The 144,179-nt window shown below is 35.3% G+C and overlaps 1 pseudogene; it reads right to left on the reverse strand.

The window, feature by feature from the left end:
• Nucleotides 1–95,018: 95,018 nt before the first annotated feature.
• Nucleotides 95,019–95,766, reverse strand: LOC122495979 (annotated as a pseudogene).
• Nucleotides 95,767–144,179: the final 48,413 nt, after the last annotated feature.

Consider the following 144,179-nt stretch of genomic DNA (forward strand, 5'->3'; position numbering starts at 1 on the left):
AACCAGCCCTGCATCCCAGGAATGAATCCCACTTGATCATGGTGAATAATTCTTTTTATATGCTGTTGAATTCGATTTGCTAGTATCTTATTGAGAATTTTTGCATCCATATTCATCAGGGATATTGGCCTGTAGTTCTCTTTTTTTACTGGGTCTCTGTCTGGTTTAGGAATCAAAGTAATACTGGCTTCATAGAATGAGTCTGGAAGTTTTCCTTCCCTTTCTATTTCTTGGAATAGCTTGAGAAGGATAGGTATTATCTCTGCTTTAAACGTCTGGTAGAACTCCCCTGGGAAGCCATCTGGTCCTGGACTCTTATTTGTTGACAGATTTTTGATAACTGATTCAATTTCTTTGCTGGTTATGGGTCTGTTCAAGCTTTCTATTTCCTCCTGATTGAGTTTTGGAAGAGTGTGGGTGGTCAGGAATTTGTCCATTTCTTCCAGGTTGTCCAATTTGTTGGCATATAGGTTTTCATAGTATTCCCTGATAATTGTTTGTATCTCTGAGGGATTGGTTGTAATAATTCCATTTTCATTCATGATTTTATCTATTTGGGTCATCTCCCTTTTCTTTTTGAGAAGCCTGGCTAGAGGTTTGTCAATTTTGTTTATTTTTTCAAAAAACCAACTCTTGGTTTCATTGATCTGCTCTACAGTTTTTTTAGATTCTATATTGTTTATTTCTTCTCTGATCTTTATTATTTCTCTTCTTCTGCTGGGTTTAGGCTGCCTTTGCTGTTCTGCTTCTATTTCCTTTAGGTGTGCTATTAGATTTTGTATTTTGGATTTTTCTTGTTTCTTGAGATAGGCCTGGATTGCAATGTATTTTCCTCTCAGGACTGCTTTGCTGCGTCCCAAAGCATTTGGATTGTTTTATTTTCATTTTCATTTGTTTCCATATATTTTTTAATTTCTTCTCTAATTGCCTGGTTGACCCACTCATTGGTTAGTAGGGTGTTCTTCAACCTCCATGCTTTTGGAGGTTTTCCAGGCTTTTTTCTGTGGTTGATTTCAAGCTTCATAGCATTGTGGTCTGAAAGTATGCATGGTATAATTTCAATTCTTGTAAACTTATGAAGGGCTGTTTTGTGACCCAGTATATGATCTATCTTGGAGAATGTTCCATGTGCACTCAAGAAGAAAGTATATTCTGTTGCTTTGGGATACAGAGTTCTAAATATATCTGTCAAGTCCATCTGATCCAATGTGTCATTCACGGCCCTTGTTTCTTTATTGACCGTGTGTCTAGATGATCTATCCATTTCTGTAAGTGGGGTGTTAAAGTCCCCTGCAATTACCACATTCTTATCAATAAGGTTGCTTATGTTTATGAGTAATTGTTTTATATATTTGGGGGCTCCGGTGTTTGGCGCATAGACACATATAATTGTTAGCTCTTCCTGATGGATAGACCCTGTAACTATTATATAATGTCCTTCTTCATCTCTTGTTACAGCCTTTAATTTAAAGTCTAGTTTGTCTGATATAAGTGTGGCTACTCCAGCTTTCTTTTGGCTTCCCGTAGCATGATAAATAGTTCTCCATCCCCTCACTCTCAATCTAAAGGTGTCCTCAGGTCTAAAATGAGTCTCTTGTAGACAGCAAATAGATGGGTCTTGTTTTTTTATCCATTCTGATACCCTATGTCTTTTGGTTGGCGCATTTAATCCATTTACATTCAGTGTTATTATAGAAAGATACGGGTTTAGAGTCATTGTGATGTCTGTATGTTTTATGCTTGTAGTGATGTCTCTGGTACTTTGTCTCACAGGGTCCCCCTTAGGATCTCTTGTAGGGCTGGTTTAGTGGTGACAAATTCCTTCAGTTTTTGTTTGTTTGGGAAGACCTTTATCTCTCCTTCTATTCTAAATGACAGACTTGCTGGATAAAGGATTCTCGGCTGCATATTTTTTCTGTCTAGCACACTGAAAATCTCGTGCCAATTCTTTCTGGCCTGCCAAGTTTCAAAAGAGAGATCAGTCACGAGTCTTATAGGTCTCCCTTTATATGTGAGGGCACGTTTACCCCTTGCTGCTTTCAGAATTTTCTCTTTATCCTTGTATTTTGCCAGTTTCACTATGATATGTCGTGCAGAAGATCGATTCAAGTTACGTCTGAAGGGAGTTCTCTGTGCCTCTTGGATTTCAATGCCTTTTTCCTTCCCCAGTTCAGGGAAGTTCTCAGCTATTATTTCTTCAAGTACCCCTTCAGCACCTTTCCCTCTCTGTTCCTCCTCTGGGATACCAATTATGCATATATTATTTCTTTTTAGTGTATCACTTAGTTCTCTAATTTTCCCCTCATACTCCTGGATTTTTTTATCTCTCTTTTTCTCAGCTTCCTCTTTTTCCATAACTTTATCTTGTAGTTCACCTATTCTCTACTCTGCCTCTTCCATCCGAGTCGTGGTGGTTTCCATTTTGTTTTGCATTTCATTTAAAGCGTTTTTCAGCTCCTAGTGACTGCTCCTTAGTCCCTTGATCTCTGTAGCAAGAGATTCTCTGCTGTCCTCTATACTGTTTTCAAGCCCAGCAATTAATTTTATGACTATTATTCTAAATTCACTTTCTGTTATATTATTTAAATCCTTTTTGATCAGCTCATTAGCTGTTGTTATTTCCTGGAGATTCTTCTGAGGGGAATTCTTCTGCTTGGTCATTTTGGTTAGTCCCTGGTGTGGTGAGGACCTGCAGGGCACTTCCCCTGTGCTTTGGTTTATAACTGGAGTTGGTGGGCGGGGCCGCAGTCCGACCTGATGTCTGCCCCCAGCCCACCGCTGGGGCCACAGTCAGACTGGTTTGTGCCTTCTCTTCCCCTCTCCTAGGGGCGGGATTCACTGTGGGGTGGCGTGGCCCGTCTGGGCTACTTGCACACTGTTAGGCTTGTGATGCTGGGGATCTGGTGTATTAGCTGGGGTGGGTAGGCAAGGTGCACGGCGGCCGGGAGGGCAGGCTTAGCTCGCTTCTCCTTAGGTGATCGTCTTCAGGAGGGGCCCCTCTTCCGTGGGCCTCTCGTCTGCGTTTGGGTCTGGAGACTCCGTTCTGCTAATCCTCAGGTGGTTTTCTGGGTTATTTAGGCAGGTGTATGTGGAATCTAAGTGATCAGCAGGACGCGCGGTGAGCCCAGCGTCCTCCTACGCCACCATCTTCCCTCGAGCCGGTTTAATGGTTTCAATTACTAGTGTAATTTCTGTGTGTCACTATGAACATCCAAAAGTTCAAAGGAAAACATTTGATTCCTTTCTTCCAGTACAATGGTGATCCAGTATGGGGAATAAGCTTAGGAATTCCATCAGCCTGAACCTATGGGTTAACAAGGCATAAAGAATTAGAAAGCCATAGGATGCTCATACTCAAGTTTGGATAAACAAGATTAGGTAAGTAAGTATAGAGAGTTGGGGCAAAGGCCCCAGTATAGAACAAAGGTATATGAGGCAAACAAGATTAGGTGTTCAGGGCAGAAATGCCCCCAACTTAGTATGATAGCTGAAAGCTGCTTACACAGGAAGGAAGGACCAAATTAGGTAAACAGGTAAATAGGGCTATAGACCAGTGCAGGGCGAACTTGCCCACATCAGAGCTAATTAGCAAAAGAAAGGGCCTTGATGACTCTTAAGTAGTATGCTCTTTCTTGTCCCCTAGACCAGTTTAGGTAAATAGAGGTGGTGCCTCTCACATCTGCTGTAACAACCTTCCACCCCTGCCAGGATTTTGTTTTGTATTGACCCGAACCCCTAACCCCTCGTATATTCAAAAGGCCCTTTCCCTCATGCCCATGAGTTAATGTTCACACTTTCATTGTCTCTTTGTGCGAGTCCATCACAATGTTTGTAAGCCTTCTGATCCTAATAAAACCGGAGCAAGGACCCTTGGGCTCTTGTCTTCTCCTGGATATTAGCCATCTCTCACATTTTTAATCCTGCGTCCCACTTTCTTGGTGGACAGGAAAGAACTCCAGACCCAGAATCTATGACAATCTAATCTCAACAAGTTGCTGTTGCTTGCAATAACAATTCCTCACTTCCTTAACTGCTACTACCTAACCCTAGCCACCATAATATTTAGCCTAGATAGCATGATACCTGCATGGTCTTATTGATCCCTCTCTTACCTCTCTCCACCATCATATGTAGAATACATTCAAGTTATTAGCTGTAAGAACTTTTATAGTCTAGTGTTCCTCTAAGTCTTTTTCTACCCCTTCTACCACCTACTTTTTTTTCTATATTCCCATACTTTTGGCACTGCCCACCCTGACCTCCCTGGTGCTTCTCAAATACTCTGAGTTTTCTAGACTCAGACTTTGCATGTGGCATTCACTCTACCCAAAAGTACATTGCCCATACCTCACATGACTTGCAGCTTCATATTATTTCATATCTCTGTTCAAATGTTACATTCTTAGAATAATTTTCTGTGAGCACTCCATCACTATTCCTCTAGAATTCCTCTGCCTAGTGTTATTTTTTCATAGCCTTATCATTTATTATATCATATGCATATTTGTTTATTTCTAGTCTACTGTCATGTGAAATAAGTTCTGTGAAATCAGGAACCTTTTCTGTTTTGTTTGGTATTTTATCAGCAGTGGCTAGAACAGTGTATGGAACATAGTAATGAAGATAATTAGATAGTAAGTGAATGAATAAATTTAACCATTATTTCAACGAGATTGTTGTCATATTTTCATGGTGGAATGAAGCAGCAGAAAAAACACTGTCCATGCAAAGTTCTGATGTCTATTAAAAAAATTAAGAGTAAAAAAAAACATAGAAACATTCAAACTCTCATGAATAAACATTTGTAAGTAAACAAGTAAATGCATACTAAAAATTACCTCTACTTAAGAACCTTAAATATCATTGAGACACGAATTAGTGAAAAAGTAATAAGCTAGCCAAATTTTATTTATTTTTGGAAAATAAATGGATTGCACTGACTTTTTTCTATTTCAATAACTGTTTAAATTTTTTTTTAAATTTTTATTCATTTGTTTGAGAGAAAGACAGAGAGTGAGCAGGGGAGGGACAGAGAGAGAGGGAGACAGAGTCCCAAGTAGGCTCTGCTGCTCTCAGTGCAGAGCCCCCATGCAGGGCTCAAACTCACGAACCATAAGATCATGACCTGAGCCAAAACTAAGAGTTGGATACTTCACCTACTGACTGAGCCACTCAGGCGCCCTTGTTTAAAATCTTTTAAGATGAATGCAGAATGAACTCAATCATATGTTATTTTTAATTAGTAGATATATTCCTATCATATTCAAAATATTTTTATTATGTATTGCAGATTTTTTATAAGCCATTGCAAATTGTATTTTATTAATACTTAATGTTGAATAAGATGTATGTCTTCTGAGCTTACCTTACATTTTGAAATATGAGATTTTAGACTAATAAATAAGCATTTCTCTTCCAAGTTAACCTGTTAGGTAATAAAGAGATGGAAGGTTGTAGTAAAAAAACCTCTTCAACCAGAACTGTATCATTTACTTTGTTTGCTGATGAGATATGTCAACATTTACACTGTGAAGTGTGCCTAAATGTGTATTTCTATTTAAATCAAATTCATCTTCTTCAGAGTTTATGTGTGTATTCAAGGAATGAAATTGGATTCTCTTCGAGAACTAAAATCAGTTACCATTTATTTCAGGCAAAGAGGTAATCAACATGCTTGACTGGAGAAACTGTTCAAGACTTGCGATTTCCTAAACTGTTTTTGCACAAACATTCTGAAACATAAAATATTAGGACATCTACTAAACTAATTTTGGAGGAATAGTATATTACACACAATTTATGACTCTGGGTCTTACATGCCCTACATAAACCTATTTTAAAAAAGAACCCTAGAGCATCATAAAGAATGGGAACTAGATAAAACTCAGGAAAAAAGCGAGTTTATGAACTCATAAATTTAATCTGTTTAATTTTCCAACATTCTCACCTTATAAAATAGAGAAGGACTGCATTACTCCAGAGAGTAGTCAAAATCACATTGCTGCCTGCCGTTTTAGATGGCCATCCCCTCCACAAGCAGGCATTTTTCCTGATCCATTAGCATATATTATGTCAGTAATCCCTCTAAAAGAATACTTTCTTTCAGGAAAGAAAAAGTGGTACAAACAAAATTAGACTTCTATTACTTTCCCTTCTAATTCCTATTAGAAAGTAGATTGGATTGATTATTTCTGTTACTTGATCATTTCTCAGAAATCCTAATGAAACTATCCCAAGTGCCTTCAGGACCTTATAAATGAGTCATTGGCTCAGTGCAAACTTACTCTAAAATGTAGATGAACATGTTTGCCAAAGTTCTTGAGTCCCAATTTGATCACCGTATGAATAATAAATTATATGCAAAATTAATTTCATGATTTGATTTGGAATATCTGGGTTAATTCTTAAGAAAGCTTTTTAAGTACCCAGACTTTCTCTTTGCTTCTTTTCCAGTTCACAGCTACTTTTGCCATCTCTTGATTCCAACACGTGGCATCATCTCCCAAGTACCCAATATCTTTTTGTCTGTCTCTGAGTCTTCACTGAACCCTACACTTTTAAATCTGTCCTTGCTTCTTCAGGTTCCAGGTAAACGTATGCATTTACCTACCATTTATTGAACATCAGCTATTTCTAGGAACTGCTAGGCCTTTATATATTCATTGATCTTCACAATTCTCATGGATATTCCATCTCCCTTTTGCGGATGAAGCTAAAACTCAATGAAATTTGTACAAACAAAAACCAAGTTTTTCTGTGTTAAAAAATATTTTTCTGATTATAAACACACTATTGTTTAATGCAGTACCTTAAATGTATTTTGGGAGTGCAGACTGTGTAATATAAATAAATAGAATAAAAAACCATAATTCTACCACCAAATGATGTACTGATACTCATGTCAGTTCTTGTTGCCTCTGGCTTGATAGTGTAGGGATTCTGCAGAAAAGTCCTTCCTTAGGACTGGTCCAGAAAGTTAGAAAAGCTTATGGAGGTAGGGTGGAAGTTTTAAGTCTGGCCACTGTCTTACTTCCACAAACAAGGAAGCAAAGTTTTGTGAGTTACAGATGGCTGCTCCTTGATATTCTTCCTCTGAATCTCACACGGGAATTTCTAATATAGCCAATACTATTTGGAAACATATAAGAAAAGGAATTCTGGGAAAATACAGGTTAGTTGAATCAAGTTGACAAATATAAAGTGACCACAGTTTGGTCTAAAGGTTAATTGAAAGGTAATCAAGAGAGGCCTATAAAAAGAATATTCCAGGCAAAGGAAAAAAAAAAACATGTAGAAAAATAGGATTTTAAAAATAATAAATCCTTTAAGATCTGGTTAGGTGAAGCAAAGGCTTGGTGAGTGATGAGAATGGAAGTAGCGAAAGTGCAAAAAAATCTGGTTTTTAAGTCATATTGAAGATTTTTTTTCCGTTATTTTTTGAAGGTGTAGAAGAATTCCATCACAGATAAAATTTGCTGTGCCTCTTTGAGATCAGTCGTTTCCCCAAATGCAGGCAACCACTAATGTGCTTTCTGTATCTGTAGTTTTACCTTTTCAGAAGTGTCATTTAAATGGAATCGTACAAAAATAAATAAATGAATAAATAAATACATACATACATACATAAATAAATAAATAAATGGAATTGTACGATATGTAGTCTTTTGAGTTTGGCTTCTTTAAGTTCGTGTAATGCATTTGAAATTCATCTATGTTATTGATTATATTGGTACCTGTTCTTTATATTTATGAGTAGAATTACACGTATGTTTGTTCCAAAATCAGTTTGATTATTCAACAGATTAAACATATTTGATTATTTGCACTTTTTGCTGATTATAAATATCTTGCTGGCTATAAATATTTGTATGCAGGTTATTGGGTGAACCTAATTTTTTATATTTAATTCGGTAAAAACATAAGAGATGGTTGTGTCATATCATATCTACATGTCTAACTTCATAAGAAACTTCCAAACTGTCCAAAGTTATATGTCAAAAGACCTGCAAGTGATGTATGAAATTCCAAGTTAATTTGCATATATATACCAATGTTGACAATATCAGGCTTTTATTGTGGCTAATCTAACTGGCATGTAGTTACAGTTTAAATTTGCATTGGCCTAATGATTAATGATGTAGAACATCATTTCATTGTTAAATTGCCACTTATATATATTCCTTGCTGAAATGTCTCTTCAGTGTTCAAATCTTTTGCCCATTCTTTAATTTGTTGTTGTATTATTACTGAATTTTAAGAATTCATTTATATATTACAGATACAGGTTTTTTAATAAATACATGATTTGCAAATACTCCTCATCTACACACACAGGTAACTTGCTTTTTCACCTTATAGTGTACTTATCCAGTAACAGATTAATTAATTGATGTTCAGTGTATCCATTTTCTTCTTTGCATATAATCTTTTCGTTGTTATATCTAACAAATCTTTACGTAACTCAGTATAACAAAGATTCTTCTATGTTTTCTTCCAGAAATTTTCTAATTTCAGATTTTGTGTTTAGGTCCAAGTTGATTTTTAGTGGTGGAGGTAAATATTGAGTTTCTGTGTGTGTGTGTGTGTGTGTGTGTGTGTGTGTGTGTTTTACGTATGGATACTCAGTTTTTCTAGCACCATCAGGTGCTAAGCCTATCTTACCAAATTTCCTTAGCACCTTTGTTGAAAAATATATATGTGAGTTTATCTGTATTCTCTATTTCTTCATCTCTATGTATAAACTTTTACCAACACAATACTATTTTGATTATTGTGACTTTATAGTAATTCTTGAAATAAGGTAGAGTCTTCCAACTGTCTTATTTTTCAATAGTGTTTTGACTCCTGCCTTTCCACACACTTTTTAGAATGAGTTTGTAATTTCTACAAAAGAATAAAGACTGCCAGAACGATGATTGGATTTCTAATGAATTTATGGATCAGCACTGGATAAAATGCCATTTTAATAATACAGAGTATTTGAATCCATAAGCATAATGTATTTATTCATTTATTTTAGTATGCTTTGATTTCTTTAATCATTATTGAAAGTGATAGGGTGTATAGTGATATGGTCCCACACATAGAACTTGGGGTAAGATAGTTGGGAGTGTCTTAAGAAGGATTAGTTGTCTCACACACAAGCATGCCTATCATATACATATTTTTATAAGATCATCCAGAATAATTCTTAATCACTTGGCAAGTTTAACTTGACACAGTTTCAAATAGTCATACGAGGAATGTCATTTTAAATCTATGAAATTAGTATGCTTCTAATTCTCAAATATCCAAAATATGGTACACACTGTACTTTTTTCAACTAGTATTAACTGGTGTCTAAAATGAACCACTCTATACGATGTATAAGACACTTCTGTGTCAGATTATCCCAGCTTGGGTGTAAGTAAAATAAATAAACTATAATCCTATTACTAAATGCTTAGCCTAGGTATCTTAACAGTATTTTTTTGGAAGAATGAAAAGCAGCATACACTATGACTAGTTAGGATAGACAGGTATTTGATTAAAGTTTAATTATATAATGAGTTAAAGATCTTAAGATCTGGGCATCAAGATTATGTCAGGAAACATATCACATTCCTAGAAAGTATACCCATAAGAAGACTAAAAATGTGTGTCAATAACAATTATCACCTTACTTCTCTGATTGGTCTTATAGGGAAATAAAGATCCCTCTTACCCTTATTCCCTACTTAACAACTTTAGGGCAGAGAGACAGCTGAAGACCTTGCAGAATCGAGACCATGAGTATTATAAATCGTGTTAACGGTCCATAGACCAAAATTGCTGTAGTTACATCAACCTGTTTGATAATACTATGATATCAAACAACATCTGATATACTTTTAGCTTTGCTTAGAATGCATAAAACTGAAAAGAGCAGTAATCACACCCAAATAAAAAATGGATAATCTATAAATTATATGTGTTCTTTGAACCGATTGGTGAGCTGAGATTTTGGAGCCAACAACCCACATGAAATCTAAGGAAAGACAACTGTGTACCAGGAGTGATGAGAAGTGAGTACAGACTCAATGGCAGCAGAGCATGGGAGGAGAGGATTAATGGCTGATTTCAGTTAAAATTTTTAACAGTTGACTAATGGCCAAGTGTGAGACTGCATGAAACTATAAAGTCCATAGAAACCATAGATACATGGAAAGATTACACCTATGGCATTCTTTTTCCAGATATTTCTATTGGGCATTTATAAGAAAGATTGGAGGCAGATTAGGAGACTGGAGAAAGCTTCCTTGTTGGTACAGGAGAGAATGAGGGTAGTGCTGCTGTTATCATAATGAGGGGAACATCTGCCTCAGACTGCTTGTCTGCAAAAATTGGGCCTTAAACTGCTGAGAAAGTGCAGCAAACACTGTTGCCCCCAAATGTAGTTGAAAACTCATTATGGCTAGATCTTGGTTTAAATACAAAATGAAAAACCTTTTCTTTTGAAAAAGGGCAGGGAAATTGTTCTGAGCCCAGATTATTTAAGAGGTCTCTTACCACTGGGGAAAGGGCAGGATTAGTGAAAAAGTCTCAGTCCTGAGATGTACAGACATAGGACACACCTAAGATTGAGAATGGACCTGAGGAGCCTGGGTGGCTCAGTTGGTTAAGTGTCAGATGTTTGGTTTCAGCTCAGGTCATGATCTCATGGTTCAAGGGTTCAAGCCCCACATCTGTCAGCATGGACCCTGCTTGGGATTCTCTCTCTCCCCCTTTCTCTCTCTGCCTCTGCCCTGCTCATGCATGCGTTCTCTCTCTCTCTCTCTCTCTCTCTCTCTCTCTCTCACACACACACACACACACACACACACACACACAAAATGAATGAATAAACATTAAAAAAAGAGAATGGAGCAGAACAATAGTGAATATACTTTACCCTCTATCACCAGCGTAGCAAACTAAATTAATTGAGTTTCTCCAAAGAAGTAAAACAAATAAGATATTGATTGGTTAGAATTGGCCCACACAGTTATGGGGGTTAAGTCCCCAAGATCTGCAGACCAAAAGGCCTGAGAATCAGGAGAGTTGATGTTGTAAAGTCCCACTTAGGTTATGAAGGCAGGAGGAGACTGATGTCCTAATTTAAGAATGTAGGCAGAGAGAGCAAATTGTCTTTTTTCAGCTCTTGGTACTATTCAGGCCTTCTAAGAACTGGATGAAGCTCACTCACCTCAGAGAAAGAAATCTGCTTTCCTCAGTCTATTAATTCAAATGTTAATCTCTCTCAGGAACACCTTCATGGACACTCAGAATAATGTTTAACTAAATATCTGGGCATCCTGTGACCCAGTCACATTGATGTATAAACTAACCATCATACAAAACCTGAGTAATAACCAACAATAATTGATCACTGGATAGGAAGCAAGATATGGAGAGAGATCACATGCAGAGAAAGCTTAAAGTTGAGAGTAGATCAGGAACTCTGGGAAAACCCTCCTCCACATTAAGTGCATGATGAAGCTAGAGAATTTTGACACTAAATATATTTTAAAATGATAATTGACATTATACATAAGTTTATAAAAGCAACAACTTAGATGAAATGGATAATTTTCTAGTAATACAATAATTTCTAAAGTTTAACCAAGAGGAAATAGATAATCTGAATAGTCCTATCTTGGTGGATGTCTTAACTGCTATTTCTACCAAATACTTAAAAAAGAAATAATACATTTTATAAAAACTCTTTCAGGATATGGAAGATGAAGGAGCACATTTTCACTTATTTTATGTATACATTTTTACTGATACTTTGTCATAAGACAAATACAGAAAGGAATGAGTAAAAATTTCCATATCCTAGAATTATTTATATGCTTTATATTGAAGATCAAACACATTAGGAGAAAAGAGTAAACAACAGAGCCATATCTATCAGAGTACAGGTTCGAACTCCCATCTTGACTAATTTAATTTGCTAATATTTTGTTGAAAATGTTTGCATTATTCATTTTGGACAAAGTTACAAAACAATTCAGTGGGTAAAGTGTGGTGTTTTCCGCAAATGATAGTGGTATAATTGGTAATCTATATGAGTAAAAAATAAAATTAATACCTTGTACGATATGCAAAATATTATACAATAATGACAAATTTAAATTCATAGAAATTAACATTTTCTGCTTTTTGTAAAGATGTGTTGTACATAAGGAGAAAATATTTGTCTGATAGAGGTCCTTATCCAGAATATAAAATGAACTTCCAAAACTCCATGATAAGAAAAACAACACAAGAAAAAAAAAATGAGTAAAGTATTTGCCTAGATACTTCATCAAAGAATGTATACATACACCTATATAACATTACAGAAAATGAAACCTATAGAGTTAGAAACCATGTGCATTGTTGCCAGGCACTGGGAATGTTGAAAGATTGGACTATAAAAGTATATGAGGGAACTTGTGAGGGAGATGGAATTGTTTCATGTGTTATGTGTGGTGGTGATGGCTACATGACTATAACTTCATAGAACTCTTTGCTAAAATGAGTGTATTGTTACTTTTAAATTCTACCTTAAAAACAGGGCAAAAGAACATTTGACTGGCTATACTTTCGAACCTAACAAGGAGATAAGATGGTGAAAAGCCCAGAAGTACCATTTCCAGAGTATCCAGTGTCAGCTAAAAGTGCCCTGAAACAATACTCAATTTATAAATGGATAATTGTGGTGACAAACATGGGAGAATGGGGCAATAGACATATGTTGTTAGTTCTGTTTTGATGTTTGCATTTAATTTTAAAGTACCTTAGATAAAGAGTATTATATTTATTAAACACATTTTGATGCATTAAAGAAAGATAAGTTAGACTAAAAGTTGCCTTTTTTATAGCTGAATACTGGATTATGTACTCAGTTTTGGAAAATGATGAAGGTTGGTTTCTTGCCCTGAAAGACCATCTCAGTCCATTGGAGTCCAGAAATTTAATTGAATAGTAACAACATTTTATATGTGCTGTAGGCCTTGTATGTGCAAAGAATTTGAGAATATCTACTGACAGTGGCCTTCCCAATAACAGGACTATACAAGAGACAAAGGATTGTTAGATCCATATCATTTCTTTAAATGAAATAATTGATGGGATCAAAGTTGGAAGGTAGTAATTCTCAGGGAGAAACAAACATGTATTTCCCCATTTGATTTCCACCCTCACAGCCATACAAGCCCATGATCTCCCATACACATCCATGCTTGCTTTCCTCTACCTCCTTCTACCTTTATTTCAGTAGATAGTGAAATATACACACGTATTAATTTATTTTTATTATATTGAGCCATTCCTTTCTTCCAGTTCTGTTCATTTATAGAAATATATTTCTTAATACCTGCATTAAATTTTATTAGCTTCACACCTATTTTCATGTAATTCTGAACAGTGGAGCTAGGAATGAATACTTTTAATAAATGGGGTCCTAGGTTTTTGAAAGTCTAGATACTCTAATATAAAGCAGAGTGACATAAAAGATAGAAATTCACTCTTGTCTTCATAGAAATGATTTTAAATTGACTCTGATAATTCTTAAGATTTTCCAAACACTGAATTACATTTTTTTTTTGCCAATGTAGTTTCCCTGTCCTTCAACCAAGTGTTCCCAACAGATAATAATACTAGATTTTGAGTAACTCTTCACTTGCTGACATACAGTAGATAATTTTGACAGCTCTTTCTGATTTATTTGTAGTAGTCCCTTAGAAAATCTGGTATTTTCTTTTAGTCTAACAATGTTCAGTACAGGGTGGTCACAGTCGTGGCTGTGAAATGCCCAAAGTTTAAACAAAGGCATAACTAACAGGAGACTTTATTTCCAACCAAAGGAAAACAAGTTGTTTCATACAGGAGGATTTCTGCATTTTCTTTCATGGTATTTTGGAACCACATTTACAAACAATGAATTTAGCAGACGCAGAGTTGGGTGCACATCTTTATTATAATGTGCTATGGTTTTAACCTACTTCACCTGTCACCAACATAATGAAATTTGACTTTGATGAACATGCTTAACAAGAAAACAAAAATCCACTGAACAGAATCTAGCAAGCAACAATATGTTTAATCCTATAGCAACACAATTTATCCACTACCTTTTTGACATTTGATTGGAGCTATTCACGGGAAGCACTCTTCATTCCTTTATCAAGACCTCCAGGTTTGGATTTATTCTCTGAGAGGATAATCCTGCTGGTATGTTCAGTAATTCTGCAGTTGAAGCATTTAGTCACTGATCTGTTGCAATAATATGATAGAAATAAAATGGGTACTCCTTGAAGGAATGGATTTTGCATCATAAATATGCAGTCATAGGACAAATACAGAAAGGAATGAGTAAAAATTTCCATATTCTAGAATTATGTATATACTTTATATTGAAGATTTGGAATGTATTTAACATTTCCTTTAGGCAAAGTGTTTACAGAATAGAAGGATGCCAATATAATACATATTTCTGAGCAAACCCAGAAAAAGAACCAAATTTAAGACTGTGAAAATAGGCAGTTGGATCCCTCTAATTATGGAGAAATGATTTCATAAGATTATCATAGCCTTATAAAATGCAGGTTTTCTATTTTGATATTTCGCTGCTGTCTTATTGTCAATTACTTCTTATTACTGCTCTGCTCACTCAAGATTTTTAAAAAAATTTCACAGCAGTGTCGATAGTCTATGAGCAAATATGAGGACATTCTTGGTATTATCTAAACAATATAATCTGAAGATAGTATAGTTTGTTTCATCCTTAATTATATTCAGGTATTTGAAGTAATGAAACAATTTTACTCTCAATTACCTAACATGAACATATTTACAATTGTGCTGAAATTCCTATCAGTAGTCTTTTTAAATGATTTTTAAACATGTAATATTCACATTTCTTTTTGTGTTTACTTTGTCCCTTATTTGTGCATTTGTATATTACCAATTCCACTAATTAAAAGAAGATTCTACTTCTCTTTACTGAAAATTTCTTTATTCTGATTCACTTCTCAAGTCATTCATAGACCTGTTTAATTCATTCATTTTAGGTTACTCTAATAGCCACATAAGCAATTTCCCTTCTTATCCTTATCTCTCTGTGACATCTGACAATCTCCAGGACCCTCTGTTTGAAATTGTTTCCTAACCCTTGACTTCTACATTTCCAACCTTCCTAGATCTGCCCCCTTCACCTCAGGACTTTTTCTTCTCAGGCTCTTTCGTGTGTGTGTGTGTGTGTGTGTGTGTGTGTGCGCGCGCGCGCGTACGCGTTGTGACATTTCTTATCCCTGGATGAAGTCTGGTATTCTCTGGATTTCACTATCTAACTTTCTCTTTTCACTTTCCTGGGTAGGCCTCTCCCCTGTTTGAGAGAATATATGTATCACCACACTGTCATTATCAGTCCTCTTTTTTAGCACAATCACACAACTGTGGCACTCTCTAGTACATTTCCCCCATTACCAAAATTCCCATATCCTGAACTGAATGGTGTAATAGACTGAATTGTTCCCCCCCCCCACCCCCGAATACATGTGCTGAATCCTTAAACCCTAATGTAATTGTATGCAGAGACAGGGCCTTTAAAGGGATAATGAAGTGAAGTTTAAGGTTTGGACTCTAACCCAATAGGAGTGGTGAACTTACAAGAAGAGGAAGAAATAACAGAGATGTATGCACAAAGAGAAGACCATGTAAGGAACAAGAAGAGGGAGGTCATCTGCAAACCAAGGAGAAAGGCCTCAGGAAAAACCAAACCTGCCGGCCCCTTAATCTGAGAGTTCCATCCTCCAGAACTGTGGGAAAATAAACTTATTTAAGTCATTCAATTGGTATTTGTTAACCCTAGCAAACTAATACAATAGCATCTATTATTTTATGTGTCTGACATATGGCATGGGGCTTACTACATTAATTCTTCAATGACAGCTTTGATGTCTCTGCACTTCTCAGCTATATTGTAAGGTCATACCATGGTCTAAATGTTTTTATCCCCCCCCCCCATAATCATAAAGTGATGGTATTAGGAGGTGGGGACTTCAGGAGGTGATTAGTCATGAGGGCATAGCCCTCAGGAGTGGAATTAATGACTTTATAAAAAAGAGTCCAGAGAGTTCCCTCACCACTTCCACTATGTGAGGATACAGTGAAGTCTGCAGCCCGAAGGAGGGCCCTCACTTGGCTGTGCTGGGACCCGGATCTTAGACTTGAGCCTCTAGAACTGTAAGGAATACATTTCTCAGTCTGTAGCATTTTGTTATAGCAGCCCAACCAGACAGAGACAGGACAAGACTCAGTACTACAGAGTTCCAGATCCCCAAGAACTTTGCCTAGAAGGGCCTGAACTGAGGACTGAGCTGGGGAGTTCACAGTAGTAGCAGTTGCTTTTGCTGCTGTCCCTCTTATTGCTGGCTGCTCTTACTCTCTCTCCCTGTTCCCTGGTTGTCTTTTCATTTGTTTTGTGCTCTGGAATTTTGTACCTGGCTCTACCCTTTACTAGCCAGGACTTCAAAAAGCCAGGCCTTTAGTGCTTACATCTCTTGATGGAATTTTGAATATTTTCACCTCACAAGATGCCATGCAGTTTGTATAGTTGTTCTTTCCCTTCTTTGGATCTGCCCAAATTAACATTAAAAGTGATCATATTATGATAGACAAGCATTGAGAAGGAAGAATAACTTGTACAAACACCAAGACAATATTGCAAACAAATATTGGAAACAAACATATCTTTGTTTCCAGATATGTGGGTTAAATTGCCCACAGTTCATTTGTTTGAACAAAAACTAATGCATGCACAGTAGACATTATATGCCACAAAGGTAGTATGGTAGGAAATAGAGAACTGCTAACCTATATAGAGCATTTATATCATGCCGGGGAATATGCTAACCCCTTCACAGACCTTAAGACATTTGATCTGCACTAGAACTTAATGAGATATGCAGTTACTATACCCATTTTATAGATGAGGAAACTAAGATAATGAGAGGAAGCAGCAGAGAAGGAGCTGGTCTAGAGTGAGGATGGTGTTTTCAGGTTTGAACTTCTGGAGCTCAGTACGGTTGCCATCATCTGATAGGCAATTAGCTATGTGATTTTAGTCAGATTTCCTTAGTCTCTGAATTCCATTGCCTCACTCCAAATGGGCATCATACTAAGATCTGTTTTATAGGGTTGCTGTTGTTTATGTGAAGCACAATGTCTGAAATACCTTTCTCTGTGAACTGTCTGTAACTCCTCAAATAAAACATTTCCTTTTCAGCCTAAATCCTCTTTCAAAAATCTTACGGTTCCAATTTTTAGTCTGTTTGTTCATATTCTAAGTGTTTAAATATTTTCATCAATTCATATGTATCAATCTTGTTTCATTATTACACAGCAATTACAGGTAGGTTTTTGATGAATTAATATACACGATTTTCCAACTATTGTAACTCATCAGTTTTTTTTTTTTTCTGAAATTTATTGACAAATTGGTTTCCATACAACACCCAGTGCTCATCCCAAAAGGTGCCCTCCTCAATACCCATCACCCACCCTCTCCTCCCTCCCACCCCCCATCAACCCTCAGTTTGTTCTCAGTTTTTAACAGTCTCTTATGCTTTGGCTCTCTCCCATTCTAACCTCTTTTTTTTTTTTTTTTCCTTCCCCTCCCCCATGGGTTCCTGTTAAGTTTCTCAGGATCCACATAAGAGTGAGACCATATGGTATCTGTCTTTCTCTGTATGGCTTATTTCACTTAGCATCACACTCTCCAGTTCCATCCACGTTGCTACAAAAGGCCATATTTCATTTTTTCTCATTGCCATGTAATATTCCATTGTGTATATAAACCACAATTTCTTTATCCATTCATCAGTTGATGGACATTTAGGCTCTTTCCATAATTTGGCTATTGTTGAGAGTGCTGCTATGAACATTGGGGTACAAGTGGCCCTATGCATCAGTGCTCCTGTATCCCTTGGGTAAATTCCTAGCAGTGCTATTGCTGGGTCATGGGGTAGGTCTATTTTTAATTTTCTGAGGAACCTCCACACTGCTTTCCAGAGCGGCTGCACCAATTTGCATTCCCACCAACAGTGCAAGAGGGTTCCCGTTTCTCCACATCCTCTCCAGTATCTATAGTCTCCTGATTTGTTCATTTTGGCCACTCTGACTGGCGTGAGGTGATACCTGAGTGTGGTTTTGATTTGTATTTCCCTGATAAGGAGCGACGCTGAACATCTTTTCATGTGCCTGTTGGCCATCCGGATGTCTTCTTGAGAGAAGTGTCTATTCATGTTTTCTGCCCATTTCTTCACTGGGTTATTTGTTTTTCGGGTGTGGAGTTTGGTGAGCTCTTTATAGATTTTGGATACTAGCCCTTTGTCCGATATGTCATTTGCGAATATCTTTTCCCATTCCGTTGGTTGCCTTTTAGTTTTGTTGGTTGTTTCCTTTGCTGTGCAGAAGCTTTTTATCTTCAAAAGGTCCCAGTAATTCACTTTTGCTTTTAATTCCCTTGCCTTTGGGGATGTGTCAAGTAAGAGATTGCTACGGCTGAGGTCAGAGAGGTCTTTTCCTGCTTTCTCCTCTAAGGTTTTGATGGTTTCCTGTCTCACATTTAGGTCCTTTATCCATTTTGAGTTTATTTTTGTGAATGGCGTGAGAAAGTGGTCTAGTTTCAACCTTCTGCATGTTGCTGTCCAGTTCTCCCAGCACCATTTGTTAAAGAGGCTGTCTTTTTTCCATTGGATGTTCTTTCCTGCTTTGTCAAAGATGAGTTGGCCATACGTTTGTGGGTCTAGTTCTAGGGTTTCTATTCTATTCCATTGGTCTATGTGTCTGTTTTGGTGCCAATACCATGCTGTCTTGATGATGACAGCTTTGTAGTAGAGGCTAAAGTCTGGGATTGTGATGCCTCCTGCTTTGGTCTTCTTCTTCAAAATTCCTTTGGCTATTCGGGGCCTTTTGTGGTTCCATATGAATTTTAGGATTGCTTGTTCTAGTTTCGAGAAGAATGCTGGTGCAATTTTGATTGGGATTGCATTGAATGTGTAGATAGCTTTGGGTAGTATTGACATTTTGACAATATTTATTTTTCCAATCCATGAGCAGGGAATGTCTTTCCATTTCTTTAAATCTTCTTCAATTTCCTTCAGAAGCTTTCTATAGTTTTCAGCATACAGATCCTTTACATCTTTGGTTAGATTTATTCCTAGGTATTTTATGCTTCTTGGTGCAATTGTGAATGGGATCAGTTTCTTTATTTGTCTTTCTGTTGCTTCATTGTTAGTGTATAAGAATGCAACTGATTTCTGTACGTTGATTTTGTATCCTGCAACTTTGCTGAATTCCTGTATCAGTTCTAGCAGACTTTTGGTGGAGTCTATCGGATTTTCCATGTATAATATCATGTCATCTGCAAAAAGCGAAAGCTTGACTTCATCTTTGCCAATTTTGATGCCTTTGATTTCCTTTTGTTGTCTGATTGCTGATGCTAGAACTTCCAGCACTATGTTAAACAGCAGCGGTGAGAGTGGGCATCCTTGTCGTGTTCCTGATCTCAGGGAAAAAGCTTTCAGTTTTTCCCCGTTGAGGATGATGTTAGCTGTGGGCTTTTCATAAATGGCTTTTATGATCTTTAAGTATGTTCCTTCTATCCCGACTTTCTCAAGGGTTTTTATTAAGAAAGGGTGCTGGATTTTGTCGAAGGCCTTTTCTGCATCGATTGACAGGATCATATGGTTCTTCTCTCTTTTTTTGTTAATGTGATGTATCACGTTGATTGATTTGCGAATGTTGAACCAGCCCTGCATCCCAGGAATGAATCCCACTTGATCATGGTGAATAATTCTTTTGATATGCCGTTGAATTCCATTTGCTAGTATCTTATTGAGAATTTTTGCATCCATATTCATCAGGGATATTGGCCTGTAGTTCTCTTTTTTGACTGGGTCTCTGTCTGGTTTAGGAATCAAAGTAATACTGGCTTCATAGAATGAGTCTGGCAGTTTTCCTTCCCTTTCTATTTCTTGGAATAGCTTGAGAAGGATAGGTATTATCTCTGCTTTAAACGTCTGGTAGAACTCCCCTGGGAAGCCATCTGGTCCTGGACTCTTATTTGTTGGGAGATTTTTGATAACCGATTCAATTTCTTCGCTGGTTATGGGTCTGTTCAAGCTTTCTATTTCCTCCTGATTGAGTTTTGGAAGCGTGTGGGTGTTCAGGAATTCGTCCATTTCTTCCAGGTTGTCCAATTTGTTGGCATATAAGTTTTCATAGTATTCCCTGATAATTGTTTGTATCTCTGAGGGATTGGTTGTAATAATTCCATTTTCATTCATGATTTTATCTATTTGGGTCATCTCCCTTTTCTTTTTGAGAAGCCTGGCTAGAGGTTTGTCAATTTTGTTTATTTTTTCAAAAAACCAACTCTTGGTTTCGTTGATCTGCTCTACAGTTTTTTTAGTTTCTATATTGTTTATTTCTGCTCTGATCTTTATTATTTCTCTTCTTCTGCTGGGCTTGGGCTGCCTTTGCTGTTCTGCTTCTAGTTCCTTTAGGTGTGCTGTTAGATTTTGTATTTGGGATTTTTCTTGTTTCTTGAGATAGGCCTGGATTGCAATGTATTTTCCTCTCAGGACTGCCTTTGCTGCGTCCCAAAGCGTTTGGATTGTTGTATTTTCATTTTCGTTTGTTTCCATATATTTTTTAATTTCTTCTCTAATTGCCTGGTTGACCCACTCATTCGTTAGTAGGGTGTTCTTTAACCTCCATGCTTTTGGAGGTTTTCCAGACTTTTTCCTGTGGTTGATTTCAAGCTTCATGGCATTGTGGTCTGAAAGTAAGCATGGTATAATTTCAATTCTTGTAAACTTATGAAGGGCTGTTTTGTGACCCAGTATATGATCTATCTTGGAGAATGTTCCATGTGCACTCGAGAAGAAAGTATATTCTGTTGCTTTGGGATGCAGAGTTCTAAATATATCTGTCAAGTCCATCTCATCCAATGTCTCATTCAGGGCCCTTGTTTCTTTATTGACCGTGTGTCTAGATGATCTATCCATTTCTGTAAGTGGTGTATTAAAGTCCCCTGCAATGACCACATTCTTATCAATAAGGTTGCTTATGTTTATGAGTAATTGTTTTATATATTTGGGGGCTCCGGTATTCGGCGCATAGACATTGATAATTGTTAGCTCTTCCTGATGGATAGACCCTGTAATAACTCATCAGTTTTTAATTTTCTTTTATTATGTGTCTACCTCGGGTATGTATGAGGTTAGAAAAAATTTTGGTATTCATGGTTTTTTACTCTATATGATATTAAAGAGTACTGCTCTATAGGCTTTATAAATGAATGAAAGCAGGGGCACCTCGGTGGCTCAGTTGGTTAAAAGTCTGACTTTGGCTTAGGTCATGATCTCACAGTTCATGGGCTCGAGCCCCGCATTGGACTCTGTGCTGACAACTCAGAGCCTGTGAGCCTGCTTCAGATTCTGTGTCTCTGCCCCTTTCTTGTAAGAAAGGGTGAGGCTTTCTTTTCTTCTTTGCTTGAATCTCCTTGATCCCCTTGAAAGAAATAACACACACATGATTTTCAGCAACTCTACTGGGAAGTTTGTTAGATTTTATTTTTAATCTTTATTAACCAATTTGTCATATGCCCTTTTGCACATGCAAATATATTACTGCCAGCGCAGTCATTCTTGATTTTCATTTCATTTTTTGCATCGTATCCTAGTTTTCTCTCAGTAAACAATAGACTCTGCTTTTTATAGGCTGTTTTTGTCTTAATTTTTATTTATCTTTTATTTGATTCATAAAATTCACTTACAGCCTCATATAAAGTGATTTTTTAAAATACTTGGTATTTGCACCTTAACATATTCTCTCACATGTATAATATCTGAACTTGCCTACCTTTGCAGCCTAAGTAAATAAGTTTCGGCCCACTTGACAATTTGCTATGCCTTTCTACCCCAGACAATGGATGCTTACTTAATCTCCAAATCTTTTTGTAAATCTTTTCTTTTAGAAATAGTAAGTCTGTTAAGAATTCAGAATCAAATATAAACCATTGTAATTATCTCTTTAACATCTTCCCTGACTACAAATGTGGATGCATAATTGCAAATGCCATCTCAGTGTCAAATTTTTAGAGTTTTTTGCTTTAATGTGAACTCACTGAATAAAAGAACAATGTTTTAAAAATGTGTATGCCACAATCATCCATCTCAGTAATTATTTATTGAGTTAATTTTGTTACTATACATAATAATAGCAGTTATTGAATAATGATTGTGAAGGAAGTATGGCTAAGGTGTCTGTATTTGAATATCTGCACTGATTTGGTTTGTCTGGGTTGTCTAGGAAGAATCATTTAATGAAAATTATTGTAGAGGTTTCATGGTTTGTAAAAGTGAATGGATTTTCCAGGGATAAGAGGGAATATATGAGCCATACTTCTTAGAACTCCAAGACAACATTGTTTAGTTTCTTAATTGGTCTCCTTAGTGTAAGAGTAAATAAAAATTATTTCTTCAGTTAATAAAGTAGAAAAGAGACCTTATATCATTTCCTTGGAGACTGCACATATGAGTCCTTAGTCTAACTTTTAGAATAGAGATCGATGATTAAGTTCACTCTCCAGTTTATATAATGTAGAGATATATACATGGGTTGCTGGTCATATGACCTCTAAATACATAAAACATTTTCTAAAATTAGAGGAAAAAATACAGAGATATCTCAAGAGATGTGCAGGAAACTGTCATGAGGCATAGCCTTTTCTTGAGGCATAGCCTTTTCTCTCTTGAGATAACTTATTGTTCTTCCTTCTGCTTTTGCTGTCTAAAATGTGTAAGATTTTGGGGCGCCTGGGTGGCTCAGTCGGTTAAGCGGCTGACTTCGGCTCAGGTCATGATCTTGCGGTCCGTGGGTTCGAGCCCTGCATCAGGCTCTGTGCTGACAGCTCAGAGGCTGGAGCCTGTTTCAGATTCTGTGTCTCCCTCTCTCTGACCCTCCCCCGTTCATGCTGTCTCTCTCTCTGTCTCAAAAATAAATAAATGTTAAAAAAAAAATTTAAAAAAAATGTGTAAGATTTTGTTCTAACTTTGTGGTCGCTTTGGTGCTAATTTCTATTCATGTAAATCTGTTAATGTTTACTCTATAATAAATTGTGTTCTCTATTCCATATGCTAAGGTAAAGTCTTTTATTGACAGAGTTCATTGATTTCCTCATACTGCCTCCCTCTGACACCTTGTACACTGCAGTCAACTCATAACTTTAAAATGTAATTGAATTACTTTTGGGGTCATAAAATACTATCATTTGAAAACAATCGAAGGCCATACTGTATTTCTGAATATAATTTAACATCATAAAGGTAACAATTCTGTGTTAATTCATGTAGTTGACATGTTCTGTATGCCTAGCATGTTTCATTATTTTGTTTTGGTTTAATTTTTGGAATTACAGGAGTTAAATTTTACATGAAAAAAATAAGTACTCATGAATCTAAAGATAATTTCTGGGTATAAAAAGAGTTATTAAGTGAGTGATTATACTGTCAAGTATTAGAATATATATATTATAATTCCTTAGTAAGTACTACAGTGTGTGGCTGGCTCATGATTACAAGTCCAGATCAACAGAACAAGCTATAAAATCTAGAAGTGACACAGATACATTGAATAATTTAATATATAAATGCAGTAGGACAAAGATAAATTTTTCATTAAGTAATTTGTACAGCTGTCCATGAGTCAAAACATAAAGTTAATCCACACTTTATAAGTTTCACCCAGATAAACATGAGAAATTTAAATAGAAGTGATTTTTTTTTTCATTTGTTTAATTTTGAGAGAGAGGGAGAGAGACAGAGACAGAGAGAGACAGAGCGCACGCACAAGCAGGGGAGAGAGAGACAGAGACAGAGGATCCAAAGCTGGCTCTGCACTGACAGCAGTGAGCCTGATGCGGGGCTTAAACTCAGGAATGGTGAGATCATGACCTGAGCCAAAGTTGGATGCTTAACCAACTGAGCCACCCTGGTGCCCCTACAAATTTAAATAGAAAAAATAAAAACATACAGTTAAGAGACATCTACAAGAACTTCTTTAAGTTTCTTGAGTTTATTTAACTAACTCAAAAATCTTAAAACAATTATAAATGTGATTTCACAAAAATGTGAATGAAAAATTATCGTAAGCAAATTCTAAAGATAACATACATAATATTGAAAAATTTTGTAATTCATATTGCAAACAGATCTGTTTTTTCATAGAGTGAAATAAAACACTTCTAACCATTCTTAAAGCTTGTCTGATGAGAATTTGAAAATAAATTATTTCATATTTTTTTTGATCTTTTAGTTTCAGTTAAAGGAAATACTCAAACAGATTTGTTGATTACTGGAAGGAAATAGGTGCAGCCATTATATTTTGCAGGTATGAAGAATTTCTTCTTGCAATGTAAGCACTAATACGGCATGATCTCTAAGCTAAAATATTATTTAAAAAAGCAAGGTGAAAGGCGTGCCTGGTGGCTCAGTCAATTGAGTGTCCAACTTTGGCTCAGGTCATGATCTCACCATTGGAGTTCGAGCTCACTGCTGTCAGTGCAGAGCCTGCTTCAGATCCTCTGTCTACCTCTCTCTCACTCTCCCCATTCCCCAGTCACACACTCTCTCTCTCAAAAATAAAACATTACCAAAATAAAAAATAGAATAAAAAAGCAAGATGAAGAATAGCAGATGTTATATTGTATAAAAAGGGATATGACTTGGGTACAGAAAATATTTCTGAAAAGATATTTTTCGCCTTCTATGGGATAAACTTGTTCGCATAATGTCATGTAATTATCTTTTTTTGTGGCTTTAGTTACAAAATGAGTGGGAGTTGAGAAGTCTTGGATTCAAAAGTTGTTAACTATATGAAATGTATGCAAATCAGCTGGCAAAGCAAATTTATGTTCTACTTACACTACAGTTTATATTGGAAAAACTAGCCCTATTCTTCAGGTAGGTAGGATCTTTCTGAGCTTTCATTTTTGCCTATGTAAAGTAGGTTAGAAGTGTGTTTTTATTCATTTTCTACAAAACGGTTTCTTTTGCCTTACTACCAAGAACAATTTTTGCCTTGAAACATTGCATATATAAGAGCTATCAACTAGGATTCAGAAAATAACTATGGAATTAAACCTGCCTTTGTGATTTATAGGTATTCCAGGGTGTTTCACCTTCTAGAGTTACCTAGTACTTTAAAGAAAACTACACTCTATATTTATTTTAGTGTACTCTGGATTTTAGGGGAAAAAAGGGGGATATCTAGAGGACTCTATGGGCACGGTTACCCCTTCCCAAAACTTACTGAATTTACTGAATTCTAACTTACTGTTTAATGGCAGTTTTCCCATGAATTCTACTTTATTATTGCCTTATCTTTCTATCTATCTATCTATCTATCTATCTATCTATCTATCTATCTATCATCTTTCCATCTCTGCTTTATCTCTGATGACTTCTATCTTTCCCCCCTATTTAAACACATGCACACACACACGTGCACACACACACACACACACACACACACACACACACAAAACTAACCGAATGCCATTGTATATAACAGGGCTTTTTTGAAAATTTGGGGAAAATAGAGGAGGATTGGAACAAACCATGTAAGAAGAAGACAGGAAGGTCTTCATAAATCCATTTTAGACATTTAGAATTACTTATTCTTATCATTACAATAGTGAATTTATCTTTGCCTTTTTTTCTTCTTGCAACCAATGAAAGTAGGGAGTCCTCTCTGCCACTTTTGTTTTTCAGCGTTCTTCTACCATAACAATATTCCTTTGCCAGTGGTTCCAAATCTAAAACTCTTGGATGCCCAGAGAAATTTTAATTTAGACATTTCTTTTCTGAATTTATCCATAAAAACGTGGCTTAGCCATCTTAAACAAAATGCCACTTAACATGCTAAATTATACAGCCATCTGTTTCTGAGGTGAAGATGCCCCTTTGTCCATCCCCAGTGTGGAATCTCAGAAATAATTTCTTTTAAAGATATTTTCCGCCCCTGGTATATGTATTTATCTTTCTGTGATTCTTAAAATAACAATACTTTTGTTCACTATTTATGAAGTTAATTACCTTTAGAAATGTGCATATTCATTATTAGTCAGATTTTACATTATAAAGCAAAGCAGAATATATCCTGAAGCTTAGCATAGATTTTGAATTACTTCATATACATTACACAGGCCTAATTATAGAAAACAACAGGACTTGATAAAGTTTAAAGTTGAAGTGCTTTTTGTTTCTTTTCTATTAAACTGTAATAAACTTTCAAAAGTGGCTAAAAAAACTCATAAAGGGGAAAAACAACTTATTTAAAATTAACTGTCAATTTTATAGAGACAAATCATTGGCCAGAAGAAATTGCTCATTAATTATTATAATAACTGGTTTTAGGGAATTGAGTAATATAGTCCCTTATTAAATGTAAACAGAGATTCAGTACCTGACTAAACATTTGCCAGTATTAACTACAAATAACTAATAAACTTTAGTTCCTGGATATTGTTTGATTCCTTGAAAAGGTTCTTGGTAAGCTGTCAATTAAAATGTTCATCATACAATTAAAATGACATATAATTTTCAATATCACAGACTTAAACCCAATTGAAGTGTCACTGAGAAACATGGAACATTTTAAGGGGTTTTATGTCCAAATGACAACAGATTACAAAGCTCCCTAATTCTGCATGCCTCTGAAAATAAAATAAAACTCAACAGCATTTAGTTTGTAGAATGTTTCTGAGTTCATCGATTGGAAACTGAGATATAAAGTTATAGCTGATGGAAAGTCAACCCAGCATAAAAATATGAAGTAAAATATTTTTCTTCAGAAAATTTCTACAGAAAACGAGAATTCAAGGCAGATGAACTTTATGTGAAGTGTGAAAATTTTAGGTGAAGTTTAGATGGATAAATTTAATCGCTCTTGAGGAAAATTCTTGATAAGGTATATAAATCAGATTATGCTTTGATGAACTTTGATCAAATAGCTTGAACCCATAGTTTTTCATATTTGGAAACTGATAGTTTAAAATTGAAGTCAAACTTATGGCACTTTCTATTCTTTGGCAAATGAAATTTCTATTTCCCGATTGGATCATCCACACCTACTACTGGCTCATGTTCTTTTCATTCACCTATTAGTTATTCACTCTATTAAATTTTTGTTAATTATTTTGACTTTTTAACATAGATATTTGAGGAAAAACTTTAAAGCTTATGTGGATGGAAGAGAAATTTCTGACCCCGTAACTCTCCTCATTTCAGATTATCTGCCTTCAGGGATAGGAAGATTTAAATTTTTTTAGGTACCAGGATACTGATCAGCTAAAGTTTCATACAGTATCACTGTTAAAATTTCTGCCCTGTGTGTCCTCTTTTTCTCTGTTTCCTTTCATTGTAGGGTTAAACCTGCATTTGTAAAAAAACAGTTACAATTGTAGAACTATTAACATTCATATGCCTGCATTACTCTCAATTCTTTAGGTGAGTTACACCATTTACATCTCACAATAAATTTATAATGTACCTGCTTATTTTTCCCACTTTGCAATGAAGAAAACAAGACACACAAAGTTTATATAAATATCTCAAAATCGCAATGCTGGTGTCACTGGAGAAGTGTGAGTAAAGTGAGTAAAGTAAAGCCACTTTAGATTAGATTCCAAGGGCATGCTCTTATCCAATACACTGCACTACTTCTTTGGGGATAGATACAGCTAAAGATAGACATGGATATAGACACAAACCAATATGGTTAAGTAGTGTATTTATATTGATGGATATAGATGCATGATTAGACATAGCTAATAAAAAATAGATACTGATGAGGGAGCATGAAGCAGGCTGAGGGGCAAAGCACAAGGTAGCCCACACACCACCCCACCCCCACCCCAGGTGGCATCTGTGTGATACTCCTTGCACACTCCCAGCTACCCAAGAACAAAGGAAAGGGGTTTAAGTGCTTGCCATGGTAATGTGGGAAACTAAGACAAATGAAAAATTAAATTCCTTTACAGCCTGCAGCCCATTGGCAAGTCCTTGAAACTGGCAGAGTGACCTCCCTCTAGGAGCTTAGCTGCCTCAAGGATGACACTTTGCTAGGGGCAAAAGAGAAACTTAGTTTTAACATTGTCCCAACCTCTAGGATCCTGTAAAGCTACTTCCTTTATCCCAACTGCCCCAGGATATATGCTGTCAATCATGCTCCAGTCTTAGGGCCCCCTGAGATGCATCTGAGGGGTCTCATGACTGAGGTTTCATTAAATGGTAATAAATGGCGTTTCTAGCTAGTCCCTCAAGGTCCTGGAAACCTTGCTTCCAAAATTCCTTAGAGACTTCATCTATCCCTGACCCCCTCCCAACCTGAAGGTATATAATGAGTTATCCATCAGGACCCCAGTGCAGCTCTTCCTGCCCATGGGTCCTATCCCCATGCTTTAATACAGTCACTGTTTTTGCACCAAAGACATCTTCAAGAATTCTTTCTTGGCCACTGGCTCTGGACCCCACGAACCCCCATCACTCCAAAACTTCATCAGATATGTTGCTGCTTACAAAATATTATAGAGAAAAAGCAGGCAGGTACAAGGGAAAAGGGAATGTTTAAGGAGCTGTTTTCTACAATTCATAGTATCAGAGTGGTACAGTGAGGAATTTTATTGAACCATCTCTGGTGGCCACATGACCTTGACAAAACCAGCTTGTCATTGCTATATTGAAATGGGACATTTGATATATTGAGAAAATAAATTTTGAATTGTTTGGTTTATAATTGCTGAGTTATAAACACAAATATACTTTCTCACCACACCCCTAATCTCATTCTTTTATCCTTCTTTTCCTATATAATAAATAATGTCTTTTCTCACCAGGAAGTGAAAGCAGTAGACATCTTTGAGCCTCAGCCTTTCTCAGAAGTTCACTCTATCTCTGACTTCTAATAGTCTCCCACCACAACAGAGCTCAATAATTTGATTAAATATGAACATATTTACTACTAAATTAGCAGATATTGCATGTGAAAGACAAACCATTTTAATGTTGAAGAATAGCAAGAAGATAATCACTTCTACGTTAGCTTTGCGTAGTTCCTAAAAGATGTACTGATGGTAATTATGAACAGCTGTCATTAGAACTTTGGGTGGAATATCTGATATTTTGAAAATGTATTCTCAGAATCTACTAAGTTTGATTCAAAGACAGAACATTTCCTTTAAGGCCATGTGGAAGTGATTAAATTTGAAATAATTTTGATATATCATAAAGGATACAAAGTGAGCATTACCTTTTATATCTTAAAAAATTTTTTTTTACATTTATTTATTTTTGAGAAACAGAGTAAGACAAAGCATGAGTGGGGGAGGGGAAGAGAGAGAAAGAGGCACAGAATCTGAAGCAGGCTCCAGGCTCCGAGCAAGCGGACAGCACAGAGCCTGATGTGGGGCTCGAACCCACGAACCGTGAGATCACGACCTGAGCCGAAGTCAGACACTCAACCCACTGAGCCACCCACGTGCCCCACTACCTTTTATACCTTAAAGGAATAGCTCATTATTTTCTTATTAAATAATTAATAAATACATATGTCATTCATTTCAACAAATTCTTAGAATTTTCATATGAATTTTTTTATTTTTTAAATGTTTATTTTTGAGAAAAAGAGAGCAGGCAGAAGCAGGGGAGGGGCAGAAGGAGATGGGGGACAGAGGATCCCAAGCAGGTTCCATGCTGTTCGTGCAGAGCCCCATGTGGGGCTCAAACCCACAAACCGTGAGATCATGGCCTGAGCCGAAACCAAGAGTTGGACACTTACCTGACTGAGCCACCCAGGCACCCCTGTATTCTTTTTTTAAATTTTTTAAAAATTAAAAAAAAAATTTTTTTTAACATTTTTTTTTTTTTTGAGACCGAGAGAGCATGAACAGGGGAGGGTCAGAGAAAGAGGGAGACACAGAATCTGAAACAGGCTCCAGGCTCTGAGCTGTCAGCACAGAGCCCGAGGCGGGGCTCGAACCCACGGACCGCGAGATCATGACCTGAGCCGAAGTCGGACGCTTAACTGACTGAGCCACCCAGGCGCCCCTGTATTCTTTTTTTTTTTTTTTTTAATTTACTTACAATCAGAGAAAGCAAGAGAATGGGGGGAGGGAGTAGGCAGAGAGAGAGGGTGAGAGAGAATCCCTAGCAGGCTCTGCGCTATCAGCATGAAGCCTGCAATGGGGCTCTATCCCATGAACCTTGAGATCATGACCTGAGCCAAAATCAAGAATTGGATGCTCAACTGACTGAGCCACCCAGGCAGCTCTGAATTCTTTTTTAGAAACACTTTTTCTGTTCTTTCTACTGTACTTGTAATTTCTCACTGTCCTCAAAGAAACTTGGCATAAGTACCTGGAGAACCTTCTTTGCTAAGCAAATGAAAAGGTTTGAAAAGGGGAGAGTCAAGGAAAGAGAGGTTTGATTGAGTTGGTTCTTTTAAGGTAAATAGAAAGAAATGATGATTTCTGTTTCAAGGCTGACGTCAGGTAAAATTAGTGGCTGCTAAAGAGAACTAATATATATTTGTTGGAGTCTGCTTCCAAGAGTTTGAATTTATGAGCAAAAAATTTTCAACTTCTATTACATCATTTTACTATAAACTACTTGTCAAAAAAATGACATTTACATGATTATCAGCAAGGCCTAGCACAATAGAATAGAGGCAACACTTTGAAGGCAGTATTTTTTTTTTTTAATATAATTGTCACATTGGCTAACATATAGTGTATACAATGTGCTTTTGGTTTTGGTGGTAGATTCCTGTGATTCATTGCTTACATATAATACCCGGTGCTCATTCCAACAAGTGCCTTCCTCAATGCCCATCACCCATTTCCCCTCTCCCCCGCTCCCCCCCTGAACCCCCAGTTTGTTCTCTGTATTTAAGAGTCTCTTAAGATTTTCCTCCCTCTCTGTTTGAAACAATTTTTTTCCCTTCCCTTCACCCATGGTCTTGTGTTAAGTTTCTCAAGTTCCACATATGAGTGAAAATATATGATATCTGTCTTTCTCTGACTTCCTTCACTTAGCATAATACCTTCCAGTTCCATCCACGTTGTTGCAAATGGCAGGATTTCATTCTTTCTCATTGCCAAATAGTATTCCATTGTATATATAAACCATATCTTCTTTATACATTCATCAGTTGATGGACATTTGGGCTCTTTCCATAATTTGGCTATTGTTGAAAGTGCTGGGTACGTGTATAGAGGGCAGTATTTGTCTTTGGTCCTTAGAATTCTCTTCCCAAACAAAAGATAAATTATGCTAAAATAGTAAGATGTTTAGGGGGAATGAATTTCTTAGGAATGTTTCAGAATGGAAGCTAGGCATGGGTAACATTAATTCACTTCCCGAAAAAACAAGCTAGGGGAGGACCTAGCTGAACTGAATAACACTTTTACTATGTTAAATTTTCCAACACAGATTTTCTGAGCACACAACCAGTATTTGAGTGTGAATTTTGATCAGTTATTCACTATATACCAGTACTGGTGTTTGAAGCCATGTGCCACAATAAACTAGAGATATTTCATATTTCAGTGCCACCCTAAAGAGGAAAAGATTCTGAATTGTTAGAATACATTTTGTGACTCAGGGATCGTAAGACCTTGAGACAGAAATATGATCATGATTAATAGAAAACATCCTTAGATTCTTACAACATTAAACCATTTTAGAGTCATTAATGTTTTCTTTGCCCCAAGCCATGGAATCACCTGTTCTCAAAAGAAGTTTGTTCCTTTTGTGGGAGAAGAATAATATTGGAATCTAAAACCCTAATAGCAGGAGCACACATTGTATTTTTCTGCTTGATTACTGAACGTAGGCAGGGTTGTTCAGGCTACATAAGCAAGAAAGCAAGAGATTCCTTTGCTTTGCATCCAAATTGGGAGTTTATTCATTTATTTTCTCTACATTAATAACTACCAGCTTTTATCTTCTGTCACTAATTTTAACATATCATGCTATATATATTTCTTGATTCTAAATGTGTTAAAAACATTACAAAGAAGAAAACTGTGTATTAATTAAATATGTATAGTAATGTGAGAAGATTAATATAATTATACAAATACAAAATCAAGAAATATCAAACAAATTTAAGAGTAACAATCCAGGCATCATTAATATAAATAGAATTATAAATTATAAATTAATATAAGTGGTATAAAATGGAATTTATATTAATGAGATCTGAATTGCTAATCTTAAAGTTAATTATTAATGGAACATAACAGTTAAGTTTTCAGGAATCTTAAAAATTCATTGAAATACATATCAAATTGATACTTGATACAAAATAAAACCAATTCTTGGTTTAAAAGATAGCAGTAAAAAATTTTAAAATATTTAATGGAAAATTATTATTCAAGCATAATCTAATACAGAAAACTATGTCTCGTCTCCATGTGTTCTTACATAATGATGACACCCATTTTTCCAGCAGTTGGATTAAGAAACTATCAGCAACTGTGTCCCCTTCCATTCTCTGTGCACTTCCTAAAGAGTGACAACTCACTTGTTAAAAAATTTTTTTTTTTAACGTTTATTTATTTTTGAGACAGAGACAGAGCATGAACAGGGGAGGGTCAGAGAAAGAGGGAGACACAGAATCTGAAACAGGCTCCAGGCTCTGAGCTGTCAGCACAGAGCCCGACGCGGGGCTCGAACTCACGGACCGTGAGATCATGACCTGAGCCGAAGTTGGCCGCTTAACCGACTGAGCCACCTAGGCGCCCCTACTTGTCTTTAATAGCATAGATCAAAGTTGGAGCTTTTTGTAAATTGAGTTATAGTAGATGTACTTATTTGGTGTCTGGCTTTTTTCCTGACCATTATTTTTAAGAGATCCATTTATATTATTGCATATAATTTTACATTGTGTTTATTCTCATTACATATAGTATTGTACTGTATGAATATACCACATGTTTTTATTTTTGGAGGATGAGGTTAATTCTTTGGTAGGTAAACATTTGGGCTTTTCCAGTTTTGGATTTAAGTTAGTAGTGCTGTTGTGAAAATACTCATTTATTTTGTAAGGTACATACCCAGGAGAGAAACTGGTAAATCTGTTACTCCATATCCCAGCCAACACACAGTATTATTACTCCATTTATGCATATCCCTTCAGGTAGCTGTGAAATAATGTTGCTTTGTGGTATTAACTGGTATTTTCCTCAGCTCTGATGTTCATATGTGTTATGGGCTGAATTATGCCCCCCACTAATTCTTAAATTGAAGTCCTAATCCACCGTATCTGAGAAAGTGACTATATTTGGAGATAGGATCATCAAAGAGGTAAAGTGAGGTCGGTAAGATGGGCTCTAAACCAATATGACTGATGACTAGTGTCCTTATAAGAAGACAAGATTGGGACGCAGACAGAGGAAAGACAATGTGAAGACCAGAGAAGATGGCTACCTATAAGCCAAGGAGAGAACCATCAGAATGAAACCAGCCCTACCAAAACCTTGATCTTGAATTTCTAGCCTCTACAACTGTGAGGATATAATCTTCTGTTGTTTAAGCCACCAGTCTGTGGTACTTTGTTATGGCAGCCCTAATGAACTTAATAAAATGTATTCATTGGCAAGTTGGATATTATCATTTTTAAATGCTTTTCTAGTATTTGGGCATTTAAAAAATCTGGTCATATCCTTTTTGATAATCTATAAGAGTTCTTAATTTATACTGGATAAGTATATTTGCAGTGAAATAAATATCTTATGTTGTAAAGATCTTCTTCTGTTTTCTTGAGTTGCCTATTTCCTCTAACATTTTTTGAGATATTTTTGACATATAAAAATGTATACATTTAAGGTATACAACTTGATGTTTTGATATGTTTATATATTATAAAAAGATCACCACAGTCAAGATTGGTGATGTAACCCATCACTTCTACATAGTTAACACTTCGTGTATGTTGAAGTTTAATTCAAAATCTATCCTCTTAGCAAATTTCAAGTATATATATAATACAGTATTGTTTACTATCATGACCATACTGTACTTGAGCTCTCTAGTACAATTTAACCAACATCTAACCATTTTCTTCTACTCCTCACCCCTGGCAACCACCATTCTACTCCACTTCTATGATTTTAACTATTTTAGATTCCATATATGAGATCATGCAGTATTTCTCGTTCTGTGTCTTATTTAACTTAGTATAATTGTCTCCAGCTCTGTCCATCCATGTTTTCACAAATGGTGGGATTTCCTTTTTTTTTAATTGCATAATTATATACGTGTGTGTGTATACATATATACATACATACACATACATACATATATACACATTTATGTAAAACATTTTCTGTATATATTCTACAAAATGTGTATATCACATTTTCTTCATCTGTCTAAGGACATTTAGGTTGTTTACATATCTTGACTATTGTGAATAATGTAGCAATGAACATGGAAGTGTAGGTATCTCTTCACAATCTTAATTTCACTTCTTTTTTACATATACCTAGAAGTGGAATTTGGATTGCTGGATATATAGTAGTTCTATTGTTAATTTTTGAGGTAACTTCATACTGTTTTCATAATGGTATACATTTTCTTTTTTTCTTTTTTTTTTTTTTTAATTTTTTTTCAACGTTTATTTATTTTTGGGACAGAGAGAGACAGAGCATGAACGGGGGAGGGTCAGAGAGAGAGGGAGACACAGAATCGGAAACAGGCTCCAGGCTCTGAGCCATCAGCCCAGAGCCTGACGCGGGGCTCGAACTCTCGGACCGGGAGATCGTGACCTGGCTGAAGTCGGACGCTTAACCGACTGCGCCACCCAGGCGCCCCAATGGTATACATTTTCAATGATCAGTAGAATGTATGTTTATTTAATTCCTTTCTATATGTTTAGCAAATATAATTACACATTTTTAAATATTAATTTTTGATTTCAAATCCTGGCCTTGATATAACCTATCTTTCAATAACATTCTTTAATTTCTCTTGATAATACTTTATAAATTGTAGGCTTTGCACAATTTTCATCTGATTTTTGGAAACCTGTATACTCATGAATTGGCATCATCACACTCATCATCATCATGATTTTATAAAGAAAGTTGAGGCTCTGTGGATTCATTTGGTTTATTCACCATGTGGTAACAAGTCCTGGACCAGAAGTCTATTTCTTTGATATCCATGTGTCTTTAGAAACAGTTAAAAGAGGGATGGAGTTCTCAGAGTAAACATTCTTCCAGTGAAACCATGGAACTTGTTTTGTATTCAGTCTTCATATAACTTCAAATAAATAATCAAGAAAAGTTTCATGATGTTTTAGAACATTTTCTATAAAATATCAAATATATATAAAATAAAACAATAGAAATATTAAATAACAACACTGAGTTTGCTCATTTTTTGAAACTTGCTACTTATTTAAAAGAGACAAATACAAGCTGGAAGCTTGAGAATAGCCTGTCTTCAAATTCAGTCTGGTTTAGGAAAATGTTTTCAGCACGTTTCCTCTCAAAATCAGCATTTTCACTGTCTCTTTCTCCCTACCCTCCCCCACTCCATTTTTTCTGCCTAGTAACTTCTCACTTGTCTTTAACAGTGCATACTGGTTTGAAAGGTAACATAATCTGTTTTCGCTATGTGTAACAAAAAAAACCCCACAGTACTTTATGATTTTCCAGCTAAGGAAGCAGAAGTGAAATAGAAAATCATGCTTTAAGGCATATTTTGTCAAATCTGTTGTGAAGAATTGAAGGTTTTGGATGTTAATCCGTAATGTAGATTGGCACCTTTGAGTGTAGATAAACAAACCTGTAGTTTGGTCTAAAAAGAACTTATATCACTGTAGCTTATGATGACTGTGTTAGAGAGTGAGATAAAACAGCTTTCTGCTTTTTCCTCAATATATCATCACTGTTTTATTGTGGGAAGGGATTGGTGCATTGCAGAGTGGATCCGAGTCATATACCTTCTCAGTCAAGGAAAATGGAACACATTTTTGAAAGTTCCTTTTTTGTGTCTGTAGCGTAAGACATGATCATCCTTTTCTAACAGAAGTGGAGAACAGGAAAAATTAATTCAAGAAATATTTAATTATCACTTACTATGGTCCAGGTAGTGTACTGATGCTTAATTAGATTCTGTTTAAGCGTTGCAGAGATATTAATTATGAGAGGACGAAAACGATGGTTGTTCCTAAGAGAACACTGAAAACGAAACAACAAACTCCAGGCCTTAAAGCAACACTCATCAAATGTTCATTGCATTACTAAACTCTCAAAATACACTGCTACCTAAATAAAATATGCTTTTTTATTGTTTTTAATCTCCTCATAATTTAAACTTAAAATATGCATAAATCAGCAGAATTGGATTGATGTTAAATTCTTATTTTGGGTAAATACATCAAATATATCATGGCTGTATAAGGTGATAACTTCAGGAAAAGTAGGGTGAAGGGTACATAAACCTTCTGTATTATCTTCGTAATACTTTTGTGAAGTAATCTAAAATTATTTCAAAATAAAAAAATGTTTTAACAACAGAACCGTCTCAGTGTGGCTTTAATATCAAAGCATATGTGTGCTACAGTCAAGTAAACCTTGCTAAATCTGTAGTGAAATAGCTCAAGACATGATCTAGGAACTGGAAAGAGTATAAGAATCAAACATATATTTAAGCTGTGACTTTATCTGTGTCTATTACTCATCCCTTATGTTTTTTTTGTTTTGATTTCTCTCTTCTCAGCAAATTCAATGTCTGTGTTTCATTTGAACATAGCCAATTATGGCTGCTTATGTGACCATATAAGTGAACATGTGCCTCTCTAGTAATTGACCTATTTTATACAACCCTTAAGTTTCTGGATGGAATGATCTTGTTTTCTTGTTGTTGTTGTTGTTGAGCCTGTAGATTGGCTTACACTATTTGCAGTCTTTATCCATAGAACAATTACTTATAGCCAGAGATAGGTGAGGTCACAGAGTGCAAACCATGCTATAAAGGCTTACTCCTGTGGATTCCTGAAGAAGTCTCAGGAGGGCAGGATCCTTTAACAAGGAACTTTTTATTTGAATAAAGTATATTAGCACTTCAGTGGGACTATACCAAAGAGAGCAAAGGATTCACTAATTTAGGGTTTTCTTATGACAGTATGGAAATATAGAATAACTGTTGCTTATACTATGTTTATTATATTTCCCTTATGTTGTATTTATTATAGTATTATCATTATTTATACTAGTATCATCCAAATCATCCTTTCCTAGGAAGATAGGCTAGGGAAAATGTTAGAAAAAAAATGGCTCTTTTGTTGCTATTATAAAATAGTAAATGAAATTTTGTATCAGTATTAATTTTCTGAAATCCTATGTGTGGTATTATTTTCCTTAGAATCCTATTTGTGGTAATATTTTCTTTGGGTAGAACGTGACATCAGGTATACCAGAGAGGAAGATAAAACAATTATAAAAATATTTAGTTGTTGACACTACTAATAATCAAAGTTTTATCCTTGTTCCGTCATTGCCGAAAGAAATGAGTTTTACAGGTAGATATTAACATCTGGTAAAAATGTCTATCAGTGTTCAGAGTAATGCCTAACTCATATACTAACTTACTTATTTGTATGTTTTGGGGAAACCAGCAATTAAGGTAAAATTTTGGTAGTTAGATGTTTTTTTTTTTTTTAAATTTTTTTTTTTCAACGTTTATTTATTTTTGGGACAGAGAGAGACAGAGCATGAACGGGGGAGGGGCAGAGAGAGAGGGAGACACAGAATCGGAAACAGGCTCCAGGCTCTGAGCCATGAGCCCAGAGCCCGACGCGGGGCTCGAACTCACGGACCGCGAGATTGGGACCTGGCTGAAGTCGGACGCTTAACCGACTGCGCCACCCAGGCGCCCCGGTAGTTAGATGTTTTAATGAAGTTCTGCGTTTCATGCTGTTTTGACTACATAACATCCACTTGTTACTTCATTTTACAAATGTGGTATTTAGTGAATCTAGCACCTTTGGCTTTTGAAAATTGTCCTTTTTCCACACATTAAAATCCTAGATCAATTAACAGAAGGCATTAACTTCCTGGCAAGAGAAAACATTTTAAAAAATGATTTCCTTTGTCATTTAAATGAGTTTCAAATAATTTGTTTTTTGGGGGCGATAAAAGCCCTCTGTGTCTTTTTCAGTTTGCTGTTAGGTTGTTTTTGTTTGTTTTTTGCTTTTAATGTCAGGTGCAGAGATAAATTATTCTGTCTAGTACATGGCATATTCTCTGCTTATGTATAACCCTATTTATGCTTTATTTTGGAGTTTTTTTTTCCTTCATGTCCCATCTTCACACCTATTTATTCACCCCACACTCAGACAACCAAAATGTACTTTCTAGTGTATTTAGTATATATCCTTAAGGCATTATTGAATACTTGATAATTTAAATAATTATTTAATAATTATTAATTGTTAATTATTTATTATTAATTATATTATTATTCAGTGTTCAAAGTCCTGTACACTCAGAAGTGCTCCAAGTAAAAAATATTCATTTGGACATTACCAGAAATTCAGGGTACAGTATTTCTATAAAATAGTAAACAAAGAAACAAGTGAAAAAGAAGGGAACATTGGCAAACTCACTATTTGAAGCTAATGAAACCAATCCAAAAAATTGCTTTAAATGCACAAAAATGAATTTATAAGCCAAATTCAGTTATTAACTTAAATTTGAAAATTTAATATAAAATGTTTTTTTACTGATGTCAGTGGTGTCTCTCCAAATAATATATATATATATATGTTGTATATATTATATACTATATATATTACATATATAATACATAATGATCAAATAAATTTATCTCTAAAATGCAAGAAAGCTCAGTATCAAATCTAAATGTAACTCAACATTAATAATCTTTAAGAGAAACATATCTTTAAACTCAGTAAACAAAGAAGCATTGTCTAAAGTTCAGTAGTTCATTATAACTGAAATAAAATCTCACAAAACTAGAAGTATGAAAAATTGGTAAGGATTATCTACTGAATTTCTTCAATGCATTTTTTCTAAGTTTTTGTTTAAATTCCAGTTAATTAACATACAGTGTAATATTAGTTTCAGGTTGAATTTAGTAATTCAACACTTCCATACAATACCTGGTACTTCAATGCATTTTTAACTTTATGATGAAAATACATATTCATTCCGGATAAGATCAGAATGATGTCAGATCACTGTGTTTCTTGGCCAATAACAAAAGTAAGGTTTAAAAAAGTGATACATGGGCGCCTGGATTGCTCAGTTGGTTAAGTATTCGACTTTGGCTCTGGTCATGATATCCCAGCTCATGAGTTTGAGCCCCGCGTAGGGCTCTGTACAGACAGTTCAGAGCCTGGAGCCTGCTTCAGATTCTGTGTTTCCCTCTCTCTCTATTCACCCCACTCATACTCTCTCTCTCTCTCTTTAAAAATATTTAAACATTAAAAAAATAATTAAAAAAAAGTGATATATGAAGTGAAAAATTTCAAAGATAAAATAGTTATCTTTGAAAATAAAATAGTCCTGGGAAGCCTGGGTGGCTCAGTCGGTTGAGCGCCGACTTCAGCTCAGGTCATGATCTCATGGTTTGTGAGTTTGAGCCCCACGTCAGGCTCTGTGCTGACAGCTCAGAGCCTGGAGCCTGCTTCAGATTCTGTGTCTCCCTCTCTCTCTGCCCCTCCGCTGCTCATGCTCTCTCTCTGTCTCAGAAATAAATAAACATAAAAAAAACATTAAAAAAAAGTCTCTTAAATGGAAAACCTAACGCCATTAACAGACAGACATTAGACTTGACAGTAGACTTCCGAAAAGGTGTCTGGTATAAGATTATTTTAGAAAAATCAGTTGTATTAAGGTACTCTGGCATTAAACCATTAGAGAAGTGAATAGATTCTGGGCTGGGAAACATACTTGGAGAATCATGGCATTGATTAGACCGTTCCCAATTAACAGCAGAAACTATATGTACCAAAGGAGTCACCTACTAAAAGTGTACACGAAATCTCTGGAAACATTTTTAATTACTTAAAACATAAATAAATGGCAGGGCACCTGGGTGGTTCAGTTAAGCGTCCAACTCTCGATTTCAACTCAGATCATGATCTTACGGTTGTGAGATGGAGCAGCCCACATCTGGCTCTGCCCTGGGTGTGGAGCCTACTTAGGATTCTCTCTCTCCCTCTGTCTTTGCTCCTCCCTGCCTTCCCTCAAAATAAATAAATATACATTACAAAATAAAACATGAATAAATGGTAAAACATTCCATTTTTATGAATGTGAAAACTGGACATTGTAAAGATGACAGTTTTACTCAAATTATTTGAAAAAAATGCTGTGCATTTTCCTGTGAGATTTCTCCAGATTTTGCAAGGAAATGTAGACAATTATTTTGAAAATATACTTGAAAGAAACTAGTGGTAGGTGAAGAGACTTCAAAAAACTAATGGATATAGATGGAACAAACTCCTTGAAATAGTAAGATATATAACATGAGTCATAGTAATAAAGAAATTTTGGATATATGACATATACTACATTAACAAATCATTGTAAATAATATTGATTAGTTTGTAGATAGAGCCACAATTGAAGACTATACTGAAAATATTTAAGTTTTGACCCCTACTTTACAACAATAACAACAACAACATAAACTTCAAATGGTTTAATTACTTAAACTAGAAAGGTAAAATTATAAAGCCAATAAAACAATAATAGGAGATTATTATGAATTTGGATTATGTAACTGTTTCTTAAACAAGAAGCAAAGAGAAAAAATCAGGTTCTACCTCCAATTCAATAAACAAAATCCAGGAAACCCAAGTTTTTAAATGAAAAACTCGTGATATACACATGAATAAACATAACATAGAAGGATAAGTTGGATGGAAAACAACATGAAAGTATTTTTACTTTATTTTTAATTGCCATTGGTCTTTTTTTTTTTCATTTTATGGACAGAATTTGGATTACACATAAAACAAGCAAGATTAAATTAATACTTGTGTTTTTGAGCATCTATACAAAAATATTAGGTGTAAATATGGTTTATAGTAAGGAAGGAGAACATAAGTTTAGTGCAAGACACATAAATAGGGAACTAAGTGAACATAAACAATGAAATTTAGCTCAAAATATGTAGGACTTCAGGGATGATTTTCTAGAGTAGGAAGCACCTCAGCTGTGACTTAAAACAAATGTGTTATGGTAAATAAAGGAGCAAGAGCTTTCCTGGTAGAGAAAATCATGTGAGCAAAGGTAAAGAATAAAACTGCATTTTAGAGATATGGTTCTCAAATTCCTGTGCTAAGATCCCTCCATTGCTCTAATTCCCATTCTTCATGAGGCATGCGCCATTTACCATTTCTCTTGCTTCTGTGAACTGCTCAGGAGGCTGCTAGCACATTAATTTTCTAGTTCAAGTTAGAAAGTGTAAAATATCTGTTCTCTCTCACGTAATTATAATGTGGAAATTGATACTAAAGAGTTGATTGTGTTAGAAAGCAGTGGGTTTTCTATTAAAGTTCAGAAAAAGGAAAGTAGAATCTTATGTTAATCACTAATGCAACAGCTAATAAGGTATTGACTGTTGTCTTCTGAGATAATGTGTCTATAGAGGAAACCTCTGAGAAACTATTTGCTCCTTTAGGTCAATTTAAAGGGGTGAGAAGTTTTTGTTTGTTTTGTTGTTGTTGTTGTTTGTTTTTTTAAATAAATTGGTAAAATGGGGGTGCCTGGCTAGCTCAGTTGGAAGAGCATGTGACTCTTGATCTCAGGGTCATGAGTTCCAGCCCTATGTTAGGTGTAGAGATTACTTAAAAAAAGTTTTTTTAGGGGCACCTGGGTGGCTCAGTCGGTTGAGCAACCGACTTCGGCTCAGGTCACTATCTCACGGTTTGTGAATTTGAGCCCCATGTTGGGCTCTGTGCTGACAGCTCAGAGCCTGGAGCCTGCTTCAGATGCTGTGTCTCCTTGTCTCTCTGACCCTCCCCCATTCATGCTCTGTCTCTGTCTCAAAAATAAATAAACATTTTAAAAAAATTTTAAAGAAATTGGAAAATTAAAAAAAATAAAACTGGTTTAAATCTCAAATTTTCTCTTCTAGGAATGCAATTCTGATGACTCATTTCTAACAGTTTGCTTAACTATCCACTTTAACTTCTCTGCAATTAAAAGTCCAGACATACAACCTTGAATTATTTCTCTCCATACATCTATGGCCCTTCCCACCTAATGCTTGCCATTTCTTATATTGGAATGAATGAAATCAGCCAGTTTTGCAAGCTAGAATTCTGGGCAAACTATTTGCTTACTCTCCTTTTATCAATCATAATTTCTAATCAATCACTGCTAAATAGGCAGCCATAAATATTTCTTGAATCTGCTTTCTTTACCCATCGTAACTGCTATTTTCCACGTTCATGCAAACATCATCTCTGTCCTTGATTACAAATTTCCTGATTGGGCTCCTAATGATAGTCATGGTCCTATCCAATCTCATCTCTACCTAGTAGCCCTTGTGGTATTTTAAATGATAAGTTTCATTTTATGTCTCTTATGATAAAAACCTTTCAATTATTTCCCTTTGTTCTTAGGATAGATTTCAAAGTCTTCATTATACTTTAATCACCCTTCATTCATTTGTCCGTAAAGAGACAGTCATACTGAAAGTATTTAAAAAATAATATTTCTGAGCCTTAATTTTCCATCCAAAAATTAAAATGTGAGTATTGAATTATTTAAGATAGGCAAAATATTTTGAAAACTGAGTACTAATAAATGTTAGCTATAAAAAATATTTCCTGACCCTTTCAAATTTCAGTAAGATATCATTCAAAAGTTTTGTACTTGCCTTATTGCAATTATATACCATATCATATCATATTAAATTATACATGTATCACATTGCAGTGAAATTTGTAAATTTCTTGATATAAAAGCATATGCCAGTCTTCATGACTTTATAGCCATATACTACTGCAGTGTTGCCACATGGTAGATACAAAACAAATGTCTTGGATGTATGTAAACATGTACGTGTTGATAGATGGATGGATGTGTGTAGCTTATTAAGACTTTTGTTTCTTCAGTATGTGTAATATATTATTTATTTTAAGCTCTGCAAGGGATGAAATTTTGCTTACTATTTCTTTTGAAATGGTCTTCAATCACAGAATAATGTGTGGTGTGCCAGATGAACTTGATAAATACACTACCCTCTTGGTTCATAATTATTTGTTTTATACTTCAGGACACTCTTATATTCCTTAAGGAAAATAGCCAGGGGAAAAATTTGTTATAAAAGTAAAATTCACAGGAATAAAAATTCTTCATAATGTAGAAAAGTTTTTGTGTTTTTAGTGCATTTATTGGGATACGAATACAGGGGAAAAGTGGGGGAGGGTTGGTTCATATAAGTTGCTTTAAATGGTTTAATTGGTTCTGTATTGTAAAAGAGTAAAATTATTACAGTGATACAATAAACATCAAAAGTACTGAAGCACTTTTGCTTCTGAAATGTTGGAGTAAATGTATAAATGTATTTTCTCTATTCTTTCCACCAAGTACAACTAAAAACATATGAAACAAATGTAAGAAGACTGTAAGGTGGAAAGAAGGCACAAAGGCTAGGTATTATGGAGTTTGAGATATGACATGAAATTCATGTTGTTATTGACTGAAAATTTGTCTCCCTCATATATTGAAGCCCTAACACCTAATGTGATGGTATTTGGAAATTGGGCCTTTGGGGGCACCCAAAAGAACTTATCAAATTCAACACCCAAAAAACAAATAATCCAGTTAAGAAATGGGCAGAAGACATGAGTAGACAATTTTTTTCCCAAAGAAAACAGCCAGATAGCTAACAGACACATGAAAATATGCTGAACATCACTTATCATCAGGAAAATACAAATCAAAACTATGATGAGATACCACCTCATACGTAATAGAATGGTAAAATCAACAACACAAGAAACAACAGATGTCGGCAAGGATGCAGAGAAAGGGGAACTATCATTGTTGGTGGGAATGCAAACTGGTGCAGCCACTTGGGAAAACAGTATGGAGGTTCCTCAAAAAATTAAAAATAGAACTACCCTATGATCCAAGAATTGCACTACTAGGTATTTACCCAAAGGATACAAAAATGCAGATTTGAAGGGGCACATGCACACCCCAATGTTTATAGCAGCATTATCAATAATAGCCAAATTATGGAAAGAGCCCAAATGTCCATCACCTGATGAATATAAAAAGATGTGGTGTATATGTGTACAATGGAATGTTACTCAGCCATCAAAAGAATGAAATCTTGCCATTTGCAGTGCTGTGGATGGAACTAGAGTGCATTATGCTAAGTGAAACAAATCAGGGAAAGACAAATACCATATGATTTCTCTTATATGTGGAATTTAAGAAACAAAACAGATGAACATAGAGGAAGGGAAAAAAAGAGAGGGAAACAAGTCATAAGAGTTTCTTAACTATAGACAACAAACTGAAGGTTGATGGAAGGAGGTGGTTGGGTGATAGGTTAAATGGGTGGTAGGTGTTAAGGAAGGTACTTGTGTTGAGCACTGGGTGTTAGATGCAAGTGATGAATCACTGAATTCTACTCCTGAAACCAAAATTGCACTATATGTTAACTAACTAGAATATCAATAAAAATTTGAAAAAGAGAGAAAAAAATACACTGTGGTATATATGTACCATTCAATATTTTCAGCACCCACACAAAAATGGAACAACTATAATTTGAGTGGGTGTCAAAAGCATTATGCTAACTGAAAATGACAATCTCAGGAATTCATATACCTATGGAGAGGAACATTCATTTATACAACATTCTTGAAATGGCAAAATTGTAGAGATTAGAAACACATTAGTGGTTGCTGGAGTTGTGATGGAGACACGTGATAGATGTGACTAAAGAGGTGTAGAATGAGGGAGATCTTTGTTGGGATGGAAGAGTTTGTTATCTCAGTTGTGGTAAGGATTACAAAAACTACGTATGAGATTAATTCACATAGGACTACACACACACACACACACACACACACACACACACACACACTAAACCAATATTAATTTCTTGTAAAACATTTTTGAGTATAATTGACACATATTACATCAGTTTTAAGTATACAACATAGTGATTGAGTACTTCCATACATTATACTGTGCTCATCACAAGTATATAACCATCTGTAGCCATAGAACACTATTACAATACTATTGACTATATTCTCTATGCTGTGCCTTTTGTTCCCGTCACTTATCCATTCTATAACTTGGAAACCGGTATCTCCCTCTCGCCTTTACCCATTTTTCTCATCCCTTTATCCCCTCCCCTGTTGCAGTCATTAGTTTGTTCTCTGTTGTTATAGATCTGATTCTGCTTTTTGTTTATTTATTCATTTGTTTTTTAGATGTAAATATAAATTAAATCATATGGTATTTGTCTTTCTCTATTTCACTTAGCATAGTACCCTCTAGATCCATCCATGTTGTCACAAATGGCAAGATCTCATCCTGTTTTGTGACTGCATAGTATTCTTCTGTGTGTGTGTGTGTGTGTGTGTGTGTGTGTGTCTGCACATTATATCTTCTTTACCTTAGGCTGCTTCTATATCTTGGCAAATGTAAATAGTGGTACAATAAACTTGAGGTACATGTATTTTTTTTTCAAATAAATGTTTTCATTTTCTCTTACATTTAGGTCTTTAATGTATTTTGAGTTTGTATTTGTGTGTGGTGTTGGAAAGTGGTCCAGTTTCATTCTTTTGCATGGTGTCATCCAATATTCCCAGTACCGTTTATTAGAGAGACTTTTTTCCTATTGTATATTCTTGCCTCCTTAGTCATAGATTAATTGACTATATGAGCATCAGTTTATTTCTGGGCTTTTTGCTCTGGTCCATTGACTTATGTTTGTTTTGGTGCCAGTACCATACTGTTTTGATTACTACTACAGCTTTGTAGTGTATCTTGAAATCTGGAATTGTGATAGCTCAGCTTTTTTTTTTCTCAAGATTGCTTTAGCTCTGCAGTGTCTTTTGTGGTTCCATGCAAATTTTAGGATTATTTGTTTTAGTTTTGTGAAAAAATGTTGTTGGTATTTTGATAGGGATTGCATTGAATCTGTAGATTATTTTAGGTAGTATGGACATTTAAACACTATTAACTTTTCCAATCCATGAGCATGGAGTATCTTTCCATTTGTTTGTGTCATCTTCAGTTTACAAGTCATCATCAGTGACAGTTTCATCAATGTTTATAGTTTTCAGAGTACTTTTACAGCACTGCACTGTAAAAAATCCACGTATAATTGGACCTTCACAGTTCAAAACTGTGTTTTTCAAGGATCAACTATATGATGAAAACATGCTTACAATTTTAGATAGTACTTTACAAAGTAATATTAACGTTGAAAAAATGCAGTTTGTTTTTGGTTAGCAATGCTCATTAGAATTCTATATTTTTTGTTTGCGTTTTGGTATGATAGTCAAATGGAACTCTTACAACAGTCACTGTTTAGTAGAATTAAAATACTATAGCAAGTGAAATGAGTTTCAGAAGAAAGGTATTTTTAAGTTCTCCCAGGAGAAAAGAAATCCTTCCAAATTTTGACTTGGATAATACTCTAATGGATTCTCACATAAAATTGAATATTTGGAATATTTCCAGTTATAATCTCTAATTCACTTAATGGAACATAAAATGTTTTATCCTTATTTTAGAGGTATGGTATGGACAGTGACTAGTTCCCTATTATACATACTTGCATCTTTCTCCACACTTATGATTTTGAAGGAATGAGACACTGTTATAGCCCAAGTCAATTCAATTTGCAGAATGTTTTTTGAATCTGTTATCGTACTACATCAGTAACATCAATATCATTTTGGAATGATACACATAAGAATTTTTTCCTTGTGTCATATCTATATATGAAATACATGATTTTGAATATTTTGTATAATATACAAGAAATAATGAAAAATATGAAAAAGTTTTAGGACAATTCACTCCCCATCGAAGATTTACTTTTGCCTCAGAAATACTTCCTTGAGAGCTTTAACATGTTGCCTCACTTATGATTTAAGAATATAATATATATAAAATGTATTTTATATATATAATATAAGAATATAATATATAATATATATATAATAGTAAAGTTTCATTGAGAATGTTATGAGACTATTCCATGCTATCAGTTTCTGCCTAAGTTACTATTAAGAGGACACTAAATTTATTCTTTAAAGAGTATTATATAATCTTCTATTGTCACTAATGTCATCAATGATAAAGCAAAGATAAAATCCATTTTTAATTTTGTTTTAATGTTTATTCATTTTTGAGAGCCAAAGACAAAGCACGAGTGGGGGGAGGGGCAGAGAGAGAGGGACACAGAATCTGAAGCAGGCTCCAGGTTTTGAGCTGTCAGCATAAAGCCCAATGTGGGGCCCAAACTCATGAACCATGAGAGCATGACCTGAATCGAAGTCAGATGCTTAACCAACTGAGCCACGCAGGTGCCCCGATAAAATCCATTTTGAAGCAGAAATCTGATCATAGATTTTTTCCTGCATAAAACATCTTATCTTTATCTTTCTATTATTTTAATATAATATTCTCAATTCCAGGCCTTTCATGCTTTGGCTTCTACTGGCCCTTAGACATACTGGACTGCAGAAATGAAAAATTAGAAACCCCTAATGCAACCATTATTATGGAATTTTGATGGGAATTACAGTTGAAGAGAATTAGAAAGCAAAACAGAGAAAGTATATCAGACAAGAGATTTAAAAGTATTGCAAATAGTTGTAAGATTTCCCTTTCTTTCCCTTTCTCAAAGTAAGAAGTAAGATCTTTGTTTCTCCAGATGTCTGTAACTATAGAAATATCCTAAGGCATTTCAACCAATATACTTTTCCCATATCCTTAGACCTAAAGAAGCTAGAATAACTCAGGTTAAGACTATGTGCCATTGTTTAGCTATGAAGTGGATATTGTTTGGAATGTTTTCCTAAACAATATGTCTATTTAATTACTAACACAGACACTAACCAGGGAATACCCCTTGGAATCATATTTTTATATGTTAAAATTGAAATACTAAAAACTATTTTTATGTATACCGTTTTAACGAATGTTTTACAAAACAAGACGTATACAATATATGATTAACTTCTATTAAAGTATGCCAGAGTCTAGGGGCGCCTGTGTGGCTCAGTTGGTTAAGCGTCCGACTTCGGCCCAGGTCATGATCTCACGGCTTGTGAGTTTGAGCACTGCATCAGTCTCTGTGCTGACAGCTCAGAGCCTGGAGCCTCTTCAGATTCTGTGTCTTTCTCTCTCTCTGCCCCTCCCAGCTCACACTCTATCTCTCTCTGTCTCTCAAAAATAAATGAACATTTAAAAAAATTTTAAATATGCCAGAGTCTAAAAATATTTAAAACAATTGTGGCTGCCAATATGAAATGATTAAATTAGGGCAAAAAAACGAAAAAAGTGGAGAGATGAGTAAAGAAAGCAAAAGGATGAGGAGGGCGTGGAAGGTACATTGATCTGCCTGTAGCTGCTGCATGTACTTGTGATATTTTAGGTCCTAGGGAGATTTTCTAAAACCTGTCTCTGAGCTCCCACGTGTTTGCCTAATATAGTATTCCCTTATTTTTCTCAAGTTAATTTTAAATGAAATGTAGTATAACCAATTTTTTAACATAGCAAATTGATAAAACCTAAGGTCAACTTAGAGTAATTCAATATCATCCAATTTTTAAAATTAACCCAGGATTTGATAGTTTCTTCAACTCTCATAAAGTGATACTGCCTGAAATCATCTCATTAATATAAGTGTTATTATGCTATTTGAGCAAAACTATGGAGACGAGAAAGGATGAAGTAACTATGCAATGATGTGGAGAACTTAAATATATGATTTATAGATTCAAATTCATTGCCTTAAAGTCACACCTCTCTCCATATATAACATTTGTTATCAACAAATAAAGCAGAAACTCATATTGAATCTTAAATAGTGATAAATGTAATTGCTATTATACTGCTTGGCAATTAACTCTCAATATCTAAGCAGCTCATGGAGATGACTGAAACATAATTTCAGTTCCTCTGGCTTTAACTTAACTTGTTAGCTCCCTGTATCTGTAATCAGGTGAATGCTATTTTCTCTCACTAGAGGAATATTCTGAGAAAAAGTCAAAAGATAAATTTAGATTTCTAATAGGAATGGTCACCTAGCTCTAGTCTTTCTTGCCTTATAGCCTAAGAATTCTTGGACATTACCTAATAAATAGTTCATTACCTATGGAATCCTTTTTAAAAATTTTTTTTTTCAACATTTATTTATTTATTTTTGGGACAGAGAGAGACAGAGCATGAACGGGGGAGGGGCAGAGAGAGGGAGACACAGAATGGGAAACAAGCTCCAGGCTCTGAGCCATCAGCCCAGAGCCCGACGCGGGGCTCGAACTCACGGACCGCGAGATCGTGACCTGGCTGAAGTCGGACGCTTAACCGACTGCGCCATCCAGGCGCCCCAGGAATCCTTTTTTAAACCTACTGTTCCTGACACTCCCTTGTTCTCTATTGCTCCCTATTTGAGGATATGTAAATATAAAAATTTTTAAGAGAGTTACTGTTCAGTTTCCCATGTTTCCAATGTGTCCTTTCAAGTAGGATAAATATTCTAGCCATAGAATTATGGATAATTTGCCTATGTGTTTTGGCAATATTGAGGGTTAGAGGTGGGATGGAGACCTTGTCACTGTAAGAAATACAACATGTCTGCATAGTAAAAATGAATGAGAGTAGGAAGACTCAGATCGTTAATGGCTGATCAAATGAGGAAAAAGCAGGTTAGTATTTGATTCTAAATATGTTGCATCTGGATTGTGGTGAAAAATTGATGGAGAGGTACACATATTCATAAGTAAAGAGCAGGACAGAGTTTTGGCTTAACAAGATAGGAAAGTACACTAAGTTTCTGTTTGTTTGTTTTCAATTTCCATCATTCTGAAATAACATCTGCCCAAGTGTGATTAGTGGCTTTAAGGGAATTGAAATCTATCTGCTATACCCAGAATTCACATAAGTTTCAGTTAAATTTTAAAGTTTAACAAACCATCCAAATCATGTATTTAGCCTACAATTTTCAGACCAGTAATTTGGGGTGACATGGGCTGCTCTTTGAGCCTGGGCAAGTTGACTCATCAACTTGCAGTCAGTTGGTGATGGTTTATGAAGGATTTGGCTTGGATAATTATAGAACAGGGCCTCTCCACTTTGTCTCTGATCTTCCAGGAGGGTAACTCAGGCTTGTGTGTATGTATATGTATGTGTATGTGTATATGTATATGTATATGTATATGTATATGTATATGTATATGTATATGTATATAGTGGCAACATTTCAAGAGCAGCATGAGAAGACAAGCCCAGATGTACAACTACTTTTGAAGGTTCTGCTTTTGTCATGTTTGCTACTACATCATTAGTCAAAGCAAAGCATGAAACCAGCCTGAATTCAAAGGATGAGAGGAGATACTACTTTTTTGACGAGAAGAAAATCATTTGCTAGTATGGCTACATAGAGGAGGAAGTTTTATGGCCACTTTTGCAATCTATCAAAATATCATAGAGACCTCTGGTTAAACTTGGGTGAGCAATTAAATTTGACCTGTTCTCTTCCTCTAATGCTATGCATAAAACCAAAACTCCTTTATCATAAAGGTCAATCTTACATGAATATTACTTCAGGAGTACTGAGAGAGCAGATTAGCCATAGAGAAGTTCCTCCATTTGCTTACTTTTTTTGTCAAAAGTTAAATCATTTTGATCTATAATTAGATAAAATAATAAACATAAAATAGGAATAAATGGAGGATGGAGAATCAATTATTGTTGATATATCCCTCAAAAATAATTAACATTTTTTAGGGAAGTTACAAGCAAAATTGTAATACTTTGGCAAACTCCTTAGAACCATCAAGAAAATAACTTGCAAGAACATTATAAAGGCAGTTTCCCAGACAGATTTCCCATTCAGTAGAGGAACATAAAAAAGGGGGGGAAAGATACCTACCCTCACAAGACAGAACAAATTCCTTTGAACTGTGCACTTGTTTTATTAGAAATGTTAACCTAACTGTGCATCTAAGCAAATAAATTGCATACTTTTCCTCTTGCACTCATAGTCCCAGGACACCTAGGCAAAGTCTTGTTGTTGTTATTGTTGTTTTTACACCAACTTCAAAAATGGCCTTGTTCTAAGCCAGTTCTACAAGTCAGAAATCTTATATACAAAGCAGAAATTGGAGGTAGTTCCAAAGTTGGAATATCACCAACATATTATAAGTATATTGTATGTTTTAATTCCAAAATAATCTTCCAACTAGGCGAGAGGAAAAGAGAGTGAACACATGTAAGCTGACTATTGGCAATAGATTTAAACACTTCTGATGATTGAAAGGAATGCATTACTCATTCCAAGAAATGTTTGCTTATGGTTTTAAATTCTGTTAACTACAGACGGTCCATATGAACCAAACTTTGGCAAATCGGCTGAGGCAGAGAGTGACTCATAAATATTCACTTCTATGACTTTGTTTTCTCTAGATATAATCCTTTATTTCACTGGATTTGATGAAAATTTGTTTAGACATTTTTAGACAACTTTCCCTTAGACAGAATTTTGGGAGAAAGATCTGAGTATTTTTCTACTCAAGGGGAATTTTTTTTTTCTGGGAAAAAATTACTCTTGAAGAATAAATAAAAGATCCTATAAGTCATTTACATCTTATTGATAGTGACTCTAAGTTGCTTTATTTCTTGAACCTATGTCTCTGGAGGCTGGCTGGATTAACTGTATTTCTACTCATTTGAAATAACTTTATCATTAAAGTAAAATGTCTAATCTCAGAACCAAATGATAAGCAAACTACACAATGTACATGGCATCATGGCTGACATCATTTCTGGTGCATTGGGAAATGCTAAGGCAGTGAGGAGCCAAAAATCCTCAGAAGATGCCTACCAGATTGACTGATCCTTTCCCTTACCATACTCAGTATAAGTGTGTATGAGATGCCAATATAAACACCAGCTCTAGTGCTATTCTGTATCTTTTTACATCTCATTTAGACAAGTGTCTTCAGGGTTTTGTTAAATAAGTATTTCCCAAAGTATAAGACAGTACACTGATATTATTGGTCATTAAATGGAAAATAAGTTTACTGTTGTCATATTTTTGGAGCGTAGCAGGATTCTCACACAGAGAGACAGGCCACTAAGGCTTTTCTGTCCAGGAAGCAACTTGATTCATCGTGCCGGGCATGGGCTCAGCGGGTTCATACCTGAAAAATTGAGCATCAAGCACAGCAGGATGTAGTCTGTTATGCAATTTCTACTCCTTTGTCTCCCATATATGATGACATATAGTCTGATTGGACACAGTCCAAGTTAGAGTCATGTCAGAGCTATATATACATATATAGGAGTTGATTGGGCCATGTGGCCTTCTTTTGTCTGCGGAAGCCTCCACTACATTCCTTAGGGAAGGGCTCTACCACATTACCCCCTTGATGCTCTGACCTCAACCCCTCCCCCCCCCCCCCTTTGGGTCAAAGAGCTTCATCTTGGTTTAGAGGTTTATATTTCCTTAACATCACATGTGTGGCCATTTTCCTTTTGACCATTGCCTCAAGGAGGCTGGAGACAGACCGTATAACCAGGGGAGCTAGGCAAGGTAGGATTAAGCAAGCCCCCCAAATCAAGAGAATAATACCTGTGAGGTTTTAAATCCCCTGAGAGTTGAAAACCATCCTCCAAATAACTCTCCAAGGTCCCAACATTTCCAGGTCCGGACTGGGACACCAGCAACCTTTCTCATTCAATCTGTGATCTCCTCTATGACTTTTCCTTCATCATCCATCTGTAGGTAGCATTTGCTCAGGTTAAACTTTCCACAGACTCCTTCCTCTGGAGCAAACAAATAATCTAAAGCTAAGCAATTTTGATAGATAGCATTGTGCATTTTGTTTTGCTGCTTGGCTAGTAAGTTAAGAGCTCTGTCAGTTTCATTGGTTATAACTGTTTGCAGCCTGATTATCCAGTTTAGTATGTAAATGGGAGTGCTATAGCCCCAGGACCCATCCTCTGCTCAGGTGGCAGGGTCATAATATTGGATTATACACTCAGGAGGCCATTCATCACCTTTCCAATTGCCAATTTGTGGAGCACATCATTTCCTTTGAGATATTATCCTTTGGTTCATTTTGCCCTCACGTGGAGGGTGGCTCTGAACTTCTAGCCATTCCTCGCTTGGGAAGTATTGTGGGTTAAACAGTATATTGATTCTCTCATTGGGAGATAGAATAAGTGGTATTATTGGTCCCCAGGATCTTTTCCTGGCATGAGAAGTGGGTATGGTACAATAAGTTCCAAGCGATTCCCTGGCCTGACCTGGTTATGCAAACGCATGGGTCACATGATGGAGAATCAAGGTCTACAGAAGGGGTCCAGATTATAAGCAACCAATATGAACAAAGCACCCTATCCACGAAAGGAAAGTGAGTGCTAACAGAAACCTCTCACCACACTTCCAGCCGGCTGGGGCGGCCTCTGCCAATCCTATGGTGAAAAGTAGAGCAAGAATCACAATAATAGCAAGGAATACGTGGTGACAGAGTGCATCACAGTAAGGAAACAGATATAGAAAATAAGGACAGTCTCTTTGTTCCGCCAGATTGTTTATTCCTCAAGCTTCTGCTGTGCATAGATTAGTCAGTTTCCTGAGTGACTAAAGCAGGGCTACAGTCTCCTAGAGTCTCTGGAGTTGTAGATTTCTTCTTACATATGGTCAGCTTACATAACATTGATGGATCAGGAATGCACTCCCAGTTTCAAGATGCCAGCCTCACTCTGCTGTGATGAATTCAGGGACCCACTTCATCTACCTTTACTTCAGTAGGGGTGGAGAAAATGAGAGAGGGAGACACAGAACCTGAAGCAGGCTCCAGGCTCTGAGCTGTCAGCACAGAACCGATGCTGGGCTTGAACCCACAAACTGTGAGATCATGACCTGAACTGAAGTTGGATGCTTAACCGACTGAGCCACCCAGGTGCCCCAGAGTCTGTGTATATATTAACATGTAATCTTGCCACCAATTGGAGGGCAGGGTTAGCACAATGAGCTCTGCCTTCTGTGCCGAAGTCCCCTTTGGCAGGGGTTTGGCCTCAATGACAGAAGTAAGGGTCACCACAGAGTACCCTGCAAGCATTCTCCCTCTTTCACAAAACTGCTACTGTTGGTGAAATACTCAGCATCAGGGTCCTTGAGGGGCTGGTCCCTCAAATCTGTTCCACTGGAGAACACCTCATCCATGACTTCATTGCAGTCATGATCTGGTTGACCTGGACCGACAGGCAGTAGGGTTGCAGGGTTTAGGGTCCACACTACTTCTAGATGAATGTGCAGGTTTTCACATAGCATCCCCTGATATGTGATCCCGGTCAGGGCTTGATACTGAATCCACCAATGCTAAGAGGTGCCTGAAATATCTCTGAGAGGAGAATGGCTGGAAGCAGAAGCCGGGCACCGCTATAGGCTGGCTCAAGACCTGTGCATTGTCCCCTGTACTCCATTAATGTCAATACTGAATGTGGCACTTGGACTGTCAGTTCTTGTCCCATAGTTAACTTGTTATAGTTAACTCTCAGATACTAAGAGGGCCATGGCTACAAGTGCCCAAAGGCAGGGTGGTCAGCCTTGGGCCACAGAGTCAAGCTACTTGAAGAGATATGCTACCAGGGTATGCCATGACCCCCACATCTGGGTGAGGACTCCCATCTTGATGCCAGTACATTTATGAATGTACAAGAAGGGCTTGGACATGTCTGGGAGCCCCAGACCAGGCATGTTGGTGAGGGCCCTTCAAAGGCCCTTTGTTGTACTTGCTCCCGTAATACAGGTTCCCACTCTCCCTACTTTGTGGCCTCATAAAGGGGTTTTGCCCAGACTGAGAAGTTAGGTATCCAGATTCTACAGAAACCTGCAGCTCCAAGAAACTCCTGAACCTGATGTTGGGTCAGTGGGACCGGAATCCAACAAACGTCCTGTTTTCTCTCCCAGACAAGTTGGCACAGCCCCTGGGAGAGGAGAAAGCTAAGGTACTTGACTTTCTTTTTCCAAATTGGGCCTTTTTCCTTGAGACCTTATAGCCACTTTCCCATAGGAGGGTAAGGAGCTGCTGGGTTCTTTCCATGCAATCTTCCCAAGACATTCCAGCCAGCAGTAAATCATCTACGTACTGAAGGGCATAGCCATGTTGATCTGCTGGGAAGTCTCTTAGGTCTGAGGCTACTGCAGTGCTGAAAATAGTTGGGGAGTTTGTAAACCCCTGAGGCAAACAGGTCCAAGTCAAAATGGCCCTTGTCACCATCTTCAGGATTCTCCCAGTGGAAGGTGAAGATCAGTTGACTCTGGGAGACTAGGTGGATGCAGAAGAAGGCATCCTTGAGGACTAAGCATGGAAAAAAGGCAGCTTTGGCAGAGATAAGACCAACGAGAGTGTATGAGTTTGAGACCACTGGGTGCAGGGTGACAGTGGCCTGGTTTACTGTGCACAGGTCTTGAACCAGCCTATAGCGGTGCCCGGCTTCTGCTTCCAGCCATTCTCCTCTCAGAGATATTTCAGGCACCTCTTAGCATTGGTGGGTTCAGTATCAAGCCCTGACCGGGATCAGACCCCCGAGGAAGTCTGACGCTGCCCTAAGCTGTATGAGGTCACCACAGAACAGAGAATCAGGACTGAACATTCACTTCAGCCCATTGGTCAGGTTGGAAGCTTTCTGCTGTCTGTCTCATCCACACACAGTCACACAGCGACTCTAACCCACTGCCCAATGCCCAGAACCCTGGAATTGTGGTTTCATTCCTGATGGAACTACTCAGGCAACTCTGGGAGGTGATCAGGCTCCCCTTCTGGCTTTTAGGGGTAGGTCTACCAAAACAAACCCAGGTTCTTACCAGTCCGATGGGTGGTACTCCCAGAGCTGGTTCCCGGGCCTCACCAGGTTCCTTTGTGCATCTGAGGTCCTTGCTCCCAGCCTGCCAGGAGGGGCTAGTCTCCTACGGATCAAGCGGTCTGCTGACACCACGCAAAGTCACTTCTCCTGGTCCTCCAAGGTTCGCACCCCGATGACAAAGGTGGAAATGCACTTTCCCTGAATCCTGGACAAGCCCCCCACAAAATTAACAGGAATCTCGCACAAAGACAGAACACCAAGGCTTTTCTGTCCAGGAAGCAACTTTATTCGTCGTGCCAGCACGGGCTTAATGGGTTCATACCCAAAAAACTGAGCCCTGAGGACAGCAGGGTATAGTCTTTTATGCAATTTCTACTTCTTTGTCTCCCATACCTGGTGACATATAGTCTGATTGGACACAATCCAAGTTACAGAATCTTGTCAGAGCTATGTGTATGTGTTAGGTGTTGATTGGGCCACATTGCCTTCCTTTGTCTTGCAGAGGCCTCCACCACATTCCTTAGGGAGGGGCTTTACCACAGGAGGATGACTTGTTACTGCCAAATTTATCAGTAAAAATGATTTAATGGATGATATATAATTTTGAAATGGGAAAATTACAGCCAAAAGTAAAGCTATTAAAGCCTTTAGTTTAGCTACTCTTCTCACCATCCCCAACCATGCAGTATTTCTAGGCACAAAGAGACCATATGGCAAAGACCTTGAAAATTTAACATTTGTAACATCTATGGCTAAACTACAATCTGAGAAACTGTGGTATATAAATTAATATAGCCTATTGTTAAAAATAAAAAGATATGGAAATTTAAGTTAGTATATATCGATACCGTCCAATAGAACTCTTACTAATGATACAAATGACATGAATATATGTATATATGAATACAATGTCATAATTTTAAACATAGTTTATAATATGCATAGTTATATGCTTAGTATCTTCAGTAGTTCTCTTGTATTCATAGAATCAGCAGACTGCAAGCATCAATATGAAACCATTTCTATTCAGACTCTTATTTTTATTTTTTTAAATGTCTATTTTTGAGAGAGAGAGGGAGAGTGTGTGTGAGGACACACAAGCAGGGGAGGGACAGAGAAAGAGGGAGACAGAGGATCTGAAGCAGACTTCGTGCTGACAGCAGAGACCCCAATGTGGGGCTTGAACTCATGAACCGTGAGATCAGAACCTGAGTCAAAGTTGGATGCTTAACTGACTGAGCCACCCAGGCACTCCTATTCAGACTCTTATTTTTAAGTCACTATATAGTTTTATAGAAAAAAATAAATGAAAATAATCCTTACATTTGACTTGATATTCCTAGTTACCTCTAGAAAATCTCAGGAATCACCATTTCCAGTATTTGCCTGGCACATATTAGGTATTCAATCAATATACAGATTTCCCCTGAACTTTGAAAGTAGAGAGTTCCTATGAAACCTTTTGTAAACCTACATGGCATAAAGCAAAGAAACAATTAGTTGTTAATTTATATGGAAAATTTTTTGAGTACTTGGACGTGCCCAGGAGCTTCCAAGTTTAGTGAAATATGACTTTGAAAAGTTTGTATAAAGCATTCAACAAAAAAAGCTTTCAGATGTTCTCATTCTTTCTGAGTGCACAATTCAACCTTAGACCAATTGACTTTAGGGGGGAAAACCACTAATACTGCTCTTATCAAGCCTTGAAATATGAGTGCCGGCTAACCATTTCCTGGTTATTCACACGCCGGAGAGCCTGGGAAAATTTTGGCCATCTGTTTCCTCTGTGAGGATTTCTTTCTTTCTTTCTTTCTTTCTTTCTTTCTTTCTTTCTTTCTTTCTTTCTTTCTTTCTTTCTTTCTTTCTTCTTTCTCCCTCTAGGGGGCCATCTGACTTGTTTAATAACTACAGTATAATTGTGGGAGGGAAGAAAACCCCTTTGCAGCCCATCAAGGTCTTCGAGTAGGGTTGTGAATGGTCAAGTAAACCAATTTCAAAATAGATAGATTTTATTTACTCGTCTTCCTCTGAGTCTTCAAGCCACTCTAATCATATTTTCCCTTCCATTTCTCTAATTAATCATCACTGGTAACTAAAAGTTCTCTATTCTTGACATTTTTTTATTCTCAAGTTTACTTGGTCTGTATAAACTATTCCACATTGTCATTCACTTACTGTATTTACCATTATTTTGCCTTTGTGTCCCTGACATGGCCCTCTTGTTTTCAGCCCAACCCTTTGTTCACTCTCAAAATCGTTTCAGTATTATTTTCCTCTAATTTTTGTGTAAATTGTTGAATAAGTGTTAGAGCTTTTTTTTTCTTGTCAGTCTGTAGCTTCTCCTTAAGTATGTTGCCCAATGTATATGATGTTATATATTGCCTTATTAAGATGATTTTCATGTTTATATTTTCATCCTGATTTCTTCTCTGATATACAGACCTTTAAACTAGCTTCTCAGGTAACATTTTGAATAGGTTGACTGAAAATCACCTTATAATGAATAAGTTCCCAGGAAAAGTTCATATTTCTTCCCAAACATAAATTTTTACTTGTGTTCTCCAATCCTGTGAATGCCACCAGCATCCATCCAATCATTCAAAGCAAAGAGTAAAGAATCACCCTTGATACCCCTTGTATGACCACTCTCCATTTTTAATCTCTGACAGGTTTACCTCTCATTGACTTCTTTATGTTTTCTCCAACATAACTTTCTATTAAATGACATCACTATTTTTCCATATAGATCCAGTAGCTTCTTACCCACCTTCCTGTAATAAGACATGCTTTCCTTTAATCTTTTTGTCACGTAGCATGAAGGCTAATTTTTGATATTGTAAATCTGATCATGTTAGCTCCTTTAAGTATTTAGTGGTTTCCAGTAGCCATAAGGTGATACAGACATTTAAAATTATCTACAAGTTCTGCAGAATCTGGTCATTACCTTCTTACTTGGGGTTATTTTGTACTGTCAGGCTTTTAAACAGACTGTATAACCCATTCTGAATCATGTTCTAGAGGAACTGCTAACATTGTATTTGTCCTAACTAGTATGTTTCCTAAACATAGAATACCCATGTTCTGAGAGTACCTTGCCCAAGATTGGAGCTAGGAAAGAGAGGGATAAGTAATTGAAATCACTTCCTTCTTTCTTAACAAAACTCAGTTGGCCTTTGTTTGTTTTTTGTTTGTTTAGGAAGTTTGAAGTTGAATGCCAAGGTTTTTTTTTTTTTAATGTTTATTTATTTTTGAGAGAGAGAGAGAAACAGAGCACAAGTGGGGAAGGGGCAGAGAGGGAGACACAGAATCTGAAATAGGCTCTAGTCTCTGAGCTGTCTGTACAGAGCCTGATGGAGGACTCAAACCCATGTATTGTGAGATCATAACCTGAGCCGAAGTTGGATGCTTAGCCAACTGAGCCACCTAGGTGCCCCTGAAGTTGAATGCCAAGTTTGACTTAATTATGTCTTAATTAAGCTATGTTGAAAACTGAGAAATGACTGGAAAATGTAGTTTTAACAGAGGGCAGGTTCTGATTTCCAAGAGGCATTGGAAACTACAACCAGCGTGATCTAGATCCAATCCTTAGGTTTGTAAGCTTTGGTGCTAATTTTTTTGACTAAAACACAACCCAGGTTAAATCCAGCTGTTAACCTATTGTATGCCACAAGTGCGTGGCTAAATGTGGCTGGAGAAGGATAATTAGCTACATGATTTTTTTTTTCAACGCTTATTTATTTTTCGGACAGAGAGATACAGAGCATGAACGGGGGAGGGGCAGAGAGAGAGGGAGACACAGAATCGGAAACAGGCTCCAGGCTCCGAGCCATCAGCCCAGAGCCTGACGCGGGGCTCGAACTCACGGAGCGTGAGATCGTGACCTGGCTGAAGTCGGACACTTAACCGACTGCGCCACTCAGGCGACCCTTAGCTACATGATTTTTTAAATTCATTCCCACTAACTTTGAGGGTGAACTTATAATGCTGCCCAGAAACAATTTAATATATATCCACTACAACCTTTCTGCTACCTTCCCTTATCTCATCACTTCTCAAATTCCTAACACCTCCTTCCTCCCTTCAATAGTCATCCTCTTTGTTGATTATGTTTTCTATTTCTCTGAGAAAAGAAGAGACAAGCTAACATCACCAAGCAGCATTTGTGACAAATATTCTCCCCTTAACTCATTGCTATATAAGTGGCTTCGGCTCCTATGTAAGGCCAAGTTTTTGTGCACTAGATTCTGTCTGGTCTCATCTACTCAAGAATGCTGCTCCAGCAATTCTTCTCTATCTCTCTGCATCCTTCTCTGTTTATTTTTCTCAATGATACATTTATTTGCAAATGCTATGGAAAAATGCATTCAAATTAATCCAGAATTCAGCCACTGCTCACCACTACCATGACCACCACCCTCGTATAAGCCTTCATCATCATCTATCATCTGGATGATAAAAACACACTACTTAATTATATCCCTGCTTCAGCCCTCATCAGTTTAATCTCAAAACAGAGCCAGGTTCTTCTAAAATGTAAGTCAAGTGATGTTAAACCTGTTGGCAAAATCCTCTAATGGTTTTCTAACTCATTCAAAGAATCTCACAGTGACTGATAATGCCCAACATTATTTGTTTCCTTGTTAACTCTCGAGATTCATATCCTGTTATTCATATTGTCTCCATACTTTTTTCATAACCATTAGCCTCTCTGCTGTTTCTGAAACATGCCAAGAATTCTTTCACCCTAAGGACATTTGATTTGCTATTCCCTCTTTCTATAAATCCCTTAGCTCACTTTCTTACCTCCTTCGGGTCTTTATATATATTCTACTTTCTCAATGAGATATTCTGTCCATTCCTCTTTAAAATCGCAGCCTCTACTCCTTAATATTCACTATCCCCTTACCTACATAATTTTTCCTCTAGCAGTCATTGCCATCTACTGTAGTTGTATCTTACTTGTTTTTATATTGTCCACTTTCTTTAACTAGAGTGCAAATTCTAGGAAAGTAGAGATTTGTTTTTTTTCTTTTGTTTACTAGAGTCCCTAGTACTTAGAATAATGGTTGGTGCATAGAAAGTGCTAATAAAAGTATGTTAAACAAAAACATACTTTTTATGAATTTATTTAAATTATCTCTAGTCAATTTAAGATGCAATATTCAGCCAAAAGTCACTTAGTCTTTAGTAAATCCCACCTTTTACATTCTCCTGAGATAGAATAGGAAACTTTAATCTCTACACTCTAAGTCAAATACAGACTAAAATTGCAAACTGCAATTCTTGGCCACAGATGTTACATTTGAACTTCAGCCCTCCCTCCAAATGAACTAGGAATAAATGCTTCTTGTCCTTCTTACAATAAATTTCTTATTTGCAGTCGCAGATGACAAACTAGACGTGGAAATACTGTGTTTGGCTTTTGTCTCTAGGTATGCTCCTCCAGGCCAGACTAAGAAATACTGGTTGTAAAGGTAGTACTACTTTAGCTACAGCTGTATTTGTTTTAGAGATAATTAGTTTTCCATCTGGCATTTGAGAGAGTGTTACATTTGCTTTAGGGAGAAAACAGAGAAACTATCACAATTGTGTAGCCAAGCGAATTCTTCCAGTGTGCACAGTGTAGCAATGACATATAGCACTTACTGTATATACTCTTGGCAGTTAAAGTGATAAATGGGTAAACTAACTCTGTTTATATGTGCAAAGATCTGTGCAGAAAAGTCTCAGTAAACAACTATTACTGTAGTTGGCAACCTGCTTCATTGTGCATTAATTTACTCTGCTTATCAATTGGATGATTCCTGAATTCAATTTGAAAACTAATTTAACACGTATGAATTTATAATGAACAACTTAAAGTGATAAGATGCTTACCTATTTAGGTGGAAGTAAGAGCTCTAGGAAATTAAAGGCATAAATTCTAATCACATCTTTCAAGAATAAAATGCAGTATAGCTTGGAAAGTCATTAAGCCACACATATGTAAATGCACCAGCAAATGTATGCAAGAACGCTGTGATACTCATGGTACTCTTGTTACAAATAAAGCTGTTAATAATTGCCTATGAAAAATGTATCTAGGTGAGAATAGCAATAATGTTATCAAAGTTATTGAGAAACCCTTGTACGAGGAAAAGGCCAGATAACAAAGGCTGTCAGTGTTGGCAGATGGAACATTATTATATGCTGCAATAGGTTTATCTTTCCTGCCTGTTTCATCATGTGGCATTTCAATAACTCACTACCAAAAGAAAGCTTTTCTATGTATCTTCAGTCAGACATTCTCATAATAACTGAAGCAGTAAGTATGCACCCTAATGTTGAATCTAGCTTGTTCCAGCTGATATTTCAAAACAAGGTTCTTAGACATCCCCAAATGGAGGCAAACAAGAAAAGGTAATAAATCCATAACCATCACTTCTGTTTGAATAATCATGATACATTTCAGAACCATTAGTTAGAAATACAGACAAGAAAATTTCAACCTGGGAGCTTTCTTTTGATGTTTCGGTTTCAGGTTTCAGTTCTGAATTGCATAGCCAATAATGCTTTGAAGGATCGTCACACAAATCCTAAAGTGAAACAAAGAGTAGGCAAACAGGAGTAGAGAATAATGGTAGAGTAACATAACAAAAAAGATCACTGTATGTATTTTCCATTACTCATTCATTTAGAGGTAATAGTTCTAGTACTTTTTATCAGAATAAATCTGAACTCTTCACCTGACATTTTGATGTTAAATTAAATGTTAAATTTAATTTTTAATACTTAAGGAGAAATCAAAAGAGCTTTGAAAATGTCTAATCAAAAAATAAAGGCTCAAATAAAAATATTATAACCCAAAATAATGTGAGATTTTGTACTTTCACATAAATACATTAATGCAGTATTGCCAGAAATGCACTTCCTGCATTCCAAATGATGAATAACCACATGATTCTCAATTCAGTGAATATACTCAAAACATAGAAGGATCAGTGAGGGAGCACCATGCATGCTGGGGCAATCTAAGTCTTTCATTTACTTCTCAAGTACTGTTTTACAAAAATTAACATTCATTCTGCTACATGGTTGGCAGTTTTGATGTTTTCTTTTCCAAAACTTCTGAACTTGAAAATATGTCTATGTTAAGTAAAAAAATCAATAGCATATGTTTCCGTTTGGTTCAGTTATTAAGTGCAAAATAGGATAAGTGTCCTGCATAATGTTAGATTAATTAGAGAGTAAGTGGAAAATTAGACCATAAAATTTTAATAAAAATTATCACACTGATTTTAATGAGGAAGGCATTCCATAGTCCTAACAAAAGTTCTTAAATTATTTGAATTTCATTAAAAATATTCTTACTCATTTAGTAGCATAATTCAATTATTCCAAAATAATTTAATCTTTGTTTTTAGTGAAATGAAATTCTAAAATCTGGTTTCTGAAAACTTTTTCTATTTAGTTGTCACTTTCCTGAAGACAGACTGTTTTGTTATACCTGGTAACAGCAAATTATGGAGAGATACGAAGTCTTTGTTGCAATTTCAAAAGTCTAATCATGACTAAGTAATGTAATTGCTTCACAATGTTATTTCACAGGAGGAAGGGCACTCTACACAGCTAAAAAGTGGTCACATTTTCTGTAATTGGATAAATCTTTTTAAATTCAGTATATCAAAATTTTTTGTTACTCTTTTCCCATTGCAATTAAATCTTTCTACCTTGTCACTTCTTTTTGTCTCAGAAATCATTTCTCACTTGCCCAAGTGAGAAAAACCTACTACTTCATCACATCATTTTCTTTTTAATTTATCTATTGTCCACTTCTTTACAGACACTATATCTACTTTTGTGCAGACCATTGGCTGGCTCATCATTTCTCCTTTAGTTGGCTGTTATGGTCACCTAAATGTTTTCATTTGCTGTTAATCTCTAACCAGAGCCAACTTTACAAAGTACAAATATAAGACTTCCTATACTAATTAAAAATCTTCAATGGCTCCATATTCAAATCAGGATAAAATCAGAAGTCCGTAGGGTAACACATAAGCAAACGTTCACCTGTTTTCTCCCAAATCTCTGTTGTCACCAGTTAGCAATGCTGCCTAACACCATACCTCCCAGACATTAAATTATTAATGCATTAAATTATTCGCTGTTGTCCAAATAAGTTAACTTTCTTTACTCTGGGCCTTTATATCTGTTGTTCTCTTTTTCTGGAAGATTCATATTTTCATTTTATCAGTACTCAGTGTTTGGACATCAGTAGCTTTCCCAGGGAGCAGTTTTGTCCCTCCAGAGATGAATCAGATCCCCTTGGAAAATTTAAATATAGTAATCCATATATGACTTATATTGTAGTTGTGTTTTGACCTGTTTTTTTTTCTTAAATTGTTAACTCTTTCAAGGAATAAGTGTTGTGTTGTTCCATTAACTAGCATATTACAGTTTCCTAATACCTGTTTACTGAACAATTTAGGGTAGTTTCATCCACTAATACTGGCTCCCATTTATTTAGACCTATTATGTATATTGCATCTAGCGTTTTAAAGCCATCAGTCCATACATTAAGGTTTACCCATGATTTGGTATCATTTGTCTTTTGTCTACTACAACTGTGTGATGTTAAAATTACTTACTTTGCTCTTTGTACAGATGAGTAAAAGTTTAGGGAGTGTGCATAATATGCTGAAATTAGAGAGCTACTAAGTAACAAAATCAGAAAGTCCTTCAGGTTATATAATTTTACATACTAAGAAATTTCTCTGGTTCTATCTTTAGTCTTTACAATATCCCATTAACTTTGTACTGCAGAAGAGTTTAGATACTTATAGAATTTTGAATATTTTTCATATGGTAAATACATAGTTGGATGAATGAATGAGAAAATTCACAGCATTTAAACTATATTCTGCTCATATATCCTAATCATTATATCAGCTTTAAAGGAGATAATTCTAAACAGCATTTCAGAATTGCATCTTCTTACTATCTGAAGTAGAAGCTACTGTTAGAATAAAATTTTTTTTCTGTGAGCCAACTACTTCCATGACAACATTTTATATGGTTGCAAATTTATTTTCATGGGAAGCCAATTTATTTTGTTATAATTAATTGGGAATTATATGCAGGAGTTGTTGAAAATTACAGTGTCATTTTGTCAAAGCAAATGGGGAACCAGATTATATATAAATGTGTGGGTTTTTTAAAACATATATTTCCACTTCAATATAAAATATGCATTCATGTTTATATTTATGTGATCACATCTGCTTAAATACAGTTTTGAATTTCACTTTTAATTTTTTTGTATGTAAATGTTAATTTTAAAGTGTTTCAAGTATACATTTGCATAAAGTAATTAAACCTATGATAGGCAGAAAAAAAATAAAACAGGTTAAATAAACAGAACAGGAAATCTGTGCAGAATAGAATCACTACCTGGCATTCAAGCAGCATATTAAAAACTAGGTTACCTGGTTAAGGCATCTGGGTGATATAATTCCTCCCAATTCTTCTGTCTATGTTCATAAAATTTAAGGATGCTGTCTAGCTGACAAAAATCACACAGCTTGGCATTTAATTTACAAAAACAAATGGTAGGTGATAAAATATAGCATGGAGATGGCATGTTAAATAGAAAGAAATTAAATGGAAATGGAAAAACAAAACTGTACCAAAGTTAGAATTTTCTCTGTTGAACCCTAAGAAATCGTATTCCTCAATGCACACCTCCCAGAAAGTACAAATGCAAATAATAAAATCTTCTGATATTTAAATAAACACAACAAATGTAAGAGATGCCATAGTGTTTGAATACTTTAAACTACTGTAGATCTTCTAATTTGTAATGTAAAGTTCTCAATCAGATTTTTGAAGAATGAGTGAGAATTCAATAAAATCTCAAAATGTTAGGACTGAGCAAATCCCCATAGAAGATCTCATCCTCTTAACACACACACACACACACACACACACACACACACGCACGCACACACACATACACACAAACACACATACCCAACAGCACAACAAAGGACATGAGGAAACTCTGGAAAGTGTTGGATATGTCTAGTCCCTTGATTGTGGTGATGGTTTCTCTGGTGTTTGCATATGTGAAGTTCTTTGTGTATTAATTATACTTCAATAAAACTATTTAATTTTAGCAGAAAAATGAAGTCCTTTAGCGATACAAATGTTCTTATATTTGTTCAGTAAAATTTAAGTGGGTATCTACTTTGGGAAAGACGCTGTGCTGATTTCTACAGGTATGTAGTAAGGCCCATGCGTCTGCTTTATGATTAGCAATTCGATACATAAAGATATATTTGAATATGAACCTCACTTGTTCTAATTTTTATTCTTTCAGAGGCTCTCATTATAATATTATATCAAATGTAACTAACAAGGCCAGAGCCTATACTAAACATAGAGCAAGATATCTTGATGTGGCATTTATGTGCAGACACCATAAAACGAAGTGGCCAAAAAGTCAAGAAAAGAGTGCAGTCAGAGCAGTTGATACTTGTAAATGCATGGAGGTGAAGCAAAAGGAGGGGAGAGAAGAGATTCCTTGGATTACATAAATATTCAGTCCCAGATAATTTTGGAGTTACTGATTCAGTACATAAATTGGCTGTAAGGAAGTAGCTTTCCTTTCTCATTGCTGGGGGACCAGTGCAAACACTAGACTGCCAGAGAGTGCATGTCCCAATATTATTTGGTTCTGTCTTCACATTGGTAGCTTGCCATCACCATTGTGGGGGTATTTACATCACAGAAATTTACAGTTGCTATAAATTAGGACTCTCTGTGTTTCCCCTGGAGATGCTTCATTCAATTTTGCCTGCACACCACTGATCCTTCCTCTAATGACTTAATTGCTACATATGCATATTGTGTGCATGTGTGCATGTGTAGTTATTTTTGCCTATTTTTGAAATACATAGAAATGTATAGAAATGATAATCTGACAATTGCTGAAATCACTTGAGTGCTGATATTTAACTGCATCTAAGTTATTTTATTCAACTCTATTTAGTCATCACTGTTCTCTAATGTTCTGTTATATGGATGTATCACAATTAATTTCTTATTTAGTCTATGATATTTAGATTGTCTCCTGTTTTTCATTACTGTTAACAATGCTATACAAATTTTTGTACAGATTTCTTCCTTTGAATATACAACATTTTCTCTTGCATGTATAACCACAAGTAGAATGACTCCTAATAGTTATGAATTTCTTCAGTAATGCCAATTTTTGTCCAAAGCAGTTCTAATAATTTAGATGCCCATCATAAAGAAATGGACTAATGTTCTTCCTATTCTTTCTATATTTTGATCACAACATAGACCTTAATTCTTCCAGGGGATGCAAGCTGGCTGGATCTGTGGGACGCAGAGTGGGTCCCACAGGACCAGCCAAGTGTGTTCCTGGCTTTGCACAGGATAGAAATCAAATGATAAATGGATAAAGAAATTGTGGTTTATATACACAATGGAATACTACTTGGCAATGAGAAAGAATGAAATATGGCCTTTTGTAGCAATGTGGATGGAGCTGGAGAGTGTTATGCTAAGTGAGATAAGTCATACAGAGAAAGACAGATGCCCTATGTTTTCACTCTTATGTGGATCCTGAGAAACTTAACAGAAGACCATGGGGGAGGGGAAGGAAAAAAAAAAGAGGTTAGAGAGGGAGGGAGCCAAAACATAACAGACTCTCAAAAACTGGGAATAAACTGAGGGTTGATGGGGAGTGGGAGGGAGGAGAAAGTGGGTGATGGGTATTGAGGAGGGCACTTGTTGGGATGAGCACTGGGTGTTGTATGGAAACCAATTTGACAATAATTTCATATTAAAAAAAAGAGAGAAATCAAACATGAGCCAAGAAAAAGTGAAAGCAGAGTATAGCAGACGTCAGGGAGATTCAGAAAGGGAAGGAGAAAGAGTCTTGTCTTTGCTTGGGGTCTGTACTTTTTATTGAGGACAGTAGTCTGGTATATGTGTCCTCTCAGGCATCCAGGAAAGGGTCAAAATAAGGACTAGTGCTCAGGTGTCTTCGTCCTCCATGTGTCACTTATGCCCTGGAGCCAGGGGTCATTGATGTCAACGTGTCTGTAGTCAGTGGTCTCAGAAAACCATCATGCTGACCTCGTCTGGTCACAATTTAAATGTTATCTATTGTGCTAGAAGACTCCAAAGAAATCATTAATTCCTTGATCTTTACAGGAGGATATACATTAGGGCATGTGTAAGGCAGAGGTGTAGGCCCTAGCAAGAATAGAGGCAGCAAAAGAGCAGTCTTTTATGGAGTCACTTTCAGTTTTGCTGTCTCATAGGTACATGGGCAGAAAGTCTCATTTTGATCAAAATTATTATTTTTTAATTCATGACTTATTTGGGCTTCGCTTTGTGCGTGCGTGTGTGTGTGTGTATGTGTGTGCGTGTGTGTGTGCATGCACACGTGATATTTAAAGCCATATATACTTATTTTCTATGAATTGTCAAATCGTCATTTGCCATTTTTCTATAGATGGTTTCATTTTTTTATTTACTTGGTAGGAGTTATTTATATATTCTTGATGCTACTGTTTTGTTAACTATGTGCAGCTGATATGATCAAGTATGTACATACTGATTGTTTACAAGTACTTTCCATTCTTATAGATACATGTGTATGCTTTGTTGGTTCCTAAAATGTTTGAATACTAATCATAGAGCATACATTACAGTTAACCTCTGCCTAGTTTATAGCTTCTCTTCAACTTACTTGAGATGTCTTTTGATAAACAGAATTTCTCAATTTAGATGGATTTGAATTCATATACTTATATACGTATATGTATATGTTGATTATATTATGTTGACATGTTGGTGGAGAGGCTGTTAAATCCTTCCCTACTTCAAGATTGTAAATGTATTTACCTATTCTTTATTATAAGAGGTTTGGACATATTTCCTTTCTTCTCTCTCCTCTCTCTTCCTCCTCCTCGTTCTTCCTTCCTCCTTTCTTTCTTTTTTTATAAGCATAAACATTTCTTCTCTAGCCTAATTGTTCAGTCTATTTTATTCTTGACAGTGTTTTCCTATCTTTGTCAAATATCAACATTTCCTCTATATCCATGTCTATTTCAGAACTTGTATTTTATTGCCTTCAATTTGCCTTTTCTTACACTAGAGCAACACTGTTGTGTTTGTTATAGATTTATAATAAATCTTGATAATATTTTAGAGTAATTCCCTCCTCCTTTTCTTCAGAGTCTTGGATAATCTTTGATCTTTGGGCTCCTATATTCAGTTTAGAATTAACTAGGAAAGGCCATAAAAACTCTATTTGAAGTTTTTTTTTTTTTTAATTTTTTTTTTCAATGTTTATTTATTTTTGGGACAGAGAGAGACAGAGCATGAACGGGGAAGGGGCAGAGAGAGAGGGAGACACAGAATCGGAAACAGGCTCCAGGCTCCGAGCCATCAGCCCAGAGCCTGATGCGGGGCTCGAACTCACGGACCGCGAGATCGTGACCTGGCTGAAGTCGGACGCTTAACCGACTGCGCCACCCAGGCGCCCCTGAAGTTTTATTAGAATACCATTAAAGTTCTAGAACAATTTTGAGAGGATGACATCCTTATGGTAGTAAATTTTTCTATGCGTGGACTTTATATATTAAATTAAATATTTTGGTGCTCTTTAATATCTTTCACTGTAGTTTCCTAAGCTTTAATGCATAGGTTTCACACAAATTTTTGTTGGCTATTTCTCAATTACCTTGCAGTTCTGTAACCAAACCAACTTGAGTTTGCTTCTTGGAGAGTCACAGATGCACCCAGTGGAGTTGTTACACAAAGTAAACTTTATTTGCAGCAAATATGGAAATCACGGGGAATAACTTCCAAAGCCTTGACTCCCCAAGCAAGGGTGGATACGTTCCTTTTATTTAGGGTTAGGATGAATATTTAAAAAAAGGATCCTTGTCACTGTATATAGAGACAGGCATAAGGTTGCACATGTACCTTAAGGAAACATGTCTATAAATACATCCTTGTATGTTATGTAAATGAGTTTTGTGAGGCGCCTGGGTGGCTCAGTCGGTTAAGCGTCTGACTTCAGCTCAGGTCATGATCTTACAGTCCGTGAGTTCAAGCCCTGCATCGGGCCCTGCGCTGACAGCTCAGAGCCTGGAGCCTGCTTTGTATTCTGTTGTCTCCCCCTCTCCCTCTGCTCCTCCCCCGCTCATGCTCTGTCTCTCTCACTCTCAAAAATGAATTAATGTTAAAAAAATTTAAAAAAATGAGTCTTGTGATCCTCTTTGAATGGAGATTTTAATGTTATAATGAGGTAAAGGTAATTGTTGGTCATTCTGGAGGTCAATCCATGGTCTATCTGCACAGAAGCAAGCAAGAAAAGGAGTGTTATGCTCACACTGGTCTGGGTGCTGTGGGCCAGCGAGATGTCTTGTCAGGGCAGTTGCTATCACTTGAAGTGTGGTTTTGCTTTCCATTTCCCTGAGTTAAGAGATAAGCTAGAAAGAAGAGCCTAAGGAAAAACATGGGACAAAGGTTTGTGAGTCAGGTCTGGTGGTCTAGCTGGTGATAATTTTATTTAAACTTAAATAAACTTATTTTTGTGTTTCTATTTCTTGATGGTGTATATACAGACAACATATGTATTCTGATCTTTTTACAGTCACTTTGCTAAACTTTCAAATTTTATTAATTTCTTAACAAATTCATTTGGATTTTCTGTGGAGACAGTCATATTATGTACTAATAATTACATTTTCACTTTATCCTTTTTATTCTGATAACCTATTATTAATGTATGTTAAGTAGTTCTGTGCAACTTTAAAACCTTGCCTGGAGGGAGTAATTTAGAATCACTTAAAAAGTATAGGTTTTATAATCTAAAACAGTTCTAAAATTTTAGTGTGCATTTTCCCCAACTAGAAAGTTTTTTAAAATACAGATTACTTCATCTTACCCTCCATGTTTTTGATTCTGATAGGTTAGTTCTGAAGTGATGCTCACAGATTTGCATTCATTGTTTTCACATGTTGCTAAGGATTCTGTCAAGTTTCTAGATGATGCAGATGATTCTGGTCTAGGGATCACCATCGGAGAACATTGGTCTAAAGATTCAGAGTGGAAGGTCAAATATATCACTTAGAAATTCTGTGTCTTGGGGTGCCTGGGTGGCTCAGTTGGTTAAGCGTCTGACTTCGTTCGGTTCAGGTCATGATCTCACGGTTTGTGAGTTCAAGCCCCGCGTTGGGCTCTGTGCTGACAGCTCAGAGCTTGGAGCCTGCTTTGGATTCTGTGTCTCCTTCTCTCTCTGTCCCTCCCCCACTTATGCTCTGTCTCTCAAAAATAAATAAATGTAAAAAAAATTAAAAAAAAAGAAATTCTGTGTCTTTATTGAAGTAACTTCACATACCAGATACTCAGTTGCCTATACTATAAAATAAGGATAATATTTTATATTTGTGGTTTCTATAAAGATTTAATATTGGAACATTATGAAATAGTTATCCTAGTATTTTGTACAAAATACATTGTGCCTGTAAGAATTACCAAATAAGCTAAATGAATTGCAGAGATGGTTCTACAGAGCATTCTACAGGGATTCTACAGGAATTCTAAATTGAGTTGAGGGTTATGATCTCTGATATGAAAATGCATTCTAACCTGACCTTAGCTAAAACAAGTTTTTTCCATAAAGTCTTGGGGGTGGATGAGAGTAAGAGCTAACCCAATCTTTCATTGGCTACATCCATATTAATCAAAGGATTAATGTACAATTTTTGTGTGATTATTTATATTAAAGCTAACAAAAGAGGACATCAGCTATCTCCATTTTGACTTCAAACTTTCTAGTTGGATTCTTCTTTCTAGCTTATCTCTTGGCTAAGGCAGAAGACTGAGGGAAAGCATCCTATTATAGAAACCGAAACAATCCCTTCAAACAATAAGGACTGCCTTGAGCCAGCAAAATCCTGCCCAAGAAAATGATCCATTTAACCTTCACTGCCTACCTGGACCTACCTACCCACCTTTGCACCACATTTTTCTTATGTAAACCTGGAAGTATTTTCAACATTTTGGAGACAATGTTTGAGACACTAATCCATTGTCTTCCAGGTGTTGAACTCACTGAAATAAAATCCTTTTTTTTTTTTTTTTTTTTTTACCACCACCCATCTCCTTTGGATTTTGTCAGTGGTTAGTGGCCGAACCTGGTCTGTTTGGGACGCTCCAGAGCCAGGTGCTCTTCATCCTGTACACTGGCTACACTAAGTCACAATTACCTGGGGAAAAACCCTAAAACCATGGATAACCTTAAAATGATGAATTTAAACACATAGCTTGCCAGTGGTGTTGCAACAGCTTACTTTATCATTTCTCATCAGCCCCCAAATCCACTAAAAACATATTGAAAATAGCCTACAGGTTATGCACAGGCTATTGCATGTTTTCCAATAGAAATCACCAGATTTAAAATCATATGAAATACAAGTTTTGCCTAATTTCCCTCTTGAGATTGGAAAGTGTAACTAGCCAATTTATCAAAAACATCAAGAGAACTGATTGACTAAACAAACAAACAAACAAAACCTAGATCCATATATCTTTCTAAAGGAGATGAAAAGGACTTCATTTTTATATCATCAAAGTATGTGTATGGATAGACAGGCTAGAATCACCCTATTGCCTTTTGAAACTTGTCTAAATTTTAGCCCTCTTGAGGATTTTTTGCTTGCTCATTCTGCTTATATAGGTGGTAAATCATCAAGCTAAGAGACTAACACACCATTGGAAAATATCTCTTCTATTCTGTTTATTGGATTAGAGCAAATACTATAAATGTAATCAAATTGCTATATATTTCAGAAGGTATTAATTATAAAGATAATAAAAATAATGCCACTATCATGGTATTCCATTGATGTATACTCATTTATCTTGAGAAAACATTATGCTTTTTACTGGACTGGATCACCCAGGAACTTGATCTGAGAATATTCTTTGATTCAATAAAAAGTAAGAATTGTCATCTGTAGTAATACCATTATGAGAGCTTCTTGCATGAAAAATACTTTAATTCACTATATTCATAATGTATCCTGCTCCTCAGGAATTCCTGAAAAACTATACTAACATACATTTCAATTGTAAGATGCATAGCATTTAATAAGAAATGAATCAAGATGTCTTAACAACAGAAAATGTTATGCTAAGAAGGCAGCAAAACTTTCCAGGAAATCTTTCTTTCCTTGATGTATGTATAATAATATTTTAAAGAAAAGAAGTTAAAAAATATGTTCTCTTTTATTTCTCCCTCTTATCTTCCCTTTATTTAAAACATTAAAATATTATCTAGATATGTCTGACCCTGACCTCATATCACAGTTTGAGGAAAAGATAAATGCTTGAAAAGAAAAATCCTTTGCTGGATCTATCTTGCCTTGTCTTGCCTTACCTTGCCTGGCCTGGCCTGGCCTTTTTCTTTCTTCTTTTCTTTTCTTTTCTTTTCTTTTCTTTTCTTTCTTTCCTTTTTTTTTTTTTTTTTTTTTTTTGGCGGGGGGAGAGCAAGGGCAACTAGATATTTTTATAGTTGACATGCATATTTGTTTGTGTTTCTACCCATCCACCACCTTTGTTATAAACTTTCTTTTCTTCAAAGTACATTAGTTATTCTTGCCTTTTCTCATTTCATACACACCCAGAAATGTGACATAATCATAAAAATAATAATGAGTTAGAAAGCTATCATTGGCCTGTAGTCACAGATTTATATTAAAAAGATCCATATTATCTGGGAGGCTCCAATTAGGAATAAGATGCTAGAAATTTTCCTTAGACTGTGATTTATTTTTAACCTTGAGTATTTGATCAGACTATGATTTTATGTTTAACTTTGAGTCTTTGATCTCAGTATCATAAAGAAGCTGAGCACTGAAGTTTTAGATAATATTTCATATTCAAATGATCAATGAAATTATAGAATGAGATCTGTCTTATCAAAGGTTAAAAATCAAGGCAGTTATTTTTAATTTTGCTTACAAAACATATAAATGATTAAATTTATTTAAAATTTAAATTCATTTGAAAAAAGAAGTTTTGCTGCCTTCTTAGCATAACATTTGTTGTTTCTGTTGTTAAGACATCTTGATTCATTTCTTATTAAAATTTAAATTCTAATGATCTCAAATAATTAGGTTCACATTAAAATTAAATATGCCATGAATAGCAAGCAATAAATTAGTAAAAATCAACAAGTATTTGCCTGTTTTTATGCTATGTTCACATTCAAAATAAAGATGAGTTTTATTAATTGTTAGTATTTTCTGCTCTTTAAAAAAATGAAGTGACATTCTATCATACCAGTCATGATAAGTAGTTTATACACAAAATTACTTTTTTTATAAAAACTGTATTATATGTAAGTACTTTGGAAGACTGATTATTTAGATAAATAATAAGGTGAATCTGTATTTAATAAGATGCTTGTCATACAAATGATTGAATTCTTTTCAGATTTTTTTGTACTTTAAAAGTGATGATATGCTAATAGCTTCCTGTGAGCATTACCCCAAATAGGTGAGCTACAGAGACAAAATCTAATTTGTTTCCTTTTAGCCATTAGCTCTGTGCCTATCTCTATGGTAACAAGAAGGTGTTGCTGGTACCTAGAGAACTAGAACATTAGAAGCATCAACTTAATCCTTGAAGGGATACATCCCTGTTCTAAGCAGCCTATAGTAAGGAAAATTTATGGAAGAACAAGATCTTTCTGAGATTCAAAGGAATTCTAAAATAGACATGTCAGCATGAATTTTTCTTTTTTGACAGAAGAACAAAGGTGGCAATAGAAGCAACCACTGCCTGAACTAACACAAAGCCTAAATTTTATGATGTCTGCATTCTGACATCCTGCATTAGAGTCTCTAGAAGAAGGGGTGAGAGAGAGACTTTGATCGCTAGTACCTGGCATAGAGCCATCCATCGGATGGGCACTGCATGTTGGCAGTTGTGATAAGGAAACTGAAGATTTCGATGAAGAGAGCAAACTGTTTTAATCTGCTCCTACCTTTATTTCTAGCTCTATCCTCTCACCTTTACCTGTCCCTTTCAGTTATTCCCTCTTCTTTATTCTTTTCCTCTTTCTTCCTATTCCCTTTTCTTCTTTTCCTCTATTCTTTTGTATGCATTCACTAATCTGTGCATTCTTTTCACCTGGGCTCTGTCAGAGAACAAAGCAAACAAAATGTAAATCCCTACCTTTTTGGAGCTTTCATGATAGTGGAGGAAAATAAACAATAAAAAAAAACATAAATAAGGGTATATATTGTATGTTAAACATGACAAGCGGTTTAAAAAAAAATCTTCACAAAGATGACATTTGACCAAACACCTGAAGCAGGCATGTTAGCTATTTGTGTATCTTTTGAGTGGCCTCAGTTGAAGAAATGGACAATCCAAAAGCCATAATGAGGAAGACTGTCCAGAGTCTTAAGAATGGCAAATATACAAGAATTCCAGAATAGCTAGAACTGACTAAAATCTCTAGGAAAAGAAGAGGTAAGAGAAAGTGAAGGATGTAGATAAAGTTAGAAGTGAAGGATGGGGCAGATTGCCTAGAAACTTACAGACCATTGTGGAAATTTCAGTTTTTGTTCTGAGAGAGATCAAAGTCTCTGGAGATGTGTGTGTGTGTGTGTGTGTGTGTGTGTGTGTGTGTGTGTGTGTTTATGTATATGTGAGTTTTTGCATTCGTATATGCGTGTGGACTGTGTGTATGAATGTGTGTGCATGTGTGTGCGTGTGCGTGTGAATGTGAGCACTCTCAGCCTGTATGATAGAAAATTTGAAAGACTGTCTGCTAGGGCACAACTTCATCACTTGCCTCCAAAACTCAGAGCCTAAAATACCTATCTTGAGTCAAGAAAATTACTGAGGGATTATGAATGGAGGACTATAAGCACTTTGGCTGTAGCTACCTGGAAATCACTAGAGTACGTGCACATTTTCCCAGGAAACTTTTGCTGTTTTGTCACCATGTAAGTCACAAAACTATTGTTAAGGCAATGAGCCTGAAAAGAGTGGAAGAAACATGGAAGAATACAGTTTTCAGAAAACGTTATATAGATTCATTTTAAATAGGATGAAATTAGAAATCGTAAGTTGTCATTTTGTCTGATGTTTCTTCCCTACTGTATCCCACACGTCTTTTCCATATGAGTACTCCTAATTTTATATAGGTTTTGCAGGGATCACAAAAAGCTATGCTTACACATGATGAGGTGCACAATCGATGTGTTAACAAATTTTTATCTGATTGTCAGTGCCTTCTTTCCTGGTACTTTTGCCACAGATTTGTTCCCTCCACTAGGGAAGCTGATGCAGATAGAAAAATATAGCAGGGAACACTTAATTGCTTGTTCACTTTTTATTTTCTTATCTTTGTCATCTTTAGTTTATCCATAGTATATTAAATATAAATTGCAATTGCTAAATTAGCTTGATAGAGAAAAGACAAGCTGCATCAATAAAACCCAAAGGAAAATTTTAGTCATGTGGGCTAATGTGGTGAAGTCTAAATTAAGGTCTGCTCTCTCCCTTGAGAACAAGGAATTTGTGCGTTCATTTTGGGTGTTGGGCTCTGTAGGATGCTATATGAGTGGGGAAGTCTTGACTGGATGAAAAAAGTGACCCCTTCAATTGGTACTTTAAAAGATCTCTAATTGAAATATCATGAAAGAAAAAGATACTTTTTTATGTTCTATAAACTTTTGGAGCACATTGCCTAGAGGGTCATTAAATTAAAAGCTATTTCTACAAAAAGAACCATCTATAAATTAGTACAGTTCTTATCCTTGCTAAGCCTCAATATTTTCATTTGCGAATTTTAAGTATAATATAAATAGTTGGGAAATGTGATATTTTATTTTGATGAGTTTAAATCACTGCCCTTTTAAATGCTATTTTCTCTCTTAAAGCTACCTAGAAAGTATCTTTTTAATAAAACAAAAGAGAATAGGAAAAAAAATTGGAACATAAGCCTTAGTCATGATAGGAAAGTATTTTGATATTCAGATGTGTAATGACCTAATTTTTTCTGAAATATTCGTAAGAATCTAGATTGCTCACATTTTTGAAATGCTGTATTCCTCAATTTCACTCATTGGGGTATACTTTTAGCATTATATTGCCAAGGACAGCAAATAATTCAGTGATTTTTTTACATTTATTATCGTTTCATTCAATGTCCAAACACAATGAATACATTTCATGGGCATTTGCTGTTTGGAGCCTACCATATTTACATGTTAAAAAAAATTTGTTTTCATTTAACAACGTTTAAAAAATCTTATTTAGTCATATTTTTTGTCTCCATGTCTTTGTAGCTTTGAAGATATTATAGGTTTCCCTGAGAAGAATATAAAATATGAAAAGTTTTATACCGGCAATCCACAAATTAAAAATATGTTATCTCCTAAGATTTTATTGATAATTTAATATAATTCAGAGAAGTGTTTATGAGTATCAAGTACTTTTGGGTCCTAAGTAATTTGCAACTCATTAGAAAGTACTTTGACTGCCTTCATTAAAATTTCTCCAATTTAACACCCCCATCCTCATAAAAACAATTGCCTCCATCTGTTTCCCTCTGTTTATTTGGATGTTTTCTTTTCAAATGTATTAAAGGAGTTTTTAAAAATTAATCATTCAGTTCCTTAATCCTTTATGATCTAATTTTCATTCCCAGTGCTCCATTTGATTTGCTCTTTGTAGGCTCATCAGTGTCTTGATATTTTCAAAATCCAACAGTAATTACACCAGCTAACATCTGCCCCTTTGACACTGTGGATTCTTTTATTGGAAAATCTCTCCTGGCTTTGTTTTCTGTGATAATATTCTTCCCATCTACTTCTCTTGTTACTTGTTCCAGTTTCTTTTGCTAGAATGACTCTGTCTCTGGCATTTATCTTCTTCTATTTATTTTTTGTCTCATTTTTTACTTTATATGCTTATTGGTTTCAAGCATTGCTTATGTCTTTCTGATTATAAATCTATTTTTAGCCTTCTCCCCAAGGTGTACCATTGGCATTTCAATCTTAGTATTTTCAAGATCAAAATCAGTGCCATTGAATAACTCTCTAATTCTACTTTACTCTTCATTCTTATTTTATTGTGATTTCCCCAGTTTCTTGCCCATACTACTAAATTTAACCTTCACCTTGCTGAAACTGTTATGCTTCTAAAAGATAGATGAGCTTTGCAAACTCTTGTTTATTTACATTATTTTTTGATGAATCTTTACTACAAAGTCATCCTATTCAAATGACTAACTATGACATTCAAGTTGTATACAACATTATTCCAATCTAACTTTTTTCTTACCATTTTTTAGCCATGCTCCATGTTTTTGACTTGTCCTTTGAGTACCTTGAACTTTTAGTCTTTATCCATGATGTTCATGCTTCTGGAATGTATTTATAGCTCTCTTTGCTTGGAAATTTGGAATATGTGAGTTAAATAACTCTTTGTGTTTAGAAAAGTTCCTGGTGCATAATACATGCTCATTAAATGCCAGCAAGTATTATTGTTGTTACTCATAGTTGTAGCCATGGCCATAATAGTAATAACAGTTCAATGTCCACTTTATTAATAATCAGTTTTATTGAAGCTTTCCTACCACCTTCATCCCCTTTTTTTCTTCCTTGTAATGAGAATTATTTGCTCTTTTCTTATTTTCTCTAGTTAGACAAAGTTGCCTCATTATTACTTCTAGTGCAACTTGACTATATTAATATACCATTTGTAAATTTCATATATATCTAAGATATAATTTGAGTGATATATGTGCATGTATTAATAAGATATATATCACCCAAGAAGAGATAGTTTAAGAATAAGATACACACACACACACACACACACACACACACACACACACACGATATAGGAAAACAGCTAGAAAAATATCTTTTATATGTATAGGTATATATACATATATCCAAGAAGAAATAACATATGTATATATCTTAGTCTTAAATTATTTCTTCTTGGATAAAGTATGTTTATAACATCTGTATAAAAGAAGAATGATATGGATAGAAAACTGTTGCTTCGGGGCGCCTGGGTGGCACAGTCGGTTAAGTGTCTGACTTCAGCCAGGTCACGATCTCGCGGTCCATGAGTTCGAGCCCCGCGTCGGGCTCTGGGCTGATGGCTCAGAGCCTGGAGCCTGTTTCCAATTCTGTGTCTCCCTCTCTCTCTGCCCCTCCCCCATTCATGCTCTGTCTCTCTCTGTCCCAAAAATAAATAAACGTTGAAAAAAAAAAAAGAAAACTGTTGCTTCTTAGATTTGTCAGAGATATTGTGTCATTTTAAATAAGACTATTAAATTTAAATCAGGGAACACTGGGATAGGTATGCTTATAGTCATTTGAATTCATATGTTACAAAGATAATTAATTTTCCAGCAGGGACTCCTTTTAGGCCAGAGTGCTTTAAGCACACCCATTTTTATGAAAATCTTTGTTTTGATTTCTAGCTTGCAAGAAAAGTCTTCTAATATTCAAATAAAACACAGGTATAAAGACTCTATGCTTGGAATTTCAAATTAAATGGAGGGTGGAAAATACTTACCTGTGGGCTTATTGTACTTTTTAGAGTTAGAACAGGGAGAAGGAGGGAAGCAAATTATTCTCTGCTCAGCACTGAAAAGACCTGCTTAGTCAGAATATGCAGATGCCAATATTCAAGGACTAAGAGGCAAGACTCCAGAGAGCCTCCTACAGCCTCCTAAAAGGATGACAGTTAAATTCAATAAATGGGTTCAATTCCTGGTGGATCTTAATGTCTTTCAGAAAGAAAGCCAAATGGCAGCAGAATGAAAAAGAAATAGAATTCAGCTTTATATAATTATGGATAGGCACTGCAGTTAGTGGAGAATAGTTAATTTAGAATTAGTGATAAAAGCAGTGGGTGGGACAGAGTTGCTAAAACTAAGAAAAGTTTCATATGATCAGAAACACAAATGAATTTGAGTTTTAATCTAAATGAGATATCAGAAGACATAGAAATAAGGACCTCCCATGCAAGATTGTATGTACTACCTAATAATAATATTAATAATTAATACTTCAGCAGTAGATACTATCTCTCAGGCATCCTATTAACTGATTTAACTGTCATAATGTTACCAGAGACTAGGGGAGTTCTCAGGTCTTGAGATTTCAACCATCAGCTGGTGCCAGATTCTTGACTGCACTGAGAGAAATAATTCCAAGACAAGCCAGAGTAAAGCATAGCAGAAGTTTTATTGAAAAGAGAAAGTATGCTTTTAAGATATGAGAGCAGATAAGCTCAAGGGAGAGCTGTTCCCACTGGGGTTTGGGTTTCTATCTTTTATTGACACTTGTTAACAAAGGGGTGGGATATTCATTACTTGAGGCATGTATGTCTTGGAAGCAGGGTTACATGCTTTTTCTTCCTTATTTGGTCAAGGATTTCCTGTCATGGTACCAGGAGGGGGAGGGGATTTAGTACGTTAATGTGGTATAATGAAGGAATATGTGAACTTTGGCCTACTTTATCAGCCATCTTGGGCCTGTCTGGTTTGATTTGGTTTCTTGTTGCTTTGTTTTGGACTGCTGCGAGGACAGGTTTCTAACTTCCTCATAGTTAACCATGAGTTCCTCTTTGCTGGCCTCCAGGCCTTCTGTTAGAACCTAACTAACTGCCTACTTTAATAATAATAACGTATAATTTAGGTACTACTAAGATGTGAGTGCTGGTATCATCTACCCAAATAGCTAATTTAGTAAGTTTGGACCCATATTCACCTTGGGGGCCAAAATCACTGTTGAATACCCAGAAGAGTGGAACTAGGTGGAAAGGATGATGTATGTAACAGTTTTACAAATGAATTTTCTCACTTACATTGATTTCCTTCTGCCCGCTACAGCTTTCTGGTTCTTTTTAAAAAAAATTAATCTGTTGCATTCATTATCCAAGAAACATTTTTCAAAAAGGACACATTAGAATTTAGAAGAATTGAAAGTTGGAACATTGCTAACAAAACTGTTTCCCTGTATCCCTATTACCAACCTCAGAGACCTAACCTATCACAAATAGCCACTAACAGTAAGTGAGTGCATGTAATTTCAAATGTCTTACTATACTTCTTAAAAATATTCATCTGCTACATATATATTGATTTCGGTATAGGTACAAGTAAACGGAGAGGTATGTGTATATCCACTCTACTAGCTTTATCACACTTCCTTAACAAATTATCAGAAGTGTAGTGGATTAAAACAGCACAATTATTATTTTATAGCTTTTTAGCTCAGAAATCTGGCACCAGTCTCACTGGGCTAAAATTAGCGTGTCCACAGAACTGCATTATTTCAATAGAGGCTCCAGGGGAGAATCCATTTTCTTGCTCTCTCCGGCCTCTGGAGATTGCTCACAGTCCTTGGCTCGTGATTCTCTTCCTCCTTCTTCAAAACCAGGAACATTATTTCTTTCTATCTAGCTGTTCTACATTAGTCACATCAGCCTCGAACCTCAGAATGGAAAGATTGAGTCTACCTGGATAATCTCTCCTTCTCAAATTCCATAATTTAATCTCATCTACCAAGTATATTTTGCCATTAAGATAATGTATTCACAGCTTGTGATGATCAGGAGTTGGGTATCTCTTAGATGTTATTCTGTTACCACACACAAACATGCTACTACTTTAAATTAAGTGACAGGACTCATATGTGGAATTTGAGAACCTTAACAGAAGACCATAGGGAAGGGAAGGGAAGGGGAAAAAATAGTTTCAAACAGAGAGGGAGGCAAACCATAAGAGACTCTTAAATACAGAGAACAAACTAAGGGTTGATGGGGGTGGGGTGGGATGGAGGGGAAAATGGGTGATTGGGCATTGACGAAGGCACTAGTTGGGATGAGCACTGGGTGTTTTATGTAAGCGATGAATCATGGGAATCTACTCCTGAAACTGAGAGTACACTGTAAACACTGTATGTTTGCTAACTTAACAATAAATTATACTGGGGCGCCTGGCTGGCTCGGTCGGTTGAGTGTCCAACTTCGGCTCAGGTCATGATCTTGTCCTCCGTGAGTTCGAGCCCCACGTCGGGCTCTGTGCTGACATCTCAGAGCCTGGAGCCTGCTTCAGATTCTGTGTTTCCCTCTGTCGCTGCCCCTACCCCTGCTCAAGCTCTGTCTCTCTCTCTGTCAAAAATGAATAAAAATTAAAAAAAAACAATAAATTGTACTTAGGAAAAAAAACAATAAAATACTTAGGAATAAGTTAAAAAAAATAAAGTTCATCTGAAAGAAAAAAGTAAATTAGGTGAGAGGAAATATCATTGCAAGTGTCATAGCTTCTGTTTTTTTGTTTTTCTGTGAAGAAGTTAACATCACCTCCTCAGTATGTAAGGAACTATTGAGGAAGCTGTCTGGAAGAGAATTGAGTATTGTCTGTATGTGTATGTGTATGTAAGAGATGGAGGTTATGGTGGGGGATATATATGCACGCCTCAGTGAAAGGGATTGGGATGGGGATAAAGACTATGTTTGGAAAGACATCTTGCCATTCTCCTGAAGAATAGGAGGATGAAGGCAAAAAAAACCAAACAAATAAACAAAAAAAAAAAACCCAAAAAACTCATAAGGATTGAGAATGCAAGGAAACATTTATTTGGTGACTTAGGATTGTGATTTGAATGAGCTCGGGGTTCTCAAACATACCACTTTTTTTGTTTTCAAAAATCATTTCAGTGCCAGAAGTGCTTGAGAGTCAGGCATCTTGTTTGACCCATAATGAATACTGCTAAGGCATTTTGTAGATGGCACCGGAGCATAGATTATGTCTCTCTGCTGAAATCAAGTGCAAATTATTTTTCTCTCAGTGAGCTTTTTTTTTTTTTGTAATGTTTACTTAGAAAAGATTAGTAAAATGTGTTTATTCAAAACAAAAAGACTTCGCTATCCTAGAAAACTAGGTATATTTTATATCACTTAATATTAACTTTTTAGATTAGAGAAACTTTTATTATTATTATTATTATTATTATTATTATTTCTAAAACTAAAGGCATTTCTAGGATTTCACTCACTGATCTGTGATGGATTGATAAAAGAAATAATATTAAAGTATTTTGGACACATTGTGGCACAAATAAACATGCCATGTCTTTCCCAATTATTTTGTTTACTGTGATACTGGCTCATTTCCATAAGTTATGTCTTATCCTAATATTTTGGAGTTAATATCCCTGAAAACATTAGTGATGAAACAATGTAACTAAATAGCTCAGTACGGGTATAAACAGGTATAAGTACCATCTCTCCTAAACATGGATAATAGTTCATTACAAGACTAGTTTTTAAAAATTTGAATCCTAAAGAAGCATCTGGATGGATCAATTGGTTAACCATCTGATTCTTGATTTCAGCTCGGGTCATGATCCCAGGGTCATAGGATCAAACCCCTATTGGGCTCTGCACTGAGCATGGAGCCTGCTTAAGATTCTCTCTTTCCCCCTTCCTCTCTTCTCTCTCTCTAAAAGATAGATAGATAGATAGATAGATAGATAGATAGATAGACTTAAAAAAATTGTGAGTCCTGAAGAGACATGACAAATTTTAATGTTGTTGAATTTTACCTATATGCTGAGTGTTTAATTTGACTTTATATATCACAAGTGATGAGCTATATTGAATGCCCTACATTTTCCAATAATACCTATTTTTTAATCTTTAAAATTGTTTACTTATGCTTTATTTCAAATGCTCCGTTATTATATTTTATGGTATCTTATTTTTGGAAATCAAACGTGTGTCTAATCTGACAGGGCACCTTAAAATACAATGTTTAGAACCTAATAAATAGAAATAATTGATTTCTAAGTTGAAAATGAGTCAGGTCTAAGCCCAACTTAATTAAGCTACTTCAGAGAAAGCCCATAGTAACAAGGGAGAATAGCCAATTATAATACATCATTTAGTATCATGCCTATCACTCTTTCTGATCCAAGTAATATTTATTTGCACTGAGTGATTTCAGTTACATGATACAGTTAGAGTTGAATTCTTTTGCTAGTCTAACTTGGCAATGCATGTTCTAGAAAGATATATGGTGTAGTGAAAGAAGATGATTTAGTAAGACAAGACATTTTTCCTCTCTGGACTTTTTGCTACATAAAAGCCTTGTCAGTTTGACATTTGCTACTTTTGCTTTATGATCTTGTTCTATTTTCTCTTCTTCCCATGCCATCTTTATCAAACTACTAAAACACATTTTGCTAAATACTCCAGATGGGGCAATGGCATACTTGGCTTCTGGATAGAAACTAGGAAAATTGCCAACTTCTATTCTTTTTATAGTCCCACATTTTGACCATATTCCATAATTCTACTTTTACGTGTAACTATATTATTATTACTAATTATTTATGGATTTTTTTTCCTGAAATTCCCAATCCCACAATTGAGCTATGTCAAATGCATGGTAGAACAGTAGATACTAAAAATTTATCTGCTGAATGATGGATATTTGTTTTTACTTTCAGTGTATCAGAAGAGGATACTTTTATTTTGACACAGAAAATATACTATGCATGTATGGGATGTGCATAGATGAAAATAAACTCAAAGTGAGTCTTTTGCTTTTAGCATGCTATGAATTAATCATACACGTAGATAGAATCTCAATAAATAAAGAATGAAAGAATGCACATATATGTTGTTTAATAGGCCTTACTGCTTTAGAATGAAAGGGACGCTGACTGTAGAGTAACTCCCAACAATTCAGTTTTGATTAGTTATAAAAATGCTAGAGACTTCAACTTTGATTAATGGCAGACATGATGGTTTGCAGAAGCTCTCTCGTTCAGAACACCTAGAACACATGAAAGAAGTATCAGTGTTGTAAAACATCACCCAGCCAAGGACTAAAATTGGACATATAAGGTGAGCCAGGACAGAAAGCTTAACAGATAAGAGGATGAATAATACTTTTGACAGCTTTGCAGGAATGGAAGTATAAAAATTCAAGTGTAGGGCTTGAGGGGGTAGGAAAAGGGAAGGGTAGCCGAGTAAAGCATCTGCATTTTAATTTGGGACCATGAAATACTGCAGCTAAAATAAAAATGTAGTGAAAGTAGGGGCACCTGAGTGGCTCAGTCGGTTGAACGTCCGACTTCGGCTCAGGTCATGATCTCACAGTTTGTGAGTTCAAACTCCGCGTCAGGCTCTGTGCTGACAGCTCGGATCCTGGAGTCTGCTTCGGATTCTGTGTCTCCTTCTGTCTCTGCCCCTCCCTGCTTGTGCGCTCTCCCTCTCTCTCTCTCTCAAAAATAAATAAAATGTAAAAACAAACAAAAAAAGAACTGGAGGTAGACTGTCACTTGTCTACTTAGAAGGAAAATAAAGAGACATAACAAATAATTGCACTGTAGTGTCTTGGATTAGACCCTGAAACTGAAAAAGGCATTAGTGGAAAAGCTGGAGAAATTGAAATAAAATCTGTAATTTAGTTAATGATACTGTACCAGTGTTAAATTCTTAATTGTATAATTGTACCATGGCTGTAAAAGATGACATTATTTTGTTAACTGGGCGGTATGGAATTCTCTATACTAACAGTACAATCATTAAACAAATTATAGTTTGTGTATCTTACCCAGAACTGACACAAGGAGAAAGAGAAAAATTGAAGAGTCTTATTGTTATTAAATGAACCTAAACACATAACTATCTATAATTATTAACTATCTTTAATTAACATCCATCATAAACTAAATTCCAAAGTACGAAAAAAACATTATAAAACAAGGAAAATTTATGGTCTCAGTCACAGATATATAATCAAAGATTATAAATAAAATATAAGAAAAATGAGTACAGCATCTTAAAGGGACAAAACCTCCTCATTTCAGTGATAAAAATTTTAATACAGAAAGCTTACAAGAAATTTCTAAATCTGCTGAGTAACAATGATATTACTAGTGGAAGATATCATAATGATATCATATATATATATATATATATATATATTACAAACTTTTCTTTTGAAGTAGATAGTAAGGAAAATGTGGCCACTTTTAACACTTCTAATTCACAGATCTTAATCATTATAATACCAAAGGGCAAATTTAATTTTTGTAATACATTTGAAAAACATATTTTTGAAACAATCTTCCCATTCATTTTGTACAATCTTGCAGAACCTTAAAACTCACCCAACTATATGTGATAGATATTCTCCTCTCCTTCAGACTGATAGGATTTTGCAGCAACTGTAAACAATAGAATATGGTGAAAGTGATATTTTATGAATCCTAACACTAGGTCAGGAAAAAAGCTGTGATTTTTTTCCTTGTTGTTTTGGATGCTCACTCCTGGAAGCCAGCCATGAGTAAGTTCAAGTAGCCCCTGGAAAAGACTACATGAGGAGGAAGCAAGACTTCTAAACTGCCGCTTCTCCTGTTTGCAGCTGAGTCCAGCACCAAGTTGCTAGGTTTCAATGAGGCACTTTGAAAATGGATCCTTCAGTTGCCACATACTCAGAACTTCCTCAGCTTGGTATATATGCATTGACAAAAGAAACACCATGAGGCCCTGATACAATTTGAGATATGGCCAAAACATAATATTGTTTTAATTTATTAATTCTTGTGTAGCTTTTTATGCAGGAATGGATAACTTCTATGACAAATATTAAAATTCATAAATATTGAAGACATTTTAATGTTGCCTATTTTAAACTTTGAGATAATAATTGACTTCAACACAAATTCTATTTGTAAAAAAGGACTCAAATTTTAATCAGGAAGTTTTAGATTACTTATAACAATTATTTTCTTTGTGTTTAACCACATTATAGTAATCTATAGTATCTATTTACTTATAAAATAGAAGTCCCAGAGGACACAGATATTCACATTCACATTTGTGACCCTAGATAAATTGTCTAGATGAATTGAAGGATATAAAATAAAAGTGGGAGAACTCATGATATATTGCTGACCATAAAACCCTTGGATATGTGGAAACAGAGTTTTGTTACCACTCATAGCCTGGGGGAAATCAAATTGAAATCCCATAATAAATCTCTGCAAAGTATGTTTTCATTGCTAACCCTACAACTTAATAATTCCCAACATTCTGACTGTGATAGATCACCCCTATGATTGCCAGCTTTGAATCCTAGCCCTTAGGGGATATTAAATTATTATTCAGTGATGTTTTGGGAAGATGCTTTCTCTTGATACAGTTATCATGATATTATTTAATGTTATTTTTTGTATGAATTAAATGAGGTTTGTATGAGGGAAAATGTGGGTCAGTAAAATAAGCAATTTTGATATCAAATAAGCCTAAATTTAAATCCCTGATTTTCAAGGTATGTTATTTTAATACTATTATTACTATATTTGGAACCAGGACAAAGTTTGAGTTACTAATTTTTCTTACTTCCTGGAAAAATAGTGTTACTCCATGCAAAATCCCATTTTATTACCCTACTGATGCATTTCCTTTTCTTTTCTCCCCATACTCCACTCTCATCCCACCCCATTGCCCATAGGAAATAGTTCTAGGCTGCTGGATATGGACTTTTGAGATTGTATGTAGCTTTTTAAAGCATATATTCTTTGAAAATGTATTTATTATTAATTTACACAAATTTATATAGATTTACACAGTTGTCTCTAAATGTTTCCACTAACCACTATTTTTAGGTCCTGTGCAGCTCACTGCATACACCTAGTTTATTGTTTTTAACTCTTTTTGATGGTATAGATCTACCTCATTATATTTATCCATTCAAAACCTAGATTTTCTCCAATAATCTGACACAGTATGATTCAATTATTGCTATAATGAACATCTTCACACATATTGCATGGTCCTTAATGAGAATTCCCATGAGTATTTCTCTAAAATATCAACTCAGGAGTTTATTATTGGATCACCTGACATGTGGAAATTCAGTTTGATTGAACGCTGTCCGATTGGGTTCAAGAATGGATATATAAATGATCTTTCCCACTATTGTAATTGAGGAATCATATTTCTCCCATTTCCACCAATTTTTGCCATTATGGTACTGAAAGATAAAATATAATCCAAAGGCATTTTCCCTCCCAATTGCCTAAGCTATACCCTTAGAAGACAAATACACTGAGTTAATCATTACCATCAGAAACAAATTTAACAATAAATTTACCATTATAGATCTATTTCTAACCTCCCAACCTGGAATAGAGTACCTTGTTAGGTTACCCAAGTCTAGATTAATCACCTATTTTGTATTTGTTAGCAGTCTTTCATTGGCAAGCATAAGAATACAAGATTTACACTGGCTTTAAGACTGTGCAAAAACTGGGGCTTCTGGGTGGCTCAGTCGTTTAAGCGCCAAACTTCAGCTCAGGTCATGATCTTTCAGTTCATGGGTTCAGGCACCATGTCGGGCTCTGTGCTGACAGCTCAGAGTCTGGAGCCTCCTGCTTTGGTTTCTGTTTCCCTCATTCTCGGCCCCTCCCCTGCTTGAGTGCGCATGCAAGTGTGCTCTCTCTCCCAAAAATAAGCGTTAAAAAAATTTAAAACAAAAAAAGAGAGTATGCAAAAATTGTTCTAGAGTTAGGATGAAGTTCACAAAGATTGATCTAATGATTTATCCCTACTGTCATCAAAGACCTATTTTATTTGTGTCTTATTTGTCTGTCTTTTTTTTTTAATATTTAAAATTTGTTGTCAAATTGGTTTCCATACAACACCCAGTGCTCATCCCAAAAGATGCCCTCCTCAATACCCATCACCCACTCTCCCTTCCCTCCCATCCCCCATCAACCCTCAGTTTGTTCTCAGTTTTTAAGAGTCTCTTATGCTTTGGCTCTCTCCCACTCTAACCTCTCTTTTCTTTTTTTTTTTTCCTTCCCCTCCCCTTGGGTTTCTGTCAAGTTTCTCAGGATCCACATAAGAGTGAAAACATACGGTATCTGTCTTTTTCTGTATGGCTTATTTCACTTAGCATCACACTCTCCAGTTCCATCCACGTTGCTACAAAGGGCAATATTTCATTCTTTCTCATTGCCGTGTAGTACTCCATTGTATACATAAACCACAATTTCTTTATCCATTCATCAGTTGATGGACATTTAGGCTCTTTCCATAATTTGGCTATTTTTAATAATTTGGCTATTTGGTCTATTTTTAATTTTTTGAGGAACCTCCACACTGTTTTCCAGAGTGGCTGCACCAGTTTGCATTCCCACCAACAGTGCAAGACGGTTTCTGTTTCTCCACATCTTCGCCAGCATCTGTAGTCTCCTGATTTGTTCATTTTGGCCACTCTGACTGGCGTGAGGTGATATCTGAGTGTGGTTTTGATTTGTATTTCCCTGATGAGGAGCGATGTTGAGCATCTTTTTATGTGTCTGTTGGCCATCTGGATGTCTTCTTTAGAGAAGTGTCTATTCATGTTTTCTGCCCATTTCTGCACTGGATTATTTGTTTTTTGGGTGTAGAGTTTGGTGAGCTCTTTATAGATTTGGGTTACTAGCCCTTTGTCCGGTATGTCATTTGCAAATATCTTTTCCCATTCCGTTGGTTGCCTTTTAGTTTTATTGATTGTTTCCTTTGCAGAGCAGAAGCTTTTTATCTTCATGAGGTCGCAATAATTCATTTATGCTTTTAATTCCCTTGGCTTTGGGGATGTGTCAAGTAAGAAATTGCTGCGGCTAAGGTCAGAGAGGTCTTTTCCTGCTTTCTCCTCTAGTGTTTAGATGGTTTCCTGTCTCACATTTAGGTCCTTTATCCATTTTGAGTTTATTTTTGTGAATGGTATAAGAAAGTGTTCTAGTTTCATTCTTCTGCATGTTGCTGTCCAGTTCTCCCAGCACCATTTGTTACAGAGACTGTCTTTTTACCATTGGATATTCTTCCTGCTTTGTCAAAGATTAGTTGGCCGTACTTTTGTGGGTCTAGTTCTGGGGTTTCTATTCTATTCCATTGGTCTATGTGTCTGTTTTTGTGCCAATACCATGCTGTCTTGATGATTACAGCTTTGTGGTAGAGGCTGAAGTCTGGGATTGTGATGCCTCCTGCTTTGGTCTTCAAAATTACTTTGGCTATTCGGGACCTTTTGTGGTTCCATAAGAATTTTAGGATTGCTTGTTCTAGTTTCAAGAAGAATGCTGGTGCAATTTTGATTGGGATTGCATTGAATGTGTAGATAGCTTTGGGTAGTATTGACATTTTAACAATATTTATTCTTCCAATCCATTAGCACGGAATGTTTTTCCATTTCTTTATATCTTCTTCAATTTCCTTCAAAGCTTTCTATAGTTTTCAGCATACAGATCTTTACATCTTTGGTTAGATTTATCCCTAGGTGTTTTATGCTTCTTGGTGCAATTGTGAATGGGATCCGTTTCTTTATGTGTCTTTCTGTTGCTTCATTATTAGTGTATAAGAATGCAACTGATTTCTGTACATTGATTTTGTCTTCTGCAACTTTGCTAAATTCATGTATCAGTTCTAGCATACTTCTGGTGGAGTCTATCAGATTTTCCATGTATAATATCATGTCATCTGCAAAAAGTGAAAGCTTGACTTCATCCTTGCCAATTTTGATGCCTTTGATTTCCTTTTGTTGTCTGATTGCTGATGCTAGAACTTCCAGCACTATGTTAAACAGCAGCGGTGAGAGTGGGCATCCTTGTCGTGTTCCTGATCTCAGGGAAAAAGCTCTAAGTTTTTCCCCGTTGAGGATGATGTTAGCTGTGGGCTTTTCATAAATGGCTTTTATGACCTTTAAGTATGTTCCTTCTATCCTGACTTTCTCAAGGGTTTTTATTAAGAAAGGGTGCTGAATTTTTTCAAATGCTTTTTCTGCATTGATTGACAGGATCGCATGGTTCTTATCTTTCTTGTATTAATGTGATGTATCACGTTGATTGATTTGCGAATGTTGAACCAGCCCTGCATCCCAGGAATGAATCCCACTTGATCATGGTGAATAATTCTTTTTATAAGCTGCTGAATTCGATTTGTTAGTATCTTATTGAGAATTTTTGCATCCATATTCATCAGGGATATTGGCCTGTAGTTCTCTTTTTTTGCTGGGTCTCTGTCTGGTTTAGGAATCAAAGTAATACTGGCTTCATAGAATGAGTCTGGAAGTTTTCCGTCCCTTTCTATTTCTTGGAATAGCTTGAGAAGGATAGGTATTATCTCTGCTTTAAATGTCTGGTAGAATTCCCCCGGGAAGCCATCTGGACCTGGACTCTTATTTGTTGGGAGGTTTTTGATAACTGATTCAATTTCTTTGCTGGTTATGGGTCTGTTCAAGCTTTCTATTTCCTCCTGTTTGAGTTTTAGAAGCGTGTGGGTATTTAGGAATTTGTCCATTTCTTCCAGGTTGTCCAGTTTGTTGGCATATAATTTTTCATAGTATTCCCTGATAATTGCTTGTATCTCTGAGGGATTGGTTGTAATAATTCCATTTTCATTCATGATTTTATCTATTTGGGTCATCTCCCTTTTCTTTTTGAGAAGCCTGGCTAGAGGTTTGTCAATTTTGTTGATTTTTTCAAAAAACCAACTCTTGGTTTCGTTGATCTGCTCTACAGTTTTTTTAGATTCTATATTGCTTATTTCTGCTCTGATCTTTATTATTTCTCTTCTTCTGCTGGATTTAGGCTGCCTTTGCTGTTCTGCTTCTATTTCCTTTAGGTGTGCTGTTAGATTTTGTATTTGGGATTTTTCTTGTTTCTTGGGATAGGCCTGGATTTCAGGCCTGTCTTGGGATAGGCCTGGACTGCCTTCGCTGCATCCCAAAGTGTTTGGATTGTTGTATTTTAATTTTCATTTTTTCCATATAATTTTAATTTCTTCTCTAATTTCCTGGTTGACCCATTCATTCTTTAGTAGGGTGTTCTTTAACCTCCATGCTTTTGGAGGTTTTCCAGACTTTTTCCTGTGGTTGATTTCAAGCTTCATAGCATTGTGGTCTGAAAGTAGGCATGGTATGATCTTAATTCTTGTATACTTATGAAGGGCTGTTTTGTGACACAGTATGTGATCTATCTTGGAGAATGTTCCATGTGCACTCGAGAAGAAAGTATATTCTGTTGCTTTGGGATGCAGAGTTCTAAATATATCTGTCAATTCTATGTGATCCAGTGTATCATTCAGGGCCCTTGTTTCTTCATTGACCATATGTCTAGATGATCTATGCATTGTTGCAAGTGGGGTATTAAACTCCCCTGCAATTACCACATTCTTGTCAAAAAAGTTGCTTATGTTTGTGAGTAATTGTTTTATATATTTGGGGGCTCCCATATTTGGCACATAGACGTTTATAATTGTTAGCTCTTCCTGATAGATAGACCCTGTAATTATTATATAATGCCCTTCTTCATCTCTTGTTACAGCCTTTAATTTAAAGTCTAGTTTGTCTGATAAAAGTAGGGCTACTCCAGCTTTCTTTTTACTTCCAGTAGCATGATAGATAGTTCTCCATCCCCTCACTTTCAATCTGAAAGTGTCCTCAGGTCTAAAATGAGTCTCTTGTAGATAACAAATAGATGGGTCTTTTTTTTTTAATCCATTCTGATACCCTATATCTTTTGGTTGGAGCATTTAGTCCATTTAAATTCAGTGTTATTATAGAAAGATACGGGTTTAGAGTCATTGTGATGTCTGTAGGTTTCATGCTTGTAGGGATGTCTCTGGTACTTTGTCTTAAAGGATCCCCCTTAGGATCTCTTGTAGGGCTGGTTTAGTGGTGACGAATTCCTTTAGTTTTTGTTTGTTTGGGAAGACCTTTATCTCTTCTTCTATTCTAAATGACAGATTGGCTGGATAGAGGATTCTCGGCTGCATATTTTTTCTGTTCATCACATTGAAGATTTCCTGGCATTCCTTTCTGGCCTGCCAAGTTTCAGTAGAGAGATCCGTCACTAGTCTTATTGGTCTCCCTTTATATGTTAGAGCATGTTTATCCCTAGCTGCTTTCAGAATTTTCTCTTTATCCTTGTATTTTGCCAGTTTCACTATGATATGTTGTTCAGAAGATTGATTCAAGTTACGTCTGAAGGGAATTCTCTGTGCCTCTTGGATTTCAATGCCTTTTTCCTTCCCCAGTTCAGGGAAGTTCTCAGCTATGATTTCTTCAAGTACCCCTTCAGCACCTTTCCCTCTCTCTTCCTCCTCTGGGATACTAATTATGCATAGATTATTTCTCTTTAGTGCATCACTTAGTTCTCTATTCTCCCCTCATACTCCTGGATTTTTTTATGTCTCTTTTTCTGAGCTTCTTCTTTTTCCATAATTTTATATTCTAGTTCACCTATTCTCTCCTCTGCCTTTTCAATCCGAGGTGGTCATCTCCATTTTATTTTGCACCTCACTTATAGCAATTTTTAGCTTCTCCTGGCTGTTCCTTAGTCCCTTGATCTCTGTAGCAATAGATTCTCTGATGTCCTTTATACTGTTTTCAAGCCCAATGATTAATTTTGTGAGTATTATTCTAAATTCACTCTCTGTTATATTGTTTAAATCGTTTTTGATCAATTCGTTAGCTGTCGTTATTTCCTGGAGGGGTTTTTGAGGGGAATTCTTCTGTTTCATCATTTTGGATCGTCCCTGGAGTGGTGAGGAACTGCAGGGCACTTCCCCTGTGCTGTCTTGAATAACTTGCCTTGGTGGCGGGGCCACATTCAGACCTGATGTCTACCCCCAGCCCACCACTGGGGCCACAGTCAGACTGGTGTGTACCTTCTCTTGCCCTCTCCTAGCGGCAGGATTCACTGTGGGGTGGTGTGACCCGTCTTGGCTACTTGCACACTGCCAGGCTTGTGGTGCTGGGGATCTGGAGTATTAGCTGGGGTGGATCGGGAAGGTGCATGGGGGTGGGAGGGGTAGCCTCAGCTTGCTTTTCCTTGGGAGATCCGCTCGGGAGGGGCCCTGCAGCACCAGGAGGGAGTCAGACCCGCTGGAGGGATGGATCCGCACAAGCACAGCGTTGGGTGTTTGTGTGGTGCAAGCAAGTTCCCTGACAGGAACTGGTTCCCTTTGGGATTTTGGCTGGGGGATGGGTGAGGGAGATGGCGCTGGCGAGCGCCTTTGTTCCCAGCCAAGCTGTGCTCTGTTGTGGGGGCTCAACAACTCTCCCTCCCATTGTCCTCCAGCCTTCCTGCTCTCTGAGCAGAGCTGTTAGCTTATAACCTTCCAGATGTTAAGTCCCGCTTGCTGTCCGAACACACTCCATCCGGCCCCTCTGCTTTTGGAAGCCAGACTCGGGGGCTCTGCTTTGCTGTCTGGCTGCCCCTCCACCCCGGCCCCCTCCCGCCAGTCTGTGTAGCCTGCACCGCCTCTCCGCCCTTCCTACCCTCTTCTGTGGACCTCTCGTCTATGCTTGGCTCTGGAGAATCCGTTTTGCTAGTCTTCTGGTGATTTTCTGGGTTATTTAGGCAGGTGTGGGTGGAATCTAAGTGATCTGCAGAATGCGGTGAGCCCAGCGTCTTCCTACGCCGCCATCTTCCCACTATTTGTCTATGGTTTTAAAGAATTTTACAAATTTAATGTGAAATAAAAAAATACAAATAGGAAGAAGTCCATGTTCTTTAATTATGTACAAAAAAGTATGAGAAGAACCAAAAGTAAATTAAACATTATCACATTTGTTTTCACCATTCTTAGTTCTTCATATTAACTTCACTATTCAAATGACAGAAAGTAGGTAGCAATTTAGGGATTGGGAAAGAGAAAAAAAAAACCAACAACTTTTTCTACCATGTTTTTTCTATACTGTATAGCTGTGCTCATAGAGACAACTTCTTTTACTTTTACACTGTGTGGAAATCCAGTTGTATATAAAATTGAACCTGCTTAGAAACGGAGGGAGACTAGAAATGATGGGTCCATAACCTAGAGCACTGTTGTTCAGTTTAAACAATGGTGCAGCTACCAGCTTGTAATTTTTAGGGACTGCAAATAAGGCTTTCTCTTGAAGTTGAACCAAAACAGCTCCATCAGGTTCCTTAGGTTTTCTAAATTGTGGAAGAATATATGGATACTAAGGAGGTTCAAAATTTTGCCTCCACTCGTTACCAATGCAGTCATCAATGACCCCATCTTGCAGGACTACATTTTGATAACCCGGTATCCTTGTCATTAAGCATTTGAGTTCTTCAACTTCATCTTCTCCTGGGTTAAGATCAGCACCAGGTAATGTGAAGAAAGTTGTTGCCAGCTGTAGCAGGAACACGTGCAGTAGCAGGTGCTCGTGTACAATCAGGGCCCCTTCTATAGTCCTTCTCATTCGATTTTATCAGATTCCTCCCTCATGTGCTGAAACGTGGCTGCGATGGAGCTGGCCTTCTCATACAGGGACTCCTTTGTACCAAAAATACAATTTATAAGAGGGTACATGTTGATGGTGAACTCCAGGGTGAGGGGCTTGGTCTGTTGGACGGACTTGTTGCCAAACTTGTTGATCCCACCCCCCTATGCCAGCCAATTTGTGAACATCTGGGTGGCACCATGGACATGCTGGTGAACTCCAGCACTGGCAGGGAGAGGATATGGGGCAGGCAGGAAGGTTTTCCTGTGCCAGCAGCGGTTATTTGCATCCCCCTCAGCAGATGCTACCGACCATTAGCATGAGAACACAAGAGGAGACTTAATTTGTCTGCCTTAAGGGAGTATAATTTTTCTTGTTGTTGATTTTTCTCAAACTCATAAAATAGCTTCCAGGAAAACCCATGATCTAAAAACCCTGCTTTACATCACACAGATAGAGAAAGTATCTCCCAGAAACACTTGAAGCGTGGGAAGTTATGTTTCAGTATGCCCAAATACGTTTTATATATCTCCTTTGCTTGAAATGCGCTTCTTACATCAATCACCCTAAACTAAGCCAGCTAGGGACTAATCCTGAAGTTGGTACTGATGTCTACTTTTCTAAAGTATATGAGCTTTGGAAGAGTGGTAAATACAGAATTTACAATCAGGATAAAACAATAGAAAAGAAGTGTAAATGGACGTGGAGAATGGAAAGAGCAAACATTTTCATAAACTAGAACAACTGTGTACCTTGATACAAAACAATTTAGTCATTTATGAGCAATTATAATTTTCATAAAACTTTGACTAATCTTTAAAAAATTTAGTTTTGCTAAGGGCTCCTGAGTGGCTCAGTCTGTTAAGCATCCAACTTCAGCTCAGGTCGTGATCTCATGGCTTATGAGTTTGAGCCCCATGTCTGGCTCTGTGCTGACAGCTCAGAGCCTGGAGCATGCTTTGGATTCTGTGTCTCCCTATCTGTCTTACCTCCTCCTCTCACGCTCTCTTTCTCTCTCTTGCTTAAAAATGAATAAAAATTAAAAAAAATACTTTGTTAATATTTTCACTACCATTATTAGTTATTAAAAATGAAATGTATGCTGTATCAGGTTAAATAATTTTGAGATTCATAGAGGTTATAGTTTTGCGCCTTAATTGTCTTACTGCCATATGTATGCTTGTGTAAACATGTTTCATAATATAAACAAATTTTGTGAGAACAGTTTATTAACACAGACTTTCATAATTTCACAAAGTAAACATCCTTCTGTAGCATTCTTTTGTTTTCATGAAATGATATTTTGTGAACTTTTCTCCATTGTCAATGCATAGGGATTTAAGTCATTAATTTAAAAAAATGTATAATTGTCTTTTTTTTGCCTCAAGGGCTGGAATTATACATTTTAGCAGGAGCATGTGCCAAAAGAAAATAGATTTTTGTGTTTTGTTTTTTTTTAAGTTGACAGTAGGGGAAGGGGCAAAGAATAATGTTCACCCTTTATAGATTCCAAGAAATTAGTAAATCCCCAAACCCAGGAAGTGCCTATCAATTACCGCAATTGCAAATGATTAACAAAAGCCCACATGGAACTTGCTTCATGCTTCACATCTGTTCAGCCATTTATCTCTAACAGCAGAGAATAATGGTTTCCTTTTTCTCTTTTCCTTTAAATATTACACAAGTGCTTTTCATTGTGGAATCTAAATGAGAACTCTGTTCCTGGAGATATAATTAAAAGTTGACAAGGTTGGAGAAAAAGATAAGTATCACTAGAGAGTAAACAGTTCAATATGCTCCATATATTAGTAGCATAGTTTATCCACTCATTCCTGTACTGATGGACATTCAGATTACCTATTGTTCTTTGTTAAATTAACAGGATACTCAAAATAAGCATTAATTTATATACCATTAATTTAATTGGGCCAAATGATGTTACTTTTCTACTCCCAATATGTATTTCACAAAACACAGAGATTTAAATAGACATGCTATTAAGTGAACCTTACTGCGTAGTAGAATTAGTTATTACTTTTTGAATTACCTTCTGTAGACTGAAATAAATTAGCACATATGAAAACTCTGCGCTGCAATGCTATATTTATTTGACAAGAAGTTGTATTTTTTCCAAAGAAACACTTAAAAATTTTAAAAATATGTATAGAAATATTCAAGAGAGTGCATATTCCTTTATTTTGTAATATCAGAATAATTTAATATTCTGTTATAATAAACTGAATCTGGCTAATCACTTGTAGCCTTCATTTTTTGCAACAGCTCAGGAGTCTGTCTATTCCTTTGATCAATGTAAATTGTCACATTTCTTGTTATCATGGGTCTACCTCTAGGAGACTATTGTGTTTACATAGTCTCATCAAATTTCCTACGTTAAATTTTCCAGAAACTCATACAAAAGATTCTGTATTGTACAAAGTAAACGGCATTCTGATTGCAAAAAATAAGGACTTTAATGCCAAAATATGGAGACACTTTTTTCCCGCTGGGTTTCAGAGGCCTGACCACCCTAGGGAGCATGCAGGTTGCTATTATTTATAGAGAGAGGAAGTAACAGTAGTACAATGCTGACTAGGAAATAGAAACAAAACACATAATCTTTCTAAATAAATAATGATTCTAAACTAGTGAAAAGTTCCACAAATCAAATGAACCTTGGAAAGTTGTTTGTTGTTGTTTGTTTGTTTATGCTATTCTTATTTTTAGATATGAGTGTTTTGACACATGTCTCAAACTTTAAAATGATACCATCTGGCAAAAGAAATGAAAGTGTGTCCCCTGGTGTATTTGCACTTTTATTAAGTAAAATAGTGTAAAAGTGTTCATTCTCTTATTTGAAAACAGCAATAACTTTGGTAACAATAAAATAGTTTTGAAAATTCTACACATTCTTCAATTGTAAACATTTTATGTTCATAGTTTACTCAAATCACCAGAGGGTAATATTCTAGGAGTATTGTATTGTTGAAAGAGCGTGGGATATAGACTTGAGACCTGACTTTGCATTCTGGTTCTCCCATTCACAAGTTATGAATTTATCATTAAACTTTTATAATCTTTATTTTGTCACTTCTGAAATGTGAATAATAATACCAATGCAAAGTGCTGTGGAAATGAAATATTATTAGCGAAAAAAATGCATATGGACTATAATGGACCAAGTCATTTATCATGCCCTAAAAATGTTTCATAAAATTCATACTACTTTATTTACGATATTCTAAATTCAAAACAACATATCTATCTATCTATCTATCTATCTATCTATCTATCTATCTAAGTTATCCTACACCCAACATGAGACTTGAACTCATGACCCCAAGATCAAGAGTCTCATGCTCTTCCAATGAGCCAGCCAGGTGCCCCTCAAAACAGCTTTTAGAACAATATGCCAAAGGGGCATCTGGATATCTTGATGACTCAGTCAGTTAAGTGTCTGACTCTTAATTTTGGCTCAGGTCATGATCTTGCATTTCATGAGATTGATCATGGAGCCTGCTTGAGGTTCTCTCTCTCTCTCTCTCTCTCTCTCTCTCTCTCTCTCTCCCTGTCTCTGTCCCCCCTCCTTTCTCTCTCTCAAAATAAATAAGTAAACTTAAAAAAATAGAACATGATGCTAAAAGTGATGGTATAAAATACACACAAGCATGCACACACACATGCTTGCACACACACATGCTTGCACACACACACACACACACACACACGCTGGAATATTAGTCATAAAAAAGAACAAAATCTTATTTGCATCATCACAGATGGATCTAGAGAATATAATGCTAAGTGAAATAAATTAGAGAAATAAAAATACCATATGACCTTACTCATATACAGAATTTAAGAAACAACAAGCAAACAAAGAAAAAATGAGATTAAAAAAAGACTGAAATATAGAGAATAAATTGGTGGTTGTGTTGCCAGAAGGTGCATAGGAGGGATGGATGAAAAAGGTGAAGGGGATTAAGACCACATTTGTGATGAGCACTGAGTAATGTATAGAATTGTTGAATCATTGTATTATATATCTGAAATTAATATCACACTATATATTAATTATCCTTGAATAAAAAATATTTATTCAGATTGACTAGGAAAAAAGGTAAATGACTTTAATTACTAAAATCAGAAAAGACAGGAACATTTTACTGAATTTAAAGGCATAGAAAGGATTGTAGGAAAATACTATGAGCAACTACATGCCAACAAATTGGAGAAGCTAGAGTAAATGGTTCAATTCTGATAAATACACAAACTCCAAAACTGTCTCAAAAAGATAAAGGTAATCATAATAGATCTCGAACAAGTAAGCGGATTGAATCAATAATTAAAAATTCAAAGAAATATCTCCCAACAAAGAAAAGCAGACAACTGCTGGTGAATTAATCACTGGTAGATTTATACCAATTCTTCATAAACTCTTCTAAAATGAAGAGAGATTAATACTTCCTAACTTATTCTATGAGGTTAGCATTACCCTAAAAACAGAGCCAGACAAAGGTACTACAAGAAAAGAAAGTTACACCAGTATCCCTTGTCTATGATATTGATGCAAAAATTTTCAACAGTACTACTAATGTGATTTCAGCAGTATATTAAATGGACTATAAAGATGACCAAGTGGGCTTTACACAAAGAAAGCAAGGATGGTTCAACATATAAAAATCTGTCTGTGTATTATACTACATTAATGTAATAAAGGAAAAATGCCTGCATGATAACTTTAAATGATGCATAAAAGTATAATTTGTCACATCCATCATGATAAAAACACTCAAAAATGTTTAGAAGAAATCTTTCTCTACATGGTAGAGGTCCACAACTAACCTCATACATAATGGTAAATGACTAAAAGCTTTTATTCTAAGATAAGGAATGAGACAAGGATATCTGCTTTCACCACTGTTATCTGACATAATTATCTGATGTTCTTGCCAGAGTAATTAGGCAAGAAATGTAAAGAAAAGGCATACAAATTGAAAAGAAGAAGTAAAATTATTTCTGTTCGTAGATGACATGATCTTGTATGTAGAAAACTTGAATCCACAAAATATTTCTACATCGAATTTTAAAATTCAGGAAATTTGATAGATGAAAAATGAACTTGCAAAAATGATCTGTATTTCTTATATTAGCAACAAACAATCTGAAAAGGAAATTAAGTAAACAATTTCATTTTCAATAATATCAAAAAGAATAAACTATTAGGAATAAATGTAACCAATGAGGTACAAGACCTGTACATTGAAATCTATAAAACATTGATGAAAGAAATTAATGGAATAAATTTAATATTAATTAAATATATGCAAGACTTAATATTGTTAAGATGACACCACGAAAATACAGAATCAATGCAATTCCTGTCAAAATGTCAGAGATGTTTTGCATTAAGATAGACAAACCCTTATAAATTTAATATGGAATTTTAAGGCACCTTGAGTAGTCAAACCAATCTTGAAAAAGAATAACAAAGTTAAGCTCATACTTCACAATTTCCAACTTACAAAGGTATAATAATCAAAATCATGTGGTAAGGATATCCATATGCACCACTGGAGTAAAATTGACACCACAGAAATATATATATTGCAACTGACATTAGGCAAGGATGCTACAATCTTTCAGTGGGGAGAGTATAGTTTCTTCAACCACTGGTGCTGGGAAAACTGAATATTACATGCAAATAATTAAGATAGACCCTCATCTTATATCGTATATAAAGATAAATAAAAATGGATCAAAAGACATAAATTTAAAGCTAAAACTATAATCTCGTAGAAGAAAATATAAGGATGAATCTTCATTACCTTGGACTTAGCAATGATTTTTTAAATATGGCCCTAAAAGCATAGGCCAAGGGCACTATCAATAGAGTAAAATGACAACCAGAGAAACAGAAAAAAAATATTTGCAAATCACATTTTTGTGGTAAGGTTTTGGTATATAGAATATGTAAAGAACTCTTACAAGTCAACAACAACAACAAAAGCAAACACTATTATAAAATGGGCAAAGAACCAGACATTTATTCAAAGAAAATGTGAAAATGACCAATAAGCATATGAGAAGATGCTCAGCATCATCAGTCATGAGGGAAATGTTAATCAAAACCACAATGAGATTTCATGTCATACCTGCTAGAAGTATATAACACACAAAAAAGGTAAAATAATAAATGCTGGTGAAGATGTGGAGAAATTGGGACCCTTGTATATCCCGGTAGGAAAGTAAAATGGCATAGCTACTGTGGAAAATAGTTTGAGAATTCCTCAAAGCATTAAACATAGGATTACCATATGACTCAATAATTTCATTCTTAGGTATATATCCAAAAGAATTAAAAATAGGGATTCAAACTGGTATGTGTATACAAACAATCATAGTAGCATAATTTACACTAGTCAAAAGGTGGAAACAAACCAGGTGTCTTATCAACCAATGAATAGATAAACAAAATGTGGGATAAACAATATACATTATTATTCAGCCATAAAAATGGATTATGATACAGGCTACAACATGGATGACTCTTGAAAATATTATGCTAAATGAAATAAGCCAGGCATAAAAGAACAGATATTGCATAACTGCACAAATGGGCAAATTCAAAGAGTCAGAAAGTAGATTAGTGGTTGCCAGGAGTGGGGTAAAGGGAAGATGGAATTATTGCTTAATGGGTACAGATTTTCATTTGGAGCGATGACATCATGAATGTAATTAATGCCACTATAATTTACACTAAAAAATAGTTAAATACGTATACACACCACTATATATAAAATATATAATTAGAGTTACTCCATTTAAGCTTTAATAAGTTAGATTTCTCAAGTTATTTAAAAATGAAAATGGTAGGGTTTTTTTTTCTTTGCATTCCAGCAGTTTCAAAACCATTATTACAATTGGTAACCAGTTCATAAAACTACTTTAAAGGAGCACTATTTACTTTTGTTTTCATTATTTTCATTCCTAAAATCTCAATTCAGTTTTAATACATCAGTGTGTTGCTAAATGTGAAGGCTATTGGAGAAATACTTTTTAACACATAACTTTACTGCCCTTGAAATAGGAAATGTGTTGCATTGTAATAAAAAGGTAACTTTTCAATTTCAAGAGCAATAGTATCTGAAGGGTCATTTTCTCCATTTGTTTTCATACCCTCATACTGTTGACTTGAACAAGGAATTTCCATTAATTTCAAAAGGGCTGTATACAGAGATAGGCTGTAAAAGGGTTTAGAGCCATATGAAAACAGGATCGAGTTTTGAGACGATCTGGAATCTGCTTTTGTGGACTCAATCAGAATATGATTATAGTAACATGTAAAATAAGGTTTATTTTCTCATACACAAACTGTACCATGATGTCCTGCAAAATAAGCAAAGTTTAAAAAAAATGATTTTCTTAACAGATAGTGAAGTTAAACCTAGCAGTTATTAGGCTAGTCTGCTGTCTCCATATAAGTTTCTTGATTAAAATTAAGTTCAGTAAATACCCTTAATTTTTACATTATGCCTTTATTTCATTCACTAAACTACTTAATGCAGTCACTGAAATGCAAAAGTAAATAAACTATATGGACATACATGTTATAGAACTTAGGTTGAACTACTATGAATATATAATTTATTATTGTATAAGTTTATATTATTTTTATTTACCTTAAAATTTAAAAGTAGTTATTATGAGTTCCACTACATATTTGTTTCTCAACATTTTTGTGGATAGTTACTTTAGGGAATAAAAGTTGATGAGTAAATGAGTTTACCAAATTTGCATGATACAAGATCCTGTCATCTGCAAATGTAGTTTTACTTCTTCTCTTCTAATCCCAATGCATTTTATTTTCCCTCCCATTATAGGCCAGATTCTTCTATTACAGTACTGTAGTAGAGATGATGATGAACAATCCTTTCATTGTTTCTCATCATAGAGGGAAAGCATTCAGTCTTTACCATTAAGTATGATGTTAGCTGTAGGTTTTTCCATAGATACCTTTCGTGAAGATGAAGAGGTATCCTTCTATTTCTAGTTTTCTGAACGTTCTTATCAGGAATGTATATTAAATTTTACCAAATGTTTTTTTCTGTGTCCATTGAGATGAATGTATTGTTTTTGTTTTGGTTTAGTTTATTTTTTGTCAATATGGTGAATTACAAATGGTTGATTTTTGAATATGAAACCAATTTTGTAATCCTGACATAAATCCCATTTAGTTATGATGTGTTATCCTATGTATTATTGCATTTTACTTGCTAATATTTATTAAGAATTTTTACTTCTATTTATGAGGGATATTAGTCCTGTTCCTTCACTCCCCTCAGCTCTCCCTCCCCTCCCCTTCTTTTCCTCCTCTCCCCTCCACCTCCCCTCCCTTCCCCTCCCCTGCACTCCCCCTTTCCTTCCTTTCCCCTCCCTTCCCCTCCCTCCCTTTTCCTTTCCTTGTAATGTCTTTGTTGATTTTTTGTATCAGAGTGATGCTGACTTCACAGAATGATCATAAACTTTTCTTTCTCTTGAATTTGTTGGAAAAGTTTGCATAAAATTGGTGTTATTTCCTCTTAAATTTTTGATAAATTTCATTAGTGAGGCCATCTGGTCCTGGAGTTTTCTTCCTGTGAAGGTTTATTGTTTTGTTTTGTTTAAGTATTTTATTTTTTGTTTTAATAAGAAAGAGAGAGTGTGTGAGGGGGGAGAGAGGGGAGGAGGAGGAGGAGGAGGGGGAGGAGGAGGAGGAGGAGGAGGGGGAGGAGGAGGAGAAAGAATCATAAGCAGGCTCCATACTCAGCATGGAGCCCCAGGCAGGGCTGGATCCCATTACCCTGGAATCATAACCTGAGCTGAAATTGAGAGTCAGAAGCTCAACCCACTAAGCCAGTCAAGCATCCCTCCTATGAAGGTTTTTAACCACAAATTCAATTTCATTAATAGATATGGAGCTATTTAGGTTATCTATTTTTTTTTTTTGACGTTTATTTATTTTTGGGACAGAGAGAGACAGAGCATGAATGGGGGAGGGGCAGAGAGAGAGGGAGACACAGAATTGGAAACAGGCTCCAGGCTCTGAGCCATCAGCCCAGAGCCTGACGCGGGGCTCGAACTCACGGACCGCGAGATGGTGACCTGGCTGAAGTCGGACGCTTAACCGACTGCGCCACCCAGGCGCCCCAGGTTATCTATTTTTTATGGATGCTCTTTGGTTATTTCTGTCTCACAAGGATTTTGTCTATTTTATCTGAAGTGACAAATTTATTGACCTAAATTTGTTTTTAATATGCCCTTATTATCTAAGTAGTATCTGTAGAAGCAGTAGAGATACTTTATCTTATTTTTATATTAGAAATTTTTTTCATATCAGTTTATTATCAGTTTGAGTAGAGTTGTTGATTTCATTGATCTAAAAGCAATGTTTGGTACTATTGGTTTTCTCTGTTTTGTTTTCTCTTGTTTTCCTCTTTGATTTTTATTGATCTATTTTCATTGTTTTGTGGATTAATCTTTTTCTAATGTGTCAAAGTGGTAACTGAGGTCACTAAAGTGGCATCTTTTTTTCTAATATAGGTGTTTAATATTATAAATTTCCCTCTAAATATGTTTTATATGCATCCCAGTAATTTCTATTTATATATGAATGTAATTCAAAGTACTTTTTCTTTCTTTCCCCTTCTTTCATACATAATTTTAATATAAGGGAGTGTTTAGTTTTCAGTTTTTTGGGGATACTTCAGGTATCTCCCCATAGTTGTTTTCTAACTTAATCCCATTATAGTTAGAAAAATATGTTGTCTGACTTGAACCCTTTCAATCTTATGAAGCATGTTTTATGAGCAAGAAAATGCTTTAACTTGGATTTTTGTTTCTCCATGCACTTCAAATACTATGCACTCTGCTTTTGTTGGGTAGAATGTATTGGAAAGTTTATTAAATCAAGTTGTTTGATAATGTTTTTAAAATCTGATATAGTGATACCGATTTTCTGTCTACTTGTTATGTCCCTTATTGAGAGAGGTATACTGAAATCCTCTTAGAATTTTACATTTGTCTGTTTCTCCTTGTACTACAACAGATTCTGCTTCATGAATTTGCTGCTTGTTTTTAGGGGCATATATGATTAAGATAGTTTTGTTTTCTTGATAAATTCGTACCTGATTTTGATAACATTACCTTATTTTTCTCTGCTAATGTGATTTGCCAAAAGTTGTATTTTTTCTAGCATCAGATAGCCACTTCAAGCTTGGCATGGAATACTTTTTTTTTTATACATTGATTTTTTTTATTGTAGTAAAATATACATAACAAAATTTACCATTGTAACTATTTTTAACTGTAAAATTAAGTACATTCACAGTGTTTTATAAACATTATCAGTATTCATTTATAGACCTTTTTCATCATATCAAACTGAAACTCTGTACTCATTAAAAAATAACTCCCCATTCTCCACTCCCTCAGCCTTTGGCAAAGCACTGTTCTATTTTTTGTCCTTGTCCATTAATTTTTGACCTATTTGTGTCTTTATATATAAAGGGGATTTTATGAAGGAAGTATAGATTTAAGTCTTACTTTGTTAATGTGATAAGATAATCTCTGCCTTTCAATTTGAGTGTTTTTACCTCTGAATTTAATATGATTGTAGATATCCTTAGGTTTAAATGTATCATTTTGCTAATTGTCATCTCATGTGTTCTTTCTTACCCATTTTAATTTTTCTGTCCTTTTTCAGATTGAGTGTTTATATGATTCCATTTTATATTATTTGTTGGATCTTAAACAGAAAAGTGACTTATAGTTTTTAAAAGATCACTCTGGCTATGGGGAAAGGATTGATTATGGACAGCAAGAGTGGAAAGAAAGGAAATTAGTAAATGCTTACTCTGAGATGGTTTGGGTGAAGTCGTTTCTTTACTTGCTATTTTGTTTGTTTGTTTAAATAGTGGAAACAAGAGCTCTGTTTAGGTCATATGATCTCTGAAGTAATGGCCAGGAAGCCAAATCAAATAACTAATTCTATATACACATCTGATGATAGAACTTAATGCAAAAGTCACTATTAGAAATGTACAATTGATGTCAACAAATATATAGATAGCAATGAATTCTATTTAAATCCATAGGACTGATTATACGATCTTGGGACAGTAAAGAGAAAAGATAAAGTCTCTGACCTAATCTGGGCAACTATAACATTTATATTTCATCACCTAAGGAGATTAAAGAGGAGCAACCAGCAAGTAGAAGAAACCACAGATGAATATGGTGTCATCAATGGCAAGGAAAGCTGCATTTTTAAAAAGAAGAAAGTGTTCAATTGTGAAAAATTCTGCCTAGAGATCAATTAAAATGAGGACATAGAAACAGCTATGGATAACATATATGAGACCACTGGTGATGTGATAAGATTACTATCAGTAGAGTAATTTGGACAAAATCAGTTTTGAGTGGGATGAGGAAATTGGGAGCTAAAGAAGTGTAATTTAGTGACTATAGATAATGGGTAAGTCTAACAAGAGATTATCTATAGTTACTATAGATGATGGGTAAGTCTAACAAGGGAAATAGTGTTGCACAGAGGGTGATGTGTGGTGAATGGAAGTTGTGGCCCTGATCTTAGTTTTCTTAGTTTTTGTTGTGTGTTTGCAATGCGTTAGCACAAGAGCATAGTTATATTCAAGAAAGAGAAATAAATTAATAATTCATAAGGAGAAGTGAATATTACAATAGCAGGTACTTGTGAGGTACAAACATGTGGGATCTAGGGTAGGTGGAAGAACTAGCCTTTAATGGGAGAGGAGCTAACTTGACCACTGTAATTGGAAGAAATGCAGGTGGACCCAGGTTAGATAAACATATAGATGCATTGGTATGAAAATATAGGGGTTCGTGATTGATTGCTTTGATATTCGTAAGGAAGTTTGAGACAATGCTTTTACCTCTTGCAGGTGAGGATTCACAGTGAGTAGAATTGGAAGTTGGAGGTGTGAAGAGAAGATACCAAGCAGTTGCTTTGGAAATGAGACAAAGAACATGCTAGCAAAGTGTGGGAGAGATTTTGGGTACTGTTGAGAGCCTACCTATATGAACTGAAAGAGAGACCATGGCCATGTGATTTTTCTCAGACAGTATTCAACATTTAACCTGGCTCAAGCACCATATAGTTAACAATTCAATTAGAAACATCTTTGGAATTTCGCTACTTTATATACAGAGAGGAGTAAGAAGGGACAAGGTTTTAAGAGAGCTTGTGATGGGTTAATTACACTAATGGTAGAGTTAGTATATTCAAGGTCCCAAAGAGGCACATAGTCAGATGTCCTTCCCTTTTAGTTATTTGATGATGGATATTTATAGAGTGATGAGAGAACTTTTGCATTGATGGCTGAAATTGACAATCCGGTCTAGTGGAAAATATAGTATACTGGTAGTCATAGTATTAATAGGAGCAAATACAATAAAAATAATAGCTAATATTTATTTAACACTTCTATGTGCAAAGTATTACACTAAGCCCTTTACCCACTAAATTTCTAAGCTTGTTTATCCATATTATTTTCACAAAATCTCATGATGTATTATTATTGTACTCTTGTTTTTTTTGTTTTTGTTGTTTTTTGGTTTTCTTTCTTTTTTTAATAGGAAAACTAAGACTGAAAGAGATGAAATGACTTGCTGACGGTCAAAAAGTCTGTAAAATACAGATTAAATTAGAAAAGACTCTCAATCTGGGGACCACAAATACTTTGCTATTCTGTTGCCAGAGAGCTGGGTTACAACTGTGGCTCTGTTATTGCTTGGTTTTGTGAGTCTGAGGTCACATTACTTTGTTTCCATTTTCTCATTTGTATTGTCCTAAATGCTATATCACTTTGTCTCTAATTTGATCTTTAGTTTTTGGGATGTTGTCCTAAAAAATTTCTAACTAGGGGCATTAAAAAAAATCCATCTAACTACTTTGGCATATGCAGGTGACACTTTAGTTAATGTTTTGTGATTACTCTTTAAAATCACTGTTAGATCTCATATTTCACTATAGTTATTGATAATACAAATCGTGTACCTGTGTAAAGGTATGATTCTTTACTATCATAAACATGTTTTCCCCTCATTTTAATAGGATACTATGCCTAGTGCTCTCACCCAAAAATAATTTGTATAATCATTACAAATAATGAAGAGCTATTTAAATTATAGTGGCTAAGTTTACACTCAAAATACTTACTGATTTCAACATAGTTTTGAATAAGACACAATTCATATAATAATAAATCAGCATAATGTTTGCATAATATGAGGTTGGTTGGTGCCAAAAGTTCTTGAATTACATATGTAGTGTGTTATATAATTTGTTGTATGACACACAAAAGCACTAGATTTTGGGTCAGAAATTAATTAGAAATTCTGAACAATTGTAGAAGCAAGGGCAGTGATTTGTTCTAGAGAAAGCATCATAAATAAAACCAATCACATGCATTTCTAAATCTTCTTGTACAACTCCAGTCCTGATTATTATATATAAATATTATTATATAAGTTAATATCAATATTTTCATATTAGCATTATATATACATTTTCCCCCTTCTGCTTTGATCATTACTAAACATGCCAGGAACTCAGCACAGCTCACAGTGCCTTTTAACTCTCCAAGTTATAGCAGAAAGTACATAAACTTAGGTTATCGTATTTATTCACACTTTGATTCCCCAGAAATTGTCATAATATTGTGTTTGAAGGAATAAATGTCTTGCCTCTCAATTGCATGAGGTTCATGATTTGGGGTTATAACTTACTACTTTGGCACATCTACTCACTTTTAAAACAGAGTCATGAAGACTAGAATCTCTACAAATTGTGCATTGCTAATGTCCTTCAAACAAAAATGGACTTGGAAGAGTAAATTCTCTTTACCTTGGTTGAAAGTTTCTAATAAATGTTATTAATAGAATGTCAGGGCTACATATTCAGGTAACATACTTATGTCAAGTGGAATGTATGTACGTGCAACAGAGCTTAGGTGTGACTGAGATTCTCCATTTCCTCCTTATGTCTCTGAAATATGTTTTTGCCTGCAAGTCATATAGAAAGTCTCAATAGCTAGGTAGCTAGATAAATAATAGGTATACTTTAGAAAGGTGTGATTATTCCATTCAAATTGATTTCAGTAAATCATAAAACATTAAATTTAATTACTAAAATTTATTGTCTTCTCAGAGGTAAAAGCGATGTGTTTAATTTGTACCCACATTGACATTAAACTGTGCCCAAGATGACCTACTATGCAGAATTTGAATACAAAAATATAAATTATGAATGAATAGCTTTATTGCTAGATCATATGTATAGTATTATATAAATATATGTACATATGTGCATATGTATCTATGCACACTTGGGTGTGATGTATCAGGTTTGTGAGTTTTCATGATATAGAGACTATAAAGTTTGTCAGACAATGTGAATCTCATTTAATCATGTATACTAGGAAATAAATTTTTTAAAATGACTTATTTTTACATTGTTCTGGTTTAGAGAAAATTGTCCAAAGTGATTTGTGAGTATAGTTATATTTAAAGACAAATTCTACATATTTCATAGAGCCCTAAATTCCAGAATGTTAATTTGTGTCAAAGAGCAAGAGAGTGTATGGAGAATTCTATCTGGAAAGAAAAGACGAGGCTAACTGATGTTATGGCTCAACTCACTTAATCAGATCTAAGTAACATTAGAATTTGTAACTTTGACATATCTAATACTGGTGGTGATTTCACGACTATACATAGCATAACACTCATAATTTTGAATAACCATAGAACTTAAGAGAACTTGAGAAATTATTTTGTTCCACTTTCCTTCAGGAAATTATTTATCATTCAAGAATCATATTTACCTTCACCTTTTCTTTTAGGATTGTCTCCAAGGTCTCTTAGAATTTATTACAGAATGCAAAAATCCTTATTACATATGCAAGTATATTTCTTATATTTTGAATAATTTTTAAACATATCAAGAATTTTGGAAGAATCCAGCTGGAAATATATCTAATGTATTTCACTAAACAATGTGAAAATTACTTCCAGCACTAAACACCTAGATGAGAAAAAGGTTTTATTTAGATACCAACTAACTATTATTTATAAGCTATATAAGCTATATAAGCTAACTTTTATTTAGATACCAGCTATCCGAGTACATACTTGGGATAGTCCAGCACTACCATCTTATAAACCTTTGAATATTTATTTCATATTTTTTCAAATGTAAAAGATAAAATAAAATAATAAAAGCAGCATAAATGTGATCAATTTTAATAAAGATGGTGACTAAAAACTAGATGTTTTCATTTCTAGGTGATTGTATGTTTAGCTAACATAGATAATTCATATGTCAAAAATTGCAAATCTCTGATATTCAGTGGAATGAATCTAGTGAATCAAAAATATTTATTAAAACTTTGTTTAAGTTTAGGAACGTACCAGATTTCTTACCACAACCTAGGAACAATTGACCAGATATACTACAATCTGCATCAATTGAAGACCCTATGGTATGATCAATGCCGAAATCAGTCTCTTAAACTTGGAGTTGGGGGAAAATGCTGCTGTGTGATTTCAGCTTGGGGAATGTCACTGAGATCTATTCAGCCATTGCATCTGAAGAAGGTGGCTGTAGAAATAATCAGCAGCAGCAAGGAAAGTGGGGGCAGATAAAAGGACCCTGACCACAAAGTGTGTTCTTTTTACTGTGTCTTAACCTCAGTGTGGGCATGATATTAAAAAAAACCCTACTTGGTAGCTGCATCTACTCCTCCATTACCTGGTCAAAGTCTGTTGCCTTTTGAATGGGACAGTTTTCCAAAATAGTGCATTTCAGGTTCAGGAACTCAAAACATTTTTAGAAAAGACTCTAGAGGGGTAAAAATACTAGATCATGGTTTTTCTGATTCCTATTCCTTTCTAGTTCTCTTTACGCCTCCTCCAGACAACTAGATATAAGTTGTCATTGTCTAGCTGTACAAATAAGTGTAAATTAAGTGCATACAAGGCAAGCATGAAGCATAGTTAGAAGATCATGAGACTATCTCCACACTATTTGGGGGAAAATTACAGCCCTAGAAAAAGTTTCCCCTTAGGAGAAAAAAAGCAGAAAAGTATTTTTGGATATTTATTCTAAAAGTCTATAGCAAAAAAACAGGCAAGTAACACAGCATACAAGAACCAGAAAAAGACAATATTATGGAACACCTACTATTTGGGAAAAAAAAAAAAGGAGGGATTTAGAAAACCTTGGGATTTTTTTTTTTAATGTTTATTCATTTTGGAGAGACAGAGAGAGACAGAGTGTGAGCAGGGGAAGGGCAGAGAGAGAGGCAAACATAGAATCCAAAGCAGGATCCAGGCTCCCAGCTGTCAGCACAGAGCCCAACTCAGGGCTCGAACTCAGAACCATGACATCATGACCTGAGCCAAAGTTGGACGCTTAACCAACTGAGCCACTCAGGCACCCCGGGGCTGTTTTATAAAAAAAAAAAAAATAAGAAGAAATCAGAATTAAGTAAACTAACAGAATTAAAAAAAAATAATGTAGAAAAATAAAATTAAAGACAAAATAGAAAGATTGGCTAGCAGAAGCAATGATACTAAAACTTAAGCAACAAACTAAAATACGGAAAAGATTCTAAGATTCCAGAGAGAGAGAGAGAGAGAGAGAGAGAGAGAGGGAAAACAAACAAGCCCCTTATAAAGAAATTAGAAGCAGAATGTTATATCAGAATTCTAATAGCTATATGATCTATTGATTGACAAAGGACAAGCTCGTCTAATTATGAGTGCAATTATTGCATATTATTTCTTATCACTACATTTCAAACTCTGTAATATGGCAGATCTTTTTTTTTTTTAATTTTTTTTCAACGTTTATTTATTTTTGGGACAGAGAGAGACAGAGCATGAATGGGGGAGGGGCAGAGAGAGAGGGAGACACAGAATCGGAAACAGGCTCCAGGCTCTGAGCCATCAGCCCAGAGCCCGACGCGGGGCTCGAACTCGCCGATCGCGAGATCGTGACCTGGCTGAAGCCGGACGCTTAACCGACTGCGCCACCCAGGCGCCCCAATATGGCAGATCTTTGTCAGTGATTTTAATTTTTATGGTCAATTTTGTCAATAAGCTATGTTATTTTTAGGTTTTAAGAAGCCTAATATAATCTAACATCAAAATTTCAATCTCTCATTCAGTTTAACATATTCCCCACTTTCTCAAACATCTGTCTGACCTTCAGTCTCCTCTCCAGCTCAAACCTGATCTAGACTCTGAAGTTTATAGGAGGAAACATGGACACAAATAGTTTCTATCCTCCTTTTCATTCCATCTCCTTCTTTCCTCAGTAGGTACTATTTCAGTGTCCCTGAAAGATCAGTTTCACAAGGGACAGGAGGAAAGTAGAAAAGGCAAAATTTTTATGTAGCTGGTGCTGTAATTGTGTATACAGAGTTAGGATTAGGGTTTCCAGCTAACATCTTAATTTTTCTCCATGGTTCCCTTGAACACCATGTACAGGCTTTCTCTTAGGAAAGCAGATCAGCCTTTCTGATTTCCATTGGCAAGCAGATCTCTTCTAGAGAGTTTCTCAAAATACCTCGTGTATGATACCCTTTGTGTTGCTTGTTTTGCCACTGGGGAAAAGTTTGCATCTTAGCAAAACCAGAAACTAAAAATGCAGTATGCATCCATCTCTCCTCCTCACTTTTTATTCTGACATCACAGACAGTCCTACCTGCCTCTTGTTTTTCACTTTTTTTTCAGTCAGTATCAGACACCAAAATCTGTATTGTCTGTTGCACAGACCATAGTGTAGGGAGCACACTCATCTCACCCAGTGGTTCTCTTAAACCCTCACTTAGATGAAGATTAAAGCAGCCATGGGTGTGGCAGGAAGTCTTCAGAGCACTGTGTTCAACGGAATGCACATTCACTGGTCATCTCTATATAATTGTTTGGCAGACTCTCATATTTAAAGTGAAATTGCATAATGGGCTATAAGGACTGCCAAACCCATTTTGAGCTGTCATTTTACATGTCTAGCAAAGATGATGTAGTATTGTTCTTTAGGACTTTTTGTTTTCAATTTTGGACCTCAGTTGATACATCTGGGTAGGAGAAAATGAAATTTTACAATTGTATTAATAAGTGTTGACATAGAAACATGGAGATGGACACTTTGTCAATCAAACTAGAATTCACAGCAACCGTAATATCCTTACCATAATGGGTCTGCTAAGCAGGGACTCTGCGTGTGGCTATGAAGATTTTGCACTGCACCACGGCAGACAATATTATTCATGTAGATTACAATCTGATACAGTATGTCAGGTGGCAGCAAAAGCACTGTGACCACAGATGGCTATGCTGTGGACTCCACATCTTTTAGAGAGGGAGCAGTTGCTCTCAGTAGATGTGGGCTTGATGGGTTGAAGCTCTTTACAAATGAAATATATCTTTGTTTGGTGTCTTTGAGCACAGGTAATGACAGATTTGTTGCAGGCTTCAAAACAAGTAGGAATTTGATCTTGGAAGCAGAAAAAAATGTCTTTATTTGGATAAAGTATAACTCTCCTGCTGATTTGAAATAAGAGTTAACTCTCCTGTGTCCAGGGGTTTCACATTCCTTAGAAAGCCAGGGAAGTAAATACATGGCAGCTGATATAAAATGTGAGATTAAGTGGACATCAGTGAGCTTAAAGTGGGGAGAATTTTTACTTAGGTTGCCCATTTATTATATTTTTTTATTCAGAAATATGTAATTTGTTATGTTTGACTTTGGGTCACAATAGTAGGTATATAAAATTTTGGCTGTGAATTGTTAAAAATAGACATTTTAGGTGACACTAGATCCAAAATTGTTGTCCTTATTCTTTTTCTTCTTATTATTTTTTTTTCTTTTTTTGACATGCTTTATGAAGAACACATTTAGGAGATATTTGAACTCAAATAGAGCATAGTTGTCATATTCTAATCACTAGTGTCATTGTGATTTCAGAAATTCAGATAATAAATATGTGGTATAGTTTATAAAGACACAGAACTGAATGGTGAAGACCTATTTTATGAGGGAAGGCCATATTTTGGGACCAATTAAAGTGTAATCCATTTTTAAAATCTTTTAGAAAAGGTCTTACATTTGGCATACTTTGAAACTAGAAATCAGGTTTTATAAAAAACATCTCAAGGGGAAACAGTTGTAAAATCAAACACAAACAAAAAACTCCAGAGCAAAATGGATTTTGACTTTTTAACTCAGAATAAATGCTGAAGGAATAAAGGAATAGCTATAGATCTTGGTGTTCTGGCTAAACAGAAAATAAAATAAAATTGAAATAATAACTATCTAGATATTCTAAAAGGTTAGATTAGGAAAGAGGGCTAAAGTCACTGTTACAAAAACATGGAAGTTGAGAAGGGTCCAAAAAGAGGTTATAGCAAGAAGAAAGGAATGGTTTGTGGATCTCTGAGGAACCTTAGATTCAAGAAATTATAGAGAGACCCTTATCTACGACATGGGGGTAAAAAGCTGATGATTGAGAAATCTATACTGGGTGGTTACACAATAATTTAAACAGGGGTGGGGAGAGATTACCTATTAGATCACATTAAATACTTAGGCAGTGTTAGATGAGTTTCAAGATGACATCATTATTTCAGGAGGAAGGAAGAACATGGCATGTTCCCTAAGGGAACATGTCTAAGAAACTTATGGAGTTAGGACTCTAAAGAAAGTTATAGTTGAGAAGAGAAAAACCAAACGGGAGACAGGCAGGACAACAATAAATGTAATTCAGGCATGTGTTTGATTTTCTCTGATGGCATGGAAACAACTGTGTGTAATAATAAATCTACTCAGGTAGGTGAAGATAGAGAGGATCTGTTTGAATAATAGATTTTTTTTTGACCTAGAAATTATTGACTTCTTATCTTACACTGTGAGTAACCTTACATGAAAAAGGAATGTATTCAGAAAGCAAAAAGTCTGAGTTTGAAATAAAGTGAAAACAAATGGTAGACACATGTAATTAAGGAAGTGAGGTTGGTTGCACAAGTATCAGAAAAATAAATGGATACACTTAACTAGGCTAAAAATGTTTAAACTCAGCAGCCTCTATTTGAGGAGAGTAGGGGAATAATGAGAGCACATGAAGGAAGTGTATTGATCTTCAATGGATCACTGGGGTTATAGAATTTGAAGAAAGCTTTTTTCGTGTTTATAAGGAATAAAGCCTTATTCGTATTTCACTTTTTGTTGCATTGGGGAACACATTCTGAACAGCAATAATTATTAACAGTTATAGCATACTTCATTGCTGTTTTCTTAGTATTAGCATATCTCTACCTTTTGAACCTTAAATATCATTTTGGCTATTTTTATGAGAAATATATTCCTCACTTAGCTACATAAGTACATATATGCTTTAGTATTTTATGAGAATTTCTTTATTAGATGTGGGTAATGGATTTAATTGAAGGGTTTTTTTTAGTATTTGTTGAAATCATAAGTTCTATTGGTATTTCATGTTGATATTTATACAAAAATTAATCCTTAGGTATCCTAGGTTCTTGAGCTAAGGAAATAATATTTAAATATGGTAAATTCTTCTTTTAAGGGATTGTTCTTTTTACATGCTAATACTTTATGAATTTAATAAAAACATTCATATATGGGAATTTAAATATCAGCTTTTGTAAAATCCAGTGCCAGTGAACCATTATTCTTGAAAGTATTTGTCAAAAACAAGGCTTTGTAGTTAGATAGATACTATAAATATGCTGCTTTATAAAATCTTTTTCAGAATATACTATGTATTCACACATTAAAGCCTTTGGAAATTAATCCATGTAATCTCCCATTAAAGAATTCACTTATTTTGTCTATTTTTATCTATTTTTTTGATATTTGTCTAGCTTACTGTTTGAACACATCTCTCTCTTCTCTAAGATATGTATGTGTGCTAGTCAGAATTAGGATCCTCATGACTTTTGCCCCTTAGTCATGGCTCTGAATATGTTACATTACATGGAAACAGGGACTTTGTAGAAATGTAGTTAAATTTAGTAATGATTTGACCTTAAAATAGGGAGATTATCCTGTTAGGTCCAATGTATTCACAGGAGCTATTAGAAGCAAAGCTGTCTCTCAGCTCTGAGGAGAGAAGATGTTAAAAGAGATATGCAAGAGTACAAGTCAGAGAGATTCAATGTGCCCCTGCCAGATTTGAAAATGGAGGGGGGCCACAAATCAAGGGATATGGGAAGTCTCAAGAAGTTAATAATGACCCCTCAAGAAGTTAATAATGTTACTTCCCTGGTCAAGGGAAGGAAGACCTTAAACTTATAACCACATGGAATTCTACCAAAAACCTGAAAAAGTCTGTATGTGAATTCTCCCCTAAAGTCTCTGTATAATAGTTCAGATTGGCCAACATTTTGATTCGAGCCTTATGAGATCCTAAGCAGAGAACCCATTTGAGCCCATTTGGACTTCCAACACACAGAACTATGAAATAATAAAGTTTAAAGTTTAAAGTTCCTAAATCTGTAGTAATTTGTTAGGACAATAGAAAACTAATATAGTATATAACATAGTTTCACAAATAATAAGTAATAGAAAATGTGCATTTTAAATTAAATAGGGATAGTATGTTAAACTGTAGGATTCATCTAGAAAACATAATTTTTCCTCTTGAATGACCCTAGATTTTACTTTAAAGATAAGGAAAAAATTGGTTCTGAATTCACACATTAAATTATAAGTTTTACTTTAGTGCATTTAGGTTGAGTTATGTTTAATTGTATGTGCACTAATTGATATTATCATTGTATGTGAGAAAAGTAAATCAACCTCAAGGGAATATCATGCTTCCTATGCTATAGTGATTAGTTAATATACAATGGTGAAGGTGATACTATTCTCCAGAGGATACAAATCATGTTTGTGCAAATTTTGTAATTTTGGTGTTTTTTAATAACCTGAGCATAGTTTCTCCAATGAAAACTCTGTCCATGAAATGTCCATCAAAGATTTCGCCATTTAAATGTACTTTTTCTGGAATCAAAATGCTCAGGTGTTGTAAAAAAAATGTATATATTAAATAAAAGTATTTGTATAATGTTTGTAAAAGCAGAAGTATTTTTTAAATGATTACATTTACTAGCATTATGAATAACAAATGAATTGATTTTTTTTTAAATTTTTTTTCAATGTTTATTTATTTTTGGGACAGAGAGAGACAGAGCATGAACAGGGGAGGGGCAGAGAGAGAGGGAGACACAGAATCGGAAACAGGCTCCAGGCTCTGAGCCATCAGCCCAGAGCCTGACGTGGGGCTCGAACTCACGGACCGCGAGATCGTGACCTGGCTGAAGTCGGAGGCTTAACCGACTGCGCCACCCAGGCGCCCCTGAATTGATTTTTTTTTTAATGAAAAGTGACCATAGAATTGCTGGTGAAAGATTTAAATAATATGAAATTATCCCTGAAGTCAAAGGAAGAAATCTAGCAACTGCCAGAGATACTATTCAAAGTAAAAAAGAAAGAGACAGAGATACTCAAATTAGAGAGACTCAGAGACAAATTAGACAAATTAGAGAGAGAGAGAGAGATTGGGACTCATTTTGGTCTTTCTTCTGCCTTGTCATTTGGAAGGCACTAACTGACTCCAGCTGCAAGGTGTCAACAGGACAGCCTGGGAACTACTGCCAGGAGGAAACAGCCAGTTTGTGATACCAAGCAGACCAAGCAAGGGCAAGAAATGGATTTAATAGGAAACAGGACAAACTTTGGAACAAATGTCAAATCAGCTTTGGCCAATTACTTTTAAGGAATCAGTGAATTCACACTTAAAACAAAGTATTTCCTGTAAGAGAATGATAGAGATATCTTTCCTGAGCAATAGTATATATGCACATATGATTGATACATATAGCTTTATAGTTTTTGAAACTTGCTTTAGTATAATTATTTAAATTATTAAAATTAAACATTATCATAGAATTTTAGAGACTGTTTTAGGGATCATCCAGTTCTCCATTTAACAGATGGGAAATTTAAAACCAGAAGACTGTGACTTATCAAACCCTCATCTTCCTACTTTCAGTTAAACTTAGTGTCTGTGGTACTACATATTCCCTTTTAAAAGTTCTGAGAAAAATATGTGCTTACTTTATAGTAAATGATATACAACTCTTACGTGTGGGACTGTAATAATCTCCATACAAAATGTGTATACAATTGCAACTTAGAAGAATCATAAATATGATCTAAAATCTACATGTTATATGTAATATGTGTTAATGAAATATCTACAAAATGACAGCTCTGGGTTTTATTTCTATTTTTTTTTTTTTTTTGAGAGAGAGCGAGGATCTTAAGCAGGTGCATTACTTGCAGGCATGAAGTATCCTCATTGCTGGTACAGATCATGCAGTGTTGAGTAGTTCTAGAAGGCAGCAACTTTTCTCAGTGGTTTCCTAACAGTGCTAGAGGCAGAAGCTCTCTACTCTACACAAATTTTGAGAGTCATCTATAGAAGCGAAGCCCATGAGTCTCCTTCTTCAGCCCTCCTAATAATGCTTTGGGCCATGTATGTGTCAAAAAATTTATTCATGCTTTCTTTATGTTGCCTATAAACCAAGAAGTCTCATTACTAAATAAATAGAATCTGGAAGTCATTCCCTGTAACAGATCTGAAGAAAATAGGGATTATAATAGGTTATTCATCCTGGTTTGTTGGAAGGGTGTGAAAATCCATAAACTCTAGAAAAAGGAAGTCCAGCACACTCAGTGCTAAAGTAGTTAACTTAATTCTTGTGATTTCCTACCAAAATATATTGAAGACTAGCTATGCTGGATCACATAGCTGGTGCAATTGAGTTAAGGAATTAAGAATTGTGGAATGGGCTGCTTGCTTATAAGTATAGTAGAGAATTTAAAGCAAAGATATTAGGCTCAATATGCTCATTGCTAGCTCAGTTTGGAATCAGAAAGCCATGGATGTTGTAATGCTATTCTAAAATATTGTTATTCTTGCTGCTGCAGAGTTTGTATACCTGAAATTCAGATACAGCTCAGATTCATCTGATATGCTGAAATGGGGTTCGTGGTGGTTTAATACTATGTCAACTTACCTAAGAAAGGACTAATGTGTGCAAAATCCCCTTTATTATACAAATCCAGTTTGGAATTGCTCAAAACAGAATTTTGCAAGAAGTTCAGAAAACAGAAGTGAATAACAGTAGCTATTACTCTCTGCAGGCCATCGTGGAGAGAGGTGATGAGAGAAAGATATGGAGATGCTGCCAGATTCCAGCTGGTCTTTGTTCTCTCCCAGGAGACAGATGAAAAATTCCAGTGGATTGCCATTTTCCTCAACCTACAACACTCTATGTCTGATTCTCCTTCTTTACTGCTGTCCCTGCTGACCAACAGTAACTCCGTTGTAAGACTCCGGGCGATAAGCACAAGGCACTGTCAGATCCACCAGTTCTTTGAAGTTCCTTTCTGACACAGACAACAGGAGGGCTGGTGAGTGAGTTCCCCTTCATTCTTTATCTCTCCTTGTAGAACCTACCCCAGCTTCTTCCACATTAATGCAAGATATCATTCCTATAAAAAAATACTTACTCTATAATACTGATACTGTTTTTGCTTCCCTGACGGAAACTTCACTGACATATCTTGCAAGAGGATGCCAACTCTTCTTAGTCCTTGTCGTGACAAACTCTCATTACAAGTACGGATCCTAGTATTGCCCCATGAACCATATAAAATCAATCTCGAGAAAGTTTTTAATGTTAAAAGAATTTCAAATCTCCCGTTTATATTGGCAAACTCTAGGGAGTATGTATAGGAGTGGATTCTGTGAACGCTGTACAAAATAGGAACAGGTTGGGTGCAATATGAGTGCTCTTAAAAATGAATTTCTATGTATTATCCTAGCTTGATTAATGAGAAATGGTTCAAATTGTTTTCTTGATTGGTTGACCAAATCATAAACTCAGTCTTTGATCTACATTGGACTAAAGGAAAGTAACAGACAGTCCATTAACTTCTCATTAATTATGTCCATCACAAGGTCAAAAGTATCTCCCTTTATAATGGCATACATATTTTGAGTAGTGTCCATAACCTTGAAAAGTACTACCATAACTCTCATAGCCAAGAGGGACTTCAGGATACATGATAATTAAATGTATGTGGTCTCTTTTATGGGATCCTGGAACAGAAAAAAAAAAACCACACATTTGGAAAAACTAAAGAAATCTGAATAAAGTGTGGATTTTAGTTAATAATAATGTATTAATATTTTTTCATTAATTGTAAAAAAAATAGTACAATGCTAATGTAATAATAATGGTAGAAAGTTGGTGTGGAGTATATGAGGACCCTCTAGTGTCTCTTTCCAGTTTTTCTCTAAATCTAAAACCATTCAGAACTAAAGTTAATTTAACAAAGGGAGTATTCTACTTACTTTTCCCTGATGTCCTATGATAAATGTGGGAGATTGCCATTTTAAAAAGGACTCTCTGATTTTATTGAGAATGATGATATCCTGGCTTACAGAGGCAAAGTTTCAGGCCCTAACTACCAGAAGTAATGGGCATTGTCATAGACAACAAGGCTAATGCAATAATGAGAATCCTTTTGCAAACAGGGATCTTTGAAGGTGACAAATTGCTCATGGTATGCCTGGCTTTGTGGACAACTCCCATATGTCCACAAAACACAGACAATAACACAAACACAAAAGCTTTGGTTCTGGTTAATAGATGTTAACCTAACAGATGTTAGTTAGTCTGCATGATAGTTTTGGTATCTCATCAACATTCTGTGTTGATGTACCTAGAATCAGTTAATATACCGAGAGTACCTTGAATGAAGCTTTTTAATATTCTTCTGGAAATGCCGTGAAATATAAATGAAATGATGGCACCAATAAATATGTTGAGTAATGCTGATAGTCTTGAAAAGTACTTTTAACTTTCATGGTTACTGCAGTATCACCAAAGTCTCCTGCTGGCCTTCCCCAAAGAGGTGTACAACTATTTACCTGTTTCATTGCATATTAAAAAGCAATTGTCAACAAATCCAGTGATTATGGGGCAATTATTTTAGAAAATATGAATCCCTGGGTCACAGAGTGGGGACTTACAGGGTTCAGGTGGCAAGTAGAGTTTGGCCCGAGTCCATCCTGGGTGATTCCATGAACCATTATATGTTGGTAGCAGACACTTAGAAGTTGAATGAAGTCAAACATGCAGACCACTCTTGCCATAGCTGATCCCATTACCATCACTACTACCTCTGTAAGCAGCAGAAACTAATGTGAGTACTAAAAAGACATCATAACCAGCGTGGAGGGGAAGGGTAGGGAACACCCAGCCACTTGATTTTATTTTTATTTTATTTAATGTCTTATATCGTATAGGAACCAATAATTTGTTTACATTAGAATAGATACTTATACGGGGTATGGATTTGCCTTCCCCACTTGCTATGCTTTACTTGCAGTGCTAAATGCAGAATTATTAAAAGTTCATTCTAAGGTGTGTCATTTCTTACAAGATTGCTTCTGAGCAAGTAAGTCATTTTATAGCAAAAGATATACCCTGTCATTTATAAACAGCTGATTACACGGAAAGATGTAATAACTTATTCAGGATTCAGTTATGGTTCCAACTAGGAGACAAAAGCTTATGAGTATGGATTTATCTCCTATTGCTGGAGATCTACATTCTGATTCAGTGGAGAGAATATGATGCTGTTTCTTTTGTAGTTAGAGGAATCAATAGGTGGAAACGGGAGAGATACCTCTGGTCATTGTGTCTAATTATTAATTTCTAGCTTTTTGATTCCTGTACTTGCAACAAGAAAGCATGAAAAGAGTTACGTTGAACAGGGATTTGAAAGTGGCACTTGACAATATTGAGTCAACTGAACTCTAGACCAATAAGACTGAAGAGTAAATAAAGTGATGATTGGAATAATTAAAGTAGATTATCAAGAGAAAATAAAGTTGCTGCTACGTGATGAGGATAGGGAAGAGAATACATGCAACTTAAAGAACTCTCTTAGGATGTCTCCCAGTATTTCTGTATGTCTTATGGTAAACTGTAATACAAGGTCTGAGCAGTCTAATACAGGAAGAAATGACAGGTGTGAAACACTTCAAAAAAGATTTGGGTTTCTTACTAGTAGAGGTGCGAGCTTAAAAAATACTGTCAGCATGAAGAAACTTGTTGGGCTTATAACATCATTATTATGTTGAATATTTCACAAGTATATGTGGGTGTAACTTATAAAAGTGTACAATAGAAACGTATACAGTTTACTGTATGTCACTTATTAATAAAGCTTTTATTTTTATTTTTTTTCAACGTTTATTTTATTTTTGGGACAGAGAGAGACAGAGCATGAACGCGGGAGGGGCAGAGAGAGAGGGAGACACAGAATCCGAAACAGGCTCCAGGCTCTGAGCCGTCAGCCCAGAGCCTGACGCGGGCTCGAACTCACGGACCGCGAGATCGTGACCTGGCTGAAGTCGGACGCTTAACCGACTGCGCCACCCAGGCGCCCCAATAAAGCTATTTTAAAATGAAATATATAGGGGCGCCTGGGTGGCTCAGTCAGTTAAGCGGCCGATTTCGGCTCAGGTCATGATCTCGCAGTCCGTGAGTTTGAGCCCCACGTCAGGTTCTGTGCTGACGGCTCAGAGCCTGGAGCCTGTTTCAGATTCTGTGTCTCCCTCTCTCTGACCCTCCCCATTCATGCTCTGTCTCTCTCTGTCTCAAAAATAAATAAACGTTAAAAAAAATTTTAAAAAAATGAAATATATAACCTCACAACTCTATCACTATTAAGGAAATTGGATTATTTAAAGATGTGTGTACAAATAAAATTTCGGGATGCCTGGGTGGCTCAGTCGGTTAAGCATCCGACTTCAGCTCAGGTCATGATATGACAGTTCGTGAATTCAACCCCACGTTGGGGCTTTGCGGAGACACCTCAGAGCCTGGAGCCTGCTTTGGATTCTGTGTCTCCTTCTCTCTCTGCCCCTCCCCCTCTTGTGCGCGCGCTTTCTCTCTCTCTCTCTCTCTCTCTCTCTCTCTCTCTCTCTCTCTCTCAAAAATAAATAAAGATTAAAAAAAATTTCATGTCCAGATGGCTTCACTGGTAAATTCTACCAAACTTTTAAGAAATAAATAATAGATTTCAATACAGAACTACACAAGATCTTCCATAAAATTAAAATGGAGAAAATACTTTCCCTCTTAATGAGGTCAACATCACCCTTCTTACAAAACTAAAGAAATGATGACAAAATAATCCTATATGAATATAGATGCAAAATTCACACAAGTTTTAAAAATCATATCCAACTATATGTTAGAATAGGTAATGGGGATTAAAGGAGTGCACTTGTGATGAGCACTGGGTGTTGTATGTAAACACTGAATTACTAAATTATACACCTAAAACTAATATTACACTATATGTTAACTAAGTGGAATTTAAATACAAACTTGGAAATCAAAAAACAAACAAGCAAAATAAAATTCATTTATTAAAAACATATCGTGACCAAGGAAGATTTATCCTAAGAATGCAGAGTTATTTTGACATTTAAAAATTAATTAGTGCATGGAGCACCTGGGTAGCTCAGTTGGTTAAGCATCAAAAATCAATCGGTGTAATTCATCACATTAACAGACTAAGGAAGAAAAATAATATGATTATATACATAGATGCAGAAGAGCCATTTGACAAAAACTAACATCAAATCCTAATGAAAATTACCAGTGAATAGAATCCCTCAACCTGATAAGGAGAATTTGCAAAAATCATAGCTTTTATAATACTCAATGGTGATAACTGTAATAACTCTTCCTAAACTCAGGGCTAAGGCGAGGATGTTAGCTCTCACCACTTCTAGTCAACATTGCATTGGAGCCCTAGCCAGTGCAGTAAAGGTAAAAAGAAAAAAAAATCAGATTCATAAGAAATAATTAATCTATCTATGTTTGCAATGTTCTTGTTTTTAGATGACCTGATAGTTAAATAAAATACTATGGAATCTTCAAAATATCCGCTTGAAATAATAAGTAAGTTTAGCTAGTTTACAGACTATAAGACCCATAAATAAAATCAATTATGTGTGCATGTGTATATATGTATATGAATGAAATAGCCTGATATTAACATTTTTTTAAAATTCCATTTAATAAATGCAAACATTCTATTATTTGTTCTACCCTTCAGTTCTCATGTAGTAAAAAATTAAAAAGAACAAGTAAGTTAATAAATTTTATGTAAAACCTTACATGGTCAAAGAAAGAAATAGAAAGAAAGGGAAGACTCCTTGAATGAACTCTGGTGATGGATCGGAGTCAGCCATATAGGTGTATATTCATATCATTTTAGTATCCATCCTTATGAATGGTTAAAGAAATAAATACTGAGTTGTGTGTATAGATGGGCTAGTAAATATACATATATTTCCTGGGTGTATCTGATCGGAGGACCTAGAGACAGCAACGTCTTAAGGCAGCAAGCATGCCATCACCTGGATCTTTGTTTCTAAATGCAGTTCTCTAACAAATAGAATTGAGATCCCTTGGAGAGATGGATAATTTAAGAGCTGAGGCAGGATAATACAAGATGAGGCTAGAACATCTTATAAAACCAGAAAGTAAGAGAATGCAAAAAAATAATGAGGGCATTATTCACAAGGACACAGGAGCCAACTATATATAGTGAGCTCCCAAAGGCCAAATCTGTAACAAAATAAATGGCAATAGTATTGGATTATAATCGAAAGACAATACTGAGTATCTGCAAGTCTATGCTGACATAAATAAGTGATTAAATGACAGGATGGATGACTAAATCAGGGGAGGGGGAAAAAGCAGAGAAGAAGCAATTAGTTTGACTTACACAACATAGCACCAAGCTTTTATGTAAATTAAGCACACACACACACTCATGAATGTTTATACCTGAGTATATACTCTCTCTATATACATATAGAAAGTATATATATATATAACTCTCTCTCTATATATATCCATTATATACATTCACACATTTTACACATTATATCCACACAATATAATATGTACACATTACATATTATAAATATATGTCTCTATATATAACTTATATATATATATGTAAACTCATACTAAAATAGATATAAATGGATATAGAAAGGGGAGAGATTGCTGTTAGGGACTAAGAAGGAAGGGAAAGAATGCCTTTAAAAATACTATGTGTCATATTTCCATATACAGAGTGCCTTTAAAAATACTATAATGTGTCATGAACTGAAAATATGTATCAAAATAATGATAAAAATAGTAAATGGATGTAAGAAAAAATAGTCCCTGATCACTAAATAACTACCAATTTTATCAGATATCTCATTTGATGATTAGTATAATTCTATACTTAATAAAAGGTAAATTATAATGTTTTCTCCAGAAGTTAAAATAATCATAAATCTATTGAATTTAAAATCTAGGCAACTAGGTCAGAAAAAAACAGATAAAGATTCATTAAAGTACCCATGAAAGACACCTAATACATACATATTATCTAGTTGAATTCTCATATTACCATGGAAGTAGGTAATATACTCTTAATTTGATATTAGAGAAAATGGAGTTTCGGTAAAGGTGTATAATTTGGCCAAGGTCACACAACTAGTTTGTGGGAGAGCAAACACAAGCAACCCATGTCTGACTTTTAAAATTCAGCCTTTCCATGGCGCTATATTTACTTTCTTTTAATTAACCCCTGTGAAAACCTTTTTCTTTCTTGAGTCCCAGTTGAGTTTATAAAATCTACAAAATGCTCAAAAACAAAATTGTGATATATCCACTATAAGTAGGAGTAGCTACTTACAGCTTTATAAGTGAGGGTTGGAATTTTATGTTCAAGCGATTGTGACTCTTCCTTTTCTACATATTCTGTCAAAACTGAACTACAGTGTCTGCAACTGTACAGAGACTATTAGGTGACATGACTCCTGTATTTGCTACCCGCTGGTTTTTAGATTAGAGATATTCACAATAGTGTGTCCTTAGGAAAACATTTGTGTTACCCCTGTTTTCATATTTCAGAAAATAAAACACTCCTTTTTTATTGCTATCAATTTTACTCTTTATTCTATGTCATGTTCTATTAAGTTCAAATGCTATAAATAGCCACAAACATTTGTGAAATGCTATTATAAAAATGTTTAGAACATTTCCATTTTTAATGATCTGGAAATATTTGAATCCAAGATTCTAAAGAAACTTTTTATTTAATGTGATATATTCACATATATTTGTGTTTATTTTATAGGAAAAGAAGTGAGACCATCTTTCACTCAGATTTCTTATAAATATTTGACACAAAATTGTCTTTAATGAGCATTTCTTGTTTTAAAAGTCAATACAAGCATGTCTTATCTAAAATCTTATCTGAGGTCTTTACTGAGAAGTAATAAAAATTATGAAGATAATTAAAATTAATAATGTGTATATATGGAAAGTAATCAAGAGTAAATATTCATTCTTATAAGGAAAATATAAGGATTAAGTTGATAATAAGCAGACTGGTTAAATGTGCATTACTGGAAATAGACACGCTTTTTTTTTTTTGAACATGCTTTTCTGTAATGAAAAGTCTTTATTATAACAGGATCTTTAAAAGCAGAGAAAGGCATCAGCAATAAGGAAATAAGGATTTTGTAACCTGGTATTTTTTAAAGACCTGTGAGATGAGGTTAAATTATTTACTTAGTTCACAGTTAAAATTCAGTAGAGAAAAAAATTAAATCCTTACCTTAATTTCAGTGCTGTTTTATAAGACAATTTTAAATTAGAATCTGCGTACCTGTGAGCTGTTTGAAGAAACTCATTTATTCTTGTAATTTATTAATTTTGAAAAGCCGTTTTGTAAAATTTTCTATGCTAGACCCTGAAGCTGCAATGGCAAACTATTCTATTTGCCTTAAAAGATATGGGATTCTCAAGGAATAATAATAATACTAACAACTAAAAAAGGCAATTATAGTGTATCTGATAGGCAATAATGTGTGCAATACACATTTCCATCAGAACCGGAAAGGGTCACCTAATTCAGTATTCAGATATCAAGGAATGTTTTCTATAGGAAGAAATTCTGATCTGTAGATGAATGTAATGAATAAAAGTTTCACAGATAAAGGGCAAAGATAGAGGTGGGAAGTACTGGGGAGAGTGATGAGGATGTGTGCTCCGTGCTTAGACAAAGTGATACTGGGAGTCATTGGAAGAACCATAAGTAGTATAGTTTGGTAGAAATGTCACAGGCATGGCATATGCATGGCTACATAGAAAAAGAAGTAGGGAACAAACAATGAAGGAGCTTATGGTCTTTCCTAGGGAAATAAACGTTAGTAAAGAGGCTGGTGATATGGTGCTAGATTCATCTGGGCATAGTGATGGAAGTGCTTATGAAGAATGAGGAAAAAGGGTGTGGGGCTGTTTTGAGCAAGGACTGAGTTCATGTCCTGATATCTCTCATTGAGTGTGAGTTTAGTGAGAATGGAAGTGTCAGGATTAAGTCCTGAAAATATATTATGTAGAGAAAGAGCAGTCCAGAATGGATAGTTTGAAGTATCAGACAGGCAAAAAAAAAAAAAAAAAAAAAAAAAAAATGAGGGGAGGATAGTGACATGAATTCAAAGGATGAAGATTCTCACAAAGTGAGTAGTCTACCACGTCAAAGGCCATAGGGAAGAGTATAAGATAAAAAGCGTGCAATGGATTTAGCCATTGAGTTGGTTGCTCATTAACGTGATAAATCTGCTGTTCATTAATCTGAAGGCAAGGGTAAAAGAATTTTGGTAGTAGCATTTTTAGTATTAAACCCACAGTAATTATCTCTAAAGCAGAAACTACTGAATATTTTTCAAGGAATCAAAGATACTCATTTGCTTATCAAATCTTAGAACTATGATTAAACCATCAATACTTTCAAAGGGTGTATTGCATAAAACAAATTTAAAGAAGTAGTAAAGAAGGTTTTGCAGTAAGTAATGAACTCATGTCCCATTTTCCAAACAAGTTAAACAGGCTAAAAATAGGACTGGTTTTATGAAGTAGCTAAATGTTTTTCTGAGACAGATATAAAAATTTACATAGGCTAAGCAGAGAGACTTAGGAAACTATAGCTCTGTGTCTCACATTACTGAAGATAACTATCAAAAATTGTATTGTAAGAAGCAGTTTTCTGTTTCTGGAGCACTATGGTGTAGCTTATATTAACTCCATCAAGGAAAGATGAGAGTGGTTATCATGCAGTTAGAAGTTTGATAGGAATTTTTTTTTAATGACCTGATAGGTCTCTCACAGTGCAGTAAGTGCAGTGATTATCATACTTTCGGACTTGGATTATTGTGTGACCAGAATTTAGTTGCAATATCTAGAAATTATTAGCTATATGATAATACTTTACTTAATTTTCCCAGTATCTAAATCTCAGTGCCTGCATTAGTAAAATGTAACGAATGACAGTATCTATCACATGGCGTTATGATGAGGATGACAGAAAATGATCTACAAATCAGTGCCTGGCATATGCTGGGTCCTTAATAAATCCTTAATAAACATTTGTCTTATTATTGTTGTTACTGTTTTTATTATAGTTAATCGCCATAAAAATCACATCAAATATCCTATCTTCAGCTCAGTAGCAAAGGGATGGTATCAAGCTTGAGTAAACAAAATCGCTTGGTTGCAGTATATTATCATTACTATAATTTTTAAATTAAAGAAATATTGTACAGTAAAATTATTGCATATATAATGTAATATATATTGCTGCCTCTTGTTCCCTCCGACATGAAAGAGCAAACACAAAACTAAAAGTTACCCAGTTTATATATTTCAGCACACAGCCTTTGCCCAAGTAAGAAGCAACCGGAGTCTATGAGTTCCATTTCTCACAGTGCATTTGCTTCAAGCAGGAAACTTTATTTTTCAGGGCTAGCTTCCTCGAGCATGTTCATTAGAGTAAGAGGCTTCATTTATTTCTAAGATTATTTTTACAGTCATACATACTGATTCCATTTTGCTAGCAGTGTGGAACTTCTGGTACTTTGAATCCCCCAGAGATTTAAAGACTATGGGGCAGAAGAAATGCCCTCAATCAATTAACCTGTCTTCCTATCTTCTGTAATATATTTAATGCAAAACTGAACCAAATTTCAGTAACATTATATTATAGGAAAATGAGAGGAAAATCCATACTTATGTTGTTATGGTAAGGAATATAAACAGCATGCAGTAAGAGTATATATTTTTACTGTTTTACATAACTTTAAGTTCCTTACAAATTTTCTGAACTTTTTGTTGTCTTACCTTAGGCCAAACAAAACCCATTTTATTTTTAGTTTGTGTTTTATAATTTTGCTTTGGAAATCATTACATATAAATTATTCATAACAAATCCCCATTGCTCAGTCTTTCCATAAAGCTATCCATAAAATATTATAAATGCTATGGCTGTTCAAAACATTTTAAGACAGAGATTTTATAAAAACAAAGTGAGGAATGAAAGCCATTAGATAAATTTTGAAGAAGTTATGCAGTGGCAGCATCTAGAAAAAAATAAGCGGCAACTATAACGATGAAATATATACACATACATTAGCTGTTTATTGTTTTTCTATTATTAGGCTCTGACTATAGAAATTAAATTAATAAATTACATTGATTATATTCTTAAAATGATGTTATGTATGTAACAAAACCTTATATAGGAATCAGAAGATATATTTGAACACTTTGAAGAAACTTTGTGGTCACATATGTCCTTTCACTTTTCTTGAGTCTGTCAAAAAGCAGAAGTTTTACTTGGAGTCTTAAAAAAATACTCAGTGACAGAAGACCTGTAATTAGATCCTAAACATCAAAGCAGTTGCTACATTCTTTTTTTTTAATTTTTTTTACATTTATTTATTTTTGAGAGACAGAGAGAGACAGAGCACAAATGGGGGAGGGGCAGAGAGAGAAGGAGACACAGAATCCAAAGTAGGCTCCAGGCTCTGAGCTGTCAGCACAGAGCCTGACGTGGGGCCCAAACTCACAAACTGTGAGAACATGACCTGAGCTAAAGTCAGACGCTTAACTGACTGAGCCACCCTGGCACCCCTATTTGCACTTATTTCTTAACAATTTTGATATCTAGTTCACTGTAGATGTCTATATAGTTCACTGTAGATATCTATCTATCTATCTATAGATATGTAGATATATATATATATACATATATATATATATGTAGTAGGGACATCTATAGTGAAGTAGACATCAAAATCATTAAGAAATATGTATGTATATATTTAGTATATAAAATCTCTCTCTCTATATATATATACACACATATAGTATATAAAGTCTATATATATAATATGAAGTCTATATATATAATATGAAGTCTATATATATGTATATATATATAGTATATAGTATATAGTATATAGTATATAGTATATAGTATATAGTATATAGTATATAGTATATAGTATAGTATGTAACATATAAAGTCTTCTCCTCCAAAGATCTTGTTCCAAAACCTACCTCAGCCTCCTACCCCAATCATTTGGCTCATATCAATAAACTTGAGATCTCACAAATCTCAATTTCAAATATCCCTGAGTCATTCTATTACCTTTTTATCTTCCTGCCCCCTCTGTTAACCTAACTGCTACAATTTTTCACACCCACCAGAGCTACTTGGACCACCAGCTGTTCACTGTTCTAACTGCTTTTCCTCCCCACCACACATCTTCATTTCCCTCTTCAAGATAGTTTTTGTTGTCCATGCTTATAATCATTCCCTGATATACCTTTTAAATCTCCTTGTTTCTCACTCCCTCTGTCCTTCAAATGACAAAAGCACCAACCTTTGTTCCATTTGGCACTCTGCCTGTTCTGCGCTGGCTCAAGCAACTACAGAAAAGCCTCAACTAAAATGTGCTTCCCCAACAGGAATTCTATATGGTTCCTTATTATATTCATTCTCTCTCTCTATTCTCGATAACTTTCATATTCACAACCCTTCTCGTTATATCATACACTCTTATGCCTGTTACTTTGGATGAATTCCCTTTTTTTATATGCAGCCAGACTCTCATTTCATATACTAGCTTCTACACCTTTAGCTCACCGTAAAGATAATGGCTCAAATAATTGTTCCAACTACCTTTTGTAATATATGCCCCCCTCTCTATTGTATCATTTCCATCAGCATAGAAACATGCTATAATATCTCTCATATAAAAAAACATGATTACACATTCATCTATAATTGTTTCAGCACAACTTTTCAGGGAGTCTCATCAGAACAATTACCTATTCTTGTGATGTCCACTGAAGGAGGCTTCAGTCATTCTCGAGACCAATACCCTTAGAAATTCAGAAAATATGTTCTTCTTAAAGTCTCAAATGACTTCCAAGTTTTCAATTCCATTGATGATTCCTCAGTACTCATTTACTTGACCTAGCAGAAGCATGTGACAATTGATCATGTTCTCCATTATGAAATACTTTACTTCCTTCACTTCCTTAGCTCCCATAACACCATGTTCCATTGATTCTGTTGTAATTCAGTGGCTAATATATCTCAGTTTCATTTACTTCCTTTCTGATATATTCATAATGGACTGCTTCAGGACTTAATCTCTAGAGTTCTCATCTCTACCTATCTTATCCATTCTTATGGCTTGATATACCATCAATGTGCTAATAACTCCCAAATATGTACTTCTAGCCAGACTAACCTATAGTCCAGACACATCTATACAACTAATTATCATCTCTTGTATGCCAGCTTTTAAACTTAACATCTCCAAAACCAAGCTTACACTTCTTTGCACCCAAACCTGCTCCTCTCCCTAGCTCTTTGGTCTCAATAAAGTCTTCTTTACTCAGTGTCAAAAGTCTTAGTCATTTTTTAGTTTCTTTCTTGTATATATCCACATGAAAGAAATTAGTAAATCTTGCTAAATTTACCTTCAAAATACACTGATAATCTTACCACCTTTCATAGTATGCATTTCTATCACTCTATTCTGAGATATCATCATCAAATAACAGAATTCTAATACTTTCATGATTGTTCTTTCTGTTTTCATCCTTATCCTTGTAGTCTGTTTTCCATGTGCCAGTCCAGGTAATTCTCTTAATATTTAAATTAGATCAGATAATTCCTGTGCTATAGCTACTTGAATGGATTCCCATATGAATAGGGTAAAAGTCAAAATTAATAGAACAGGTTAGAAAACCTATAGAATTTGATTTCATCCACTACTCTGACTTCATTACCTAGCAACTCATTCAGACTCTTCTCCAGATTTGTTAGCCTGCTTATGTTTCTTTAACATTCCAAGTATATTCTGCATCCTGGCTTTGAACATGCTATTTTTTTTTCTTTTTCTGGAATGTGCTTCTCATAGATATGCACATCTCTTATTCTCTGAACATTTTTAATTCCCTGTGCTTGTGTGTGTGTGTATACATATAGTATACACATGTATATAGTATCTCCATGTGTAACTATTTTACTATATATATATATATATATATATATATATATATATATATATACACACACACTACTCTCACTACTCAATTATTAAAAGGACAGCTTTTAATAATTCCTGGAACATAATATATACTTAATAAAATACATATGTGTTGAATGAATGAATAAATGGGAATTTTAATTCTGACACTCATACTTTGGTGTTGGATATTTGTTTGGTTTTCCTGATATTTTAAGTAATTTTTATTTTTCTGTTGGGATATGCTTTGGCTTCCCTTAGAGAAGACCTATGATTTTGTGAGCAAAAATTCATATTTTGGCACAATCTGTGAAGATCTCTATTGTGAATCAAATTTCATGTCCATTGATCTGGACAGGTCATCCTATGCTCTTATAAGGTGAAATTAATTTAAAACACAATCACATCTTTTTTATTTTTATTTTTTTCACTCAGGCTGAGATAGTGATATATCACCATGTTAATGGGGGTGGGTAACTTGTTTTTGTTTAAAAAAAAAACAGGTTTTTTCTCTATCACTCCCTCAAGGACTTAATCCATATTCATTTCTCTATGTGGACTTGATTTTAAAGTTTGTGTATGTTAAGATTCTTGTCTAAATTAGGTCTGACTCTTGATCTAGATATTTGGGTAAATGTTATAAAAAATCAATCATTGCTGAATGAACTGCTATATAATAATGAATTGCCAATTATGATTAGCCTTTTCTTACCATGTTGACTTTTTATTCTAATAATTTATAAAAAATATGAAAATTTCAACAAAATGCTATATTTTATTCTTTAAAAAAATAATTCCAAATTTGAAATTATATGTGCTTAAATTTTTTGTTGTTTTATTTTTTTTAATTTACATCCAAGTTAGTTAGTATATAGTGCAACAATGATTTCAGGAGTAGATTCCTTAATGCCCTTTACCCATTTAGCCCAACCCCCTCCCACAATTCCTACAATAACCCTTTGTTTGTTCTTCATATTTAAGAGTCGCTTATGTTTTGTTCCCCTCCCTGTTTTTATATTATTTTTGCTTCATTTTCCTTATGTTCATCTGCGCACACACACATATACACCATATCTTCTCTATCCATTCATCCATTGATGGACATTTGGGCTCTTTCCATACTTTGGCTATTGTTGATAGTACTGCTATAAACATTGGGGTGCATGTGCCCTTTTGAAACAGCATACCTGTATCCCTTGGATAAATACCTAGTAGTGCAATTGCTGGGTCGTAGGGCAGTTCTATTTTTAATTTTTTGAGGAAACTCCACACTGTTTTCCAGAGTGACTGCACCAGTTTGTATTCCCACCAGCAGTGCCAAAGAGATCCTCTTCTGCATCCTTGTCAACATCTGTTGTTGCCTGAGTTCATGTTAGCCATTCTGACAGGTGTAAGGTGGTATCTCATTGTGGTTTTGATTTGTATTTCCCTGATGATGAGTGATGTTGAGCATTTTTTCATGTGTCTGTTGACCATCTGGATGTCTTCTTTGGAGAAGTGTCTATTCATGTCTTTTGCCCATTTCTTCACTGGATTTGTTTTTTGGGTGTTGAGTTTGCTAAGTTCTTTATAGATTTTGGATACTAACCCTTTATCTGATATGTTATTTGCAAATATCTTCTCTCATTCCGTCAGTTGCCTTTTAGTTTTGCTGATTGTTTCCTTTCCTGTGCAGAAGATTTTTATTTCGAAGAGGTCCTGGTAGTTCATTTTTGCTTTTGTTTCCCTTGCCTCTGGAGTTGCTGCAGCCAAGGTCAAAGAGGTTTTTCCTGCTTTCTCAAGGATTTTTATGGCTTCCTGTCTTACATTGAGGCCTTTCATCCATTTTGAGTTTATTTTTGTGTATGGTGTAAGAAAGTGGTCCAGGTTCATTCTTCTGCATGTCACTGTCCAGTTTTCCCAGCACCACTTGCTGAAGAGACTGTCTTTATTCCATTGGATATTCTTTCCTGCTTTGTCAAAGATTAGTTAGCCATAGGTTTGTGGGTCCATTTCTGGGTTCTCTATTCTGTTGCATTGATCTGGGTGTCTGTTTTTGTGCCAATACCATACTGTGTTGATGAGTACAGCTTTGTAATACAGCTGGAAGTCCGGGATTGTGATGCCTCTTGCTTTGGTTTTCTTTCTCAAGATTGCTTTGGATATTCAGGGTCTTTTCTGGTTCCATACAAATTTTAGGATTATTTGTTCTAGTTCTGTGAATATGCTGGTGTTATTTTGATAGGGATTGCTTTGAATATGTAGATTGCTTTAGGTAGTATTGACATTTTAACAATATTTGTTGTTCCTATCCAGGAGCATGGAATCTCTTTCCATGTTTTTGTGTCTTCTTCAATTTCTTTCATATGCTCTCTATAGTTTTTGGTATATACATTTTTCACCTTTTTGGTTAGATATATTCCTAGGTATTTTATGGTTTTTGGTGCATTGAATTTTTTGAGATACAATAATAATGTGTAGTTTTGTACTAGAGGAAAAAAAAACAAGCAAAACAATTGAATTGAAAGTACAATGGTGCTGACCCTGATCACATCACACATGATATGTTATAGGTATGACTTCAGTTGGAAAGGATCCACTAAATAGTGACACTGAACTTTCTATTTAAATAAAATAAAGTTAAAAAGTAGATATGAGATAAATTTCATACCTACATGGATCAAAGCTATAACTTCAAGAGCTTAAAATAAATTATAGGAAAATGATTTTACAACCCATGGAGCAGAAGACTTTCTAAACCAAGATTTGAATATAGATCCATAAAAATGCGATAAAAATCAAAAGATTGAAAATTTGATCAGTTATTCATATCTGCATTAAAAAAAGTAATTCAAATAACAGTGTCTTTAAAAAGTATTTATTACTTCTTGGGGCGCCTGGGTGGCGCAGTCGGTTAAGCGTCCGACTTCAGCCAGGTCACGATCTTGTGGTCCGTGAGTTCGAGCCCCGCGTCGGGCTCTGGGCTGATGGCTCGGAGCCTGGAGCCTGTTTCCGATTCTGTGTCTCCCTCTCTCTCTGCCCCTCCCCCGTTCATGCTCTGTCTCTCTCTGTCCCAAAAATAAATAAAAAAACGTTGAAAAAAAAAGTATTTATTACTTCTGACTTTGTGGTTGTTTGATAGTTCAGCTGATCTGAGCCAGGCTTAATTGATCTTGACTAGACTTGCTTATGTGTGTGTGGTAAAATAGTGGGTGGACCAGGAGCTGGCTGGCTCTGGGAGGCCTCATTCACATGTTAGTAGATAGATTGACTGCTGTTTGAAGCAACAAGGGGTAACTGGGCCATGTGTTTCAACACCAACTAGGGTAGTCTGGGTTTGTTCACATAGTGGTGGTAGGTTTCTAGAAGAATAAACTGTATGTAGTGTGTGAGTCTCCTTGAGGCTTAGGTTCAAAACTGGCACATCATTCTTCCTAATGAGCTTTATTGGCTAAAATAAGTTATAAAGTGAACCCAAATACAAAGCACGGGAAATATACTGAATTCATTAATGGAGAAACTACAACTTAGATTGTCAGAGGTGTGGATTGCAAGAGAAAGGACTGAGGTATTGGAACCATATTTGCAAAGAATTTACCACAATAATATGTGCAACTTATTTGCATATAAAAGTTTAATATTCTTAATATACATGGAATCCCTGAAGTAAGAAAAATAAATTATATGATATAACTTGACAATAATAAATACAATAGTAAAAAGAAGAATAAATAAATAAATAGTAAATACAGTAGTAAAAAGAAGAATAAATAAATATAGGTGAGTAGTTATCTGAAGGTTTTTTCAAACTTATTAGATGTTGGTGAAATGCAAATTAAGGAGTAATATGTTTAACTTTGAAATGGGCAAAAACAAACAGTCAAATAAAAATAAAGTGACCATAAGGAAATGAAAACTGTAGAGATAGTATATATGCTATTATTGTATTAATGGGAATATAAATGAATCAAAATTCTTTTGAAATAATTGGTACACTTATTAAAATGCAAAATGGGCTTAGGTTTTGATCTAAGAATTCCATATACTTATTCTATAGAAATAAGTTATCTCATAGATTACTGTATGTTTACAATATGTTATTTGTTTCAATATGTTATTTTATTTTTGACAGAGAGAGAGAGAGAGAGAGTGTATGAGCAGAGGAAGGTCAGAGAGAGGGAGAAACAACACCAAGCAGGCTTTTGCTGATGTGAGGCTTGATCCCATGAAGCATGAGATCATGACCTCAGCTGAAATCAAGAGATGGATGCTTAACCGACTGAGCCACCCAGGCACCCCATGATAATGTTATTTTTTTTAATTTTTTTTAATGTTTATTTATTTTTGAGAGAGAAGGAGACAGAGAGCGTGAGCAGGGGTGGGACAGAGATAGAGGGAGACACAGAATCTGAAGCAGGCTCCAGGCTCTGAGCTGTCAGCACAGAGCCCAATGCAGGGCTCAAACCCATGGACTGTGCAATCATGACCTGAGCCGAAGTTGGATGCTTAACCAACTTAGCCACCCAGGCGCCCCACTATAATGTTATTTTTGATGACAGTTATTACTGTTAAAATAGTTACTAGTTATTACAATTAAAATAGATTTAATTTAATTTAAATATTTATCAAGATGAGAGGAATGGAAAAAATAATGGTATTTCCACAAAATATAAAAAGTAACTCTTAAAAATAATAATAAGGACTAGAATATATGGAGATTTGATGAGAATAAAGTTGTATATAAAGAATGGTGGGAAAAGTGAGTCTTTTCAATACTTGACAATAAGCTCGTTCACAATTAGAGAATGGGAAAAACATGGCTCCTACCTTATAGCATACACAAAAGTGAATCCCAAGTGAATTGTAGTTCTGAAAATGAAAAAAGAATTAAAAAAGGAATTTTAGGAATAATATAGGAATATATCTGGGTGGGAAAAATTTTTTTAAAGAGAACACAGAAAACATTACCCATAGAGGAAAATACGGCAAATTTGAGCTCAATAAAAAGAACTCCAGTTCATCAAATGATACTTAATATTTAAAAAGTATATAATGAGAATTTAAAAGGGAGAATATTTGCACCAAAAGTGATAGAAAAATCTCATATCTAAAGAATATTTTTGAGAATCTCTACAAACAATAAGAGAAACATCAAAATAGAAAAATAGTTGAAAGCCTCAAACGGATGTGTAAAAAAAGATACACAAATGTTCTAATCATCAGTATTCATTAACAAAATGCAACTTAAAAACCTCCATGTGATACCAAACCTCTGCTATTCCTTAATGCCTATAAAAGAAAGAAGAAAGAAAGCATGAGAAAGAAAGAAAGAAAGAAAGAAAGAAAGAAAGAAAGAAAGAAAGAAAGATTAAGTGTTGGATAGAATGTAAAACAAAAGTAGTTCTCATACACTGCTATATGGAACATACATTAATTTAGTCACTCTGCACAACAGGAATCTCCTATTAACCTTAGAAATATGTATACCTCCATAGCTTAGCAGTTCTGTTCCTAGGTATATATTGTAACAAATGAATACAAATGCAACTAAGGAAATATTTCAATCAGAAATAGAAGCATCATTCTAAATATGCACAAATTGGAAACAACCAAAGGTTTCATAACCAGCAAAATGATTAAAGAATGTGTGGTGTCTTAAAATAGAATACTATATATCGAATAAAAAATAACTGGGGGGGCACCTGGGTGGCTCAGTCGCGTAAGAGGCCGACTTTAGCTCAGGTCATGATCTCGTGGTCTGTGGGTTCGAATCGCGCATCGGGCTCTGTGCTGACAGCTCAGAGCCTGGAGCCTGCTTCAGATTCTGTGTCTCCCTGTCTGTCTGCCCTCCCCCACTTGCACTCTGTCTCTCTCTGTCTCTCAAAAATGAATAAACGTTAAAAATAAATAAATAATTGGGCAAAATATAATGGCAAAAAAACGCGCCATATGAAAAATGATGCATATTGTATGAATATATTTTACAAGAAATTAGAAAATAAATCAACTGCTTAATGATGCAAACTTACATGGTAAAATCATGAAGAAAGGGAAAAAAACAATTACTATGAAAATTAAAATAGGCAGTATTTTTGCTAAGGAGATCAGTTGCTGGAAGAAAAAAATGAGGGAGATGTTAAGGTTGTCATTGATGTTCTTTTGTGATGTGTTTACCCAGGTGCTCACTTTGTGCTAAAACAGATCTGCTTTTCTTTGGAGTCTACTCTTATGAATGTATACTATTTTTTACATTGTAAAGATTACAACATTTACCCTGGATTTCTTATTCTCAGAAGATGTTCTATTGAGTAGTTAGACATTAATACACTAAGCTTAAAACAAATAATGTTACGTTTATTCAATAATTGGTAAAAGATTAGTACTTTACACTTTTAAAAAAAATGTTTATTTATTTATTTTGAGAGAGAGAGATAGAGAGTGAGCAGGGGAGGAGCAGAGAGAGAGGGAGAGAGAATCCCAAGCCGGCTCTGTACTGTAGCACAGAGACCAAGGCAGGGCTAGACCTCAGGAACTGTGAGATCATGACCTGAGCCGAAACCAAGAGTCAGACGCTTAACCCCATAACCTACTGAGCCACCCAGGCACCCTAGAATTTTACACTTTAAATATAAAATCTTTGTTATTGTGGATTCTTTCTACTCAAACCCTATGAAGAGGAATAAAGTCTCTTCTTGTTTTGAAGGCACATATGTTGAATGCTCTCATTTCATAAAAAGGAAATTGAGCCTTAGTTTTATTAAGTGATTTGATTCAGAATACACAGGGACTGGTCAGTTTGAACAGGAAAAGAACAAAGGTCTGTGCTCCAAGGTCAGTGCTCTTACTCATATACAAGCTCTCAGTAATGTAAATATATCCAAATACATGACATCTTCCACATGTTTACACTTTTCGAGCCTCTATAAAATCTTCCATTGCAGTTAAACCCTTCCTTCTTCCTAGAGATTTCAACAACTAACCAGGTTGTATTGGGAAAGACAAGACTACAGCGGTTTGGAACTCTCTATGAGGGTGAAATTGGCTTCGATGAATAAGAAAAAGGAAATACTGGCTGCTCTGGGAGCCAATCTAAAAGTATCAAGTCTCTAGAAGGACTTATCTAGCAGGCATTATCTTGGGCAGAACACAAATTTGAATGGGTACAATGGACTCCATTGGCCCATACATGGAAATTCTCTACATGTGTGTATATTTTTCCTCTCCGTAGGAAGAAAATTTTGCAATTCTAGAAGAAAGTTTAAAACTGTTGTTTTCAATATGATGTATATTGAAAAGAATCACTAGAAACAAAGAAGATAATATTCATGAAGATACAGCCTCCTAAAAGTATGGTGCTGGCATAAAAACAGATATATAGACCAATGTAACAGAAATAAACCAAAACATAACAGTCTATTAATTTTCAATACGGGCACCAAGAATACACAATGGGGAAATGATAGTCTCTCCAGGGATTTTACAAAAACATTTCATCTAGTTTCCTTGTTCTTATCTGTTAATACTAGCTCTCCCCTTCCTTTCCTTATTGCCTGCACATTACACATAGTGCAACTTTTCTTATAGTGATAGTCACCAAATCAAAGTTTTTCAAAGGTGTTCCTTCTTTTCATTATGCATAAGGTTAAAATTTTAACTTTTTTTGATTGACATGTAAAGATATTTATGACCTGGCCTCTAATTAGATCTTTCTTATCTCTCACAACTCCCATGTCTTAGCTTTTTAAATATTTCAGTCAAATGGAAATACCTGAGTTGCCAGAAATTTTCTGCACTTATTTCTTTACCTGTTTGTACAAAATTTGTTCTTTTTTTGAAAATTTAAATTCAAGTTAGTTAACATACAGTGTAGTATGTTGCAGTACAACCCAGTGATTCATCACTTACATATAATACTCAGTGCTCATCATCACCCATTTAGCCCATCTTCCCACCCAACAACCCTCCAGCAACCCTCAGTTTGTTCTCTGTATTTAAGAGTCTCTTATAGTTTGCCTCTCTCACTGCTTTTAACTTATTTTTCCTTCCCTTCCCCTATGTTCATCTGCTGTCTTTCTTAAATTCCATATATGAGTGAAATTGGTCTTTCTCTGACTGACTTATTTCACTTAATTATGGAAAGAGCCCAAATGTCCATCGAATTATGATGGATATATATACTACATCCTCTCTCTCTCTCTCTCTCTATATATATATATATATATGTGTGTGTGTGTGTGTGTGTGTGTGTGTGTGTGTGTGTTATATGTATGTTACTTGACAATCAAAAGAATGAAATCTTGCCATTTGCAACAATGTAGATGGCACTAAAATTTTTTCTGTCTTAAAATCACCTTCCTCAATCCACCATTTTTTATTATGGTGAAATCCTTGTATTTCAAGCCTTGGTCCATAAGCTTTGAAATAATCCTTTGGAATACTTCTGCTTCTCTGTCATGCAAACTTGTGTTTCTCCTACTTTGCATCATATGTAGAATGGCTAGTAGAGATATTATTTCATTTTTGAATTCTCAACAAAGAAATTATATCTTCAAAGATATTCATTAAATTGATTATAAAAAATTTAAAAAGTATTTATTCTTCTATTTGTCTTATCAGAATCTTGTAAGTTATTTCTTTTGCCACCTTTTAAAACTAAAACCTATGTAAAACTTGAAATGACTTTATAATAACCTTAATTTGATGCAGATCTACATACTGTCTGATGTGTCCAGTATTTATAGTCTCTAGTGTCCTTTATTTACTGATTGCTATGGAAAGAAAATAATTTATTTTATTTTATTTTGAAATATAAATTTTAGAAACAACAAAGTAAGTTTTAGTAATACTTGACATGATTCAGTGAATATGTAAATGTAAAACATACTAAGAAAAAATGTTTCATTAGGAAAATGCAATCAGTCTTAATGTACCAAAAATAATTAACACAGCAGGCTACTATTGAGTGTTGATTAAAAGTATATATTAATATATTTATAGTAACTATATTTGCTACTGTATTTCACTGTACAATGAAACCAGAGGAGATATTTTTGAATTTTTAAAGGCTGTTATATGGTAAAGGCTAAAATTTTGCATTCAAAGATATCTAGTTAGTGCAAATCAATGAGACAGTGGCAAAACAGAACAAATTTATTGGTTTATTTAATAAATGTTCAATGATGTGAATGTCAAATATAAACATTTCTGGATAAATATATATTAACAGTGGCTGCTCTCAAACTGGCACAAAAATACCTAGAAAAAATAGAGGAGACATAATAATTGAATATATTAGATAAAACTTATAGAATTAAAAAGGAGGGAGCCAACTTAGAAGGCCCATTAACTGTAAAATTAGTTGTAATGTATTAAAATATAAAAGCACACCTAGATGTGTTTTACTCTATGAGACAACATTTTATGAAAAGTGATGGTGAAATTGTACATTCCTTATTCTCTGACCTCTATGGGGACAATTATTCCTAAAAACTAAAGACATTGATATATCCATCTTTTTTATGTGAGCCATCTTTCAGTTGTTGCCAGAGTATTTTTCTCCAATGCCTTTCTATATCCATTCAGAAATACTGTTAGAAAGAAAACAGTAAGTTTCTACAGAGGTTTGGGAGGTGTCAGGGAGGAAGACCTTCCTCTGCCCTTCAGAGTCCTTCTAGCTGGACTTAGAATCAAATTCACATAAGACAGATCAAGAGGAGATATCAAACTTGAATCCACACAGAAATGTAATTCCAAAGACAATGAGGCAACCTGAAATTTCTATGAAGTAGGGAGAAGGGTAGAGTCTGAGGATACAGAGGGAGGAAGGCCATTAACAGGAAGTTGCAAGGAGATGTTTCTAAAACAAAGGTTGCCCTATTATGCAAGCAAGTTTCTTAGGTAAAGGGAAGTAAGTGTTAAAAGCTCTCTTCCTGGTATGGGCTCTGCTTTCCAATGTAAATTCAGGCAGCTGAGGACCAGGAGGAGAGGTTTTTGTTTTTTGTTTTTGTTTTTGGTTTTTGTGTTTTTGTTTTTAATTTGCTTGTTTGCATTTTCTGGGTTTTGATTACTTTTAACTCAAAATAATGTTCATGCCAAAGTGGCTCCTCCTGGGGCAGCCTGCCCTTGACCCCTATAGTTGGAAAGAAAATGGAAGTTTCCACTATCTATTGTATAAAGTATAGCAGGAATAAATAAAATTTTGGATTCAGGATTCAAAACTGGAAAAATAAATCATTATAGCAATGTATGCTGGGTGCTAGAAGAACAGGGCAAAAAAGGATAAATGCATCTGACACTTAAAAATGAGTTGATTTCTGTTCACGACAACCTGCCGCTATAGATTTGAGAAACTTATTTCACCTCTCATTTGCCCAGGCATAATGTGCACAGTTACATATATGTTTATACACGCAAGTATGGCAACTGGCAAAAAAAAAAAAAAAAAAAAAAAAAAAAAAAAAAAAAAAGTTAAATGTAGTATGGTTTGTTGGAAGATAATTTAAAAAAATGGTAACAAATACAACAATTTGTATTTTATGAACACAAGGAAAGAGGAGTAGAAACATAAGGACACAAAGAGTCAAAAAGTTAACTGAAAAAATCTATACATAAGGGTGTAAACCCAAATGTTATAAACTTGTGTGGTACCACAGTAGAACACAAGAAGACTTACTTTTTATAAAAAGGAGCAGAATACTATAAAAAGACAATAACTATAATGAAAATGTCCAGAATAAGATAAGCAGGAAGGATAAAATAAATAAGATTTTCAAAGAAAAAAATCAAAATAGCTAGATTAAAATATACTGGAGGCTGTAAAGATTAAACAGTCAATGCTGGATAGAAAAATGATTAATAAGCAAGTGGGTAAATATCATAAAAAGCAGTGAAAAAAAGATACAGAATAAAAGTTTTGAGGAAGAAGTTTGTACGTAGGGAATGGAGAAAAGATAAATTTGTCAATACCAGGTTTCCTTTAAAAATGAAC

This window comes from Prionailurus bengalensis, chromosome F2 (assembly GCF_016509475.1).
Source record: "Prionailurus bengalensis isolate Pbe53 chromosome F2, Fcat_Pben_1.1_paternal_pri, whole genome shotgun sequence".
In the NCBI taxonomy this organism is placed as follows: domain Eukaryota; kingdom Metazoa; phylum Chordata; class Mammalia; order Carnivora; family Felidae; genus Prionailurus; species Prionailurus bengalensis.